This window comes from Miscanthus floridulus, chromosome 11 (genome assembly GCF_019320115.1).
Source record: "Miscanthus floridulus cultivar M001 chromosome 11, ASM1932011v1, whole genome shotgun sequence".
NCBI lineage: Eukaryota > Viridiplantae > Streptophyta > Magnoliopsida > Poales > Poaceae > Miscanthus > Miscanthus floridulus.
Window position 1 is genome coordinate 91612416 of NC_089590.1, and position 140031 is coordinate 91752446.

The following is a 140031-nucleotide window of genomic DNA, read 5'->3' on the forward strand; positions in this document are numbered from 1 at the left end:
TCAGAACAGCAACCCAGTGTTTAAGTCCTTACTTGTATGATCGCAATTTTTTTATAGTTCACAAGCAAAGGAAAGTAGAAAGGAGAAATCATGAACCATAAAATTACAATGGCCAGTCCACTGTAGAGGTTCAAATGATGTTTTTCATGGCCTGACGGAAAATAAGTCATACCTCTGCTATTTTCTAATATTGTTAAATGATTTATCATCCCAACATCCAATGAATAAGCAATGTCATCATTATATTCTTGGCGATGAAAACTAGTCAGTAAAATGTCACATGCAACCTTGTGTTTCCCCCTTTCATGAATCTAAACAAAGCATTAGTCAGATGACCACTACATGGGACCAGTGATCACTTATGAGTTATGAGCACATGTATGTTTTATTTAGTGGGTTCACAAAGAAAAAGATCAAGCAGTCAAATCATAAAGCATCACATTTATGGGTTCACTAGGCATCAACATTTTGCTGCCAGATATTCATGTTGTCATCTTCTCAATTTCATTCCATAGCCATGTTGGGTGAAGAGTATCTAGTTTGAAAAGGTGAGAACAATTGACAAAAAATCTACTCATACAATTTATGACCTAAATATTCTATGAATGTATTAAAAAGTATGGATATCTTGACATATTCTAGCCTGTGGACATTTATTTTTGAGTCAAATGCATGGAGGCCTTTGAACTTGTCATGGGGTGTCACCGAGGTCCCTGGACTTTGAAAATGCATTTCTGGGTACATAAACTTGTTGATTGATACACCGCAGGTCCATACTTGCCACGTGGCAGAAAATTATGCACTGAACCCACTAAAAAATATGCCCCCTGAACAGATCAGCCCCTGAACCAAACCTCCTCCTCCCGCGTGCGCTGCTCTCCAACTTCCTCCGCGCTCAGGCGCGCGCTGCCCTTCTGCAAGAACACGAGCCTGGACTGGTACTTCACCAAGAACAAGCACGGCGCTTTGTTTTCGTTTTATGAATTTATATAAATGTCTAGTGTACATGAACAGTTGAACGCTATATGTGACTAGGGACACTTAACAATGCATGTATGCTTTGTTTAATGGGTTCTCACTTCCAATAGAAAAGCTACCAAGCAATCAACCAATAAAGCACCCCTTATATAGATGTTAGGCCCACTAGTGCCGTTCACATTCTGTTGTCTGGTTTTCACGTGACCCAAGTCTTCTGAATTTCAATTCGTGGTCATGTTGGAATGAAGAATGTCTACTTTAGAAAGGTAATGCCAGCCTAGACCACTAATAATCTAGTGGTAGTACTAGATGTAAAGGCAGGTAGTAGAATTGTTCCCAGCACCGATCAGATACTACTCTACTACAACCACTCAGATCCAGAGCAAAGAGCACGGAACTTTACCATGGATGAGAGAGTAGAGGCTGCCATTGGGCTGGTAGTCGTACACAAGCAGCCGCTCCTCCTTAGCCTGGAAGAATGCTCGGAGTGGTACAAGGTTCGGATGGCGCAGTCGACCAACGGCATCCATGTTCTGCTCGAACGCCTCTGCTTCCAGTGCCGCTGGGCCAATCTTGGCGGCGTCCAGCCTCTTGACAATCACAACGAGCCGCCCGTCGAGCACGGCCTTGTACGTCGTCCCCACGCTCCCGCGGCCGAGCACCTCTGCCGAAGCGCGCATGAGCTGCTCGAGGCTGTAGCTCGCCGCCTCGCCGGCGCAGAATGTCAGGCACCCGCTCCGCTCCAGGCGCCGCGCCTTCTCCTCCGGCACCATAATGGCCGCCGTCTCCTCATCGGGCACGCACTCAACGTAGCCCATGTCAGCATTGTCCCTGCTCACCTCGGACGCGGGCGCGCTCTTCTTGGGGTTGGGGCTCGCGTACGACGCGGAGCTCGGGCGCCCCCGTTTGTTGCTCCTCTTCATCGCAATCATGGCGCAGACAAGAAGCGCGGCGAGGACAGACCCCGCGGCGACCGCGACTGCCACCGTGGTCCTCCGTCGCCTCACTCTCTTCGCATTTGGTGCGGACGAATCCGACATGCTCAAGTTCTCTCGCTGCGGCCCGCTGTCGCTAGCGGCAGCGCTCTGCACAGGGGCAGCGGCGGTGCCGTTGGCGCCGTCGCCTCCGTGGAAGAAGAGGAGGTGCGAGCCGCGGCAATCGCGGCGAACCACCTCGCCGCAGAGCTCGGGGTTGCCCGCGAACGCGGCGGCGCCGAGCTGCGTGATGACGGGCGTGACCGGCACGGGGCCCGAGAAGTTGTTGTAGGAGACGTTGAGCACCTTGAGCGACGACTGGTTCCAGGGCGGGAGTGTGCCGCTGAAGTGGTTGGCGTCGAGGCGGAGGAGCGTGAGGTGCGGGAAGGCGGCCTCGATGCCCGGCGGGAGGGCGCCGGAGAGCCTGTTCCCGGAGAGGTCGATGGAGCGGAGGCGGCGCAGGGAGGCGAGCGAGGGCGGGAAGGGCCCCGAGAAGCGGTTCCCCGCGAGGAAAAGCGCCTTGAGGTTGGCGAGCGGGGAGAGGTCCGGGACGGGCCCGTGGAGCGCGTTGGACTTGAGGCTGAGCACGCGGAGCTCGGCGAGGCGCGAGAGCGTGCCCGGCGGGAACGTCCCGTTGAGCCCCGCCGACTCGAGCACGAGGCGGATGATCTGGCCGGAGGCCGTGCAGGTGATCCCGGGGCGGGAGCAGGGGGAGGCGGCGCGGTTGGGGAGGCCCAGGCGGGAGGCCGGGTCGGCCTTGGCGAGGAACGCCGCGAGGGCCGCGGCCGAGAGCGAGACCGGCGGAGGCTTCGACGCCAGCCCCGCGGATGGGGGCACCGCGGCGGCTTGGACCGGCGGCGCTGGCAGCATCGGCTGCGAGTGCGATGCGGCGGTCCCGGGGGCTGCGGAGGCCGTGGTGGTGGCGAGCAGCAGCGGGAGGAGGAGGAGGAGGATGGGGAGGAGCGGGGCGCGGTGCCGGTGCGCCATTGCGGCGCGGCGGGCGCGTACGGGGGTTTTGGGGCTCGAGATTTAGGGAGGGGTGGTGCCGTGGCCGTGGTGGTTGGTTTCAGTGTAGCGGTGGAGTGGAGTGGGCTGCGGTGGGGGTGGCAGGCCGAGATGCGAGATGCGAGAGGAGATAGGGTCGGAGGAAGGGGGAGGGGCGCGACGGGGACCGGGGTCAGAGGGTGGTCGCAGCGGCACGTGGAGTTTAGCGTACGGAGAGGCTCATTTAGCGGGGGGGACAGCAACAACAAAAGCACGCACGCAGCAGCTGCTGCTTGGCATGGCAGTTCAATTCAAACGCAGATCACGGAGAAGAGAAGGGACGCTGGCCGTTTTCCGTGTAACCGCTACGGAACCTTGGACGGCTCTGGCCAACACCAACAGCTCTGAAACGAAACGAAATACAGATCAGCAAACGTACATGCACTGATGCACACACAAGACGAACTACCGGAGTCCTAGATTGCTTCGCTTGATGGCACGGTACACAAGTGGTAACGAAAGGGAGGACACGTTCTGGGAACGCGTGACCTGTCTACAACCTCGGGCGTTCGTCTTCTCTCCCGCCCCTTTCTCTCTCCCCCACGCCCCTCCTCCACCGTCCTGTCCCTCGCTGTCGAGCACCCCAAGCTCGTCTTCGACCCCGTCTTCCTCCTCATCTTCGCCTCCACCACCGACCTCTACCCAACTACGGTGCGTTAGAGTTTGTCAGAGCTCCAATGAGCCCTAGCACACCCGTGGTGGCCGCCTTCTCCCCCCTCCCCGGCCATGGCACCCCCGCCCTTCCCTAGTCCGGCCACCTCCGCCGCCAGGGCCCCAAACCGTCTGGCCGCCCTGCCTCCCTAGGGCCCCTTCCATTTGAGACTGTAGGAGTTGGCTTCTTCTCCCTCTCCGCGACCTCCTACTCGTAGTCTCCGACAAGCTCCTCGCCGGAACCCTAGGCGGCTTCTTCTCCCTCTCTGGTGCGGGAACGGCTGCAGGCACGCAGAGTGTTTGCTTTTACGTAACGAACGACATCGCACGTATTATGAGGCACTCCACAAAAATATGTCCCTGATTTCTTTGTACGAACAGTTGGGCAAACGTTCTAGCCATGTAGGATTCGTGCAAAAACACAGCGGGAAATATAGCCAAACAGTAGCCTTATACCGGAAGCGACGAATACACGGGCCACGGGGGTGTTTGAAAAGGAGCCGTTGCCCCTTGATACCTGCGGCGGGTCTCGCTCTCGCGCGGTAGCAGGACGTTCTAATCCTTAGGGCAGTCCCAATGAAAGAAACTAGTAGTTTCTATAACATAGGATACCGCACAAAAAGTACCGTTTTTCAACCCATGGTTTCTATGAGTAATAATTATTTTCTCTTTCTCTCTCCCAACTCTATCTTCTTCCTCCAATGGGAATGCGACACGAGCTCCCTAGAAACTGGTGGTTTCTCTCCAATGACGATTTCATGGTTTCTTGGTGCATTGGTTTAGAGTAGACCTGATTTCTTCATGAAGAAACCATTTCTATGATTTTTCTCTCTTTCTTCATTAATTACGTTGCCATATCAACGTTTTGCCTACGTGGCAAGTCATTTAACGAGGATAGAAACCATCATCAATGCACCATTGAGACTGCCCTTAAATTGCCACTTTTTTTTAAGACTAACGACGCCGTACACGCTCACACGCCCAAAATCAATGCGAGTTTTTACTGTGCCTGACACTCGGGGACCCGGTGTGCAGTGGCGACAGGAACGACGGGACCCACCGATTCAATCAGTCTACGGGGCCCACGTGACTGCTGGTAGACTGGTGGTAAATCATGTGGTGAGGTGGATGCTTTTGTCGGCAGACGGGAAATGTTCGTCCACCGCCGACGCCGAGGGCGAGCAGAGCTGTCCTGTGTTGGATGCTACTAAAGTTTAAAAGCCGTCGCATGGAATGTCACATGATTGTTCGAACCGTATGAAATAAATTTATTGAGCCTAATTAATCTAGTATTAGTATCACAACATTATCAAATCATGAACTAATTAGCTTTAATAAATTTATTTCGTAAATTAGTCTCAATCTATATATTTAATTTTATAAATAATATATATTTAATACTCTATACATATGTCAAATATTTGATGAAACAACGTCAAAAATTTAGAAGGCAGAACTAAACTACTTAAGAAGTAGACGCAGTCTGGCCTCTGGCTGCACGTTCGCCCATAGGGCCCGAAAATGGCGCAACCAAGTCACGTTCACTCCGGGAGCAGGTTAGGTTCGTTTTGCTAATAAGTCATGATTAAAAGTACTGCTGTGTAAGAAAAATATTGTTTGTTGACTAAAAAAATAACGAAAGGGGCATAGTTGTTGCGCTCGCGCCACGTCAAAATGCATGGTGTCACTGTAGCCGAACGCAGGGCTTACATATACGGCGCCGACGGCGACATCGACTCTCTCCCACACACACACTCACACGTCCTGTATGGTTGTATTCCGTGGACCGTAGTTTCCATGCAAGATGTCCCTTCTGTCCTGGTGAACTCGGTGAAGCAAAGCAACAGCCGTTGAGCTGTGTTACTGCTGCACCCAGACTGGCGGTGCACGGAACCGGTGAGACCGTAAGAGGAGGTGCCCTGCGGCAAATTCATGGCGCTGGCGCCCATGCACACAGGAACGGCGGTGCACGGCACGGTACGGGTTTGTTTACTCTGTAAGTCATCCCGTGAACGAATAATATTTTTCTTTTACACAAAATCAATTAATAGTACTTTTAATTGTGACTTATCAGCTAAATAAACTTAAATAAACAGGACGCACATTCCACGGTGCCCAAGTGTACTGCGCAAGCAGAGGAACGGGGTCGTGGCCGCGTTGAACTATCAACTGTAAAGGCAGGACCAGGGGGAGTATAGATGTCAGGCGAGCACTACGCAGCCTGGCAGGCGCTCTTCACTTCGGGGCCGTTTGGTATGGCTTCAGGCAGCTCCGGATCCGGCTGACACCTTGACACGGAATACTGTAGCAACAGTGTAGGCCAGAGCTATTTTTCTCTCTCTACCTTTTTTTTCTCTCACTGTAGCGTGGTACTATTCACGGAGCCGGTGAAGCTCGAATTTCTGACTTCTCCGACTCCGGTTCTGACACGCTACATTGCATGAACGGTGCATAAGCCGAACCCTCTCGGAGCGGTACCAAACTGCCTGCGTGTGCCCAATGGTCAGTGACATCTGCGTAGCTACAGTCCGGGTGAGCGTCGATCGGAGTTGTACGGCCGGGTCCACCGAGTGGAGTAGAGCAAGGTACTTGGCCCCATCTCGCCAGTTTGGGGCCCTACGTTTCTGTCACGCTGCCTAATGATTCGAATTCAAAACCCAGCGACGCGCATCCTTCGTCAGTAAGGGGCTGTTTGATTAGTGCTACTAAATTTAGTAGCTTTTAGTTATTTTACTAACTTTTTAATTAAACACTATAACTAAAAATTACTAAAAAAGTTTTAGTAACTCTGAAGTTATTAAAAATGACTAAACCGTTTAATAGTTACTAAAATTTAGTAGCTCAAACCAAATACCCCCTAACTTCGTGCTGCTCCCTACTTCCACGAAAGGACGTAATTCTAGCTTTTAGCCAAATAGTTAGAATTTTGACTAAATTTATATAAAAAATTGTTAATATTCATGATACAAAATAAATATCATTGAATTCATTATAGGATATATTTTCATAATAAATTTGTTTAGAGACATCAACATTAATACTATTTACTGTAAATTTGGTCAAATTTAAATTAGTTTGGCCGACACAAATTTTATAGTTGTATTCTTTCCTGTACGGAGGGAGTAGATGCTAACCTTGCTTTACATGTCAAGGCCATCATCATACGTTAACCTTGGCATCAAGTACTAATGTAAGTCTGTGGTCTGAAGGCTCATGCTGTATTGCTGTGGATGTTTTTGGCTCCTTTGGGTACCACGGCCACCGGTGGCCGCTGAGTCCATGTCCCCAACAGGCAGGAGCAATTTTTTGCTATTTTCCCCCTGGACAGTTCCACAAAAAAAAAGAAACGACTGAACAACGTTTGGGGGTAAAAAAATTGAACTTTCAGTCAGCTGGAAAGGAAGGAAAGCGACGATGCAACCGACTCTCAGCTAGTATTAGCAATTCACTATTATGAGTGAGTCATTACTCATTCCCCTGTTTCCCCGTACGTCGTCAGTTGCTTGATCGTGTGCCAAATCAGGGTGGGCATAATTTAACCGAAACCGAGAAACCGAAAAATTCGGTTTCTTATAGGGTTTTAAATTTTGAGGAACCGAAATAACCGAGAAAATTTCGGTTCCTACTCTAGGATAACCGAATTGACCGAAGAACCGAAATTCATGAATTATACTCACTAGTATTTGTAAGATAATGTTTGATTTTTGTGTGACGTCTTATACTGAATTGCTTTGTATTTATGTTACTATATTGCTATTGTTCCCTTATCAATTATTATTATCTAAATTAGAGGTGGTGTTGCCTAAATTTGCTTTTAAAAGCTGCATAGTTTTTTTTGTTGTATTAACCTTTGTTAAAAAAATCGGTTAGTTAGGTTAGAACCAGAACCGAACCGAAATAATCGAGAACCGAAATGCTTGCTTCCTAAAATTTTTTAGAACTGATTAATTTCTATTTTCTACAAACCAAATTTTATCAATAACCGAAGGAACCGAAACCAAATCGAGAACCGAACCCCCACTGGGTGGCAAACATGCATGTGATTCAAATCGTAACACGTGCTGGATCTGGGACCAAGGCCTATAGAGAAGTCATGCCTATCTTTAATGCATGTGATGGAATAGTGCCGCCTGAATCCAGACGTAATTGAGCACCTGCTTAATGAGTTTTTTTTTATAAAAAAAAAACTACCTGCTTAATGAGTTGCGGAAGCAGCAGCTATCGCCTATCGGATCAGCGGCACAAGTAAGTAGTCAAGCATTTCATAAAAAAAAAAGTAAGTAGTCAAGCATGGGCCAGCTAGGGGCTTTGCTGGGCCTTTTGGGCTTACAGGCCCAACCTCAGCGAACGCAGGGCCTGTTGTACCATGAGATTGCAATGGGTTGGAGTTGGGCCATCAGATTCGTCGGCTTTTCCCTGGCAAGGTCCGGAAGCACGCAGTATCTCTGCCAATTGTTAACCCACGGCACACCATTTTGAAATGTAGCCCAAGGGGAATTTTGAATGTTACCTACTGAAATTTTGCAGGTGTTGGCACTGCAATCGTCCGAACGTTAGATGGGAAATGAGTAAATGACTAGTCAATTGGACAGTTTGTTGTCTGAAATTCAACAGATTCAGTCAGTTCAGTCTGAGGATGATGAAAAAATCTTGGCATCTTGGCTTTGCACAGATCCTAAATCCAAAACAATTCAGGACCAAATCTCTTTATACATTCTAACAGACGGAGGAGCACCTAGTAAACGGAAGGCAATGTGCTTTGGAAATGTAAAATCCTTCTGAAATTTTCTGTAGTTTACGTGGTCCAAATGAATCAGATAAATTCTACACCAACCCATCCCAACATACATGGATTGAGATGGATACATGAACATCCAAACAAGGCCTTAAGCACGCCAAGTAGATAATTTATCTCGTCCCTGTCCCGTCTCCACTCTCCAACCAACTGCCTAGAGGCTCCATTGGAGATTTGGAGAATTGGAGTCATGCGGCAGGGTTCACTCAGTGTAACAGAGCGAGGTTTTGGTCCCATATCGTCAGTTTTGGGGGCCCTGCGTTTCTGTCACGCTGTCTAATGATTCGAATTCAAAACCCAGCGATGCCCATCATTCTGCACAATTTTCAAGAAGAGCTGGAATCATTCGTCAGTAACATCATACCAAATGGTAACCGTGCTTTACGTGTCAAGGCCAGCATCATACGTTTGGCATCAAGTTGTATACTTGTATTGCGGATTGTTTTGGCTCCTTTGGACAGTGGACACCACGGCCAACTCCCACTTGCTCGGTCATCTCCAGGAGCACATCGTCTGATCGGCTGATGAGATCACTGGGTTTGCCTTTGTCTCTGTCTCTGTCTCTGTTCTAATCGTGTGTGGAAGAGACTACAATCGAGCTGCACTGGGCACTGATCTGTGCCGCTGTTACTGCTGTTGCTCAGTCCATGTCCCCAACAGGCAGCAGCAATTTTTTGCTATTTCCCCCCTGGACAGTTCCACAAAAGAAACGACTGAACAACGTTGGAACGTTGGGGGATCAAAAAATAAACTTTTAATCAGCTGGAAAGGAATGAAAGCGACGATACAACTGACTCTCAGCTAGTATTAACAATTCACTATGAGTGAGTCATTACTCATTTCCCTGTTTCCCGTACGCCATTAGTTGCTTGATCGTGCGGCAAGCCGGCAAACATGTGATTCAAATCGTAGCGCCTGCTGGACCTGGACCACGGCCTCATGTCTGTTCTTTCATGCATGTGATGGAATAGTTCCGCCTGCATCCGGATGTGATTGAGCACCTGCTTAGGCTTACTTTGGCAGCAGGGGCCAATTAGCCCAGGGATGATTACCCTGACGTGGATTTTTTTGGGACTTCTTCTTCCCGCCTCTTCCCAGGGCTGGTAACCACAGTGGGGGAACTTTCCACGTCTTCCTTTGGCAACAGTGGGAAAACAGCAGCACTTCGACCAAAGTACTAGTATTTCTGCCAAAGTATGGCAACAAAATTGAAAACAGTGTCTTGAAAAATCAAGAAAAATCTGAATTTTTTAAATAATATAATGAAATCACCAAAGATCAATACCAACCACATCATTTTCATGATCATAATGCATGGAAAATCACAAGACCAAAATTATTTGACAGTCCAATAGATAGAAAATTTAATTCAAGTGCCAAATTCAACCCACTACCAAACTGATCCGATACATAGAAGCCTGAAATGTCCAACATGCACTACCAAAATTGACCACACTTCTCTTGTCTCAAATCATGCATTGCCTCCACCAAACACTCTGCAGTTAACACACAAAAAAAAAGAACTCTTGTGAGGCCCTACAGTATAAGGTCAAAATACAGAGCATATAGGTAAAAGAAGCATGTTATCACCATGTTTACAGCTAGCTATCAGTTCAGGCTAAGAATTTTTTTTTGTACAAAGTGCAGAAAGATAACCACACCAAAACCATTTCCTAATACCAGCAACAAAGAGTACTGATGGCATGCAGCATTGGCAAGTGCAAGCTGTTGTACAATTGTGTAGTCATCAGTTTCATATGGCTCAAGGTTATCTATCCCTATGAACAAATTTTATGTACACGACATCCGAAAAGTGTAATATGAGTCATGCCTTGTGAATTTTTAAGATCCCTCAAGATAGGGGATCAGACATGCAATCCTCTTGAAAGGAGAGGAGCCTGATAAGGTTAGCGGTGGTCGTTGCCTAATCAAATGGCTGCTGGCCAGTGATCTGCAAGCCCAAGGGAAGAAGTGGTTTGGGCATCTTATATTTAGAATGTTTCGCAAGGGCTTTAAGATTACATTAGAAGTGGCTCAAGTGGAAAAAACAAAGAAATAACTTGGTCTAGACTAGATATTCCTTAAGACAAGACAGATAGGGACCTGTTTCATGCTTCAATTGGTCAAATAAGCTAGCTATGGACATCTGACGGAGTACACATGACCCACAGTGCATCTCTCATACAATTCATAGGGGATTCAAATAAACTCAAGATCAGTCCAATTTGGTGGACAAGAGAACCAAAATGCTGTTTTTTTCACTGACGTTATTGCATCAGAAGATATTGACTGCTAAATTTGCAGAAAAAAGGTCTGGCCAAATATTATGATTTGAATAGTGTCTAACACTTTACCAGAAACTTCCATCCGATCCATTTGTGCAAAGAAAAAGGTCTGCTCCACATTGTGTGATTTTTTTCCTAACTCTTATGGTGGTTGATCTGTCGCTATTGTTTTCTTGGGTCCCTGTTCAGGGCAGCATGGGTTTATGTGTGTTAGTGTTGTCTAATTACTGTCGTTTTTTCTTTCTTTTAACAAAATAAAGGAAAATCTCTTGCCATCCCTTCTAAATCTAACATCAATTAACATAACTTAATGGATGACAACACCAGTAATAACAAACTCTTGCAAGGAGCTCTTGTATTACAACATAGGTCATGAATTAGTTTAGTGATCTAGAGTGTGTTCATTGTGTTATCAGACACTGACCAATCTACCAATGTGTGCTCAACCCTCCCTGTAGGAAAGGTCTCAGGAAAGCTATCATCATGAGAACAAATTATTTTTCATTTCACTTCATTTCCTAGTAACTTCTTGTATGGTCCTCATCCAGAGTGACAGGTGAGAACAAATTGTGTCTATGTATGTAGGCCACATGCTATTTTCTTGGATTTTCTACACTAGCTAATCTCAACAATTCAGTCCAGCATATCTGTCAGTTATGACTAGTGGTGTGAGTAGGACTAAAATCCATACACAATGCCGCCACTATGTTGAAACTCCTTCTTTAGCCTCTCTGTGCTTGCATTATGAGAGAGCATGAACATAAAAAGACCAAGTTGCTCCTCAATCTTCATACCACGTGTGTCACGCAGCAAGTTCTCGGCCCTGAGAAAGTTTGCTATAGCTCTAAATATTTCAGCCTCCATCCTAAATTCTTCCTTGCACCAATTCTCGTGTCCTTCGAGAATCTCTTTAACCTTTTTAGCACCAGGAAGAGAAGAGGTATGCTCAGGTGTTTTCTCTTCGTCGAGAAAGGGCATTACAGCAGGGAGAAGAATAAAGAATAGCTCCTCATCTTCTTCTTCCTCTTCCAACAAAAAATTTCTAGCAAGCTCTTCCCAAGAAGCCATCTAGTGTTACATATATGAAATTATATTATTACATATATATAAAATAAAAGGCACAAGGCCAATACTCAAGCACAGCAAGTCACAAGTGTCATATGTAATAAACTCAAGCACATCACAGAAAATAAACTTCAACTATCACTGCCCCAGCTGAGTGATAGTTTAAACTTCAATTTAGCAACACATAGCTTAAACTAGCACTAACAATGAAACAAGGATTATAATTTCATATCATGAACCGGTGAAGTTTCATATACAATTATTTCAGAGGAATGGTTAGCATATACAATTATTTCAGAGTGAAGTTTCATATATGCCCTAAAATAAAAGTTAGGGGCTGTCATAAGCTAACAACCTAGAGCTATTGTGAGGAAAGCTTAGATTTTTCTCATACCATCTCATGAAAAAACTTGCATTAATCTTTTTAACTTATTACTCAAAAATGCTAAAGAGAACAATACGGTGAGAGGAACACTTCAAGATACAACCATACAGATAGACTAGAAAGCAGGAAAAAAACTGCTAGTGAGAAATCCAGAAGAGTATCCAGGAAATTTCATTAGTTCTAATGCAGCAGGAATCATTGTACACCAGCACAGAGCAAAAAACTACAGATGCAGCAGGCAACAGTGGGGGGGACTAACCTGACACCAGTCACCCCGTCCCAAGATGCAGCAGAAAATCACTCCTGCAAAAGCATTATGCCCTTATTAGTCGGAGAGATTTAGCAAGCACTTGTCTGAGATTTAGCAAGCAAATTATTAGATTGAGTGATTGACGAGTATGGACGCCACTGGAATTAAGAAACAAACTCTGCTTAAGATCCCACGCTGCCATCAAATTAAAAAGGCACACTCTGCTTAAGATCTCGTGCCGAGTAGGCAAGACCTATCATGCATTCATACAGAGACGAACTGCTTCCAACTTATTACACCAGTAAGCTCCATTCGTCCTACATTACTTGTGCTACAGGTTGTACAATAGCTCGAAAGTGGCTGATGACAACCTGTGAATGATGCATGGTGAACTTGGTTCTATAATGTCAAATACTCAGCCTGCTAATATCGATTCATCAAGAAATAACAGACTAGTTCACAAGATGCTATTCCCATGCTTGAACGTTGTTGCCTAAACCATGTAAAGCACGTGATGCATTCACGCTAAACACATGAGACACTATACCATTACCAATGTACAAATAAAGGTAATGCATACACGAATGGAACACGCTTTCTGCCAAACCAACCTTACAGCCAATCGATAGATACAAGAGCAAATTCAATAGCCTCAACAATATAACTATATAAGTTTTAGAATTCAGCACAAAAACTAAGGCCAACAAAATTAACAGCTTAACCTAGTTTAATCCCTTCTTAAGTAAAAAGGCATGGGAGATGAATTCATGCAAATATCACAAAGAAATGAGCTCGAATTGCCCAGAAGTTGTAGTACATGTATTTGTTTTTTTTTAAAAAAAGAAGAAGAGGCTACAACATCTATTTTGAACCAGATGGAATACTATAGTGTGTGCACATCAAGAAATAATAAATTGCCAGTTCCATTGGCAAGACATTAGCAGCACCCATTTTTGACATGAAATATTAAAATCTTCTGTGCCACTAATGAACAAACTGTTTATCAACAGACATGAAGGAGCAAATTGTCACATGGACTGAAAAAATATCATGCACATTACAACCAAGTGTATCAGCAGCAGAGGTCAACTGACTGATGAAAAGAGAATGAAAATGTTCGTGAATTTTTAGTTAGTGCTGAATTGTTTTGCTTAATTACTGTTGCTTAGTTATACTTTTTTTACCATGTTTCAGCTTGTTGTTTTCCATTACTGCATAGTTCACAAGATATCAAGGCAGAATTCGGCACCACTAGCAAACAATATATTTTTGTACTCCCAACTGACTGAAGGTAGAATATTTGTAGAACTGCAAGTGTACTAGGCTACAAGCACGTGATAACACGGAATGTGTTATTTATGCAGTCTGACAGGCTAATAAACACTAAATAAGCAGGTAGCGACTCAGGTGCATTTTTTGCATCTAACATAACTGATATAGCAAGTCCAAACCACATATGCAAGAACAACACATCACCAATATGCAAGAACAACACATAGGCAAGATCTAATTACGCTTCCAACTTAGTACCAGCACACCAGTGTCAGCGAGAGTAAAAGTTAACAACCATGGCACAAAGTAGACAATAATCCTTCAGATCCTTATGATTCAGAACCTAGGTACGGTGTTGGCTTTGCAGGTTTAATTGCGCTACTCCCTCTTTTGCAAACCATAGGGTCAAATTTGCCTAGCTCAGTTTTTAGGAAAAATATATTAACATCTAGAGCACCAAATAAATGCACCACTATCAAGACATAATTAATGGTGAAAATCAATATTATAGATGCAAGTGTATTTTTTCAATAAACTGCCATCTCATGCTGACACTAACCAATCCCGCAATACAAACCAATCCCGCAACTGCCATCTCATGCTGACACTAACCAATCCCGCAATACAGATGCACAAAAATAAAATACCCAGAGAGGGAGTATACGGAGTCCTTACCGAAGCAACAGCAGAAAGCACAGAGGTGACGAGCGCCCTCAGATCTCGCACCCTGCTCCCTAGAACGCCCAGCTTCCGGTTCCCATGTCGTGTTGCTCGGCGCCGAAACCCTAATCAGCCGCGGCCACCTCACCGCCCTAGTGGGACAGTCTGTGAGAAGAGCGGATCAAGAAATCCGAAACCCTAGCGGGAGGCACAGAGATGTAGGATGAGGCGGTCTCACCGTTGGCGTGACCGAAGCGATGAGAAGGCGGAGTGGCAGCGGTGACGGATTGCCGGGGCGGCGTCGACGACTCGACGGGATGCCGGGGCGGCGACGGCCTCGCGACGAGAAGACCTGCGCGAGCGGAGGAAGCTACGCGGCTCGCGAGCGGTCGCCACGGGAAACCCTCCCGGCCTCACGAGTCGTGGATTCCTTCCGCGTGGAAAAAGAAGGGAAGCGGGCTGCGACCCTCGGATGGGTGGGCTGCCAAAGTGCGCAAAAATTTGGCCCGGTGGAGATTGGCACGGGGGAGACAGCCCAGGGAAAACGCGGGGATCCCCCGGGGAAACGGGCTGCCAAAGTAGCCCTTAATGACTTGCGTGGGGAAGCAGCAGCTATCGGATCAGCGGCGCAAGTCAAGCATGGGCCCGCTAGGTGCTTTGCTGGACCTTTGGGGCTTACGGGCCCAACTTCAGCTAAGGCAAGGCCTGTTCTAGCACGAGATTGCAACGCGGCCTGTTGGACCATGAGATTCCTCGGCTTTTCCTGGCCGTCACGGCAAGGTCCGGAAGCACGCACGGGCACGCCACACGATTTTGAAATGTAGCCCACGGGAATTTTGAACGTTACCTAATTCCAATTCCAAAGCAGATATGGAATAATATGGCGCTCTGCGAAGGCCTTGTTTAGATCGTAAGTTTTTTCACTCTCTTTTCATCACATCAAATCTTTGGACATATGTATGGAGTATTAAATATAGATAAAAAAATAACTAATTACACAGTTTGATTGTAAATTACGAGACGAATCTTTTGAGCCTAGTTAGGCCATGATTGGACAATAATTGTCAAATACAAACGAAAATGCTACAGTGCCAAATACTGATTCCTAACCTCAATCTAAACAAGGCCGAAGTGTTGGAAGATTTATCTGCAGGGGTTGGCACTGCAATCGTCTGAACGTCAGCTGAGAAATGACTGCTCAATTGGACAGTTTGTTGTCTGAACTTCAACAGATTCAGGCCTGGTTTAGTTGGCGAATTTTTTTGAAAAATGGTATTGTAGCATTTTCATTGTTATTTGGCAATTAGTGTCCAATCATAGTCTAATTAGGCTTAAAATATTCGTCTCGTGAATTTCGTCTAAACTGTGTAATTAGTTTTATTTTTTATTTATATTTAATGCTTCATGCATACGTCCAAAGATTCGATGTGATGAAAAATTTTGCAAAATTTTAGGAACTAAACAGACACTCAGTCAGTTCAGTCTCAGGGTGATGAAAAGATCTTGGCATCTTGGCTTTGCACAAATCCCAAATCCAAAACAATTCAGGACCAAATCTCTTTATACATTCTAACAGACGGAGGAGCACCTAGCAAAAGGAAGGCAATGAATGTGCTTTGAAAATGTAAAATCCTTCTGCATTTTTCTGCAGTTTACGTGGTCCAAATGAGTCAGCTAATGATATTTTTGTTCTGGTTGTTCTCTTCCGAGTTTTGCACGGTACTGTCTCATCAGAGAGACACGTTTGGGTGGGATGGGTCCCCTACCTCTTGTGCTGAGTGCTGAGTGCTGACTCCTGGCAAAGTTGGCTTTCTAATAACCTGGGGACACAAGGATGAATTAGTTTGTTCATATTTGCAGTTTCCTCATGCATGGGCCATCTGGAATATTTACAACGAGATTGACATTGAAAGCAAATTCCTCTAAATTCTCGGACTGAAGTGCTCTTATTTGGCATCTATTTTAGGCAGAAATGGAGCATCAGTGATGAAGACACTGACTTCGCGGAGCTGAGTCACACCTAGCATCATCCTGCTTTCAGACGGACGTTGGGTAGGTTTGATGTAGTAATTGGATACCTGTTTCTTTTGTCCTGGTCCCGTTCTTTGTTATCTCCTTCGCCTACAACTAAAAAAACTAAAAGTAAGACTATTTTTTTAATGAAACTTTTTTTTTGTCGCTCCTCACTTCCGGCTATACGATACCCCGCGCGATAGAAAAAGAAACTGTCATCCCTGTGATCCTCGTCTGCTTTGAAGGAAACAAATCGATCACCTGAGACCACATGCATGGAAGGAAACAATAATCATGCATAAAAAGAAACAATTGACAAAGATCAAGCAAGACTCCTCTCTTCCGGCCATGTGATACCCCGCGCGATAGAAAAAGAAATTGTCATCCCTGCGATCCCCGCCTGCTTTGAAGGAAACAAATCGATCACCTGACGCCACATGCATAGAAGGAAACAATAATCATGCATGGAAGGAAACAATTGGCAAAGATCAAGCAAGACGACTCAATGAGGTTGGCCCTTAATTTTAGTGTTTCCAGCAAGCAGACCTGAAATTAAAAAGTGGCTGGTCCTTAAGAACATCAGTGGTGCCAAATAAAAGATGTGCAAGTTATACATGGTGAGACTGGTGAACCTTCTGCAATTTCCTAAACGAATATTTCCACCATTCTTATATAGGTCCATTCCCCTGCGTTTCTTCGTGCTCCAATTAACATATAATATGAAAGTATTGTTGTGTTCATCACGACTTTCAGTTGACTACTCCTATTAGCATATACTTCCTCTGCCCCAAAATATAAGTCGTTATGGGATGTGTGCAGGTCAAACTTTCTTAACTTTGACTAAGTTTGTAAAAAATACGTGCAACATTTATATCTTCAAATAAGTTTATTATAAAAATATATTCAATGGTCTATATAATGATACTAATTATGTATTATAAATATTGATATTCTTTTATATATAATTGGTCAAAGTTAAAAAAAAAAGTTGACTTATCGGGAAGCGAGAATGAATTCTATTTTGAGATAGAGGGAGTATATGAAACCAGTGTTGAAAATATTTTAACAATCAAGTTCGTCTCTGTCTGATTGGTAAGCTTAGACATCATAATGGCATAAAAAATTTCGACTCTCATTGACACCCACATGGATCAGTGCAAAGCATCCCAATCCTACAGCACACACAAATGACAACCTTAAAGTTATGATATTTTCAAAGGGTGGACAATAAAGACCATCTTAGACGTTCTGGCATTAGAGTATATAGTGCAGACACATGAGCATGGTGGCGCAAGTGAGAGGGTGTTTGGATCCCAGGACTAAACATTAGTCCCTGTCACATTGAATTTTTATATACCAATTAGGAGGACTAAGCATGAGCTAATTATAAAACTAATTACATAAGTTGTGGCTAATTCGCTTGTCAGCGCCGTGTACAGGATGGTATGGAGATGTGGTGGAACTTATTCGTGGATTTGTTGGCCCACGAAAGAAATAGATATCGGAAATCTCTTCCTGCCGGTATAAAAAATGATCTTAGCCGCATCACAGAAAGATCTACAAAATAGAGTTTGTGAGCCTACGACGCCATGCTCTCTGTGACTGTGTAAATTTCACGAACTTAGTTTTTTATATTAAATGCTACTTTAACGTCGGTCATATGCTTTTACAATATTGTTATCTTATCGTACGATCCGTGTGTTTTTAGTACAAAAGTTTAGCTGTCTCGTAGCAACACACGGGCACGAACCTATTTACATATATACTCTAACATGTGTGTACATGATTATATAGAGATACAGTGAAACTTATTTATGGATTTATTGATGCATGAAAGAAATTGATATCATAGAATTCTTTCTGCCGATATAAAATATTATTTTAGTCGTATCACGAAAAAATCTATACAGTAGAGTTTGTGAGTCTACGACGTCGCACTCTCCGTGACTGTGTTAATTTCACGAACTTTGCTTTTTGAATTAAATATTACTTTAATATCGGTATTTAATTTAACAGTATTATTATCTTATCGTGCGATCCGTATATTTTTAATACAAAAGATTTAGTTATCCCGTAGAAACGTACGAGAACGCTACCTGTTTTCGTTAAAAGCTAGCACTTCCTATAGCCACATGTACGTCGGATTGGAACCATATACTTTCCATAAAAGCAAACAACTTTTCTTTAGGAAAAAGGATCTGGTGCCGGCGCCTCTCATCTTGTAATACCTCCATAAAAAAAATTAGATTTATATATACAAAATAGTATCAATTTATATATATTTAAAATAGTTTTGTTACCAAAATCATACATTTCATGACTAAATTATCGATACTAATATTAACATCTTAGATATTTGTGTTAGTATTTTTAATATGTTTGTTGAATCTGAGGCTGATTGACTCATCGATCCATACCATACCACCGCCATCGCACTGGCACGACGTACTCCTGTTACGAGCTACAGGCGACAGGACCACTCACAGTCACACGGTGGCGTCCCATCATATACGATACGATGACCAAGTACGACGCGCCACCACAGCCTCCAAAAGTAATTAAGCCCCTCCTTGATTTGATTTGATCCGCACCGCACGAACAACGTGCCGCGACCTGACGCGGTAGATGATTTTTTAACACAAATGCTATACGACACGCATTGATTTTTTTTCTCTCTTTTCATCTCTCTTTCTCACATGTGACCACCCACACCGGCGACGGCGACCGACAAGCTCCCTCAACAGCGACGGCGGATCTGTGATTTGTGCTTTCGTAGAAAAAAATTTGCGATCTATGATCGGTGGAGGCTGACAGCTGAAGGTAAAAGAAAGGCAGAGGCCGTTGGATCTTAATTCTATCATAAAAAAATATATATATGTTAAAACTACATAAAACATATGATTATGTACTTTCAAGTTTTACATTAGCCAACAAACGAGGCAAGCACCGGGCAACAACAGCTGCTAATCAGCCGCTGACACCATAATTACGATGCCCTCTTGCCTTCGTCCTTCGCTGACTCCCTACCCGCCGAGTCCAGCTCCGGAAAAATCAGATCGACCGAGTCGCCGTGAAGCCGCCGCCGAGAGAGAGCACAGCAAGGCGCGAGCATGAAGTCTATGGGCACCCGCGACAAGCTCGCGGCGGCGTCGGGCCACCGCCGCGTCCTCTTCGTCGTCTTCGCCTCCTGCTTCGCCTTCGCAACCTTCCTCACCTTCCTCTACACCACCTCCCACTTCGCGACCGCGCCGGGCTCCTCCTCCGCCTCGGGGTCCGCCGCGGCCTCAACCACCACCACCTCCGGCTCCGCGGGCGGCGGCGGCCAAGCAGGATCAGGGTCAGGGTCCGGGCTGCCGCTGCCGGTGTTCGAGGCGCTGGTCCACTTCGCGTCCATCTCGAACGCGACGCACCGGATGTCGGACACGGACATCCGCGCCATCTCCGCGGTCCTCCGCGCGCGCGCGCCCTGCAACCTGCTGGTGTTCGGGCTGGGCGCGGAGTCCCCGCTGTGGCTGGCGCTGAACCACGGCGGGCGGACGGTGTTCCTGGAGGAGAACGAGTTCTACGTCAAGTACCTGGAGCCGCGGCACCCGGGGATGGAGGCCTACGACGTGTCCTACACCACCAAGGTGCGCGACTTCCGTGACCTGCTGTCGGCGGCGCGGGCGTCGCGGCGGAAGGAGTGCCGCCCCGTGCAGAACCTGCTCTTCTCCGAGTGCCGCCTCGCCATCAACGACCTGCCCAACGACCTCTACGACGTGCCCTGGGACGTGGTCCTCATCGACGGGCCCTCCGGGTGGAACCCCAACTCGCCCGGCCGGATGCCGTCCATCTTCACCACCGCCGTGCTGGCGCGCTCCGGCGCCACCGCCGCGAAGGGACGCCCCACCGACGTGCTGCTGCACGACTTCCAGTTCGAGGTGGAGCAGGTGCTCAGCAGGGAGTTTCTGTGCGACGAGAACCGCGTCGCCGGCAGTGGCACCCAGTCGCTCGGCCACTTCGTCATCCAAGGGGGCGGGGCCGGCGACGCCTTCTGCTCCGGACAGGAGGACGCTGGCTCGACGGAGGAGTCGGGGGAGAAGACGCGCCGCCGCCGCCGCAAGTAAATTTTACTTGTCAGTCTCTCTTGCCACGGAGACGGAAAAGTATTAGCCGCCAGCCACCTCCCTTCTTGGCTTGGCTAGCTAATTTTCACCGCTCCTCCTCACCCAGCTGTTAATTTTTTTTTTTGTATTTTTTCTTGCATATATATGTTTGTTGTTTTGTTTCTGGGGGCAAGAACTGTAAGAACACCCCGGGTAATATGATTACCTCAGTCATAAAAAGAAAAGAAAAACAGGAAAAGAGAGGAGAAGTGATGTAACAACCACCCTGAAAAATATGTATACTAGCTAGGAGCTTTACACATTACACTGACAGAGAAAAGGATGTGATCATGCAATGGCAAATCTCACGGTTTGTACGAACGATTTGGTTGCTGCCTACTGCTTGCTGGTGGTGGCGGTGAGACGGCGATCGCCGAGCGGGATCCAGGTCCAGGATGAACGAACGAACAAGAAACAACGGCGCAGTGGTGGTGGTTGGATCTCGTCGCAGTGCAGTCCAGTGGCATTTCTTTTTTCCCGTTCGGTGGCGTGCCTCGCCAGGCGGTAAAGCGGCTTCTTCGTCTCACTCACCCGCCCCGATCTGATGCGCTGCGCTCGCATGTGTTGGTTCGTTTCGGATCAGCAAGAATCGCATCGGACCATCGGTGATGAGTCACCAGAGATCTGTGACGCCCGCGGGCCGCTCGCTTGTGTCCGTGCGGCCGCCAGCGGTTTCGTTAAAAGTTGGCCGTCTTTTACAGCAACGTCTGATCGGACCGCCCAACAACTCGTGCTCAGCGGCTCGTCCCTTCCTGCCTGAAATGGGGAACCTGTGTCGCCGAAGCGGCCACGAGCTGACACCGACCCCCAGCTCGCTCAACTCTTGCCTACCCTCGCACGCAGACGCACTGACGAAAACAAGCGAAATTGGCATCGCACGTTAACGACCAAGCATTAAAGGACCTTTTCGAGCTTGATGACCACGTCGTGCCCTGCTCTGCGTTGCATTGCATTTTTATTATCCCGTCTACTACCAGATGGCATTGCCTGCTACGACCTGCTCGTCGTCAGATCAGATGTGCTGCTGCTTGTCTCCTCCCGTGTGCCGTGGCAGCGTGGCTATGGCCTATGGCTAGGCTATGGTTGTAGGATTACTCGCTCGAAGAACTCGTATAGGACAATTATAAACTGGATAATGGCGCGGTACGAACGGGCGGCGTTACAGGCTGCCCCACCATTTGGTGCTGGTGACTCTTTTAGGCGCCCGGCCCGGTGAGTCGGTGACATTCCAACTAACCTCTCCAACTCCAACTCCAACTCCTAACGTCGACAGTTTTTCTGCCTACCTGGTTAAGAAATGGAATTGATAATTCCGAAGTAGTGACGGAGGTCGGAAACTACCGGCCTATGAAAGCCGAGTTTGGATGGCGAAGTTCTTACACAAAGCACGTGATGTGTGCTAGTATTATGAAGCTCTGCCTCTGTCATGAAAGATATATAAATATATAATTCTATCTTTACTCAAATTATTTAAAAGTTAACCAAATTTATAAAAAAACATCACTATTCAAATAAATTCTATTAAAAATTAATAAAAGTATTTGACATCATAAATATCGATATTTTTTTATATAAATTTAACCGAACTTAGCATGCTTTAACTCACTACACTTTTTTAAATTAAAATCATTTGTTGATGGAGGGAGTACTCTCGTGCCATTAATAACCGATACAATATATAAGCCGTTCATATTGGTTACCAGCTAAGTTCCCCGTTTACAAATTTTCAAACACGCACAAAAAAAAACCCACGTTTCAATTAGAAATGGACGTGCCCGATTTGTGTGGACATATGACAAAGTACCGCTACCACCGCGCTTTACTGCATTCAGCTTGTCAGTCTTGAACAGTTAACTCGGTCGTGTTCGGCATGCGCACCGAGCTCAATTTCCGGCTTCATTTGGTCATGAAGCACCACATCATGAACTTGTGTTGTGTACTAAAATTGTACTACTATCACGACAGGTATCCCATTAGATGGACCTATTCCGTCGTACTTTTTTATGTTTGTTTGTGCTATCGGCGAGAAGGGAACTAAAACCCCAATGAGAATATATACAGATTACTCGTGATCCAAGGACACTGTATATATACAAGTATACAAAGGCCCCGTTCGCTTCGCTGAAAAAATAAGTCAAACACTGTTCCGGCTGATTTGTTGTGAGAGAAAAACACTGTTTCGGCTAAAAACAAACTGAAAAATACGGATCATAAGACAAGCGAACATGGCCAAAGAGTACATAATCGTCTCCAATCAGTCATACCAATTATTAGTTTGGTGTAAAATAAGGACAGTAGACTTTAATATGTTTTTCTGGAGAAAGAAAAATAAAAACGAGTTTGTTCGAACGAGGAAGGAGTTTGTGACGCTTCCATGGGTCAACGAGTCATGATATCAGTAGGGCAGGGAGTATAGACACAGTAAGCGCATGTGTTTGTCAGTGTGCTACTGAAAACAACACAATGATAGATTTTATACTAGATCCGCGGGGAGATGACGTCCCTGCCAGTTTTTCATTAGGATGGAGATCTTCTCACGCGCATCTAGAAAATCTCCAAACTCTAGCCCCACCCAATCGAACTTAGGATCTGAAGGTGCCGCCGAAGCCACCTAATCAACTAGACTAGAGACCTTTTAGCATTGATTTTATACTATACAAGTAGGTATAACATATAATTATCTTCCAACCCTTTCGACACTTGAAATTATTATGGCCGGACTATTACTTATTTCGCGTTTCCTGGTAAAGATGGTGTGTGTCAAACGAAAAACAAACGAATGAAGTTAAGTAGTATTTAAGAGAGGAGCGTGTCAACTTAAACTTTTCTCTGTATTCGACAGGGTCTCCAATCAGCTAATTTTCCAAGTTTGTATCAGCTAACTTTTCTCTGTATTAATCGATTTGACGCCCACCGACGACAGAGGGCAGACGGAGAAGTTTGGGGCCGAGAAAACGCTCGTTTGTCCTCCGTCTCCGCCGCTCCGGCCATATCTTCACCATTATTCACCCCGTCCGCCTGATCGTTTGTGTGGCTTATAAGCCGATTGATATTGTTTTGTTGTGAGAGAAAAACATATATCATGGTTGATAAGCATAGCTGATACGATCAAGCGAACGTGGTGATTATCGATGGCCGATGGGAGTTTTTTTTAACACCATGCTCCTACTCGATCTCTGCATGTTTAAGATCGTCGTTCGCTCGTTGACTCTTGCAGGGTGTTTCGTATCATACCGATCGACGAGATGGAGAACCTTGAGTCCGTCGTGAAGAACTGTGAACAACTGCATCACGGATCTGATCACATGGGTTGGGGTATCGAGAAAACTGCCTGGCCAGAAAACCGGCGCATGTTTGTAAGCGTGGAGTCAAGGACAATACTCTAGGGTGTCACGGGCCGAATGAACGTTGCTCGCGGGCGCCCGGTGCGCTCACCAAACCCGGCTCGACTCTCGAGGCAAGAGGAGTGGAGGACACCGCAGTCAGGCAGCGCGAGGCCGGCGAACTCCTCGCAAACTCCTGTCGCGTTTCTCTGCTGTTTCCTCCGGTTCTAGGACGGGTACCGCCGTACCGGTGAGTTGCCCCCGGCAGCCAGATGCTCATCAACGAGTATCCCGACGAAGCTGCCTGGTACATGACTACCTGCAAATGGACCGTTGCCATGGAACCGAAAGACGAGACTGGGCCTCCATAAAGCCTGGCTCGATCAATGAGAGCGATAAGTGATGACGAGCCCACCGATTTTAGGGTGTTTCTTTTTTCTTTACAAAAATACTAGCAATTATTATCTCTGTTTTTTTTCCTGCCAAAAATGTACTCCTGCAGCCAACTGAGTTGGAGGTAAATTAGTCGCTAGTCCAAATAGCGATTCACAGGTTCAAAGAGTCGCCGTATGAAATTGGTAGATTTAAATTTCGCCAAGCGAAATGGAGAGAAAAGTCAGCACATGTCACGCCAGACGCCACCTTCGTGCATAGTCAGGGTATTGCTCAGGTAACTAAAATATTGTTAAGTTAATTCGGTTGTGTGGACCGAATTAATATGATTAACATAAGCAAAGGATGAGAGAGACATAAGTTTTTTTTTCGCTTACGTGCATTGGAGATATAGCAATGCATGGCTGCATACGAAAACAGCAGACCCCTCCCAAATAACTTAGGTTTTGTCTGGGGTTTCTCGCAATTCTTGAAAGAATTGGATATGATGCTGTCTAAGGGCCCGCCTAGATCCTTGCAACGGCTTATAGGCATCCCTTGCTACCCTCTGGTCCGTTGTATGATGGGAAGTGCTGGGCCAACATTTGGTTTACCTAACAGCATCTAATGAAATAGGATGGAGGAAACTATTTTCTAGGCCCTAAAAAAAAGGTGTTGTTTAGTTTCTTGGTTCTTTTTTCTCGAACTTGCTTATTTGGCCTAAAATAAATTTTCCTTGGTTTCTTGGCCCTTCCGTTAGTTTGATGGACTAACGGTGTTAAGCTATACGTGAAATGACTATTTTACCCCTGGCGTCGAAGGCTGTTCACGGGTCTTTCAGGTTACCTTTATCAATAATTTCCCAAAATAAGGTACAATATTTTATCAAGCATGGAATCATTATTATTTTTTATTTTTTCAATAATTATTTTTTAAGCCAGAGGTAAAAGTGTCATTTCACGTACACTTTAACACCGTTACCCCATCAAACTAGATTTTTTTTAGGGCCAAATAAGCAAGTTCGAGAAAAAAGGGTCAAGAAACTAAGCAATACTTTTTTTTAGGGTCAAGGAAATAATTTCCTCACCAGGATGTTGACGTTCCCATCTCTATGGTAGCTTCAAAGTCGGCCATTTTAGCATTAGAGATTGATTGATTTCTGTGTTCTGAAGCTCTTTTTGTCACCACTTATTAGTTGAAGCGTTCATAGTGCACCGATTTTATTAATTCCTAATAACACCAAAGAATGTGGATACACTATACAAGAGAAATCCTATTGTGGCGTGTGCAGCAGGTCAATCTGACTGGATAGGGACCCATAAGGCCTGGCTCTACAGGGGGAAAAAAGAGTTGGAAAAGGCCTTAACTCGTGCAGTCATCCTGGTATCTGCTGCTCTGAATCGTAGTTCACGGAAAACATACAGCCATACAGGTGAGGTTAGGGGGCCTGGTGCACAGAAACAAACGTACCAACGCTATGGACAAAGAACTGAAAGCACATACACATGATTAACATAACAGAGCAATCTATTGTCCACTTCTTTTGTAAAAAAGTAGGAAACCATCAGAGGATATCATCGACACATAATAGAGCGCGTCTAAGAAATGAATATAGCATAACATTGCTGATTGTCCCAATATCAATTTCCATAACATCAATCGGCCTGTTCGCTGCTTGGTTTTAGGCTGATAAGCCCGACTGATACTGGTTTGTTGTGAGAGGAAAAACACTATTGGCTGGCTGAACCAAAAGCGTAACAGGCTGAATATCAATCGCAGTTCTGTCGAACTGAGCCGAGGAGCTTAGCAGAGCTAGCTGAATTTTACATTATATGCAAAAGCAAATTTGGCAGAGTTCGATAAACAACTGAACCCACTTTTTCAGGCTTATGTACAGGAGTACCTACTATAGGGATATAGGTAAACAGCGACCGCCGAGCCATGCTTTCGTCGTCGATGAGCGACCAAGTGATCATTTTGCATGCAGGGGCTCTAATCACCCTGGCTGTTGACGGCCTTAATGCCATGCTGCGTTTTCTCATGCGCTGCTCTTCATGCCATCAGCTGTGTTGCCAGAGAAAGCCCAGTGCGGCTTGGCCAGGGTGCGCTTTGTAGCCTTCACTGACAGTGGGCTGTCCTTGCCCTGTTCGTCAAGCAGCGAATTTGCCAGTTAGAATCAGACGAAAATTTACAAAGATTTCATAGCTAATTGAAGAAAAAAGACCATGAAATGTTCCGAGCATTTACCATGAGGCAGGTTCCCTGCTGGACGTTGCAGATGGGGTAGTCATGGGGGCAGCAGCTGTAGTGATCGTCACAGCAGGTGGCGCCCTCGAGCGGGCAGCAGCCCCAGGTGAAGCAGTACTTGCCATACTCGTAGATGCAGCAGCAGGTGGTGCTCTCAGGGCACGAGTAGTAGTTGTCGCAGACGCTGGGCTCTGGGGTGGGAGAAGGCGGGGTCGGGCCAGGGTTTGGGGGGTTGGCGCCCTCCTTCAGGGGGTACGATGGTTCAACGGCGATACCGCACTTGCCGCTGGACGCCTTGATGTTGCGCTCCATCCTGATGTAACCGGACTCGCCCCAGCTGCTACCCCATGAGTTCTTAACGATCCAGTAGTCCTTGCCATTCTCTGTGCCATAGCCGACGGCCGTGACACCATGGTCCAACGCTGTTCCGCACTTTCCAGTGAAGATACCCTGAGACCAGGAAATGTTAGTCATCAGTACAAGGCAGATGATTCATGGAGTTGACACTAATAGTAACAACAACGAAGGATGAGACAAAAAAAAAAGATGGAGTAGGTGTGGGTATCTGCAATTTTGTGGCCAATGCATTTGTCTGAAAATGCCTATTTAACTTATGACAAGGGTAAACATTTTCAGAATCTTCTGCCCAGCTTTTGCTGGAAGTGGATGATAGCTCACACCACTCTCTTACCAAAGCACATCTTTCCGAAAGCCCTCACAAAAACACATCAAAACTGTGTACCATTAAAAATGCTTCACAAGAAGTGGCAGTATAGTCTTTGAGAAAAACAAAGGAGCATGATTCGTGCAAAGTGGTGGGGCACTGAAGCACTATTGTATTGCAAAAGTTGCTAATATGTAGTCTGGAATGTAGTAAACTAAGTCAGGGGTATGAACAAGGTATCATAATTGATGTAGCAGTTGCAACTTGCAGAGTGACAACAGAATCATTCCTTCTGGAGAAAATAATCTTTTGTAAAGCGATATGATGGGGACAATTTTAAAGCATTTAGGTGACTCAACCTAACATGTGCACGTCTTGTTCAAGGCAGATGGTCTTTATTTCTTTTACGGTGATGGAGATACAATCAACTAATCGCTACCTACTGATAGTCAAATACTAGATGATTCCATTAATTCATCTCTGAATTTAACAAAATGGTCCACAGATGAAATTAGCAGCAAGGTTAGTGTCAATTACCGAGCTGTAGAGCTGAAATGCACTACCACCAGCCTCAATAGCAACACTGACGGGCTGGTTTGCAACTGCCTTCTGCAGACTCTTCTCACTGTTCGCTGGTACATCTTCATAGCTGTCAATAGTAACAACCTTCGCGTTTTTCTGCAATGAACCCAACACACATAACCAGCAGTAAGAAAAAATGACGCTGGTCTTTGGAAAATCAAGGGAAACCATGAAGCCAAAAATACCTTGTTGGCATCACACCGGCCGTCTGTGCCCTTGTAAGGGTAATCTGCCTCCGTGTCGATTCCGCCATTGTTGATGATGAACTCAAACGCATAGTCCATCAGACCTCCATTGCACCCCTGGTTGTATGAAGTGTCACAGTCAACAAGTTCCTGCTCAGACAAGGAGATCAAATCGCCCGTAACAATCTGGTTGATGCCTTCCACACCTGCTATTGTTGAGAAAGCCCAGCAACTCCCTGGAAGAGATAAACATAGATCATATTTCAATGTCAATAACTTAATATGTCATCAATATCATTGTTTAGTCCTGCACATCAATTAAATTAAAAAGGCAGCCAAATCAAAAGAGTGAAAGCTACCCACAATAGAGTGGAAAATATCTTTATGGGCGTAGCATATTTTATTTAAGAGAAGAAATTTGTGGTATGAATAGGATGCCGAGGGAGACAGGCGACCAATAGGAACGTGAAACGGTCACAAGAGCCGTGATGAAAGTCGTTTCCAAGAGGCTAATATCTGGAATCATGAAGTGAGCATGTCCAGAGGAGAAAAGGAGCTTATTGGTCCAGCCACCTTGTCAGCTAGACAGCGACTGCTATTAGTGTAGTCATATTTTTTCTTGGTTGCGCCTTCCAGCAGGGTCACTGCCTCACTGGAGTTCACAAGGAGCAAGGTGATGTCCATGTTCTTTCCTTTTCTTTTCTTTTTTTTTGATAAGAGGTGATGTCCATGTTCGATGAACCTACTTACATAGTATATGTCCCCTTTCATGCAAGACAATAAAGATGAAATACACGGATCACTTTTACACCTTCGGTATCGAAAATAGTTCGAGTAATATTTGTCACACACAAGACACAGGACCAAGTTATTGTAAATCAGATAAGAGCAAATGAGCAATTTGGCTTGTTCGCTTGTCTTAAAAATGGCTTGTTCGGCTTCTTTTTTCAGCCGAAACAGTATTTTTCTCTCACAGCAATTCAGTCGGAACAGTGTTTTTCAGCCAGTTTCAGCCAAATTTCAGACCAGCGAACGGGGCCATTGGATAGACAAATTTTATTTTAAGGAGGAAAATGGATAGACAAGGTTTGCAAGTAAAAAATCCCATAAAACTAGCTCTAGAACCGAAACAAAGCTGTACCCAAAATGAATAATTTTATTTTAAGTAGTTTTATTTGTTAGCGTGTCTATCTATGGAGTTCGAATTCAAAAGCATAAGTACTAATCTATATGCGTGCCATCTCTGCAACCTCCCACCCATTTTGGGGGCACGACTAACGAATTGCAGAAGCTGAAGCTTGCCGCTGAGCGTTGACCTTCAGGTAGAACCGTAGAAGACACAAATCCCCTACTCTCTTTTTGTTCATGTGGATAAAATAAAAACTACTGCAAGTTGTGGTGAACAACAGAGTTTACAGTTTTTTCGGGCCAAACAAAGAAAACACGCCCGAAGAACCTTCAGGCGTGTTCTATCTAGAACTATTAAGCAGATCAGCTTTCAGCCGCAGGGGAGCAATAAAAAAGGGGGAGAGCGAAGATTGGTATGGAAGCTCACCGCAGCTGCCCTGGTCCTTGACCTCCGCGACGGCGCCCTTGGTCCTCCAATCAACGGACTCCGGCAGCTCCTCGTTGTCGTCGGCGTGGTACCTGGCGCTGAGCTTCCTCTCCCTCTGCGGCTTGGTCCTGACGCCGAGGTAGGTGGCGCGGTACTCGTCGTTGGTGAGGTCGGCGAAGCGGTTGAGGCCGAGGCGGAAGGAGTGGACGCCCGCGTCGGCGGCGGCGTTGTGCTCGTCGATGTAGCGGAGGTTGTCCCTGAACACCTGGTACCGCCTCTCCTCCTCGCCGATGGCGTTGTAGGTCCGGCCGTGCGTCGCCATCCACTCCGCGTACATCCGCCGCGTCTCCTCCTCGCTCCGCTCCCCGTAGGAGATGATCGACATGTCCGCCGCCGCGGAAAGCGACACGAGCAGCAGCAGCAGCGCCGCCGCCAGCGACGTGGTGGAGGCGCCCATCTCCGCCGCGCTACAGGAAGGCTAGCTAGCTAGGGAGAGGAGGGAGCAGATGGATGGATGACAGGAGGCTGGAGGCCCTGCCTTTTCTTTCCATGACGGGCTGGTATCGGGGTCGCTTTATACAAGTGGGGGCGGGGGAGTGGTGGGCCCAGATTCCATGATCCCTTTGGAATTTTTTTCTTCTTTTCCCGTGCTTGGCTATTTTAAAAGAGTTGTTTAATTCATTCGCATCTTAGTCTACGGGACCAGTCGCCAGTGCTACCATATTTTGGGTCGGTTTTTTATTGGGCGTGGGGTCGTGGAGGTGGCGCGGGCGTCGACAGGTAGGATTGGATATTTGGGACTTTGTTTAGTTTCACCTTAAATTCCTAAAAAGTGTTACAGTACCTGTTATATTGAATGTTTGCGGCTCATGTATGGAGCATTAAATGTAGACAAAAAAAACAAATTATACAGTTTGGTGAGAAATTGCGAGACGAACGTTTTGAGTCTAATTAGTCCATGATTAAACACTAATTGTCAAATAAAAACGAAAATGCTACAGTAACCTCAAATTCTAACTTCCTCCGACTAAACAAGGCCTTGATTGACGTGTTGCTGTGAGTGCATGCGTGCAGTAGCCTACCTACCGGTCCAAATGGTAATCCCGGATTAGCCATTTTTTTAATCGAGACCAGGTGCAAGGAGAGGCTGTGAGTGAATCACGGGGTGGTAACGTGGAGGTGGATGATTTTGACTCGAATACTATTACATTAGTCGTTCGCCGGTTGCTGTGAATATTATTACTATCATTGTTTGTTTAATCGGCGCCCGCCACGGCAGCCGCTGCACTTTAATTAGTCGTTCGCCGGATACAACAAGACGGACGGAAAAGAAAACGGTGCCATCACATTCACTTGCCTGGATTAGCTGAACGACCTCCGGCCGGACGGAGTATCTTCTTGAGAGAATCGAACACGACGCGCGCGTTACGGTTCCGTAATGGTAGGTACACGCCTCTTGCGTCTTGCATTGGCGCTCCTACTGAATGAACGAGCGATAGAAAAAAAATTCACGTGTTCTGGTATGGCACCGGCACGCAGTGGAGGTAGCTTGCGCACGTTTGAGATTTGAGAGTGCCCATGCACTGCCACCGGCAAGTAGTTGGCATGAACGGCGGGCAGGAGGGCCAAGTAGCAGTGCGACGTACAACCTCTCTGTAGACGGACGGGCCCCTGCCCTTCGGCATTTGTTGGTGCTGCTGGATGGACGGGGCAGGGGCCGCAGGGGCAGAGGGCAGTCGGGCAGAGGGTCGCATTGGGGCATGAAGATTCCGGTTGTTGAGGACTTGATGAGGTGAGCACCCCCAAGGATTTTCCTCGCCATCGGATGATCGGATCGTCTGCTCCAGTCCCGCCGTGGTCCTCCACCGCCCGCATGTAGTAGGCCCCGTTTGAATCCTTCGAGGTTCTCACAATCTGGATAGAAAAAAAAAATCAAAATTCTAGTATCTTGTCCAATCCGTACAGATTTTAGAGGAATTTTAACTCATAAAATTTTTGAATCCCAAAATCTAACAAAATTTTGTCATAATCTTATATCTGGATTTCCAAAATCTCATGGGATCCAAACGGCACCGTGGTGATGTAGGTGTGTAGACGCAGCAAGCACGCAAGGGGTCTCCTCGTGGGCGTTTGCGTCGTCGGAGGGGGGTGTCTTGCATTGCATTTGTATTATGGGTGTCAGGGCGCTTGCACGACGATATTATTATACGGGTGTTGATGTACCACCGGCGCATCGTCCCTGCTTTAATGGGGGGCGTGGAAACCGAGTTTTCAAACGACATTTGGGAGAAATCAAACTAACACCTTATTACAAGTTCACCGATACCACGAGTGAACTAAGCTTACATGACAAATCCGACTACATAATGTAATTACAATTTTAGAATCATAGATGTATAAAACTATTGTTTAAAGAAATGAGATATTTAAGTAGCAATGCTATGGTTTTCATCAAAACCATAGAGATTGTTGCATCCAAACAATTCATGACAAGTATTGCATATATAATTTTGCTAACTATTAATGTGGTCGTGGTATCAACATATTGAAGTTTTCCTTTTCAAATTGAAACAATTGAGATCATATAAGCGCACTATAATGACATATCACAAATTGATTAGCTTTCTTACAATAGCAGTAGCTACAATATTATGACCAAGGTTGCTTTTAATGATATTACTGAATATTTTGTAACAAAGAATACTAAATGGATGGTAGATTTCATCTAAAATATAGTGGTAGGTTAGTAGTTGAAAGTTCTCATTTTTTTTTTGGCAATATGTAATTAAGAAGTTATATTATTGATGTGATTAACAAAAAATGGATTGTTTCTTAAAACTTTTATTCTTATATATAGGATCTCATTTTTAATTGTGCACCGGGTCAACATAATGCCATGGACCAACATTCACTGAATGATCAATTCTAGCTAGAAACGTTTTCAATCTTTCTGCTCTTTATAGACCAGAATCATTTCCCATGTACCGCACGTGAGTAGTTGCTATTATTCTTTCTTACCTTCCCTCTAATCTAGAAACATTCCTAGTGATCCTCTATACAGCCAGTTCAAATGGACCACACCTGAATTGTTATTCATCCACAAAAGATTTACACTAATATTTTTTTAAAGTATCTATTTCTATGTTTTTCCTATGATTTTTCATGTAAGTCAATGTTTTTTTTTTTTGCCTCCCTTACAAACAATCTGAATACTGTCCTGTGGCAGCTAGCCAAACAATTTAAGAAAGCATTCCAATTCATGATTGTATGGAGACATTTGTAGGAAGCAACTGAGTTTGAAACGGGATCGCATGTCCCCTCATTCTGCACCACAAATTATTAGATACAAAACAAGGAAACTATATACAGCGTGTTTGGTTCACAACATCGACCAGTCCTAGATGACCCGAATCTATGTCCGAACCAAAGTCATCGTTTTGTTTAAGCTACTCCCTCTGTCAAAAAGAGTCATACTCTCTTTCAAAAAAAAATCAGCAACTTTTAACTTTGACTAAATATATTTAACAAAATATTAATATTGGCCCCGTTCGCTGGTCTGAAACTTGGCTGAAACTGGCTGAAAACATTGTTCCGGCTGAATTATTGTGAGAGAAAAATATTGTTCCGGCTGAAAAAAAGAAGCCGAACAAGCCATTTTTAAGACAAGCGAACGGGGCCATTTAGAGAAATTTTAGAGTGCTTTGGAAAAACTAGAGCCATCCATTTGAACAGATCTAAAGAGAAGAACTTAAATTATGGGCCGGAACCTAAATTACGTAGGCCCGGAACTAATCCCAAATTAAATCTTAAGGGTAGAATAGTAGTTTCACGTCTCGCGAGTTGCTCCTCATCTCTCGATCTCTCGTTCTCTCGTGTCTCCTGCAGCTCCCTCTCTGAGCCTCCAGGTGAGCGCGGCTCTCACGGCACGGCGTCCGGTGCGGAGGCTCACGGCGCGTGCGGCCCCTGGCGGGCGGTCCCCGTAGTTCCCTCACTCTCCTGGCGCGGGCGGCAGGGCGGCCCCCTGGCCGTTGCACTCGCCGTGCGTCGGCTTCTGTGCGAGTGGGTGTGACTCGCCGAGACGAGCAGAGCGATATCAAACAATTTCTCTTTTGAAACTTTGCGAAAAGGATTCTAATCTGTACTGCTCAATTCTACAAACTCCGATTAACAAAGCCTATTATCTAGCACACAAGTCATGTAACTACTTTTGTGAAGACACATTGCAGCTGTACTTCCTAATTAAGAGTAGCTTTGAAGCAAACAAAACTGAACAACAAAAATTTCAGATAAACTTTCATGTCCTTTGACCATTACAGCTGCTTATAGGGGCTGATGTAAAACTGGCTGGGAATGGAAACTCTGTGATTTTCGCGATGCGCAGTTGCAGGCTTGCAACAACTGTGTTCATACTTTCTGTGCTATTTTTCTTTTGTTGAAGCCGTCGTTTTATGTGCATCTTTCCTTGGCCGTCCATCAGGTCTCTTTGGCGCTCGAGATTTGAGATGTGCAGAGCAGCGGAGCATAGAGCAGCCACGGTGGTCGGAGGAGGAGCTAGGCGCGGCCCGCGTGGAGAAGGGGGCACCGCAGATGGCGCAGCAGCAGCCTGGGGCACGCCGGCGCGGGCCGCACGGCCGCGCGGAGCCGGAGCACACCACCCCAGCAGTCCAGTACGAGCGCCGAGCGGGGCAGTGGTAGCCGCCAATGGCTAGCCGGCAGCGTGCAACGGGCAGACGGCAGGACGGGGCGAGTGGGGCGAGGCCGATCGCACGGGATTCTGGATCGATGGCGTCGTCCGCGTCAGGAGTCACGGTCACGGTGGGGCTCCCAGGCCATGGGTAATAGAAAAAGTACTAAACTGCCCTTAATTACTTTTCCTAAACAACAAAGGCTGTAAATAATTTTTAAGAGCGGAACCACCGGTTCCTCCCGATCACCGTAACAAAACCTCTAATAATTATGGTACATAATTAGTATCATTAGAATCGTGGAATATATTTTTATAATATAAACTTATTTGGAGATATAAATATTGCACGTATTTTCTATAAACCTAATCAAAGTTGAGAAAGTTTGACTAGCATGATTCTTATAGCGACTCTATTTTTGAGACGGATGAAGTATGTGTCGGGTATCAGTATTAGGATACCTGGAAGAAGGAAGTTGATGGCCGCGAACGCTAACTCGACGGGATGGTCAAGAGCGTATTTTGGTCTCGCCCGACCCCGAAGGTACGGGCTCAGTCTTTCCCGACCACGAGGGTGCGTGCTCCGTCACGCCCGACCCTGAGGGCACGGGCTCCGTCACGCTCGACACCTCGGACGCAGGCTCCGTCACGTCTGACCCCGAGGGCGCGGGCTCCGTCATGTCTGACCCCGAGGGCGCGGGCTCCGTCTCGTCCGACCCCTCAGGCGTGGACTTCGCCTCGCCAGACCCCTCGAAGGTCAGTGCTATGTTGGTGAATTAATTCTAGAAAAAATTCTTAAGTCCAATAACAGTATGGCAATGCTATGTTGGTGAATTAATTCTAGAAAATTTAGCTAAAGGTTAGTGATATGTTTTTGCTCCTTATGGTAACCTAATGTGCCTCCTTCAGCATGGTCAAGGTGGTTTAGCCGCAACCGAGTTGGATTAGTGTTGAGAGACGCTTTAAAATCTGTGCACAAACACAGTTTTGGGTTGCCTGGCCTATGCGCGTCGCCACCACGCGTGGCCGTTCTGCGTTGCCATGCCATGCTCATCCGCGCTGGCCAGCTGAGGCCAACCTGGCTCGGCCACGGCTTGGCTATGGTCTGGCTGCGGCTAGCCACCGCGCCTGCCGCTGGCCGCCTGCCCGGTCAGCTGCTGGCCACTGCGCCTCGATGGCCGCCGCCGCCGTGGCAGAACCGCCTAATCTAATATCCTTCCAAGGATATTTATCTTTCATTCGACACTGAGTACCTAAGAGAGTATACTAAATCGTGCCATTCCGTCGAGCACATCCCGAGGGAGAACTCGAAAATCTACATTTTTCCATCAGGATCATAAATGAGGGTATAAAGCTTACAACATTCTTAGTCATTTCTTACATCACTTTATTACAACATTAGGGTACTTAAACAAGTTGAATGCAATAGCGGAATTAAGACAATTTTACATGTAAAAGAGTTTATACATTTTAGTTTCACATTTTTATCTTGCGGCGAAGAACAACATATGATCAGTGTTACAGCGAAAATAAAGATTAATGGTGAATCATTAACCTAGGGAACATTTATAAACTAGATATCATGACAGATCATAAAACATTTTTTTTCTAAAAACTTTTAGTGAGGGCTATAAATAAACACTATGGTCGTAGCGTGAAAGGAATCCCCTCTGAGTCCATCAGGACATTTCCACACACAAGAGTCAGCTCTATGTGTCCTCTAGTCACCTACAACACGGAGGAATAAAACTCTGAGTACTCGATTGTACTCAGCAAGAATTACTCGACGGGAGGAAAAAGACTCTAAGGATATGCAAGGCTTATTTGGCTTGTGGGCATTGCATCTACGAAAGCATTACTAAACGTGTGTCCTTATATTAAATTTTATTAGCAGTCATCATTAGTTCATTAACTATCCATTCTATATAAGCACCTATGCTACTTTTAAGCAGGTGGTGAGCAATCAAAACTATTTTATCATCTTTCATATTCCAGTTCTTACTACGGTGCTAGACCATAGCCAAGTCGGTACCGTCTCACAGAAATGGCAATTCATGAATCAATGTATCCTAGCTGCATACCCTGAAACACATGTCTTGCTTGTACTATAGGCACAAACAAGATCAACCCGTTCGACTCCTGTCAAGGGGTTCAGGTCCAGGTCCCCGTCTAAACTTGGACTCCAAGATCCCACATTTGAGACCCAGTCTCAGGATGGTGCTTAGACCTCTATCTTTTTTTCGTCTCTAATCAGTCGGTCCAAAAAGAGCCGGAACCCACGATAATAGCGTAACGAGCCTTCCCGCTTCCATAAGTAAGTATGTGCTCAGGATAATAATTATGTGACCTGACTACCATCCACAGCAACGGACGGTCCTTAATCAACACGCACAGGGAAAACAGTGTAACCAAGCTAAGCCTCGTTAGCTGCTGGACACAACCTGTTACACCCATCAATACCCATACCATATCCCTGCACTGTCTCCATTTTTCCTCTCATCATTTTATTATGAGAGTAATAATAATCCTCTATTATGAGCAACGACAGGTTACTCATGCTATCGATGACCTAAGCATAACATCTACTCGAACCTGCACTAGTAAGACTCTTAGGACATGTATATCTATGCATGTGGTTTCCATAAATTTTATGTAACACAAATGCACACCACATATATATACGATGAATTATAAAATAGAGGTTATGCATCGGGGATTACCTTGGGTAGGCGCGGTTTCAGCTGAGTCAGTAAGTGGCGGCTCTAGGGCCTCCTCCTGCACGAGAATCTCCTCCTCATACTCATCGACAATCTCCTCGAACTCATGATCACCGGTGGTCCCGATCTTTACCAACTCATTCTCTACATACATGCGATGATGATGCAACACTTAGCATTTAGGCAACATTAACTCTTAAAATAAGAATACGCATACTAAGCTACTAAGATAGCTCTAATGACTAAGATACTAAGCTAACTATCATTTTCATCAAGCAAAGTGTTGGGTTCAACTAACAAACCCTTAGCTTGACAATTTAAGGATATATCTTTATTTCTACTAGTGATTTAATGTATATTGAAACAAAGAGCATTTAACTATCCTAATGTTTATTCTATTCTAAAGCTACAAAAATTAGAGTGAGCACATAATAATACAATAAAACTGCTATAAAAATTTCAGGATCAAAACTATCATCAATTCACCACAAAAATTCCTATAATAATTAAGTTAATATTATGAAGCACTTTCAAATGATTTAATAGCTCCAAGTGTCAACACATATAAACAATAACTAAATACACCAACAGATAGATCATAATTTTAGAAACCTAACGGAATTTATTTCGTAATTTTTGGACATCTACACGAATTTATATTAATTACCAAAGATCAGCTTAGAATTAAATTAGAAAACCATTCACAAATTCCTAGAAAAAGAAAAACCAATCTCCCACGTGGCCCACACAACGCGGCGCGTGCGCAGCGGCCTACTTCCACGGCCCACATGAGGCCGGCCCACGGCGAGAAAGCCCGTGCGCTGGCATTTTTGCAAAAGAGTCCCTGATTTTCTTCTAAATCACACCTAAGCCCCCAATACTATTTCTCCCTCTCTCAAATTTTCTCACTTAACCCCCTGACTTTGTGGGAATTCCCCCGCGTGCACCCCCGGTGACTCAGCGCACGATGGCTGAATTTGATTTCAAGTTCCATTTTTAGGCTCTTAGAAATGTTAGCTAGCAAAATTATTTTTCCACAACAAGTATTTCATTGTCATCTACAAAGTTTGTACTTTAAACTTTATTTAAGCATCACACACATGTTCTATAGTATTTTGTTTCATAAAAATTGGTTTAAAACCCTACTTGATAATTGCCTGAGTTATGGAATAGCTTCTTGTTTAGCATTTTTATTGATCATTTTAGGTTGCAATACTTCATCTATTCATTCATCACATGCATTATCATATAAACATGATGCTCATGACATGGTTTAGTAATTTGTTTAGGGCGTTGAAAGCTCTAGTTTGGTTTTGGTTAATTAATGAAACCCTAAGTGCTAACCTAGTTTATCAAAGTGATTATGAGATAGGTAGCACTACTCCAAGTGATGAAGCAATGACGAAGATCATGACAATGGTGATAGCATGGTGATGATCAAATGCTTGAACTTGGAAAAGAAGAAAGAGAAAAACAAAAGGCTCAAGGCAAAGGTATAAAATATAGGAGCCATTTTGTTTTAGTGATCAAGACACTTAGTGAGTGTGATCACATTTAGGATAGATAGCCGTACTATTAAGAGGAGTGAAACTCGTATCGGAATGCGGTTATCAAAGTGCCACTAGATGCTCTAACTCATTGCATATGCATTTAGGATCTAGTGGAGTGCTAACACCCTTGATAATATTTGTGAAAATATGCTAACACATGTGCACAAGGTGTTTGCAGGGTTGAGATGGGCTCAAGATATGTGCTCAGTGCTGGTCGTCTTTGCGTCGTCGTCACTCAAGATATGTGCTCGGTGCTGGTCGTCGTTGAAAGCTCTAGTTTGGTTTTGGTGAATTGATGAAACCCTAAGTGCTAACCTAGTTTATCAAGTGATCATGACATAGGTAGCACACTTCAAGTAGAAGAAGCTAATGAAGATCATAGCATGACAATGGTGATGGCATGACGATGATCAAGGGCTTAAACTTAAAATGAAGAAAGAGAAAACAAAAAGCTCAAGGCAAAGGTATAAACCATAGGAGCTATTTTGTTTTGGTGATCAAGACACTTAGAGAGTACGATCACATTTAGGTTTGATAGCCGTACTATTAAGAGGGGTGAAACTCGTATCGGAATGCGGTTATCAAAGTGCCACTAGATGCTCTAACTTATTGCATATGCATTTAGGATCTAGTGGAGTGCTAACACCCTTGATAACATTTGTGAAAATATGCTAACACATATGCACAAGGTGTTTGCAGGGTTGAGATGGGTTTGGGTCCCTCTCTCCCTCCCGCCTCGCAAGCTCGGCGGGATTCGGCGCTTTTGGGAAAATGAAATGTCTATTTTCTATTGCGCTGGATGCAAAATTCTTGGTGGTTGGCACATTTGAGTAAGGGTGAAGTAGTTAGAGTTGAAATGGAGTTGGTCGAAATGATGCTGGCGTCGGTCTACTGACCAGACGCTGGGTCACTCAGCGACCGGACGCTGAAAGGCTGCGTCCGGTCGAGCTGGCAGAGAGGTCGCCAGTTTCGGTGTTGCACCGGACGCTGGACCTGAGATGCACTGGATGCTGGTTTCTGCGTCCGGTCAAACTAATGGGTCTACACAGTGGCTAAGGGTTGAGCACCGGACGCTGGTCTGCGTCCGGTCAAGATGGACCGGACGCGTCCGGTCGAAAAAAACATGCCTCGGGGAGCTTACTGGAAACGACCGGACGCTGGGGCTTCAGCGTCCAGTCAGTTTTGACCGGAGCGTCCGGTCAGCTTCGTAGCCGTTGAAATCTAACGAACAGCGTTTGAAGCAGGTGACGCGTGGCGTCCATCGGGCGACCGGACGCTGAGGGCCAGCGTCCGGTCGGTATGACCGGAGCGTCCGGTCAGAGCGTGTTTTGCCCAGTGAAGGGGTACAACGGCTCTATTTGATGGGGGCTCTATTTATAGCCCCATGGCCGGCTCAAAGGACAACTCTTGCATATTTTCATTGACATAGCATCCTTGTGAGCTTAGCCAAAGCCCTCCCACTCATCTCCATCATTGATCCATCATCATTGTGAGATTGGGAGAGAATCCAAGTGCATTGCTTGAGTGATTGCATCTAGAGGCACTTGGTATTCGTGTTGCGCTGCGGATTTCGCTTGTTTCTCTTGGTGGTTGCCACCACCTAGACGGTTAGAGCAGCGGTGGAGGATCGGCATGAGTTGGTGATTGTTCGTGGCCGTCTCCGGTGATTGTAAGGGGAGTTGTACCTTCCCTGACGGAGTGCCAAAAGGTAACTCTAGTAAATTGCTCGTGTCATTGAGTTACCTCACTTGTGGGTCGGTTCTTGCGGTGTCCAATCGTGTGGACGAGGTTTGTGAAACACCTCTTAGCCGTCGAACCACCAAGTGTTGGTCGACACAACGGGGACGTAGCGTGTTGGCAAGCACGTGAACCTCGGGAGAAAATCGATTGTCTCTCTTCTTTGGCATTCTCCCGGTGATTGGCTATATATTCATCTTGTGATTGGTTCATCCCCTACACGTCGGTATAATCACTCTACTCACTCATTTACATTATTGCAAACTAGTTGATACAAGCTCTTTAGTGTAATTAGAATTGAGAGCTTGCTTCATTATTTACATTCATCTAGTTGAGCTCTTTAGAATAGCAAGGTTGAGAGCTCTTAGTGAGTAATTACATAGCAAGTTTGTGTGCCTAAGTATTCATTGCAACTAGAATTGTTGGATAGGTGGCTTGCAACCCTTGTAGAGCTAGAGCAAGTTTGCATTACGCTATTTGTCATACTAATCAAATTACTCTAGTTGATTTGTAGATTTTTAAATAGGCTATTCACCCCCCCTCCTCTAGCCATATTAGGACCTTTCAGGCGTAACAACGAGGGTGTTATAGTTCAGTCTGAAAAACGCAGGGGCTACATACTAGCGTTGTATGCTCAAGTGTTTCGGGGACCTCATCGGGCGAACCATTGAGGCTTATGTAGATGACATCATGGTCAAGTCCAAATAGGCTGACCAGCTCATAGCAGATCTCGAGCAAACCTTCATAAAACTCCGGGCAAACGGCATCAAACTCAACCCTGAGAAATGCATTTTTGGGGTCCCGAGGGATATACTGCTTAGGTTCATCGTCTTCGAGCATGGCATCGAAGCCAACCCAGAGAAGATCTCGGCCATCATGAGGATTATCCTGATTTAGAATCTAAAGGGAGTATAATGAGTTATGGGGTGCCTCACCGCACTTAGCCATTTTATCTCGCGCCTCTGCGAATGAGGCCTCCCCCCTATACCAGCTTCTGAAGAAAATCGACCGATTTGCATGGACGCCCGAGGCTCAGGAGGCACTTGACAAAATCAAGGAAATCCTGATGAAAGCCCTAATTCTGGTCCCATCGATTGATGGGGATCTACTCCTACTTTACATTGCGGCCACCACGCAAGTAGTCAGCGTCGCCCTGGTGGTAGAATGGAAAGAAGAGGGACACGCCCTCAAGGTGCAGCGTCCTGTATACTTCATTAGCGAAGTCTTGTCCAATTCCAAGACTCGCTACCCCCAAATCCAGAAGCTCTTGTACGCCATCCTGATTGCTAGGAGGAAGTTGTGTCACTACTTCGAGTCACGCCCGGTGGTAGTCGTGACATCCTTCCCTGTCGGTGAAGTTGTCCAAAACCAGGATGCCACAGGAAGAATCGTGAAGTGGGCACTCGAGCTGATGGGCTCGGATGCCATTAGGTCCCAAGTGCTGGCTAATTTTGTCATAGAATGGATCGAGATCTAGATGCCGCCAGCAGTCGTCGACCAAGAGTACTGGATGATGTACTTTGACAGATCACTGACGAAGAAAGGCATAGACATGGGACTAGTTTTTGTTTTGCCCCTCGGGGTGCACATGAGGTACATGGTTCCCATCCACTTCCTTGCCTCCAACAATGTGGCCAAATATGAGGCGCTCATCAACGGCCTATGCATCACCGTCGAGTTGGGCATTCGACGGCTTGATGTCCGAGGTGACTCACAGCTAGTCATCGATCAAGTCATGAAGGAGTCAAGCTGCCACAGTACCAAGATGGCTGTGTACTGCCAAGGTGTCCGCTCATTAGAGGACAAGTTTGATGGCCTCGAACTCCACCACATCCCAAGGTAGCTCAACGAGGCGATCAACACGCTAGTGAAAATGGCGTCCGGTCGAGAACCGATGGCGACAGGAGTCATCATCAATGATTAGTACAAGCCCTCAGTCCACTACTAGGAGCAAGAACAGACCGGTGATGGGCTGCTTGCCCTAGGCTCCGGGGCTGACCAACCATTGGCTCCTTCTGACCCTAAAGTCATGGAGCTTGATGAAGATCCGGTGGTCGAGCCCGACCCTCTAGCTGATTGGAGGACACCTTACCTCGGCTACCTCCTCCGCAAGGTGCTCCCGATGGACAAAACAGAGGCTTGATGGCTTACACGCTACACCAAGTCCTTTGTCATTATTGAGGTAGAGCTCTATAAGCGAAGCCACACCAAGATCCTACAGCGTTGCATCCCCATCGAATAAGGGAGGCTACTATTGAAGGATATCCATGGTGTGGTCCGCGGACATCATGCCACACCCAGAACCTTAGTCGGAAACATGTTCTAACATGGCTTCTACTAGCCAAATGTGGTGGCCAACACCGAGCAAATTGCGCGCACCTGCGAAGGGTGTCAGTACTACGCTCATCAAACCCACCTGCCCCCAAGTGCTCCACACGATTCCTATCACGTGGTCGTTCGTGGTCTAGGGGCTCGATTTAGTTGGACCCCTCAAAAGAGTGCTCGGAGGATACACGACTTGCTTGTCGCCGTGGACAAGTTCACAAAATGGATAGAGACTCGGGCGATCTCCATGATCAAATCCAAGCAAACCGTGCAATTTTTCCTCGACATCATCCATCGCTTTAGAGTCCCAAACTCTATCATCACAGTCAACGACACATAGTTCACCAGAAAAAAATTCCTCTGATTCTGTGATGACTAGCACATCTGCGTCAATTGGGCCGCCATGGCGCACTCTCGCACGAATGGGTAGGTTGAGCACGAGAATGGCATGGTCTTGCAAGGCCTTAAGCCTAGGATCTTCAGCCAGCTGAACAAATTCTGCGGACGATGGGTTGCGGAGCTTCCCGCGGTACTCTAGAGCTTAAGGATGACCCCCAACCGGACGACTGACTACACACCTTTCTTCACGGTCTATGATTCTGAGGCGGTCCTCCCAACCGACCTTGACTACGGAGCACCGAGGGTTAGGGCGTACGACAAGCAGGGAGTCGAGGCGTCCATCAAGGACACCATGGATCAGCTCAATGAAGTGCATGATGTTGCCCTCCTTCGCTCTGCCAAGTACCAGCAAGCATTGTGTCAATACCACGGCCGTCGGGTACGAGGTCGGGCCTTCAACGTCGAGAACTTGGTGCTTCGCCTCGTCCAGAGCAACAAGAGCCGCTAAAAGCTCTCTCCGCCATGGGAGGGACCATACATCGTCGCGAAGGTGCTCCGACCGGGCACCTACAAGCTCAAGACCATCGATGGCAAAGTCTTCATCAACACTTGAAACATCGAACAGCTACGTCGCTTTTACCCCTAGCCTATGCATATACTTGTGGAAATTAAGAATGATGTTTCTGAAATGCGAAAACATTTTTTTCTTATCGGTTTCGCTATTTGTTAACTCGATCTTCAGTGACACCCGACCCCAGCAATGGCAAGGGGTTGGGCCTCACTCAGGGGGCTGATAGGAGTATATGTACCCAAAAACATTCTCTACGTCCGATCCTCTCTTACGTTAAGATCTAGAAGCAAGGGCTGCAGAAACAAACGTTGAGTAAAACTGGTCGGACCGCAAGAAACCTATGCCTCAGTGGCTATGGCGTTTTTGCTCACCAGCATGATCAGAGTTTGTTTGCCCGCACCTCAAGCTTTACAGCCTTAACTACGAAAAGGGTCATAACACATTAACCTTTTTATACACAAAAAGAGAGGAGAACCAAAAGTCTGTTCGGCCATAACAAAAGTTAAAAACTTGTCTACTTATTACAAATTCGCCGCCTGGCCTAACTACTAACCCCTCGGGGGGTTGACCTCATCATCAATCTTGACAAATAGATCCTACGCTAGGGGGGCCACTGACTTGTAGAAGGGCGCGATGGACATCAGTTCGCCTCCTTGATGGGCCAAAAACCGTCGTAGGTAAAAAAGGATACAGAGCTAAAAACGCTCCCACGGCCCATTAAAGCCTAGGAGTTTGAAGGTTGGCCCACCAATGGGTTCACAACTGCTCCAAGGCACCTTTAGAGTGAGGGGTGGTAAGGGATGGGCTCGCTAGCGGGTGAAACCCAGGAGCACGAGCGCCACGAGCATCTCGGTCCACGTTCAGGTCTTGGCCGGAGGACGGTCCATGGTTTTTCTTCGAAGAAAGGCAACGAGCCCTAGGGGCCGATCGAATGGACCCAAGAACTATATGGATTAACCGCTAGAAATCTAGAGTCGGTCACCAGCTGACCCATGCTGGACCCTCATGAACGGGAAGCCGGGGCACTACTCGAACTAGCCCGTTAACAGCTCACCGAGCACCATGATTCGTCCATCAAGGAAAACATGGCACGGCTCAACCTCTCTGTTTTATCAAAAAAACACTTGAGGGAGGACGACCACAAGACGAGCTGACCACTCGATCAGACCCTTGCTATGCGCGGAGGCTCAGGGGAAGTTGGACACGCAAGGAGACCGAATATGCGGTCACATGACAATGGCGGATCGATCGGATCCTAGGGAGGGATCGAAATCACAAGAGATCTTTTCCGACCGCCCAAATCCCTCAGCCGCATGCTCCCGAAGAGTCCGAACACGATGGAAAGGAATCACGACCCTACCAAGATATCCCATGGCCCGCAAAGGGAGATCAAGACCCTCAGAATCCTTCCGTCTGAAAAAGCCTTTGAAGGAGTATCCTACTCCTCCGTAGGCTTAGGGGCTACTGTCGGGTATCAGTATTAGGGATACCTGGAAGAAGAAAGCTGATGGCCGTGAACACTAACTCGCTTGGATGGTCAAGAGCGTATTTCATTCTCGTCCGACCCCGAGGGTGCGGGCTCTGGGTCGCCCAACCTTGAGAGCGCGGGCACCGTCACGCCTAACCCTAAGGGCGCAGGATTCGTCTCGCTAGACCCCTCGGGCCTAGGCTCCATCACGTCTGACCCTGAGGGCACGGGCTCCGACTCGCCCAACCCTGAGGGCGCGGACTTCGCCTCGTCAGACCCCTCGAAGGGGGATTCCGCCTCCTCAGACGGGGGTCTGTACCGCCTCCAACCACTACGGGTCGAAGAGTACGAATCTAGGGTCAAACTTCTGACACTAGAAAGGAAGTAGGTGCGTCTTGACGTGACACGCGGCCACGATGGGCTATACCTGAGGACTCACGTCGCCAACAGTGTCGAGTGTGCCGACGCTATGCTATCTAATCCACGTATGACTTCCGACAGGGGTATCTGCTAACCATGCCACCCGCCAGGATGGAATGGAACGTCACGACCGGCTGACGACGCCCGCGTATAGCGCCAGTGATGAACAGGGTCACGAAGTGGAGCCGTCCTCGTCATCATCTACAGGACCGGCAGGACCCACGTAAAAGGAGATGAAGGGCACCGCGACCCCGGAGGCCTTCTTCCTCCTCGCTTTTCTCTCTCTTTCTCTCGTGTAACCTACGCATTCCCCTTCATCTATAAAAAGGGAAGCAGGACGCCCCACGAAGGGCAGGGCTCAACGAGACAACTTCATTCGACCATTTCATCAGAGACTTGGGACCTTCTCTCTCGTCCGTTTGTAACCCTTGCTACAAACTAGTGCCGGTAACATAAGCAGCAGCATACTGGACATGGGGACATTTCGACCGAACCAATATAAATTCTTATGTCCTCCGAGCACAACATCCAGGCTAGGCGTGTAAATTACAAATTTACTAGTCGATGATTCAAAACACGGACAGTGTGGCGTAAGTTCGTCCGTCATGAATGTATTGTGTAGCGATAGTCACAAGCTGACCAGGGGAGCTAGTTGGTTCCGCAAAAATTCGCCGAATGAACTCATGGAGAGCTGACCCACGCTATATGGAACCAACCGATAAACCAAAAACATTGATAGTACTTCCAACGCACAAGCTTGGGGGCAACAGTGACGACCACAGGCCGTAGTGTCGCCACAAAACGCACCGTTTTAAAACAAAAAATGGTGCCGGCCGCATGAGTGCGGAAAAAATAAAGAGGAAAAGACAATATCTATTTTTATTTTATCTGAATAACGAAAATGAAATATCTATTGAGTCGTCGGAATCTCGACGGGCATGGGTTGGCTTTGGCTGTTGCGTGGAGCTCCCGCACACGGCACACCGGTCACCGGAACCTTGAGGAGTTAAAAATTCTCCCCGGGGAAAACGAGAGCCGTAAGGAGACGACCATCGCCAGTCAGCGAACCAGGCTAGCACGCCACCGTACCCCCATTCCCTCGGTGATTATTGGCTTGACCCAGCCTGCACAAGCGTCCTACGTGTCATGTACGAATCTGTTTTTATACCAGTATAGTACTATACAAAGAGTTTGTTTCTTAGACTCGTTTTGTTTAACCAGCTGATAAATGATAATGTATGGCCAATAGCAGTTGCCCTTGGTTTTGCTCAAACAGAAAAAAAGTACTCCTACTCATTTCATAACTTGGAGGTTGCGTTTGTGATAAGCTTCAGCGGTATTTTTTTTATATTCGCTCTGTTCGTTTGAGTTTAATCAGAACTATTTTTCAATTATAAAATAATATTTTTCTTTTTCAATATTTTAACATAAATATCAGCGTAAGCCAAATTTTAGAATAAACACTCATTTGACGTCCTGTCGACTTGAGAAACAAGTAGACACTTGAAACAGGGCTTGGGAACGTGAAGGGCAGCCAACGACACGCAGCGCCGCAGCGGCAGTGCCTGTCACGGCAGTCGGTGGTATGGCCGCCCTACCGCCTGCGCGAGAGAGCCAGTAGTCACAGCCTCAGCGACCGCTCGCTCCATCTACCCCCGCCCCGCCCCACCGCGCCGCAGGCAAAGGAAGACGGCGACCCATACGGGGCTAGTAACCTAGTACCACCACTTGATGCAGTGCAGCCGCGGCCATCCTGTTCGCTTCATACCCGTCATGATACAATGTTTTTTTTTCTCACAGTTTTTTTTTCTCACAATAAAACAGTATCAACCGATTTATAAGTTACAGAAATGATAAAGCGAACATGATTTATCTGCTGGTGCTGGCCATGTCGATCGCCCACTGCCACTGGGCTGCTGCCTGATCAGTGATCTTGCTCTGTGAACTATCAGTTTGTTCATTTCGTCGTAAATAATTATGGATTATTTATTGTTGGCTGATTTGGTTGGTTTAATGTGAGAAAAAAAAATATTGTTTTAGCTTATAATCTATGATCCTATACGATTGTATAAGCCCAATCGAACAGGACCCGGTAACTGAATCTGAATGCACTGGGAGGCTGCGCGGAAATGCCATGCCATGCAACTCGCGGGCACGATGCACGAACATCCCAATCCCAGGCGTGCTGTGTCCCTCGTGTCGTGTCCTACCGGTCTGTGAGACAGCGTCCGTATCTTGTAGGATTAACTGGTTCAGGCATGTGCCTCTGTGACCCGGCAGGAGGATAACGCAGATCGGCCGGCACTGGTAGATTTCATCTGTCCGATACTAAAATACAGAGAGCGATACGGCAGGCATGTGATTTCAATGATACGCAAATGCAACGCGGAGAGCACACCCATCATGTGATATTATTATTGTGATGCGCCGTAGAGCCAGGCGTGACCAGTGGATCGACGGGAACCATGTGTAAACCGGCACCGTAGCGTGCCGTGCCGCGGGGTCAAAGCCAGCCAAGCACACTCCCTTCGCTTCGCTGAAAAGAAACTAAAAAGTATTGTTCGCTAGTTTATTGTGAGAGAAGAATATTATTCAGTCCTTGAAAAAATACGGCTTGTAAGTTGGATCAAACGCGGTCTCCTCCATCATCCTTGCGCTCCGTCGCGTCTGTGAATTGGAGACCGACCGCCCCAATTCTTGAGCTCGGCACTACGCGCCAACGCGTAGACCTAGGCGATCCAAGCTCCACGGGCGCCACCGGATATTTCGGTGGTGGTGGTGGTGGTGGTGGTTGTCCTCGCCGACGCCGAGCCCCGGGTGACGAGGGGATTCCATTTTCAGGTCCCGGACAGCGACCGACCGATGGCGGCTTCACCGGTTGCCAGGCCAGGCCTGAGGCTCCTTCTTCGCTTGGTAACTGCCTAGGAGCCGAGAATTTGTTGATAACGGCCCCGTTCGGCTTGCTGAATCTTGGCTAAAAAACATTGTTCTGGCTGAAATGTTATGAGAGAAAAACACTGTTCTAGCTGAAAATAAGTCAAATAAACTAGATATGGGGTAAGCCGAAAGGGGCCAACGTGTTTTTGTTTCGCTAAATCTGTAGCTCACTCGGGTGATCCTAGCGCTTCTGTCAGTCGATTTGTTGGTCGTCCATCCTGCAATTGTCAACGGTGGAGATGTAGCGAAAGGTCGGGGGCCCAAGGTGGCAGGCGGAGCCTTCCTACCACTGCTGCTGCTGCATGCACGCATGCGGAGACCAAGATCGGCCCGTTCGTTCGGCTTATCAGCGTACTTTCCAATAACAGTATTTTTCTCTAACATAAAGCCCTATTAAGATTCCAAAAATTTTCACCCCAAAGTATCACATCGAATCTTATGGTACATGTATGGAGTACTAAATGTAGACGAAAAACAAAACTAATTACACAATTGGGTGAGAAATCGCGAGACAAAACTTTCGAACCTAATTAGTCCATAATTAGACACTAATTGTCAAATACAAACGAAAGTGCTACGGTAGCCAAAACAAAAAAAATTTACCAACTAAACGCGCCCTAAATCGGTAAACAGTTCTCTTCGGTCTGTCTTTTAAGCAAAGCCAAAATGGCCATGTCTGCGCCACTTCTTTCTTGGCAGTGGGGACCGCAGGTTGAATGGGAGAGGAGCAGACTGGGAGGGCCCATCTAAAAATGGCAACGGACACAGAATGCCCGCATGCCCGCGGGTATGGAACCCGATGGGCAAGGATACGGACACCACTTTTTGCCCGCGGGCACGGGCGCGGGCACCATTCTGAACCCAGAGGATAGTTCTTCACGAGCAAAGAAATTTGCTATCCTTGCCCGCTTATCCGCCAGACCCGCTCCACAGGTCTGACATGTGGGACCTACAAGCAAATATATGTATATATACACGATTTGTTGTAAATATGTATCTTCGTATCTCTTGTAATGCACTATGATTTATGTATATGCTCAACCTGGCGGGCACACGGGCATGCCCGCGGATGGAGGGCGCGGGCGTGGTTTATTGCCCGTGGCGGGTCACGGGCGCGGGCGCGGGCGCGGGCGAGAGATTTAGCTGGCGGGCGCGGGTGTAAGAAGTTAGTATCTGCGGGCACCACGCCCGTTGTCATCTTTAGGCCCACCCACCACACCGCTCTCCCCTCTGACACGCTCCCCTCTCTCTCTCTTCTGACATGCTCCCTCTCCTCCCTGAGCGGTAGTGTCAAATCACCTGGCCCTACTGATTTTTTTTAATTTTAACACTTTTTGAAAACTAATTTTAAATCTAACATGGTCCATTTTTTTAACTAATACTTTTGGCCGCGCCTATTGCCCTGGCGCGGTCAAATGCCTGTGCCGCGCCACGTATGGTGGCACGGCAGAGGGCTGATGTGGCGGCGACCAGAATCGCTGACCGTTGACGGGGCAGGGCCTGCCGCGCCACCGATCTTGGTGCGGCACTGCCGCGCCCTGATCCGTGATGTGGCAGAGCCGAATAAATATCGCGAGCGAGCCCCCCGCCCACACGCACCCCTGCCCGCCGCCAGCCGCCGCGCAGCGCCCGCACACGGTCACACCCGCCCGCGCCCACGCCGGCCGTGCCACGAACGCCGGCACATCAAGGCCGCCCGCTTCTAAGGTACCCCTCTCAATTTCATGTTATTTTGATTATTGTTGTTTTAGGATAATTAATGATTTAAGATAATTAGTAATATAGGATAGTTAGGGTTTTATGATTGTTAGTGATTTAGGATAGTTAGTGATTTAGGATAGTTAGGTTAGTGAATTTGTTTGTGGTTTACGTAGGTAGTTTTTAGGTTTGAGGTTAGGATTTTAGGTTTAGGGATTGATTTGGTATTTATTATTTAGTTTATAGTTAGTTATTTAGTTAGGAATTTTGGGTATAGATACTACTTTACAAATATCGATACTTACTAGTGCGTGATACGTCGATTATGATGACTTCATGAAGTTTCGTCAAATGCTTATATTCCTAGTGAAGTTGTTTATGTTACTAGTGTGTGATATGTCTGTTAATTTTACTTTGAATATATACATGTGCTTTTATATTGCATAACAAGTAGTTCAAAATTTGCAATGCTACATAATGTTAATTTGAATACTCTAACGCTTTGTTTATTAATTTATAACAGGATGGCGTCTCCCACGCAGCATCTGTTGTACCCCATTCTTGAGGTGGAGTACGACTGAAAGGTCCTAATGGCTAGAGGGGGGTGAATAGCCTAATAAAAATTTCTACAACAACACTTAACCAAATGGTTAGACAATTATGAGGCGAAGCAAGTGTTGCGCTAGCTTACTCAAAATGCAAGCCACCTACCACAATTCTAGTTTAGATAGTGTCAATTCACACAAGAGCAATGACACTACCCTATGTTAGTGTGCTCTTAAAGGCTAACTAAAGAGCCACACCAACCAAGCATGCAAGCTCTCACAACTAGCTACACTAAAGAGCTTGTCAACTAGTTTGTGGTAAAGTAAAGAGAGTGATCAAGAGGGTTATACCGCCGTGTAGATGAATGAACCAATCAATCATGAAGATGAATAACAATGATGACCAATCACCTCGGAATCAATGATGAACACAATGATTTTTACCGAGGTTCACTTGCTTGCCGGCAAGCTAGTCCTCGTTGTGGCGATTTACTCACTTGGAGGTTCACGTGCTAATTGGCTTCACACGCCAAACCCTCAATAGGGTGCCGCACAACCAACACAAGATGAGGATCACACAAGCCACGAGCAATCCACTAGAGTACCTTTTGGCGCTCCGCCAGGAAAAGGTCAAGAACCCCTCACAATCACCACGATCGGAGCCGGAGACAATCACCACCTCCGCTCGACGATCCTCGCTGCTCCAAGCCGTCTAGGTGGCGGCAACCACCAAGAGTAACAAGCGAAATCCGCAGCGAAACACGATCACTAAGTGTCTCTAGATGCAATCACTCAAGCAATGCACTTGGATCACTCCCAATCTCACTATGATGATGATGAATCAATGATGTAGATGAGTGGGAGGGCTTTGGCTTAGCTCACAAGGTTGCTATGTCAATAAAAATGATCAAAGATGTGAGCCACAGCCGGCCATGGGGCTATAAATAGAGCTCCCATCAAATAGAGCCGTTATACCCCTTCACTGGGCAAAACGCGCTCTGACCGAACGCTCCGGTCAAACTGACCGGACGCTGGCCCTCAGCGTCCGGTCGCTCGATGGACGCCACGTGTCATTGCCTTCAAACGCTGTTCGTCAGATTCCAACGGTTACAAAGCTGACCGGACGCTCCGGTCAAAACTGACCGGACGCTGAAGCCCCAGCGTCCGATCGTTTCCAGTAAGCTCCCCAAGGCATGTTTTTCCGACCGGACGCGTCCGGTCCACCTTGACCGGACGCAGACCAGCGTCCGGTGCTCAACCCTACCCACTGTGCCGTCTGACAGCTCGACCGGACGTAGTCTTTCAGCGTCCGGTCGCTGAGTGACCTAGCGTCCGGTCAGTAGACCGACGCCAGCATCATTTCGACCAACTCCATTTCAACTCTAACTTCTTCACCCTTGCTCAACTATGCCAACCACCAAGAATTTTGCATCCGGTGCAATAGAAAATAGACATTTCATTTTTCTAAAAGCGCCGAATCCCGCCGAGCTTGCGAGGCGGGAGGGAGAGAGGGACCCAAACCCATCTCAACCCTGCAAACACCTTGTGCATATGTGTTAGCATATTTTCATAAATGTTATCAAGGGTGTTAGCACTACACTAGATCCTAAATTCATATGCAATAAGTTAGAGCATCTAGTGGCACTTTGATAACCGCATTCCGATACGAGTTTCACCCCTCTTAATAGTACGGCTATCAAACCTAAATGTGATCGCACTCTCTAAGTGTCTTGATCACCAAAACAAAATAGCTCCTATGGTTTATACCTTTGCCTTGAGCTTTTTGTTTTTCTCTTTCTTCATTTCAAGTTTAAGCCCTTGATCATCGTCATGCCATCACCATTGTCATGCTATGATCTTCATTAGCTTCTTCTACTTGAAGTGTGCTACCTATGTCATGATCACTTGATAAACTAGGTTAGCACTTAGGGTTTCATCAATTCACCAAAACCAAACTAGAGCTTTCAACGACGACCAGCACCGAGCACATATCTTGAGTGACGACGACGCAAAGATGGCCTTGCCTACTTTGAGGCCCCGCACGCACACCAGGGCACACCAGTGGGATAAGCGTTATGCGCCGTACATACGGCATGCTGGCTTCCTCGAGCCTGTCCGTGTTGTTAACCACGGTCTTTTGCCCCTTGACCCAGCACTACTTACTGCAGCTGTAGACATGTGCGAGTGCATTTTTTGGACGTAAACTTTCTTGTAACAAATTTGAGGCAACTAACAGTCGTTCTATTCTTATAACAGGTGGAGACCTGAGACCCACACGTTCCACCTACCTTATGGCGAGATGACCTTGACCATGCAGGACGTGAAGGCTATTTTTAGCCTTCGATTGGGGGATTTCCAGTGACAGGGATAGTTGACAACGATCACTTGAGGGAGCTGGTGACTCAGTTTACTAGCTTTCTTCCACTGAACGACGAGGCTTCCAAGAAAAATAAGTGAGAAATTGAAGCCTATTTAATACTTGCATTGCTTTCCTACAGCCATCGGGTCTCATGTTCTTTGGTAAATTTTAGAAAAACTTCTGATGTTTCTTTGTCTTGGATCATGGAACGCTTTGATTACTTGGACCCACAGACTGAGGAGGCTCAGATTGATAGGTTCGCTCGAGTGTGGCTCTGGCACTTTCTTGGTGCTTTCCTCTTCCCAGACGCCTCGGGCAACACCATCAGCTGGATCTTCCTTAACATGGACGTATCGACAGCTATGCGTTGCCTACCGTCGCACCTCAGGGTATGCAAACCTTAGAGGTTGCTCGTACCTACTCCAGGTTTGGTATTGGGAACGATGGCCAGTTGAGAGGTCACTTAGTACTGGTTTAGCAGCAAGTACTTCGGTTCATTATATTCTTCGATATGGTTACATATGATGAGTTTATTAATGGCTAATTCATTATCGTGTTCAATATAGCAATGGAATAGGCAGGATATACTCCCTACAGCTCTGTTTATCTAGACAGAATTAGAGTTAGTTAGAGAAAATACGAGGCACAAGTACAGGGAGTACACGGATGGTCTCGATGTCCTGACACAGCACCAGGTTACGCTCTCTTTACTATCATATATGTGTCTTGTTCGATCTACACTATATCACAACCTAACTCAATTATGAAATTTTAGGTGCATTGGTGTCCTTGGGATACTCTAGAGTTCCAGTACTATCTCAGTCCTGTCACTAGGGACGAGTCAGACGAGTATCACTATGACTCCCTCTTATTTTCTTCCATGTGGTCGAGATTCACTTGCCCATCAGGGTCTGTAGACAGTTTGGAAGAATGACTGGCTGCCCACCACCGCTTTACTCCACCAATCAAGGATTGCACGAGTGTATTATCGATTAATAACAAAGCTACAATTCAGAGGTGTGTGTGGTACAACTAACATAGTTTTGTTGCAGGTATGAACGAAGGAAGAGGTACAAGACCAAGGATTGGCGCATGACACACAGCGCACACATCCATTTGTGGCAGAACAGGGTACGACAACCGGTCCATGCGGGTCTTCCACACGACCAGCACACCTTCGACGAGTACCTGTGGTGGCGTCACAGGTCTATGAGGACACATATCAAGCCCCCGTATACTGAGGAGGCGATTGACGAGGACTCGGAGGAAGATGTCATCAAAGATGTGTACGACGTTACCACTAGGGAGGACATACAGCTACAGAGAGCCCTCCTTCAAAGATATGTGGTAAGATACTTGAATGGTATAATTTGTTATCCTTTTGGTATTAAGTATGTGTACTAAAACTGTCCAACTGCGTTTTTATACCTAGACGACACAATTGTCAAGGATGTCCAATAAAGCAGCGTTTTGGCTTCACAAGTCTAGAGGGCAGGGGCCAGGCATTCTCGTGGCTTTTGTGGAGGTAAATATAAACTTGTCTGTTCCGAAAATATTTCTTTAGTGTATATGCGTTTAGGAAATACACTAACTTTAACGTCTATTTATGCAGAAGGTGAAGAAGAGCTGCAGGAAGCTAGCTCAGAAGCTGAGCTGCATGGACACTCCTTATGAGGAACCGCCACTCCTGGCGCGGTCGGGTGGCACGTCTTCAGTCTCTTTGAGAACACCAGCCGACTCTTCTTAGGTGATGACAGGTGTCACTTCCGCGGTGTGTACACCACCACATCATAGCGCTGGGAAGGAACCTGCAACCGAGGACGACGATGGCGACGACGGCCCCTAGGCTTCCGCAGACAGCACGATCAGTGGAACGATTGGCCGCAGGACGAGATCGACATGTCTCAGCTAGGTGGTGTCCCGCTTGGTACCCAAGGAGCCTCACAGGTACTAACAAAGATAATTTCTTTAAATACGTATGCTCCATGAACTAACGATCATAAAGAATTATAAGTAATCGTGCATATCATATAATTGCAGCGTACGAGCCGTACGCACCGTCGTGACCATACCGACGTTGGCTACACTCCCAATGTGTTGCCAACAAATCCGAAGAGACAGAGGCGTCCGAGGGATCCTTACACTCCTGAGTCTTAGTTTGTTAGGTCAAATGAATATTGGCGTCCGAAACTTGCGGGGTTATTTGGTTATGTTATGTCAAACTTATGTCAAACCAATGAAAATGTTATGTGGTCAACTTACGCACGGACTTCATTTATTTGCTTCATATTCGTTTCTATGTGTCGCGGCAGCACTGCCGGTGAGATTAAGTAGCAACTAGTTCGGGAACCGACAGTCCCGCCATATCTTGACGCCGGTGGCCGGCGTCTTGCGCGAGGGGTCGAGGAAGCCAGGGTCCATGGTCGCGTCGCCGCCGATCCTACAATATGGGGCCAAAAAGCCCAAGAAATAAGTTTCCTTAAAAAATATTTGTTTTAGTCCGATCCAATTTTTCGTCAAGCACTACTATCGGCGCTATCGGTGCGACGCGTTCCGATTAAACTGTCTAGGTATCGCCGGGCGGGTGACGGGCGCGGCGGTCAGGCGGGCTTGCTGCTCGGGCAGGCGGGACTGGCCGCGGGGTTTTATCCGGCTCTGTCGCGCCACGGATCAAGGCGCGGCACTACCGCGCCAAGCTCGGTGGCGCGGCAGAGCCCTGCCACGTCACCGGTCAGCGATTCCGGTCGCCGCCACGTCAGCCCTCTGCCGCGTCACCATGCATGACGCGGCACAGGCATTTGGCCGCGCCAGGGCAATAGGCGCGGCCAAAAGTGTTAGTTTAAAAAAAATCGACCGTGTTAGATTTAAAATTAGTTTTCAAATAGTGTTAAAATTAAAAAAATCGCCCTACCCATGTATGTACTCGTATATTCCTTTAGACCCTTTGTTAGATCCATTTGCCATATCAAAAGATTAGTCTCCAAACTTTGGCAATTGCTTGGGTGTTTGAATCCTTCGTAAAAAAAAATAGGCTACAAGTGCAAAATGAGGTATCCTTCAACACCCCCCCCCAATGCTTTTAGCCAGTTCGAGGTGCAAATGGCAAAACTTTAGCCCATCTTTTACTCACTTTTAGCCCACCTATTTAGATCCATTTGCCCAAAACATGTGCTAAAAGTATTGGGCAAAAGTTTTACAAAGGAAATAAACAAGGCCTTAGTAAGAGCGAATTACACCTTATTGGACCATATTATACTACTTTAGTTTAGATGTAAGTTCTATTTTCAACTAGTGTAAATTGATTATTCATAAATAAGATATGATCATAATTACTCAAACATTTATTTAATCTTTTTTTGGCTTTTTTTATTTTCTATATGTTTTATTTGGTTCTCCTTTGAAAATTTTTTTATTTGCCTTTCATAGAAATAATCTGGCTAATTTTTTTTTGTTTGTTTAATATTTTTTAGATAAATTTTTTGATTCGCTGGATCTGGATTTAATGGTCATAACAATCAAGTCTTAGATGGTAAAAAAAACACTCGATTTTTGTTTCTCCTAGAATCGAGCGTTGCAGGGGCTCCAACCGCTCGGTGATACGTCCGCCTAAATCACCCGAGCGGTGAGTAGACATACCCTTTTGTTTTTTGTTGCGAATTGGAGCACTATACAGTACTGCGAAGAAAAACATAAACAGGGTTATCCGAAAGAGGAAAACATCCGACTGTAACGGCCCATGTCCAGATTCGGACTTGTCCAGATAACTACAATCAGATCCTTACTCTCTATACACAGAAATAAAATTAAAAAGAAAACCTAAATCATGTCCTTCCTCCAAAGTCAGGTTCAGATAAGGCCCGCGGACCGCGGTCAATTTTCCCGAAAGTTTCTTCTTCGGGCTCTCGAGCAAGACCAAGCTCGTACGCAAACCTAGATCACTGAGCGATCAAACCACCACGCAATTCTTTTCGCAAAAAAAAGGAAAAAGAAAAAAGCGATGCCACGCGAATTAGTCCAACAAGGTTAAATTCCGAGTCACCAGCAATAGCTGGTGAGCCTAGTTACGGACTTACGGTAGCCGGCCGGTAGCGTACAAACATATCCTGATCCGATCAGTAGTGTGAAGTTGAACTGTCAAGTGTGAACCCATCTGAGGTTGAAAGATGCCCGCGTTACGGCCAGAAACAAGCCAACCAAACCGTGGAGAAAAAAATTGAGGGCATGTTTGAAACGCGGGAAATATTTTCAGTTTCTGTGTTTTTCCTGTGAAATTGAACTGATTCATGTAAAATTTCTGCGCGATTCCTACGAAATTCCTACGTTCCAAACATGCCTTTAATACGTGCATGATGTTTCCAGCATGAAACGTCGCATTACTGTAACAGCGATTCTTCCTCTTGCTTTCCTGTGCCATTTCTCATTTGCACTCTACCTTCCCGCCGACTAGTGCTCTATTCGCTTGGCTAAAAAACTATGAGTAAAAATATTGTTGACTGATTTGTTATGAGAAAAAAATATTATTCGTTGGCTAAAAAAATACGGCTTATAATCTAAGCGAACAGGGCGTAGGTTTTAGCCTCTGAACCTAATAAATACTAGTGAAGGGCACGCGCCTTAGCGCGCGATGCCAAAGCGTTGTGTGGTAGAAATGGAAGACGATAATAGGATATCTGGTTTCATACATATCATATTAGTACGGGTAGCATATATGTTTCTTGTTGACTGACTGGCAAATAGTACTCGATGTCATAATAGCCTGGATATTATACAGTCGACAGGCTGGAGACCGGTTGTTTAAGTTTGCAATAGTACTAACTAACGATATATATAAGTGCAACAGCCTGGATATTATACAATGAGCAGGCTTAGAAACTGATTCCATGGTTATTTGTACAGCAATCCTCTGTAGATATTGGGCATTTTTCTTTGCCAAAGGTTCAAGCTGCTACCTTCTTTATAGCTGTGATCTGCTTTGGGATTTAAAGGGTTAGCTCTTTCCCACTGCGCGACATCTTTTCAACTTGCTGTGTGTAGTGGCGGTGGGACTTCATGCTCTACCAGATTCGAACCGTCAAATATGCAATCAGGCATGTCACCATGCTTCATTAGCTTACCATCTTACCAGGTGTACAAGAAGCTGAGATTGTCCAGAGTGCTTGGCTGACAAGAACAGAGATTCCCTGAAAATGGAGATTAAAGTTCACATGCAATGTAAGTAAGAGCAAAATAGGAATTTACCATGATGATTGTGTGCATGCTGTCTATAAAACTGATTTATGATAATATGGCCGAACTTGCATTCGAATTCAATCTATTTAGCTATTCTTTAAAAGAAAAGTTGCTTCTCTAACCTAGAAGCAGTAGACAGTGTCAGCCTTTTTAAAACTCTTAAGACAACCAAGAATATTGGAACACAGATATGCATGTTTTACTATGAAACGGTAGGTACCTTGAAGCAATGTTCGATTCAAGAGCAGCTCGAAGAGCAATTGATGACGATAACATATGGACCAACTTAGCAAAAGCCTCGAAAGTAAAAAAGATTGGATGGCACATCTAAGGCCAGTGTGTTATAATAGTAGGTAGTAATGATTGTAACACTTGTCTTTAATAGTGATATTCCTCTCTGCCAATATTGATGCCTCTCCATGGAGTGGGAAGATGCACTAGAAAAGTTGCAACGGTTGCTTCTCTTGGAATCAAAAGGCAGTTTCTTGACAGAATCCACTGAGACAACTCCAAGGTTACTCAAACAACTTTCTGTCAATGAAGCTTCTTTCCCCATCTGTGCAAACAATTTTCCTTTAGGTATAAAAAGTGGGTAAAGCTTGCTGAAAAGAAGAAAAATAGAGTCACATCAGTCTGACTTATATGTCCATCTTCGTGCAATAGAGAGCTCTTGTTTTTCCTATGTACACTTATACAGTATATCTGGAACTGTTGTATGCTCCAGTGGAACCAACTGCTATATATTTGAGCATGAACCCTAACAAATATTTAAATTATGTTAGCCAATGAATCAACCAGGTAGCCAATTCAAAGTTCATGCTGCAACCCATGCACATCACAAATCCAAATGAGTATAACTTGCTTTTTTTAAGGCTGATTATATTAATTTAACCGATCATTACAAAGGATAGCCCGGATAACTTGCTGAATATACATGCACATCGTTTGTGCATAAAGCATATGGATGTATCACGGACAAATCCTCATTAAATGAAGTGTTTAATGAATCAAACAACATTATCATTGACGAAAATAACTAAATTCACAATGGATGATTCGAGCAGTAAATTTGATCTTATCTTAACGCCTGATATAAGCAGAGCAGGCATGGATAGGATACGGACTGCAATATTGATGAAATGTAGCATGTACCTGTAACCAGAAACTTAAGTTTCAGCAACCATATAACCAAATTGAAAAATTGTAATTGCAATCTGATATAGTAAATAATTTACACAACCCAAGAACATTATTATATCTAAACTTCTCAGGTGGATGTAGATAATAAGGAATGCTACTGGTCTCCATATAACATTTCTCTATGGTCTAGACAGCGGTTATTAACGTTTAGAAGCGAGCAACTCTATAAAATATTTTTAAAAGAATTAGACGGTGTGCATAAGGCTGAATGACTGATGTCTAGAAGACAGATAAGCCATAGACCATAGAGAAATGTTTGAGGTGGCTGCCATCTGCCAACAAAGAACAAATATTTTAAACTGCAAGAGAATAAGCACGAACATAAAATACAGGTCAAGGATGATTCAGATGTGCAACTCTGACGGCATTGGTGTGCATGGCCACTGCATTGGCTTGCCTCTTTTTCAGCCGACAACAACAAACAAGGTATATGTAGGGTTAATAAGATATCTGCATTGACTTTGTTCTAAATGAACACACAGTGACAAAAGCGAAATTCATTGATGCAATTTTTGCCATGAGATCACTTCTGCCGGTCAACCTTGATCTTCTCTGTAAAAACAGAAACAAGCATACCTCAGCATCACTAACCCCACCAGCAACGACTACCGAAATTTAACAGTGTGAAAGGGAGTGACCTACCTATGGCAGTCCGCAGTTTTTCTCTTCAATTCAATGAGCCCACCCCTAACTGAAATGAAATGAAAACTCATCGCAACAACTTGGTGTGAAGCCATTTAATGTTAGCTTGGTAGAAAAGTTAACATTAATTAACACAACCATATCAAACTGAAACAAAGGAATTTCTGGCCTAAAATATTTTTAGTTTAAGAATATGAAAATTAGTTTGTTCTATTGCCCAATAAACGTATAGTTTAAGAAAAATAGTTAGTTTAGTTTAACAAAGTATTCTTCTTAGTTCTATGAATCAGTTAAGGCTTATAGTTCATATGTTCCATCAAGGCATTTTCTCAAGCACTTGGTGTCAAGCCAACATTTCTAAATTCTGTGAAGGCATTTTCTTAGGCACTTGGTTTGAGGCCAACATTTCCAAATCCATTTGTTACTCAAAAAGTAATTAAATTAGGGGATAAGATATATGTTAATTTGAATTTGAAACCAGAGATCACCTTTGGAGTCACAACAATGATCTGTCGATGTTGTAGCTCCTTACTGTTGGTGTACGATTCGAATGAGCTGCAGCATGGTTTGACTTCAGTTATTAAGATAAAGTATACAATATTGACAAAATGAAATATGGTTTGACTTCACACGAAAACACATGCAGCCACATAGGTTACTGATAGGCTTTTAGAAATATCTTGAGTAAGCCACTAGAGTACATAGTGACACTGACAATTGTGTATTTAGCATACACCGTATATGATGGTTTGAAAGGATTACTAAAATCACGAACAGTTTTAGCTCAGATTTCTTTAAGAAAATTATCATTAAAAAGGCTATTAAGGAAAAGAAGGAGTGCTATAAGCGCTTGTATCATGACAATTGTGCAAACAACATAGAGAAGTACAAGGTGGCAAAGAAGACTGCAAAACGAACGGTGAGTGAGGCAAAGGGAGGGGTCTATGAGGACCTTTACCGACGTTTGAGTACGAAGGAAGGAGAGAATGACATTTATAGGATGGCTAGGGCTCGTGATAGGAAGACAATGGACTTCAACCAAGTCAAGTGCATAAAGGATGAGAGGAAGCAGCTCTTGGTGAAGGAGGATGAGATCAAACATAGATGTCAAGAGTATTTTGATAAATTGTTCAATGGTAAGAACGAGAACACCACCATTCAGTTGGACGGCTTGTTTGATGACACTAACATGCGCTTGGTGTAGAGGATTCAAGAATTGGAGGTCAGAGAAGCCTTGAAAAGGATGAAAGTGGGCAAAGCGATGGGCCCTGATAGTACCCCAATCAAGATGTGGAGATGTCTCAGGGATATAGCTATAGTACGGCTAACCAAGATGTTCAACAATATCTTTCGATCGAACAAAATGCCTGAGGAGTGGAGAAGAAGCATATTGGTACCAATCTACAAAAACAAGGGAGATATCCAAAGTTGTACTAATTATCGAGGAATTAAGTTAATGAGCCACACTATGAAGTTATGGGAGAGAGTCATCGAGCAGCGCCTGTGAGGAACGACGCATATATCAACAAACCAATTTGGTTTCATACCTGGAAGGTCAACCACAGAAGCAATCTTCTTAATAAGACAGGTTATGGAGCAGTTTAGAGAGCAGAAGAAGGACCTCTACTTGATTTTCATTGACTTAGAGAAAGCTTATGACAAGATACCAAGAAATATTATGTGGTGGTCTTTGGACAAACATAAAGTCCCATCAAAGTACGTGACCCTCATCAAGGACATGTACAACAATGTTGTGACTAGTGTTCGAACAAACGATGGTAACACAGATTACTTCCCGATTAAAATTGGACTTCATCAAGGATCAGCCTTAAGCCCATATCTCTTTGCCTTGGTAATGGATGATGTTACCAGGAACATACAAGGGGATATCCCTTGGTGTATGTTGTTCGCTGATGATGTAGTGTTAGTGGACGAAAGCCAAGCGAGAGTAAATAGGAAACTAGAGTTATGGCGGCAGACCCTTGAGTCTAAAGGTTTTAGATTGAGCAGAACTAAAACCGAATACAAGAGATGCGACTTTGGTGAAGTCGTACATGAGGAGGGAGATGTGAGTTTGGAAGGTCAAGTAGTGCCTAAGAAGGATACCTTTTGGTATCTGGGATCGATGCTACAGAGGGATGGAGATATTGATGCGGACGTTAGGCATAGAATCAAAACAGGGTGGATCAAGTGGCGATAAGCTTCTGACATTCTCTGTGACAAGAGGATACCACAAAAGCTAAAAGGCAAGTTCTATAGAACGGCGATTAGACCGGCTATGTTGTATGGAGTAGAATGTTAGCCTACAAGGATTCGACATGTTCAACAAGTGAGTGTTGCAGAAATGTGTATGTTGCGATGGATTTGCGGTCACACAAGAATGGACCGAGTTCGGAACGATGATATATGTGATCGCCTAGAGGTAGCACTAATTGAAAAAAAGCTTGTCCAACATCGGTCGAGGTGATTTGGCCATGTCCAAAGGAGACCTCCAGAGGCACCAATGCATTGTGGAGTCCTAAGCCAAGCTAATAATATGAGAAGAGGTAGAGAAAGACCGAAATTGACATGGGGGAGGCAATAAAAAGAGATTTGAAAGCTTGGGATATACCTAGAGATCTATGTTTGAATAGGAGTACTTGGAAAGCAGCTATTGAAGTGCCTGAACCGTGACTTGGGGCTCTTGGTGGGTTTCAACTCTAGCCTACCCTAACTTGCTTGGGACTGAAAGGCTATATTGTTGTTGTATCGTTTTCCTCAGCTAGGCAACTGATTATAAAACGATTCATTAGCCACTTAGCTTTAGTCATTTTCAAAAATTATTAAGAAAAAAATAAAGTTAGATCCCAAAATGACTTGGTCAAAAGCAGCTACAATTCTTTTCATCTGGCCCATTAGTAGATTTAATAATAGCAGATCACAAGAATCATTATAACTTTATAATGGTATTCTCAGATCAGAACTCCTGCATATCCTTTAATTTCTTTTTCGAAATGTCAGATCCTTGAATTTCTGAATATGGTCTATAACCTTAGAGTAAAAAAAAACAAAAAAACTGAAGACATTTCAAAATCTGACTATGGTCTGTAACTTCAGAAATTGCTAAATAAGCCAATGTTGGTGGCACAAAATTACAGAGTGCCCAAAATGTAGCCAGAAAGTTCTTCGAAGCCAACTTGTAAAAATTACAACACTAACTTACTTGAAAACATACTAACTGCAGCTGAAGAAACAGGTTATACAACTTCCAATCTAAAACTCGTCATGATAGCAAGGCAAGTGACAGGTTTAGAGAAGGTTTCAGGCAATTTTATAGTGTTGTTCTTCTATTTGCTGTCTGTTCAAGAAGTCTGTGCAACTCGTATTTTTGAGCTGAACAGCAAATGCATATCTTCTATCATTATAAAAATCAAACACATGTATTTTTGGCATTCACAAAAATATACCACATGTCCTTATCTATTTAATTTGTAGACGGAGCGAGGTTAGGATGGTAGTAAAGATTGAGAATGTGGATTGCAGTTAATTTCAAATCTTCATAAAATTGAAGGCAGAGCCTACCTGTTAGTTGTGTAGGGGAGTATCTGTGGAGGCACTTGTCAGCGATGGAGCAGCGCTAGTCCTACACCAACAATGATGAAGTGGTGCAACAATTTTATTATCAAAAGACAAAGGAAAAAAAAACAGATTGTAAAGAACTATTTTTTATGCACAACTACCACTGAACATTATGCAGTAACTTACCTGGTCAATTAAATTGACATTGTCTTCTCTGACTTGTTAAACATGAACCTAACACAAAAGAATGGTAGTGTCAACATGTTTAACAAATGGAACCTAACACAAAAGAATGGTAATGCCTTTTTTATACATGATGAAATGGAAACACAAAACAACATTATTTTTTTACAATCCACAATCACTCAGCATGCTATATAATTATTTGTTGCAAAAAAAGGTAGGAACCCACTAATCATCGACCTTGAATAACATGTACCATGACTTTAGTCGAACCAATGTGTAGTACATAGCTATAACTTTGCACTGCCAGGGAAAAAGAAAGAGCATAGCAACCTCTTATTCTTAAAGAAGACAAAAGACACCAAACTTTCATAAATGACCGTCAAGGATGGCATAGCAAATGAGTCGAAGCATGTGCTCGAAGATCATCACACAACTCTATGAGAAACCTTGCACAACCTACACTTTTCTGAAAAATGGATCCTACAAGATGGAACAATTCAGTGTTATTTGAAAAGCTGTCCACCGAACAGTTCATAGCAATGCATCCATCTCTGAACATTTCGTACCAATGCATCGATCTATATTGTTCCAACATACGAACATGTATCTTTTCTGAAGGCTAAAAGCTAAGGATCTATGATTTACATGGAGCCACTAATCATTATGTTGAAAAGCAAAGCATGTACCAATAAGGAAAAATAGGAGAATTACATACATGCTCATATATCGTCTTGTGCTCGTCTTTCTTTGTCATTAGAGAACTATCAAGTTGAACCTAAAAACTGTACCTTCCTAGGAAGGACAAATTTGAAAATGGACTGAATCAACTATCAAGCTCAGTGAAAAATAGGTTTGCTTTTCGAAATCCCAACTACAACACTAACCATCTCTTATCTTTCCATACTGCACGACCAAAATTCTGCTAGAAACGAATATATACGAAAAATCTTGATAAAGGGAAACAAAACAATAACATCAGTGTCCTAAAAATTAGGGTTTGGGAATCGGTGACCAGTGGAGCCCCCATCAGCTAGGGTTCTTACCGCGTGGGCGTGGCTGCTGCCGTTCGCTGTGGCGAGCTTCACCGCCGCCGCCGAAGAGGCAGCTAGGGTTTCGTACCGGTGGGAGGAGGCAACGTTGGGGGAACCCGCGCCGGCGGCCACCGACGTGGCCCACGCGCGGTGCTGCGCCGCAGGCCGGGGAGCCGTCGCCCCGGCAGCGTGCCGCGCGGCCATCCGGCGTCGCTGGGGCTGGGAGAGAGGGAGAGGGCGGGGGAGAAGGAGGGCGGCCTCCGCTGCCCCATGGACCGGCGGTCGGGGCGCCGTCGCCCTGGTCGCCGCTGCATCGGGAGAGAACCTCGGAGAGAACGAGAGAGAGGACGGGAGAGATGCGGTTTCTCTTTATTTTTTTTGGTTGAAGGAGAAGTGGAAGCTGAGGTATATATTTGCTTCTCTAGATTCTGAAGAGAAGCGGGAGAAGCAGAGAAGAAGCGGTAGAAGCCAACGAGAAGCACGGGAAGCTGTTCCTGGCTTAATCATATTTAGAAAATCTGGGCCACACGATCGCGGACTGAACGGCTGGAACCATTCGGGGCGACGTGGACGGTGCTTCTCGTCGAGGAGCCGACGCAGAGCCGACGCAATATTATTAATTAATGCTGTGAACTCTGAAGCTGATGAGTTAGCTGGTTAACCCAGTCACGTCTCCGGGTTATTCCGTTTCTCTCTCTTCTTTTTGCATTCTCGCTGTTTTGATGATGTTGACTCATTTGTGATCGCTTCACATTTACAAAGACGTTCATCAACAATTCATGAAATACAAAAAAGTGAATCTAACTCATTTGGTTGGGAGGGAAATATGGTCATACACTCAACCACCCAAGTTTAGTCACTCTTTGAATTTAGCTGTATATTGTTTTACATTTAAAAGTCTACTTTTAGAACATTCATCGGAAATGGAAAAAAGAGGTGGATGGTGAGCTGTGGGCTATTATGCGTGGATTCATCACTGGTCCCATCCAGCTATACGGCCCATGATGGATAGGATTCGTCGTGACGATCGCTTGGAAGATCTAATCCAAGAAGTTTAGGGCCCGTTAGCCTCGCAGTTTGTGCACACGACGTGGACCGTGCTGGCAAGTTAAACTCAAGTGATAGGCTTTCTTGTTCCTATCGAAGCCTCCTAATGGAGGGCCAATTCCTTCCAACAAATGTCAGACAGCCCAGGTCCATGCGACGATGCATCTTCCAATTTCCATGTTTATATAAGGGTAGGGGAACATCTGGACAAAATTTTGAGCCATCAGTTCAGGACTTCGGAAATGAAGATATGGACAAAATCCTGCAGGCTCTTAAGAAATTTAGGACCGCTAGCAGGAGCCAGGAGGTAATAGTATTTGAGTCGGATAAAATATGAATCTAAAACAGAGTGATTCACTTGTGCGAAGTAGACACTAGCCAATGCCTACACGACATTTGACTTTGACAGTGAAAAATCAAAGGTAACAACAGGTTCAGAGAAGCTGCCCTACGGTTTAAGGTAGGTGACGAGCTGGTTTCAAAGTTAGGAACACCAAGACCAATTGACCACCAGGGATTGCACGGCCAAACATCTTGACATACGTACAACGTGTATAGAAAACGAAGTGTGTACAAGCAATGCTTCGATTCCCAAACCACAAGACTTTTGCAAGTCCCTGCTCTCATCTATTTTACACGAAAACAATATGCCTACAATGCTATTCTACAGCAAGGGGGAACGGAGGTACGGATAATTATACTTTTTACCTATTTTTTATACGTCGATATAAAGGGATTTAGACGACGAAGTGTCCAAGATTGCATGTACTTCTGGTAGCTTTAACTGTAGAGTCCAAAGAAATGAGCTGAGCTGAGGCGGCTTCTGTTGCTTTGGCAGCAGTTGGCACCGACGGTGCATCAGTGGGCAACTGCTGGGGACTTTTGACAAATCTTGGGGGTAACAGCAGCCTGATTTGCTGACTTCTACTGTCCACGAGAAAAGCAGAAATGTCCTCTAGTGCTGGTCTTCAGTGCTTGCTATAGTAGTTTGCATCGGTTGCGTCTCTGGTTGAACAGTTTGCTGACGGGCACCGGTACTCAGCAGTGGAGGATCGATTTTCCATCTGCACACAAAATGTCACATGACTAAACATGCATTTACTGTGTGATGAAAGCAGCGACAACTTAACATAGTTAGTAGGAGCACATATGTGATCCCTAAGTCAAATACGTAATGGTCCAGTCATGGTAATGTATAGTTGTAATGACAGGACAAGCGAACGGTATAAGCCATGGCTGAAAGTAGTGTTGGCTAGTTTCGTGTGAGAGAAAAATATTGTTTGTTGGCTGATAAGTCATAGTTTATAAGCCAAATACGATCAAGCAAACAGGCTGATAAGAGCTGGATCCGTGACGCCATGAAGGTATTTGTTTCATCGATCATTGTTTGGATTGAATGTGCATGTTCAAAATATGTGCCACTGCCACATAAGATCTCAGATTTGGTCCCTTCAACTTAATTAGGCGTGCATTGACCAAAGTTTAAAATCTTATCATATGGCACTGATCAGAGATGCCGACAACAGGTTTCAATCTTCAGCACTCCAATCAAACCTTCAAATCTGAATTTGTGTTCATGACAGAACAACTAAACACACCAAAGTAACCATGACACGCGCATTTTGTATAAAAAATAGTACTTACTTATTAGTCTGAAATGCTCCATCGGTGGAGTAGGAAGGATATGTTAATTGAAGTGATAGGTATGAATATTTAGAATGACCTGGCTCTGCTTTTGACACAACGCATAAGACAGCTAGATTAGGTGGGCATGTGGAGCAAATAGAGAGCTTTTGGAGAAAGTAAGGTGTACTACGTCAATTATATAATCCTTTGTGATTAAACAACGCGCACCACGAAGATCATGAAATGATTTGCTTTCAAGGAAAACGATTTTCTCGGTCAATGAAATGTCATGCTGCACGTTTAGTACTATATACTATCATTGTTCAGCTTATACTAAAAGGACGAATCCCAATATCATGGCTGTATTTAGGGAACACTAAGGATGTGTTTGGTTGAGCTGTGGCTATGAGAAAAAACTGCTATGGGCTGTGAGCTGTGAGAAAGCTGTTGTGGGCTGTGAGCTGTAGAAAAATTAAAAGTTGTTTGGTTAAATAAGTATAAAATACACCTTCTATCTTTATCTCTCTTGAAACAACTATGGAAGAGCTTTTTATTCCACCAATTTCGAAAAGCAGAAAGCCAAAAGCCAAAAGCTAAAAGTAGGGTCAAACCAGTTTTCAAAAATATACTACGAAAAAGCAGCTGCTTCTGAAAAAGCCGCCTGAAAAAACTGCCCCTTTAGTTAAGCTTTTAACTTTTAAAACCAAAAGCCAAAACCAAAAACCCAACCAAACGGACCCTAAATTATAACGCAAGGCGCCATGCTACGAGACGAAGACACGAAGACGAAAGGAACAGGAGCCAACGACACCAACTCTGTTTATGAAAACGGCAACCACCGGCGGGGTCAGGTAGTGGGAGACTGAGATCGACAGATCACAACTCGCAGTCTGTAGTCTGTACACAAAGTGTATTCTGTGACAGTGCTAAAAGTACGCTCTGTGGAATTTGTTCCTAAAAAAGTCTGTTATGCGCGCTGCGCATGTGATCAAGGCCTACGCAAATTGCTTTCAAGGGATCATGCCACACCACCCCCACCTAATCAATTAGGAACACCGTGACCACCATCGCCACCAAAGTGTACCTCGTGTCGCGCCACGAAACCAACTCTTGTAGATCTAAAGCATGCAACTAGCTAGCATGGGCAATTAATTACTAATTGCAGGCAATTTGTAAAGTTGAAATTCCAAAGTAACAGGCGACGTCTCCGGCGAACTTACTCGTGTGGGAATTTGACGTCGTGGAGACTGTCGGAACGCAGAGACCACGCGAGAGCCGCCTGGGCGCAGCTGGCGAGCGGCTCGACGCGGCCGGCGTCGGTGACGAGCGCGAGAGGGCTGGCGGCACGAGCGTCGGCATCGTCGATGGCGCTGAGATCGCGCACCCACACCGGTCGCTCCTTGGTGTCCTCCCACAGCGCCCGCGCGTTCACCACGAAGCCGGCCCACTCCAGCCTGCTGGACATCAGCATGTCGCTCCGGTTCGCCGGCAGCACGGTCTCCTCCGAGACGCGGTAGCCCACCAGGTTCCCCTCCGCGTCGCACGACGGCGCCTGGAGGAAGGACTCGCTGGTGCCGTCGTCCTCGCCCAGGATGCCGACAGGCACGGAGCCCACGGTGGTCACCTTCTGCGCCTCGTCGAACAGCTCCGTGCGGAGGATGCTGTTCTCGTCGGCGAACACCACGATGCCGTCCATCCGCTTCGTCCGAATTTCCCTGTTGCATTATTAATTAATGAGCGGAGAGGTGGTGAGGGAGATCTGAACTATGAAATCGTGCTAGTTAATGAGCGAGAGGCGATGAGTTGAGAGGCGTGCGCGTGCGTGAGATCCCATCTTGTGGTTGGAGCCTGCGTACAGCGTAGTACGTACCTGAGGGCGTGCAATCGCAGGCTCGCGGTGGAGTCGCCAGGGCCGGTGATGTGGAGGAAATCGAGGTTGGAGCGGGAGAGCACCGCGGCCACGGCGTCTGTGCGGTGCCCCGGCTCGACGACGATCCACACGAGCTGGGCGTCGACGAGGCGGAGGGTGTGCGCCAGAGACGTCAGCGATGGCACCTGGAGCGCGGAGGTGGTGGTCGGGGTGACGGCAATGACAGGCCTGGCGGGTCCCGCGCCGCGGTGCTTGGTGCTGCGCTGCGCGTTCTGGACGGCGGCGAGGATGCGGTGCGCCTTGAGGAGCTCGGTGGGGTCCGGATGGGGCCAGGCGCGAACGCGGATCGGGTGGCGGCCGACGAAGACGGGGCCGTGGTGGTGGTGCTGCTGCTGCTGCTGCGGGTGGGCGCCGATCTCGGCGGCCACGGTGGTGGTGGTGGTGACGGTTGTTGTCGTGGTGGTGGTGGTGGTGATCGTGGCCATGGCAGTGGCGTTGGCCCCCGCGAGCACGACGGCGGGCGGGGACACGAGCGAGACGAGGTGCGCGGCGGGGTTGATGGGCGGGGTGGGCAGGAAGAGGAGGTAGACGATAAGGCGGGAGAAGCGGAAGCCGACGGCCATGGAGGTGGCGCAGAAGAGCGCGTGCAGCAGCAGCCACGCGGCCGGCAGCGACGGCTTGGCCGGCTCCGGCGCCGCGTCGGCCGGCCCCGCCGCGGGTCCCAGGCCCGGCCACAGTGGCCGAAGCAGCGGGAGCTTCATGCCGACCTCGACCTGCGGACAAGATCACGCGCGCGCGGGCGTGCTCCGGCTTCCGGTGCGGTGCTCTCCCAGTCAGTCACAGCCTACGCGCAAAGCCAGCCAGCGGGCGGTGGCAGCAGCAGTAGTCGGCGGTGGCGGTGATGGGGAGCTAGCTGGTGATATAAGCAGCGAGGTGGCAGGCGGCAGGCAGGATAGTACTGCAGCAGGGCGGGCACGGGGCGATGCAATTATTAGGAGCGCGGCAGCGGCAGGGGAGGAAGCCAGGAAGGGCAAGCGGCTGCTGTGGTGGCCCCTGGGAATTTGGCGATTGGCAGCGCCAGCCTGCGCGGCGCGGCGAGGAGCAGTGCCGGTCTGGTGGTCCGGTGGTCTGGTGCGTGAAGGAGCGCCCGGAGGGAAAAGGACACCCGAGTTGGGTGGCTGACGGTGGCCTCGGACTCACTGGCCTGGCCTCCAGAAAGGGTCGGAATATTTCGGCCGTTATTAGGCAGTGTGCGCGGACTGGAAAACACGCTTTCGTGCACTGCGCCCCGTCTTAAAGAAAAGGCCATTCACTTTACCTCCATTCTTTAAACCCCCTCCCTCCCTGTGAGTCCTGTCAGTCTCAGAGTGTTTAGCTTGGGTAAAAGAGGAGTAGTAAGGCCTTGTTTAGATTGAAGAAAATTTTAACTCGATAAATAGTAGCACTTTCGTCTTATTTGGTAAATATTGTCCAATTGTGGACCAACTAAGTTTAAAAGATTCATCTCGTGATTTCCAACTAAACTGTGCAATTAGTTATTTTTTTTACCTACATTTAATGCTCCATGCAAGTGGCTAAAAATTGATGTGGTGGAGAGAGAGTGAAAAAACTTGGAATTTTGGGGTGATCTAAACAAGGCCTAAAACGCCATTGAGCTACAAAAGTGGTTTTACTGCTCACTGCTGTCCACAGCAGCTGAAACCGCGTGACGGCATGAGGCGATCTAACACATGCGGCGGCAGTGATCCGGTACTGCGATGAATGTGCGCTATGCGGTGGCAGCTGCTGCCTGCTGCGTTCTTGGGATCGTCTGGAGCGACACAAGAACCGACCGACCGACGGTGCGCCGCTTGCACCCGCAATAAATCTGTTTCGTTTTCCGCGTTGTCGCCGTACCTACGATCCGCGGCCGAACCGGAGCGCACCATCATTTGCAAGGTGGGTACTACTCCTAGTATGAGTACGTGGAGGAGTCGCAGGCCGTGGCGAAAGCGTAAAGCAATTCATGAATTCGACCGGTCCAGGACAGAGGATGAGAGGACGCGCCATTCCCGGCTTTTCCGACGGGAGGATGGATTGCAGATTTGCAGGTTTACAGTCTGACCAGCGGCGCATTCTCGTCTCACGTCTTTTGGGAATATATGCAGAACACTGTCCATTCTTAACTGCTAAAGATTAGTAACTCCAATCCATTCAGGGCCCGTTCGATTAGGGCTTTTTTTCCAGCAGGAATAGTTCCTGGTGAAGAAATGGGTATACAAATTACACAACCATTTCTGGTAGGATTGGTTCAAGGACTTGAATCCCTGGAAATAGAACGGAGCCTTAGGATTAATGGGTAAGCTAAGTTTTAACAAATCACAATTAGCTAACAAAGAGCATCTCCTGGAGTCCTTTTGAAACGTTAGTTATCCTCCATGTTATTTTGTTAGGTGTGCATGGCGCATGGGTTTAACAGATATACCAAGAAGCTACTATCACGGTAGATTGATTATCCACCGTGCTCCGTTGGCCGATGCGCATGCTTGATTAAGTGTAAAGAGTTGTAAGAGCAAGTATAATAATGGGTTTAGGGCAACTCCAACAATCGATTTTTAAGCTAGCTCTAAATATTTTTTTATATTTCAATAGAAGAGAGAGAAAAGCTAGCTCTTGATCAAGAGTTAGACTTTTACACACGTTCTAAGATTATGTGAGAGTGTTATGTGGACCTAATAATACTAAAAGTTGTTGCTAAAGTAGACACTATTGAAGATATTGGTTTAGAGTTAATAACTAGCTTTTACTGTTTGCGGGTGCTCTTATAGCCCAAGCAAATGCTAATGTAGAGGAGAGAAGTGAAGAGAGAGATGAGAGCTTGGCTCTTATGCAAGGCCCAGCCATCAAGTAAATGTAAGGGGTATTAGGAAAAAAGTTGGGACATAGGTAAATGTAGCAATTTAAAAGTTTTTTTATAGACAATTAAGAAACCACTACTGTATAACTTGGCTAATAGCCAAACATTTGGCTTTGTTATTGAACTTGCTCTAAGTGGGCTAAGTTCTGAGGTGGAGGAGAGATGAGATGAGAGAGAACATGAGTGAGTTGTAAATTATAAACTTACAGCCAGCTTGTATACACGAACAATAAATTTTGTGAGAGAAATGAATGGATCTTAGGTGAACTAATTACTATATAAGTGGACTCATAGATGAGCTATGTGTACATACAGCCAGCAGAAAACTATATTATTGGCCTTGCTGTTAGTGGTGGCCTAGATTCACCACCTAAAAAAGAGAAAAATTCATATTTGACACCAGAAAAAGTACAACTATCTTATTTGGCACTTAAACTCAAATTCTTTCCTATCCGTCTTCATCTTAAGTTTTTCTTTCCTATTTGACACTTCCGTTAGTTCTGTGAGAAAACGCCGTTAAATCTCCTAGTGGGGCAACCGAAAAAGATTGAAATATCCTTTGAGCAAAAGGAATCCAGGAATCGGACGCTCGGTCATCTATTGCGACTCTCTATCCTCCCCCAGAATGTCACGAGCACGGGTGGGCACCGCGTAGGCGGGCGTCGCGGTGGCCCGCGCAGCCTCGGAGGCGGGCGCCGCGGCTACGGGGGCAACTGGCGCAGCCTCTGAGGGGCTCCAGAGGCCGGGCGCGGCCAGGGCCTACGCGCCCAGGTCCGGCACAGCCAGGGCTGCTGTGGCCAAGCCCGGCGCGGCCAAGGCTACTGTGAAGCTGCTGTTTGAACACACGAAGAAGAGAAAAGTTAGCTAGTGGAGACGCGCGTGCAGGCTCACGTGTCGTCGTCAAGAAACAGAAAAGAAATGAAGAAGCTAGCTGTCTGCACATTCATGCATGATGCATGCGATACGTACGAGTAGCTAAACTAACATGGCGTTGTAGATATATCGGTGCAGTACAATCTAAGGGTCTAAAAAGATTATGCCCGTTCCTTTATTTTACACAAGCAATCGAAAAAGGAAAACATAACAGTTGAAAATAAGTCCAACTAAGACAGGGGTAAAACAGTCTTTTCCTTTAGGACTTAACACCGTCGTAACTCTAAACTAACAGAAGTGCTCAATAGGAAAGAAAAACTTGAAAACGAGACAGTTGACTTAACACCGTCATAACTTTAAACTAACAGAAGTGTCCAATAGGAAAGAAAAACTTGAAAACGAGACAGTTAGGAAAGATTTTGAGTTTGGGTGTCAAATAAGAAAGCTGTACTTTTTCTGATGTCAAATAGGGAATTCTCTCCCTAAAAAACCATACACACACATGATTGGTTGTCGCCTTGGCTCACTACCCAAACAAACATATATTAGTAGTGCAACTATTCTCGGTACCGATGAATCGACCTATATATAAAAACGTAAATGTACTTTACAAAAGAATATGGAGGGTATACAACAAGACAAAGATGAGAAGCTGGTCATGTTGACTTACAAAGCCATGTGAGCATAGACACATGAATTAAAAGTATACGAGCTTAGCTCTTTATGAATAGCGCTAGATAATTGATTTTCATGTGTTCTCTCTCATTCTTGCTGAAGAAAATATATGCCATGAGCTAGCTATTTGTACTATTGTTAGAGACGTCTTAAGAGCTAAGAGTTCATCAATAGAGATGTATGCACCTATTAGCTGGTGATCCAAACATACACCTGCCGCTCATAGTTAGCTACTTCCTCCATATTCTTTCATTAGACGTGAAAGTGTTTAACCTAGATACCTGGACGTCATCGTGGTGGATTAGTTGTCCTCCGGATGCAGCGCTCTCCTACCGCTGCCCAGCGCATGTTCGATTGCCCGGAGCTTAGGCTTACCACCACAACAAACTATGCATGCGCATACTCGATTGTCCATGGCCTAAACTCACCACCCCCAATAGCCATGTATGAGCATTGCAGCTCGGAATGGTCTGCCTTAGTAATGATGAAACGCTGGTGCTCAATGTCAGTTGGTTGGGTTCCTCGTGATGGAACCTGTCCACCCGGGTTAAGTCCTCGATTTGACATGGGTGCTCGCATTTTTCTGGATTTATTCCAGAATTTAACGGCGTTATGCTTTCATTGGTAGGCGACGTCTCTGTCGACAGCGAGGTGCCTGTGGTGACTTCGTGAATCTCAATATTTGTCGGCTCAGTCCTTCGGAGGTGCTCATAGGGTATGGTTTACGTATGTGTGTTCATAGGGACGAGTGTGGGTGGGTGTTCTAGGCGTCTACGTTGTACTGTGTAATTCTAAAAAAAACTAATACACCTTACTGAAGAATATAGATAGAGTAGCTAATTTTTAGCTCTGGATTAGCTTTACTTGCTCCAAACGTATCCATAGTTTGAGCTTGATTTGGAAGGAGTGAAGCTTGTGCTGCCATGTTGCGCTACCAGCGGCCTTTAGCCTTTTAAACTGCTGCAGGGTTTCATTGTCGTTTGCCTTGGCTTTTACTGGTGATGGTATTCACGTGCGAGCCCATGCAGAGTGTAATGCTTTGCCGGATCCACGCCAATGCTGGATCTTAAAAGAACGCTGTTTGGAGTATAAATGTAGCAACTGTACCATGTTCTCCCTGTCATTTACGTACCATGCATCGTTAGTCTCCAGGAATAGAATTTGCTATCCTTTTGCACTACCCCTCTTCAGGCTTGGATGCTTTTGCCATTTTTCTATCCTCCTTTCTTTGCATCAGGAAACTGTCTGCCAGATCCTCTGTCCGATAACTGGAATGGGCAAGTTGCAGTTGCAGACGGGGTCGTGATCTCCTTTCTCGGAGACAGATATGGCAGGAAAACTGCCGCTCCATTCATTCAGAAGTCAGAACCAATTGTACTGTACTCAACGAGTGTATCACTGGCGAGAAACAGCCGGAACCGGGCAGCGCAAGACAGTAATGAGCGAAGAAACACTGTGCAAACGACCTCTGAGCTTACTCGAAGAAACTCAGTAGTAATACTCGATCAGTACGGCGCAGATCCAGCTGGGCTCGCTGCAGTTATCAAGAGCTCTGATCGATTGCCATTTGTCAACGGTCTACCACTCTGGATACAGACAAAAGCCAAGTTTTTGGCATACAAATGGACAGGACAGAGCAGAGCAGAGCTGAATGTCTGGATCAAGAATGGTCATCACCTAGCCAGCAAAAGTGCCAATTGCACATGTCGTCATAAGCTGGTTCCGGTCTTTGAAATGGATACGTTCTCCTTCCTTGCTTGCAATACCTACGCACGCGTCTTGTTGCGACGCTCACCGGCCGCCCAAGAGGATTTCGTTGGTGAGTACTGCATCTGAACTACCAGTCCGTGCAACAAACAATTCGGGGTAGGAGTAGACCAGCAGACCCGGCATTTTTCTTACAGTTCAGTTGCATTACAGTGTCTTATTTTTTCTCTCTCCTCTCCCATCGACTGAGTCAGTTTACAAATGGACTATAACATACTTTTATTCCGAGGTTTGGTCAGTTCTTTTCTGCGAACAAGTCTGAACATTGGTTCTTGCTAGCCTGACGTACTGACCGTTCGGTGAAACGTGAACATATAACACAAGTGTCACTCGTTACAAATATAATTCATAGTACGACCACATGAACAGCATGGGTCACTCACTATTTTCCCCCCTCCCCCTTTCCACAGTCTTTCCAATTGTTTAAGGTGCCATATGCTCAAGTGGTCATCATAATCACTTGTTAACAGCTAGCTAGCTAGCTCGCGGAATTAATCATTCATTCGCTGACGGAAAAAGCGACGTCTGGGTTGCAATTGCAATTAGGTGGAGTCTCCCGGACCCTCATCTCTTTCCCTTCTTCTGCTGCTTATCTCCATGCTTTTAAGCATTATTAACTAATCCTCATGGCCTTCTTTAGGCACCACTGGTTGGAGGGAGCAGTTGTTGGAGTTCTCCCGGACCCTCATCTCTTTCCCTTCTTCTGCTGCTTATCTCCATGCTTTTAAGCATTATTAACTAATCCTCATGGCCTTCTTTAGGCACCACTGGTTGGAGGGAGCAGTTGTTGGAGCGTCCTCGCTTACGCTAAACGCCGTCCGTGCCATGCCAGCAGATGGCAACGCTTCCAGCTCAAGGGAAACAGGGCAAAACAGGGGGCTCAGAGGTTATGTCCAGTGCAGAGCTGGGAATTCTTTTACTGTGTAGTTACACTTACTGCGACAGCAACAAGGGCCAAGTGAATAAGCAAAGCAACAGCAGTCAGCAGGTATGGTAGGAGTAAAAACTATAGATCCGCCGGGCGCAGGCGGTAGGAGCCGACAGGGAAGCAGCGGGAGAGGGTCGATGGAGTCATCATGGGGAGCGTGTTGTTTCTCCGGCAGAAAGGCGGTTGTTTGCTCTCCTTCCTTTTCCCCGGTCTCTGCATCCAGGAAACGAGCTGCCAATGCTCGCTAACTACCATTAACTATTGCTCTGTACCGATCACATGCTCTGATTGAGCTTGCACATGTCTGAAACTGTGGCGGTGTGTGCAAGCTACAGAAGAATACGGTGGCACTTAGTAGGAGAAGAAACGGGGTGGGCAATGCATGTTTGTTTGGGTGGACAATTATGCATTTTGGCACATTGGTAAACAGGACACGTACTTTTGTATTTGTCCTAAAAAAAGGACCCTTTGGGTTCAGATTCCATGAGTGGGGGGGTTGCAATTTTTTCCTGGTGTCTTGTTCAATCATCACGTAATCTTCAGCTTTTGCGATGTGATTTTGATGTAGGCTTTGTAAGAAAAGGTTAGGGTGATGCATGCTTAAGCTTTAATCCTCCATATTGGCACGTTTCCCAAAATCGCGAGGCTGGACTAAAAACGGAAACTGCTAGTTTGATTAGACGTACCAAGAAATGGGAGAATCTCAGTAGCTCATTATCAAGTGATGCTGAAGCCACTCTATCGAATATAATGATAATATGCTTCGCTTGTAAGATTAGAGAAATCAACAATGCTAATATCTGTTGATTGCAAGGGAGAGCTCAAATTCAGTGCTTGTGATTTGTGTCCCCCTACACTTCTGAATTCTGAAAGGTTTGCTGTGCAGATTGTCACGAAATGCATCTACTACTGCACTCACTGTAATTTGTGACTCTTAAGTCCTACACTTTTGATAGATTTCCTATAATTATGAAGTATTGGTGGTGGTGGTGGTGTGGTCCATCAATTCAATAACAAAATGTGAGGTAAAAATTATAAAGTTGGTTGGATTACAGAACCCACTTTAGTTGTTTGAACTCATGCTGCAGCAACTCTTATAAGTGGCAGCAATTAGAGCTGCTTTATCTGTTCCAAAATATAAGTTGTTTTAGTTTTTTTTCCTAAGTCAAATTTCTTTAACTTTATCAAGTTTTATAGAAAAGTGTGCCAACATTAAATTTGTTTCATTAAATCCACCATGAAACATGTCTTAGTTAATAATTTATTTGTTTTGGTTTGTACATATAAATATATCTTTGTATAAACTTAGTCAAAGTTAGAGAATTTTAATTTAGGACAAAACTAAAACATGTTTTAGTTTTCAAATCAGTTGTTTTCGCATTAATTTGTGCACAATTTAGATAATAACTACATTTTTAGTCTAGTCATAGGACACATCAAACTTTATCTCCACTATGAAAACCGCACTATAATTTGTTTTTGGACTATCCAACAGCAAAACAGTAGACGACAGCAATCATATGAGGTTGTAGTACACCCCCACTGAGCCCATCACCAACTTCTTTGACTTAATGGGTGGCTCAGGCCAAATCTCCAGCTATGCAGAGACATGCCCTGCCCCTAACATTAGGCAAGAAGACCTAAGCTTTCGTTTGACGTTACATGTTCCTCTTTCCCTGGGCATTTCATTTCTGTTGGGACCATGTTGCATGGATTGGACCATTCGACAATAAATGCCTTGACTTTGAGAGGCTTATCAGACATCAGCCTGCATAACAGATTTTGTCGGTCAGGAAACAGTGGTAAAAGTGGTGGGAGTAACTTAACTTGAGCAGTAGTTTACTTCTGCAGCATCTAACACTTCCAGATTAAGACAGTAAATTGATTCTAGTGCAAGATACATGAGTAGTTTAGCTGCCAGCTCTCAGATGACCTAATGACCCGTGCTTCCAGCAAATTCGCCCACATGGTTCACAACTCGGCTCCAGCGGAGCGGCGAAACGTGTTTTTGCAGAGGAACCGGGTTTTCAGATGAGGAAGCCCAGGAAGGTTCTTGGCTTTGCTTTGGGTTGAAACAATGGGGAGAAAAGGGGTACTGGGTACAACTAGTGATTGGAAGGTCCTGATCGACGCTGATGCAGGAGCTGACGCTTAAAAGCAGGGGGGGACGCAAAGATTCCTCCTCCTCCAGCTCGGCCCGGAAAGCCGGCAGGGGAGGCACATGGGTTGCTGCCTCGCTAATTTTCCTCATCAGGGCCTTGTTTAGATTACCTCAAAGTTCCAAAGTTTTTTCACTCTCTCTATCACATCAATTTTTGGACGCATGTATGGAGCATTAAATGTAGGTAAAAAAAAGTAACTAATTGCGCAGTTTGGTTGTAAATCACAAGACGAATCTTTTGAGCCTAGTTAGTCTATGATCGGACAAAGTTTGTCAAATACAAACGAAACGTGCTACAGTATCCAGATTGCAAAAATTTGCAATCTAAGGCCCAGATGATCCGTCAAATTGGCAGGCTTGCAGCTTCACAGAGCCAGCCCAGTAGGCATCTGGATTCTGGGGAGAGTAGTTGAGTAGGTCGCGTTCAAATGATTTGGTGAGCCTGACACTTGCCCTTCTTGAATGAACTTTCAGTGTAATGAAGTATAATGAAGTTAGATCGCATGGGAATCGAGCTGAAAACAATGTGTGTAATGCTTGCGGTTGCAGTCCTGTACAGTGGCAATGTGGCATCTGTTGAAAGGGCAACGACACTGTCGAACTAGCCTCAGAGTAGCTTATGAGCTACACCAGAAGATGCCAGTTTGGGTGCTTCCTGCGTACGCGAGGTGCAGCTTAAAGAGCTGATCGTGCCGCTCTGTACTGCGCAGGACAAGCGGTAGATGGGAGTTCAGCATGCGCCATTAGCTGCTCAGCTCCTGCAAACATACAGATTGAGCAGAACTGTGGGCGCGAAACAGAAGCCAATTATTCGTGTGCACACATGGGAAAGCACACAAAGCAGAGGTTACTGATGCCTGAATCTTAGCTGAAACTGATTGAAAATACTGTTCTAACTGAATTGTTGTGAGAGAAAAATACTGTTCCGACTAAAAAAACAAGCTTAATAGTGCTGTTTTTAAGGTAAGCCGAACGGGGCCTCGTTCTAAAGATAGAATCAAGTTCAAGCTACAGCGAAGTTCAGCTCCCTGATGCCCTCATCAGTACAGCAGTACTCCTTACAACAACGGGGAAAACGACCGAATCTGAATGTCTGAAAGTATCTGCTTTATCAGATGAAGATGATTGCTTTACTTCTGAATTTAGTCCTGAACCTGAAGTGAGCTAGCTAGCTTCCGGATTTCCTGCGCCAACAGATCTAGATCAGCGTACGAGCTCCCGCCTGGTTTCACTGCACGGGCGGCCTCCGCCGCGAGCGCCTTGGCGCGGGCCCTGACGTCGCGCCCCTTCTCCCCGGTGGCGTCGGCCAACACGGACGCCAGCTCGCCCGCGTCGGGGACAAAGCCGAGGCCGCCCCTGCACGCGCCGACCGCGACGCGCGCCTCGTCCACGAGCAGCCGCGCCTCGAAGAACTGGTCGGCCACCAGGGGCCACGCCAGCATGGGCACCCCCGCGGCCACCGCCCCAGCCGCAGTGCGTCAGGAACCACCCCACCGCCGGATGCCGCAGCAGCGCCACCTGCGGCGCCCACCCGCGCACCACCACACCGCGGCGCGCGCCTCGAACGCGTCCGGGACCACGGCGCCGCCCACGGCCCACACGAACGGCACGGCGCTGCGCTCCAGCTCCTCGGCCAGCGCCGCCGCCACGGCGGGGTTCAGCACGGCCTGGCTCCCGAAGCACACGTACACGACCGAACCTTCCGGGAACGCGTCCAGCCACGCGCTGAGTTCGGCGAGCCCGACGGCTGCCTGCCCGCCGCGGGCACCCACGGCGTCCGCCTCCGGAGCCACGGGGCCCACCGCCCAGGTCCTCGAGTGGCTGCTCCAGGTACCTCCCCTCCAGCGCCCTGAACGAGTTGAACACGAAACCCCAGCTGTCGTTCAGGTTCCACAGGAAGTTCTGCCTCACGGACGCGGCGACCTGCTCGTCCAGAGCGCCTGCCATGTACTTCCTGTACATCATCAAGAGTTCACGCCACTGGAACGACGGCTCGCCGGGAATCGCCGGGAACGAGACGCTGAACTCGTCGTCGTCGTCGCACTCCGCGGGGCGCCTCACCAGGCGGGGGAAGGTCGAGTGCGGGACGGCGGTGCCGAGGATGGCGGACGGCGAGAACATGACCCCCGCGGCAAGGCATGGACGAAGGCGGGGAAGTGCCCCGGGCTGCAGCCCTTGGTGTTCTCGAGCCCTTGTGTTACATATTTATTAGTAGCTGATCAATCAATTGTAATGTGATTGTAATCTTGTGATTCTTTCTGTAATTGTCACTTGATGTAATACAAATACGTGCCAACCCCCATTGGGTTGTGCACGGCCAATTACTCATCATCGTACAAAACGGCCGTCTTGTACGTCAACAGCGCGCCCAAACAACACAGACGCACACGGCTACGTGTACGTCAGGAACCATCAGCCTCTTCGGCTGGGCTGAAACGATCGTATACGATCGTGGATTATTACTGCTGGCTGGTTTGGTGTAAGAGAAAAATATTGTTCTGGCTGAAAATTTACGATCGTTTACGAGCAAGCGAACATGTTGCATACTATTCATTACATACGTGTTCTATTTTTATAGCACATGCTTGATTACTAATTGTGTCGGTGCAGAAAGTGATAACACGTAAATATTTGTAGTTTTGCCGTACGTTGGGATCGAATGTGGCCTAACACTCAATGACACAGGGTTTATACTGGTTCAGGCAACGTGTTCTACGTCTAGTTTAAGTCGGTTGGTGACTTTATTCCTGAGCCCAGATGCTCGAAGTTTACAGTAAGGTTACAAACGATAAGGAGAAAGAAGAGGAGTAAAAGAGGTCCGGTCGAACTCTAATCAGAGGGGCCGAGAGCGACGGGAGCTCCGCTAGGTGTTATGTGTTCGAGCATGTGCTCGAGGTTTGAACCTGGTGGTTCTGTTATTGTGTGCTAGTGAACTTGATCGATCTGAATCAACTTATCTATTGAAAGAGAGCGCATCCCCTTTTATAGATGAAGGGGGTGGTCTTACAAGTGAGAGGAAGAGAGTACATTCGATGATAAGTCTTGCTGCCCACGTCGGCGGGTACAAGATGATGGTAGGCGACCACAATACTGTTGAATGTCAGATGCACGTAAGAGGTTGCGTCGTCTTCTTTAGGTATGGCAGATGTCGGTATCTGCTATACTGTTGATGTCGAGAGGCATGCAGGAGGTTTTACCATGTTCGCCTAGCACGGTAAATGCCGGCGCCCACAACACTGTCGATGCCTCAGAGGCACGTGGGGGCCTTACCGTATTCGTCCGACACGATAAATGTCGGCGCCCACAACACTGTCGATGCCTCAGAGGCACGTGGGGGAGCCTTACCGTATTTGTCTGGTATGGAAGTTGATGACGCCTACAACACTGTAGGGGAAAATATCGGTGCCTACAACATTGCTTGCGTTCTGTCATGTCAGGGAGATCGCAGGGTACTGTCCTGCAGGTGTACATGGTACGATCTTTGGTATTGCGGTTGACTTGAGTGCATTGCCTTACTTTCTCTGTCAGTTTCCTGGTCCTTACCGAGCGGGTGTCCCTGGTCGGTTGGTCCCAGTCGGCTCTGATTGAGCTAGCCGGAGAGGAGCTGTAAGCAGAGGTTCGGCGCATCCCCGGTTAGAGGAGCGGGTCAGAGTCGGAAGTGGTGTTTGGCCAGGCCTTCCGGTCGGAGAGGCCGTCCGAAGACGGGCTGGAGACCGAAGCGAGCGCTCTGGTCGGAGAGGTGGGCCGGAGTCGGAAGCGGGCGCCGTTCCGCCTCGGCCAGGCCTTTCGGTCGGAGATTGGGTCGTCCTTCTGGCCTGTCGTCTAGGTATTTGGGCCGGTACATGAGTTGCGCGTTGCTCGCAGCATTGTCTGTTGGGCCGTGTCTTTGTTGGGAAGCCGGTCCACGAGGGACTCCGGGTTTATAAACCCGACAAATTGAAACTAAAAAAATAATAGTCAATAGTCAATTTAGATATAGGGGCTTATTGCTAGCTAGCTAAAATTTGTCAAAATTAGCTATGGTGCATCCAAATAAAAAGAGCTAATAGGTCGGCTAATTTTTTAACCAAGTCTTGAGCTAGTTGTTAGCCAACTTAGTAACTAGGCATGTGTATCTAAACAAGTCCTAACTCAAATACTCAATATGAAGTTGTCTAGCTAGTTGGCTAATAGCTAGTTAAAAACTAACCCTCCTCTTTGGATGTACTTAGAAAAAAATTAACTAATTATTTACTTAGCTAGCAATTAGCCCTTGTATCTAAACATATCCATACACAGAACACACATAGGTTATCAGGACTCTTACACACACCATGGCACCACTATCCCCAATAATTGTAAATAATATAAATAAACAATTAAGGCCTTGTTCGTTTTTCTTATAATTTGTCTTTTTCAGCTTGTTTTTTCAGCTGGAACAGTGTTTTTCTCTCACAACAAATCAGCCAGAACAGTATTTCGGCTTGTTTTTTCAGCGAAGCGAACGGGGCCTAAAATATAACCTGAGAAACCATATTATATCAAAACTATTAATAAACTAGTCGTAGTATCTCGGCACACGTCACATAAACTGATGTCCAAAAACAACCCACATCAATAATGTGAAAATTGATCAACATAGATTGATATATACAAAGATGATGTAGATATTTCATCACTCAACATGAATTTTGTGGGTTCAGAAGCAAGCGAACAATGGATGACGCCTGCCCACATGAACCAACTCCGTGAGGAGAGGATGCGGCTTTTTAGTTAGGCCCTTGGACCTTAGCGTCTGTTAAAATCTAGTAATGTTGATAGTTAATAGCTAAATTATTAGTAAGTGAAGGTTTAGACAACACCTTGTACAAGGGCTGCTAATAACTACTCGTCCATTAGCTAAGTGAAGGACGCTAACAAGCACTAATGGTTCATTTATTTGCACCTTCAACCACTTATACAAGCACCTGTTTAACAAGTGGATCATATTCATACTAATAATTAGCTATATGACCATCAGCACTATCATTTTTGCAAGGTTATCATGCAGAAAAGCAAAGGCCCTGTTCGGCTGGCTGGAAAACCGGCTGATGTTGATGTTGATGCTGATTTATTGTAAGAGAGAAACACTGTTATTTTGCTGAAAATATACGACTGATAAGTTCAAGCGAACAGGGCCAAAATCTACGCATGCCACATCCTCTTTAGGAGTAGAACAATGTAAGAAACTGGTTATTATTAGTTCTTTTGAGGCTAGCATGACGAGAGCCCTGGAGTCGGGTTGAAATAGGCTGATGATATTGTGGGAAGCAAAGAGGGAGGTTGCTTTGTAAAAGAAAAAGTCCATTCTACTTTTTGCCTCCCTAAACTATTGTCGTAGTCTGAGACATTTTGAAGTGGAGTGGTTTAGCATTAAAACAAGTTTATACACCACTTAGAATGTTTTTTGGAAATTTCTTGTTTTTATGGATAATTTTCCCTATTTTCCAGCTAAATTTATTTTCTAAGTATCTAGAGATATTTTCATGAGCTCTACATATTTTATTGGGAGTTTTTGTATCCCAATATATCTCTATTTTTTTTGTTTTTAAAAGCATGCAGATATTTTCTGTGGTTTAAAAACCTTATCAAGTTTTTATTGTTTTTTGAAAATATAAAAACACCCTCAAAACCATTTTAAACTAGGATCGAACGGTCTTAAAAGTTGAAAGGGTAAAATTTCTAGTTTGAAGTTCAAGGAAAAAAATCAAATTACTTTTTCCCGTTCTAAAAGCCTGGACGAAACCTGTTCGGGCCCTGGGCTTGATGACGTGCTGTGCATGGTCTGAAAGGCGTTGCCAATCTCGGACTCTCGGTCCGGCTTAAAGGCCCGTCGAGGCCCAGCAGGGAATTAGTCGGCCCCTTTCACTTAAACCAGGTGAGGAATCTACCAACTACTTTTCTTCTCCCGTCCACCCCTAGTGGCTAGTGCGCTCCTCTCTCTCGGCGACGACTGGGCTACCGCCGCCGCCGCCAGACTTCGTCGGGCACTTCGCCGGCGACGAGCTCCCACCAGGTATCCCCACCCTCTCTTCCCTTACTTCTGTGCGAAACCAAGGACCCAATGACCCTAACTTAAGCTATTTGGCTATTTCTACTCGGATCCGATCTAATTACAAGTGCAACAGGATCAGAAGAGGTGATGGCGAGAAGTGACAGCTGCCTGGCGCGCGTGGGTGCCGGAGTTGCCATCGGTGGCGCAGTCGGCGGAGCCGTCGGTAACCTTCCTCCCTAAACCCCTAAACCCTAGACTTGCAGCATCCATCCGTGCGAGCTGCTTCGCCCGTGGGTATGTTTGTTGAAGTAGATTAGTGTGTGATTTCAGGGATCTTCTCGAGCTAGCTACTACAGATCCTTGGTTTGTCTGGTTAGCTGGCGGGCGCAGATGTAATAAAAAGGTGGCTTTTGTTAAGAGCTCGTGCTTAGGTAGCATCTTCAGGACATGTAATATATCGATGCTCTAGTTGAGTTTGTTTGTCCAATTGCTTGTGCTTTAAGGGCTGTTGCTGATTTGGTGTGCCGTGGTTTGGTTAATTTGCTGGTGGTGGGTAGGACTTGGGATGAAAAATGTAAGATCAAAAGCTTGTTCAATGCCACTTTGGAATGTACCAATTAGTATATTCGAATTTTGGTTTAGTTTCCTGATTTGGACTCCATTGTAACGGAAAGATGACAGCATATGGAATTGTCTGTATGCCAAGTTACTGGTATTTGCTGTCAAAAAGTTATCATTCCACTTGGTGGTTTTGTATTTAGCTCGTGGAGAGAATACCGATCACAAGGACTTGAAGGGGTGGATATGGCCATGTATTAGGCTACCAGTCTCTGGCTTTCTTACCTTGATAGTCATTACTTTTGGGTTTTGTAATAAGGCAGAAAAGACGCGCCTGTGGACTTTTATTATTTTTATGGGGTTTGTGTTGACCGGTGCTTCAAGGATGTACCTAACATGCTTGGCTTGCTTCTTTCGTGCAATAACTATTATGCAATTGTTGCTTTCAAGATGTAGCTCTAATAAAGTTGCTTATATTCCCAACGCTCATTAGAAGATGTTTAAGGCAGCCTAATTAGCCTACATGCAGTGTAACTTTTTCTGTCCTAAATTTCATTTGACCGGAGGGGGTGGTAGTTCTCAAAGTGCTCTTGGAAATAAATGGTATATGTTTCCTTTCTGCTGCCATAGCATAAGAGTACCAAGTTACTAATTGGCATGTTTTCCTTCTTCCTCCGCAGGTGCTTGCTATGGAACTTTTGAGGCATTCAGATACAAGGTACGCATACACTATTTGCTTTATTATACACAAAACCACATTATGGTAGGGCTTCTATGTGATTTCCCTTTCAATATTTGGTTTTGTGTCATTCTTTCATAAACTTTTGGATACTGATGCGTACTAGGAAATAAATTGATTATCCTGTCCTTCAATATGCAAAGGATTCAAATTGATTAGGTCTTGACACTTGATTGTGCACTTCGTTAACCTTAGCTAAGATTTACTTTATTGAACTCATGGCATATTGTTTATTTAACTGTCAAGAGATAACTATCTGAAATAAAAGTTTAGAGTTGTTTTTGGGGGTTATCATGAATGCTAATCAATTTGATATTCTGTTGCACAGATCCCTGGATTGCTAAAGATCAGATACATTGGACAAACTACTGTTGGCAGCGCTGCAATTTTTGGTCTTTTCTTGGGGGCTGGGAGCTTGATTCACTGTGGAAAATCCTACTAGTTTGTTTCCCTCCTTTTTCTGAACACGACTTTGTCGATGGGCTTCAGAGGAGGATTCTAGATTTTGAGCGCCACCTGGGTGGCTTCAGTGAAAACTATTCAATGTCTGTACAATTTAACAGCTAATAGCTCAGGGTTGGAAATAACTATCAAGTTATGCCCTAGTGTTGGTGTGGATGGAAATAGAATCCATGTTCATCTGTACGAGAATCGTCAATTTCTCATATAGCGTCTTATGTTCTCAATCTCATCTCATTTTCTTTGAAAATGTAAGGATTTCTTATACTCATCAATAATAATTCTTTTCTTGCTAGATGGATGTACCTATGGCTCAAACCTTAATGACAGCTACATGCTATTGTTGAAATGGTAAGGGCAGCCAGTCAAGGCCAAGGTTGACGCAGCATAGCAGTCATTACGTATTTTCGTGTATATTACTCCAGACTGAAGGATGATTAATCGTGTATTTTGTTTTTTCGTGATATACAAATTGGGATGATTAATCGTGTAGTTTGTTTTTTCGTGATAAAAAAATGTCCAGTGAGTTGAAATAATCTCGTACGACTAGCTAATGGTACAAGATACAGCAATTCCGTATGCATTATCAGTTGCAACACTTCACGCTGTCAACGAGCCATTCCAAATGTGTCATGCTCATGCATTCATCCATAGTGCATTATTATTTTATACTGCACTTCTTCTCTCACTGTACATAGCTATGCTGAAGACTTAAAAACTACTCTCACATATTCTATGCTTGACTTTGACGTCAAGGATACTTAGTACAGATAGAGTAACCATTGTCGCTCGAATAAACTCCAGTGTATCTGGACCAGATACACAGTTGTGGACAAAGCTAGCAGGACTATACATTCAGCGTGTTCGGCTGAACTGCACAGCTGCTCTGGCGGCGGGCTGTGGCTGCAAACAGTTTCAGCAGGAAACTGTACCACGAGCAGCAGCAGCGGCTGTTCAGCCGCAGCCGGTTCTAGGCGTAGAACGACTAAAAATTGCCAGAACTTCAGATAGTTTCATGTTCAGAAGGGGCAGCATTACAACTCTAGGATCTCAAACACCTATAAATTAGTTATGGCATACTCACCGTCACAGACCAATCAATGGCCGAGGTCGGTGCTCGATGGTTAGCAAGGGCATACCAGACTGTGAAACAGCTCTTACAAACCCCATGTAGCAGTCAAAGTAGGAGCCCGCCAATGGTCACCTGTGCCAAAAACAATTTTGTTCTTCATCGCGAGCTTCCTTGTGGTTGGAAGATCCATCATTCGAACCGAAGGACTGTCTGGGACAATGCTGTAGCCCAAAAAGTGTTGGTAAATACTCTGTAAGATACTGGTTGCGTACTTGCGTGGTTTTTTTTAAATGAATTCAAGGTCATTAGCAAGCCCCAACACACACTGGGTATGATAAACAGTGACTTGTGGACAATTAGAAAGTTCCTAGTCTACCACGGGTGTAGTACCTCTGGGATATGATAGCAATTTGTATGAACAGGAAAATATTACTATATATTAGCTAGGTCGGAGAACAAATATTTGTGCAGATGAAGAGGGCAGGCCAAACAGCTAGCTAGCAGATGCAGCATGTATCACTCAGTGTTACTAGAAGCAAAAGCAGTTTCAATTATCTGCCAATTTAGAATACATTGTAACTACACAGATGACAGTACCAATTCTACCAATTTATATTGAGCTCATTACAAAACTTATACTGGGCCGCCAGTAGAGGAGTACCTCAGTGCATCTACAATTCTACATATATCACTCAGGGGGAATGTCCAGAAAATACAAGGTTGAAATGATAAATCATATAGTACCTTACTACAAACAATCTTGAAGTGCCTCAGTGCATCTACAATTCTACATATATCACTCAGTATAAGGATCAGATGAACAAGAATATCATACAACCTTTGGGCACTACAAGTACCTAACAAATGAAATGCACATAAAGATAGGAAATGAAAGAGCAAAAGTCTGCTTCATGAACTTGATCATGTGTAAGTTCTCAAAAGGAAACCTGATGATGTGTTCTGTCTTAAACGTTGTAAGCAATATATGGTAACAGAAGAGTCGCACTCAAAATTCAAAGCTGCTAACAGAAGAATCGCACTCAAAATTCTAAGCTAGGGTTACTATATAGTGGCACAAAATACTGTACCTCCAGAAACCAAATTAGCTATGTAACAGAACTTACATGAGTTGTTTCAACAAATGTCTTGCTCTGATGTTCTCCTCGGCTCCACCACACATCGAAACAATTTCTTTGAACTCCAAGTTGACAGTTTCACATATGATACATTGCTTCCCCTCCAATGCTTTCCCCAACTCTATGAGTATTGGAAATTGCAGTTCGGATTGTGCCTACAGCAAGCATGAAATAGTTCAAGAGAAGATCTACTGCATGGTATTCTTTTGTAAGCACTAACTACTAAGTACACAGTTCTCTAATATAGATTCACTCTTTGCACAAACATATTAAATCTGTGTACTTGATGTGGGCTTCCTTACAGAAATCACAACGAAACACAATTAAATCTGTGTACTTGATTGCAGTGAACAACTGATCAACAACATTTAGAACTGGGTGATGAAAGACTGGCTCCTAGACTGTAAAGCAAACATTTCCAAGCAACCTGATCCATGACGAACTTGTAGTTGCACTTGAACCTTGCTCTGGTCTCCGCCTCAGGTGTAGCCATCAGCTTCCCTACCCCGCCATTGCTGATCCCTGACACTATAGCAACCAGCGCAGTGGTGTCCAAATTCACCAGCTCCCTCGATTCCCTCCACATCTTCCTCATAAAGGCACCAAACGCTCCCTCAAAACCCAAAGGCTCATCATCAGCAGTTCCCTCAGCCACCGCGGCGTCTGGTGGCAGCAAACCCTCGCCAGCACCCTCCACGACATCAATCTCAAACGCCCTGAAATTCCTGAGCTCCTCACTCGGGTTGAAGCTGACGGCGACCCACCCGTCCCCATCCTCCTCCTCGGAGTCGCTAATGAACTCCTCGAGCAAGTCAGTCTCCACGGCCTCGAACCCCTCGGCGAGCCCCCGCGCGATATCCACGCCGACACCACGGGAGAAGACGAGGAGCAGCTTCTCGGGCCGCGTAGCGGGCGGGGCACCGCCCGCGGCGTCCAGCGCCGCAGCGAAGCGGGCGCGGTGACCCCCGGGCGGGGGCCAGGCGAGCCTGGCGGGGTTGCTCGCGGAGACGAGCACCCACGCGGGCTGGCCACGGAAGGCGCAGGCGAAGTCGACCCCCGGGAGCGGCGAGAGCCGGGACGGGCTCCGCACGGCCGGGTGGGTGAGGACGAGGTGGAGCGCCGCGAGGTGGGGCAGGTTGGAGGAGAGCGGCGTGGCCGGGGCGGGGTGGAGCGAGGAGAGGAAGCGCAGCTCGGCGTCGACGAGGCGGAGGAGGGAGCGGAGCGCGGGATGGCGTGGTAGGTCCGGCGAAGCGGCGAGGTGGTCCTGCAGCGCGACGCACCGCGCCCGCGCCAGCTCCAGCTCGGAGTCGGCGGCGCACAGCTGCCGTGCATCCATTTTCGCTGCGATCCGGTTTCGGCCGTGGCGGGGAAGAGAAACTACGAGTCGGAATGGGCCGGCCTTCATGCAGCACGCGGCAAGTGGGCTGAAAGTGCGAAACACAAAACGGCCCACGACTCGTTTGAAGCTGACGTATAAAAAGGGCCGAAAAATATAGCCGTTGGGCTCGACTTGGGCGATGCGTTCGCTTTTGTTTGCTCCGACACTTTGAAGCGGCACCGTTCGCCGTGCGGTACTCCGCGCCCTCCGCTTCGTTTTTTCCCCTCCCTCTCGGCCCCTCCCCCTCCTCTCCACTACAAGCCGCCGCCGGCCTACTCCCGTGGCGACATCCTGAGTCGAAGCGCCGTGCTCCTCCGGATTCGAGACACCGAGCGCACCGCGAGCTCTATCTGTAGGTATACTTTCAAGATCTGGTCCTCTATTAGCTCGTGCTCTGCAAATTATGCGATGCTTTCGTTTCGTGTCCCATACTCCCATTGCCACATGGGTCTGCTCCCATGCGCTCTCCGGAGGGCCATTTGTTTCGCCTCTTTAGTCGGCAGGCGCTGGTTTGAGTGGTGTAGTGGTTTGTCTGGTCAGCTGTTGTGCTGTGTCGTGAGGTAACGTCTAGGGTTTGCGGAATTTGTTGCCAGTTCTCGCTCAAATTTTCAGTTATTTAGTTAATTATTTCCACCCGATTTTTGGATTCAGTTTTGCGGGATGGCAAACTAGAATTCCGTGTTTTCCTTTGGCGCACTTCATAGTTCATAGGACATTGCAGATATCTCTGTCCAGCGTTTTTGTTGGGTAGGGGAGGGGGTGGGGTAAAGAATTTAAGATACCTCTCATTCTGTCACACTCTTGTCACTAAATTATGGTTGTAAAACACTGGATTTATCCTGCACAGATTGGCCCTAATTCATGTATATTTCCACAAGTAGATTTTTTTGAAGTAATTAATATTTATTCGTGATTGGATAGTTGTGAAGTACCTTGTGGCATTACTAGGGGATATGGGTATGAATATGTCCATATAAGTTGATGTTTGCTACTCTTGGATAACATTGTATTGTACTACTTTATGAAGTTCGCCCATGTACTTCTATGCATTCAGGATTTGTGTTTGATTTAGTTTGGAGCATATTACTTATGGTCCCGTTATTGTAGTGTTTGGAGCTGAAAATGAGTGAGGCGAATACTACTCAGCTTGACCTTGAGAAAGGATTTTCTCAAGTGTCTAATGATAATGATTCGAGTAGCCCTGCAACTGTGCACAAGATGAAAGTTGAGACAGAAGATGGTGGAAGTGAAATCGAATCACCCACTCCAGAAAAACATGAATCTAGAAGCAAAGGGGTTGTTGTGAGTTCACTGGCCAGGAATTTGCTTGCAGAGAGGTACAAAGACAGATTTGCAAATCAGCTGGTGGAAGATGAGGGTGAGACAGATGAAGAAGACTATAATGAAAGTGTTTCGCCTAGTGGTAGCCGATCTCTTTTTTCAGAAAGCATTGAACTTCTTGAGAAGTGAGTCATTTTATTCTAATCTCAATATCTCATGCATAAGTGTGCTGGCTTGCCATGATTATTCACCTTGTCTTTCTTGTTCACAATGGAAGACACAAGGATTTGCTGAATCTTTTCAATAGAATGGAGAGTTCTATAAGATTGCTTCACCTACGAAAGAAGATGGCTACATTTAATAATATTGTCACCCAGGTGGAGATACTCACAAAAAGGTAGTAATAATGATGAAAGTATCTATATAGATTATTATTATTTGTTTGTTTGTTGCAGTTGGATGATAATCTTTCTGCATTACAGGAAGTTATTATACGGTCATTTGGCCCAGATGAAGCATTTATTCCCAGAGGCAATCCAGATAAAGAGGATACTAGAACATGATGAGAAGAGTCTATGCATGTATGCTGATATGGAAATCACACTTGTAATGGATGTTGTGGAATGCACAAGCCCTGATCAGTCTCCATCCATGACAATTTGCGAGGCTTTTTACTCAATGCTTTTGAGATTTTTGGATGCTCATCATAAGGTACTAAACTTAATTTAATTAGCCCTCGCTCAGGTAGCAGTTAATTAATAGATGTTCACTGTATGATATTTCCTTTAATTTGTTAAGAGCATTTCAACTGAAGTTCTGTCTTCTCATTTCAAGTGAACCTATATAGTTATATGTTCTTTTTTAGGGGTTGGCCTATATGCACTTTTGATTATGTTAGTCTTCAAGCCATGATGAATTAATGATTCACTCAGCATTCTCATTGCAAATTGTTATTTATGCAGGGTGCAGACATTCCTGAGGCAATCCTACCGGAACCCTTTAATTCAAGGCCAAGGGAGAAGTTATATCTTGAGGCAGTACATAATGGGCATGCTGCTGAGCCACCTATGCAGGGTGCCGCTGACGAAGAACTCTCAAATGCTTCCCACTTCCCACAATCTTTTCAAAAACTCATGTCGCAGAAAATCATTGCTGATGGAACTGAAAAGACTCAATTGATATCTGATCCAGCAGAGCTGAGCTCTGTGAGTGCTTATGATACCGAAGGGTCAGACAGAAACCCTAAAAAGCAAGATGAACATGCTCCAGTTCCAGTGAACTCTGAAATTTCTGCTACTCCAAGCCGCCATTTGATCTCTTGTTGTCAAGAGAGTACACCAAAACAAGGGACCTCAGAGTCATCGTTGTTGTCCGGAACACCTGCAATACAGACTCCAAAAAGGCCATTGCCGACTCCACTTGAGAAACCCAAGGTCACATGTGGACACATTAGTGAACCACGTTCAGCCAGTTCTGCCCGCAGATCACTAAATACATCGTTAAAATTTGAAGGAGGAAGCCCTTCTTATTATGATGGAATGGAACATACGACTACAGCTGAAAAAAGCATAATCTCAGAAGACTCGTCGAGTTTTAACAAGTCATTTGAGGTATCTGATTCCCATCCGTCACATAAAATTGTTATCTGTTTGTATAGCACATAATTGCATGCTAGAAGATCACAGATGCTATAGTCAATAACATAAACTAGTAACAAATGCTTGTGCTTGGATTCTGATTTCTTTGAAAACCCAGTTTGCAGGAATAACTATGGACAGCTCTTTCTGCATTTAATTCTGTATCTTAACAACGTTAATGTGGGTTATGTCAAACAGATTTCTTAACTAACTAGTAACTACCTTCATCTAACAATATTGAGGGAATAGGTATATATGACTGTTCAATAATTCCTAGAATGGTAGCACTGCAGTTGTTGATGCTTTGGAAAAAAGCCAGCCATCAGACTACTAATAACCAGAGCAACTTACCAATAAACTTGGAATTTTATACCCTGAGGCGCAGTGATAAGTTTGTTCAACAGAATGACCATTTCTCTTTTGTTGCCTGTAGAAATGCTCAAATGCATTATAAAACAAAGAATGTACTCTTGGTTTTCTATGTATGACATGGTGTATGACTAATAGATGTCTTGCTTCCTGCTCTGTTATTTTCTTTTGCTGTAGCCTGTAATAATAGTTGGAAGACTTACAATTCCAAGGTTGTTCCAGTTCATTTGCCTATTGGTTATTTCCTGACCAAATGAACCTTTTCCTTGCAGGAAGATAGTCCTGTCTTCTTTACTGATAAAGACAAAATCAATGAAGTAGACTTAGTGGATACTCAGGAAAGGATGGCTTCGCTACATACCACATTTGACATAGTCTGCGATATTTCTCGTTCTACCAAGAATTCACTTATCACGAAACAGGAACTTTTCCACAATATTCTTGCCAACAACTTGGAGATAGAAGAGATTGGTAATGAGGATCACTTGATCCATGTACCTTCCAAATTATACTTGATGTTTCCTCAACTATGCTGATCATATCGTCTTTTTTACTAATAGGGGAGATAGAAGAGCAGCTGCATATTTTAGAGGATCTGGCTCCTGCTTTGATATCAAAGAAGGTGATAAATGGAGGAGAAATACTTTATAGGTAAGTTTTATTTGGTATTACTAGACAGCATCCCTCTTTATTTTTTCTGTTTAAAGTTTTTCTGCAGAATACTGACATATTTTCTTTAAAATGGCAGCATCGAACCTATAACAGATCAGAATTCAGTTCGGGCTAGGCTTGTAGAACCTGTATGAGATAGCTGCGACTGGTTCAAGCTGAAGAAATTCTCTATATGTATGTACCACTAATGAAACCCACATTAGCTAATTACCATCATGGAAGCATCTGCATCGCTCATGTCTGATTCGACTTCAAACTGTGTTTTTGTTGACCTGCTCAATGCTGAAATTTCAATCAAACTTAAATTCGCACCATCTGCTCTGTGAGCTTACTGTGGTAATCACATGAACTTGTGTGGAGTTCAGCTGCCCTTTGGCATCTGCTCTGTGATATTTATTCATGAAAAATGAAGAAGAAATTACTGGTGTGTAATGCTGGTGTGAAGCGCATTGCTAGCTCTGTATGCATTTAGATAACACAGCCTTTCATTACTTCATGCAGTATTTATTCAATATTCAATAATGACATATATCTATATGTAGCAATGACATGTCCTGCATACAGTACGCTAGTGATGGCAATAAGCCCACGACCTGTATCCTCTAATCATATGTATGTTCCCGGCACGTACCAAGTTCCAACAGATGGAGCAAATGCAGCCGTCAACTGCCTGCCTCACTCGGACCAGGTGATGTCCACCATCCCGAGGTTCTGATCGAGTCCCAGGGCGTCCCACACCGCCGGCGAGGCGTCAACGATGTTGTTGTCGCACGGCGGCTCAAAGTTGTGCTCGTCGTCACAGCCGTGCACGGAGTCGCACTCGTCCACCACCTTGGCGTACACGGAGTTGCCGTTGGCGCTAATCCTGATTTGGTACCCGCAGCGTGCCATGTTGCTGAACCACCCCGTGGAGAGCGCCACCACCTTCTCCTCGTCGCTGTGGTACGCGTTGTCGCACTCCGATGGGCCACCGCCGTCCTTGCCCTTCTCGAAGCTGTTGAGCGTCAGCACGGCCTTGGTGCTCGCCGTCACTGGCGGCGAGCAGTGGTACTGTGGATACTTCTTTCCATCCACACAACAGTCTGGGTCGTTGCTCTTCTCGCAGTTGCCGGAGCGGCCTGGGAGGTACCCGCTAGCGCGGCACGTGCCGAGGCTGGCGCCGGGGCGGAGGGAGGATGCCATGTGAGAGGCAGAGAGCGCGACTAGGAGGAACATCGCCATGGTGGCTACAGCTCCCGCAGAGGCCATCTTTTCTTGCCTGAAGAAATGCTCGAGCGTCTTCTCTCTCTATTTCTTTTCTTTTCTTTTTATTTGTTTCTTGCGCTCTGCTTTGCCTGATGGTTTTGAGATTAGTTGTGCATGGGATTATATAGTGGCCTTTCCCTGCTTGCTACATTAGTATGAACTTGCACTGATGCACATGGCGTACGGAATGGTTCGAGTGGATGTCATTTCCCGAGATGGCAATCCGTTCTCCAACTAGATGTACCGTATGCGGTATGCCCGTATGAAATGGTTTGAACTCTTTCTTTCTTTTTTTGAGGAAAATGGTTTGAACTCTTTCGATGGGAACATGTGGAGTGGAGAAGATTTGTTAGACAGACAGAAACGTGGGGTTCACGTATTTCATAGCCATATTGGAAACTGGAGAACACAGGGAAAAAATATAGACTTGAGCCGTACAATTTTTACCCCCAACTCTAACCCAAACAATCTGCATTGAATGACCACAAATTTGTCCTCGCCATCGTGGCGACAATTTTAGATAGTAATAAATAATGGTGGCGACAATTTTAGATAGTAATAAATAATTGAGTAAACTTGCTGCCACCTCGTTGATGATCCACCCGTAATGTATGTTCTACCCATATAAAAATTGATTTTCTGAATACTCGGCTAATATCTTCGTATGAGGAGCCTGGTTCGATTGGTTTGGATGTATCGTTGGGCACATCCACTGTTCACTTAATGTTTACGGTGGCTGTTTACAAAAGTGCTACTGTTGGCACCTACTGTTCATTATTCACTACTCTTCATGAGGGCTCCGTTCGTTTGTCTTATAATTCGTACTTTCAGCTTGTTTTTTTAATTGGAACAATGTTTTTCTCTCGCAACAAATCAGCGAACAATACTTTCTGCCATGACTTTTCAGCGAAACGAATGGGGCCAGGATTGCTACTATCTCTATCCGTGAAAGAATACAACTATGGGTTGCGTGCCACGTAAAGTGGTCCACGTTTGACCAAGTTTCTAGGAAATAGTATTCATATTTATGACTCCAAATCAATTTATTATAAAAACACACTTCATAATTAATCTAATGATATTTATTTAATATTATAAATATTTATATTTTTTATCTATAATTGGTCAAAGTTAATATACTAATACATGACACTGTTCCAGAATTACATTCTTTTTTGGGACGGACGGAGTACTTAATTACTTATCACCGTAGGGATTACTGTTCACGTTCCCGCTCTACACTGTTTAACAGCCTATTCAGGGCGGGGTGGTGCCAGAATTTAGATATATGCCCCGTTCGCTTGTCTTAAAAATGGCTTGTTCGGCTTCTTTTTTTAGCCGGAACAATGATTTTCTCTCACAACAATTCAGTCGGAATAGTGTTTTCAGCCAGTTTCAGCCAAGTTTTAGACCAGCGAACGGGGCCATAGAGGGGCCAACTCATCGAGTGTCAAACACACACACCATGGCCTTGTTCGGCTGGCAGAATTTTGGCTGAAACTGGCTGAAAAACACTGTCATGGCTGAATTGTTGTGAGAGAAAAAAATACTGTTCTGGCTGAAAAAAGAAGCCAAACAAGCCGAATATGGGGTAAGCCGAATGGGGCCATGCGTATCTTTATGTCGGCTTATAAAAACACTAAAATAATTCATCTTTAACATCTTCGTCTTGAAAAAATAAGAAATATCTAAATTGAAGATAAAAAAAGTTATTGTTCATAGATCAACAACTCACATCATATTTGTTTTATTTATTTAGACACTTAGCATTAGACAATCAAGAAATGTACTCCCTTTGTTTCAAATTATAAGATGTTTTGATTTTTTTAGATACATAGATTTTGTTGTACAATATGTCTAGATACATAATAAAAAGCAATATATCTAGAAAATGCAAAACGTATTATAATTTGGAACGGACGAAGTATTTGGGAAAAAAACGGTCTAGAATTGATTGAGAAAGCTTGTTTCCATATAGTTTCTAGTGATCGGTGAGAACTAATGATATATACAAATGAAGACCATACAACGTTTGTTGGGGGGTGAGGGGTTGACCCTGGCCGCCCCCTTGTCTCCGCACTACAACAACTACGACAACAACAACAGTCGTGATCAACAAATTGAGCCCCATTGCCCTGCCAGTTCGGCCCACTATTAGACCAACGTCGGCTAAGACTTGCGACGCCATCAACATGAGTGGCGAAATCGTCACGAACTCAAGAACAAACGCTACGTCAACTGTAATGACAGCCACGACCATTGCGATGATGGCATGACGACCGTGACAACTATCACCATGTTCACTTGTTGGTTTCAGCCAGGCTTATTCAACCAGCCAATAATGTTTTTCTCTCACAATAAACCAGCATCAGCCAGCCTAAACCAGTCCAGAAACCAACCAGCGAATACGCCGTATGGCTATTGTGGTTGCAACCGCCACCATGGTGACTGCGACTAGCACCGACGTTCTCCGAAGCCTACCTCAGGGAATACGACAAGGACATAAAACCGGGTCACTGGCTAGAGGACTACCGCCTTGCATCATGAGCATTGGTGCCATTGACCTCTTCGCCATCTAGTACCTGAGATCGATCAGAACTAGACCTAGGATAGACGAGTGGGTTTTTTTTTGAACCCTAACCTAAAATTTGCTCCCACGGAGAGTACGACCTAGGACCTAAGGCGTGATATTCAAGCCACCTAATTAGAGGCCCTTTCATCATTACTTCATGCACTATTATTCAATATTCAACAATGACATATATATATCCATATGCAGTAATGACATGACATGAATACAATACACTAGCGAACGCAATGAGCCCACAACCTGTATCCTCTCATCGTATATGTACGCGGCACGTGCCAAGTGCTAACAGATGGAGCAGACGCAACATAGCCATCAACTACCTCTCACTCCTCGGACCAAGTGATATCCACCATCCCGATGTTCTGGTCGAGTCCTAGGGCGTCCCACACCGCCGGCCAGGCGTCAACGATGTTGTTGTCGCACGGCGGCTCAAAGTTGTGCTCGTCGTCACAGCCGTGCACAGAGTCGCACTCGTCCACCACCTTCGCATACACAGAGTTGCCGTTGGCGCTAATCTTGATGCGGTGCCCACAACGCGCCATGTTGCTGAACCACCCCATGGAGAGCGCCACAACCTTCTCCTCGTCGCTGTGGTACGCGTTGTCGCACTCCGATGGGCCGCCGCCGTCCTTGCCCTTCTCGAAGCTGCTGAGCGTCAGCACGGCCTTGGTGCTCGCTGTCACCGGTGGCGAGCATCGGTACTGTGGGTACTAGCTACTTCTTGCCATCCTCGCAGCAGTCCGGATCATTGCTCTTCTCGCAGTTGCAGAGCGGCCCGGCAAGTACCCGCTGGCGCTGGACGTGCCGAGGCCGACGCCAACGCTGGGGCGAAGGGAGGACACCATCTGGGAGGCGCAGAGCGTGACTAGGAAGAACAGCGCCATGATGGCAGATACAGCTCCTGCACCGGTCATCTTTGCTTGCCTGAAGAAATGCTCGAGCTCCTTCTCACTCTGTTTTTTTCCGTGCTCTGCTTTGTTTGATGGTTTGACGTTAATCGTCCATGGGATTATATATATAGTGGCCTTTCCGCTTGGTACATCAGTTTGAACTTACACTGATGCGCATGGCGTACGGAATGGTTTGATCGATGTGATTACCGGAGACGGCAATCCTTTCACCACCGAGTATTTTTTGCCGCGCCGTATAAAATTGTTTGAACTCGTTCGATGTGAACATATGGAGTGACCCCTCAGAAAACATATGGAGTGGAGAAGATTTTTGTTCTACACAGAAACGTGGGGTTCACGTAGCCCTGTTCGTTTCGCTGAAATTTGATTTATGCTACTGTTTAGGTTGAAATGCTGTGAGAAGAAACACTATTGATTTGCTGAAAAGTACTGGAAGTAGTGTAGCAGAACAGGGCAAAAATATATACATAGGTAATTTCATGTTCATATTGGAAATTGGCCAGAGAACTCGAGACAAAATATATACGGACTTCGGCCGTGCATTTTTACCCCGGCTCTAACCCAATGAATTCGCACTGAATAATCACAGCTCCTCGCCATGATGCATACCAATTTCGGATAGGGCCTGATTGGTTCCGCGTACGACACATCCTGGCTCGCATTGTGGCATGCTGGTTGATCTGGAGCAGCCTCGCCTAAGCCAGGCTACATAGAAACACGGATGGATCCTGTATCCTATGAGCCAGGTTTACTTACCATCTTTTTTATCATCCTCCGAGGCAGGAAAGTTAGAGATATGGTACAATATTTTTCTCTCATAATAAATCAGCGAACAGTGTTTTTCAGTCTAGCTTTTCAGCGAATCAAACGGGGCATCCAAACAAGCGCAACTTGCATCACAAGGCCAGACTGAACAACCAAACACACGAATGCATAAAGATGTTGCACCTTGGAGCCTTGCTCAACCCATCATGTCCATGATTGAGTAAACTTGCTACCAGCCAGAGGGAAGTCATCCCTCAACCACCCGGTGCAAACTATTTTCACTATGTTTGGCAGCCAACCAAAAGTCTTTTTAAACTCACTTTCTAAAGCATTATTTGGAGAGTCGCTCGAATAAAGATTGCTCATCTCTTCTATATCTCGTGCGCACTCTAGAGAGCTAACTCCGCTCTCATCTTTCTAGCGAGAAATCTAGAATAGATGATGATAATATTTGAAGATCTAATTAAAAAAGATATCAGAATATATATATATATATATATATATATATATATATATATATTACCAAAATCTATATTCCTATCAATAAGTACATAAAAAGGCTCCTGGAGTTGCTCTAAGTTGTTGCTATATGTTCGGCCCAATAGCCTATGAAGGGTCTTATTTGATTGGTTTAGATGTATCGTAGGACTTTTGTACCAAATTAAAATGGGGGTAGACGGATAGGCTTCTCCTGTTGGTTCATGCTGGTCTATTATTTTCATTGAATTATGTATTTTTTCCTTTACTTTTCCTCCTTTTAAGTGAGATTTTTTTCTTTTACTTACCTTCTATTTGTTACATTTTTATTTTGTTTTATTTATTATTTATTTCTTTAACATATTTTCATGGTTTGTTTTTATTGTTCCAATAGTGTTCTATATATGGTGTACTTTTATTGTTTTGATAGTACTCATGAGATGTTTTACGGTGTGTTTTGGATTGTTCATTGTTATGCATAATATGTTCCATGGTGTATTTTAGATTGTTCCAATAGTATTCCTAAGATGTCCCATAGTTTTTTTTTGTAGCTCCCATATTACATAAGATGTTCCATGCTGTACATCTCATCAGTTTTATTGTATTGATGAAACCATGGTGTACAATGGTATATTTTAATTAGTTTCATATATTTGGGAGATGTCCTACGGTGTGTCCTTTATATTTTGTTTTTTTACTTTATTTTCCATTTAGTTATTGTTATGTATTCACTGTCATTTTGTATTTTATCTAATTTCATATCATTTTTATTGTATCCATGATCTTATGGTAAGATTCACTCAAACTATTTCTTCTTTAATATGAAAAATTCATTTTATAATTCTTATGAGGTGTATTATAGATTATTATCATAGGATTCATGAGACATTACATGATGCATTCTGAATTATTCTCATAGTATTTTTGTGATGTTTCATCATGTATTTTGAATCCTCCACGGCCGAAAGTATTTATGTTACATACACATTGTAATGCACAATGTTCATATAGTATAGGCATGATATGTTTCATGGTGTATTTAAGTTGTTTATGTAGTATTCATGACATGTTCAATGGTGTATTTCAGATTGCACAGTGGAATTGGACTCATCAGCTGACCTGCCCTCTCTGTGTCATGCTCTGTGAGGCATAGACGATAGCAGCACACCACTTCGTACATTGGAGGTTCTCCTACTAAATTAGGGGAGCTGCGACCTGTGAGGGGTAAGACAGGAGCATTGCTTTAAGAAGACCTTTTTATACAGATCGAGAAAACCTCTCATCCTCTACTCCACCCATATACAGCGGTATTGTAGTTCATATGAGAATGATCATGATTGGAGCCGAGGATTAGACCTGTGCTTTGGCGTAGAATAAATGAGGTGATTTTTTTAACCTCAATCTAAAATTTACTATCACGGGAAGTCCAACCTAAGACCAGAGAAGTGCTATTAGAACCGTCTAACCAACTAAGCTAGAGGTCTGCTCATAATCATGCTGACCTGCCACCACGAGGAGGGTAGAATCACTTCATGAGTGTGTCTGAGTGGTGAGTGGTGAAGCAACAGCCACGATGACCCAAAAAGGATCTGTGCTCTTTGTTGATCCTTGTTTGTTGAGAGATTTGGAAGGAACGGAACACGCTAATTTTTCAACAATGTCATTCCTCGGTGGCATTTTAGGCCCTGTTTAGTTCCCCACTTTTGCCAAAATTTTTGTTGTTTTATCCCATCTTTTGGCAAAATGAATCTAAACACCATGGGCAAAAAACAGCAAACACATGGGCTACAAAACTTTTGCTATTTGGGATCCAAGAGTCCCAAAACTAGGCAAAAATGTCTAGGGCGGCGTGTTGGACGCCCTATGCCCCTACACCCGTGCCTGTTTCTCTCTCCCCTGCGGCCCCGTCTCCTCCCCCGCGCCCGTTTCTCCCAACGTGCTGCGGCGCCCCTTCGGCGCCGGTCCTGGTAGATCCCGACGGCTTCGCCCTCCCCTCCCATCCCTCCGGTGATGGCGGTGGCAAGGGGACCTGCATCTAGTGGCGCCGTGGCCTCACCCTACTGGCGCCACGACCTCTACCCAGAGCCTGTGGTGAGCCCTGCTCACCGGCAGAGCGACGTGGTCCGCCTCGTTCTGATGGCGGCCCCAGCCGCGGAGCGACTCTAGGCGGGGCGCGGCGCCGGAGCTGGGCGGGGTGCTGGCCGCCATGGCGAGCTCGAGCTTGGCCTTCCCATGGCGGCGCAGGATGCGATGGTCGGCCGCGCGCGAGGCAACAGGGCAGGGCGGCGGGGCCGGCTACCGGGGCAGGGAAGCCGCTGGCTGCTGGGGAGGGGGCAGGGCACGCCGGTGAGGCCGCTGCTTGCCCTTCACGCGCGGTCGATGTGTACGAGCTCGGCGTACGGACGAGCAGAGGAAGAAGATAATGAGGGCAAATCAGTCTTTGTTTGGTACAGTGCCAAAGTTTTGCCATGCAGCTAAATACCAAGATGTAAAGTTTGAATGCCTAAAAATTTACAGCAAAATATTAGTCCCAAAAGTTTTGTCATTTCAAAAGCATCTAAACACCCCCTTAGTTGCTATAAGATCAAAGAGGAGGTTTGTGCTTGGGGGTACCGCCGGCCCTAAGTGCTTGAGGGAGATATACTTCCCTGTATATAGTGTTTTCCTCTCTTTTATCCCCATCTTTTGCACCATATCAGTTTTTGTGGCCTAGGCCAAACCTTCCCCTATTTTAATAATTAATTATAAACGGCAGGTCCTGTCCATTACGTGTGGGAGTGGGAGGAAGGAACCACAACCAAGCAACCTTCTTTGACCACATTTGTTCAATAAAAAAATACCAGTTGGGTGGGTGCTACCAAAATTCTGCGTACGCGAGCTGCAGCTGAAGGAGTCTGGTGATCGGAATTGCTTACCAGTTCGGCACTGATTCGGTTTCCGGTCTGGCTTCAACAACAGTTTTTGCGACGAGTCAGAGAGGCCGTACCAAATGTTTTAGGAGAAAATATTTTTTGGTGAGCAATAGAAGAGGCATAGTCGTTTTTTGATGAAGAGTCAAAACCGCAAAATGTGGCTTCTCCTCATGTGCTCCCGAATGAGCACCTAAGAAAAAGCTCTGCCAACCGGACCTTAATTACACTTTTATAATTGGTGTAGGGACGCGGAAGCTGCTCAAAGTTAAGCCTAATCATGTGCCATCAGTTACCAAAACTATTCGAAAAAAAATTGCACACCAAAAAATTGCTCAAAGTTAAGCCTAATCATATTGTGCAAATGTTCTTTGCAACTATTCGAAAACAAATGAAGCCTCGGCAGTGAAGAATGCAATCCTTTGAACCGAACTTTTGTTATTGATGAATGTCATTATTGTCGACCAGGACAGGGGACCAGTCAAATTATACAGCATCACAGCATGCCGGCGCAGCAATTTATCATGACGATCCGCTCGAATTCAACGAAGATTCCGAATCTCGTGCACTAACCCGACCAAATCAGCGTACGAGCTCCCGCCTTCGTTCACCGCCCGCGCGGCCTCCGTCGCGAGCTCCTTGGCGCGCGCCCTCACGTCGCGCCCCTTCTCCCCGACCGCGTCGGCCAGCACGGTCGCCAGCTCTCCCGAGTCCGGCGCGACGCCGAAGCCCCCCGCGCACGCGCGCACCGCAACGCGCGCCTCGTCCACGAGCAGGCGCGCGTTCACGAACTGGTCCGCCGTCATCGGCCACGCCAGCATGGGCACCCCCGCCGCGGCGGCCTCGAGCACCGAGTTCCAGCCGCAGTGCGTCATGAACCACCCCACCGCCGGGTGCCGCAGCGTCGCCAGCTGCGGTGCCCACCCGCGCACCACCATCCCGCGGCCCGCCGCCGCCGCGCGCGCCTCGAACCCTTCGGGCACGACGCCGCTGCTCCCGGCGCCCACGACCCATACGAACGGCACGGCGCTGCGCTCCAGCGCCTCGGCCAGCGCCGCAGCCACGGCCGGGGTCAGCACCGCCTGGCTCCCGAACGACACGTACACGACCGAGCCTTCTGGGAACGGGTCCAGCCACGTGCCGAGGCTGGCGGCCGCGACGGCCACCTCCCCGCCGCGCACGCCGGCGGCGTCCGCGTCAGGCGCCACGGGGCCCACCGCCCAGACGCGCCTGAAACCCAGGTCCTCGAGCGGCTGTTCCAGGTACCTCCCCTCCAGCGCCTTGAACGAGTTGAACACGAACCCCCAGCTCTCCTCCACGTTCCAGAGGAAGTTCCGCCTCACCGACTCGCGGACCTGCTCGTCTTCTTTTCCGCCTTCCACGTACCACCTGTAAAGCATCGAGAGCTCTCTCCACTGGTACGCCGGCTCGCCGGGGATCGCCGGGAACGTGACGACGCTGGACTCCTCGCCGCCGCCCTCGGCAGCAGCAGGCCGCCTCACCAGGCGGCGGAAGAGCGAGTGAGGGACGGCGGCGCCGATGACGCCGGACGGCGAGAACACGATGCCCGCGGCGCCGAGCTCGCGCGCGAGCGGCTGCGCCCACCCGCAGAAGAAGTCGGCGACGACGGCGACGATGGGGTCGTCGTCGGACGACGGGCGTGACCTGGCCCACGCGCGGACCGGCTCGCGGAGCGCGGTGAGCGCGTGGATGAAGACGGGGAAGTACTCCGGGGGGCAGCCCCTGACGCTCTCGAGACCCGGGGGGATAGACGAGTTGGAAGGGAACGGGAGGGTCAGCGGGCTGACGGCGCCGGGGTGCGCCACGAGGAGAGGCGAGAGCAGCGGGAGGTTGGCGGGTGAGGTGACGACGGTGAGGCGGAGGCCCCGCGCGGCGAGCAGGGCGGCGAAGTCCAGGAGCGGCAGCGCGTGGCCCTGCGCCGGGAAGGGGACCACCAGCACGTGCGGCGCCGTGGTAGGTGTGGCTGCCGTCTCCATGGCTTGATGCTTGGGAGGTTCAAACGGAGGCCGAGAGCGATGGCGCGCTTGGTCGCTGCCAACTGGTGACTGGAGAGCGTGCGGGTTCCTTATTTTTTAAGGAAAAAAAATTCAAGGGTCGGTGGTCCCGCCGGGTCCACTTTGAATGGTAGTTTTGTTTTTTTTAGAGGACTTTGAATGGTAGTTGGATCACGCGATTAGATTTGCCCGGGCCGCTCGGAAGATGGGCCGAAGATATGATCCGTGACGCATAGGGCCCATTTGAAACGAGTCGTCCTGGTGCGGCTCATCATCTCCTCCGCTCGGTGTCGCGGACTGTCCCGTGTCCTCCGCTCGACGCCCTGCTCTGCGGGCTGCGGCTGCTCCGCGCTCGTCCCCTCGGACGGCATGGAGCTGAGCAGAGGCATTGTATCTGCCCCGCTCCGGCCGGTTTACTCCGGCCACGGCCGCTGCGGTCCTCTCTCCGGAGCGTTCTCACCGCCGCAGTCGTCTTCTACCGTGGTGAGTGTTCTCGTGCCCTTCGCTTGGTCCTCTTGCCTTCGAGGGGGTGATGGATTCAGCAATTGTGCCCTTCTCCATCTTCTGTAGGAAGTGCGCAGGTGCTGCATCAGCAAGGCGCTGCAGCCACGGCAGGAGTGGGTGGAGGGCTGGGTCCGCCGCAACGACACACTCGTTCGCGGCCTGCCCATTGTCGTCGGCGGCGCTTCCCTCGTCGCTGTCCTCCTCAACCGCGCTGTTTCAGGAATTGCCGCCGTCACCGACGCCTCCAGGTATGCCTGTGCATGCAAACACCCATAATTGCTGCAATTTTGGTGTACTGATCATTAGTTCTATTTCCCCTATAAACAGTTCGCAGTCGAGGGCTGACATATTGACCCTTGTTCTCTCCGTGACTGACATTCTTGCCGGCCTCGTTTGGTTATCCATCCGTCCGAAATCCATTTCTCCGGTCAGAATTGAGATTTTGAACCGCACATTTCTTATCGCATGTTCTGATGTCTTTGGCTGATTCCACAATTCTAAATATGATCCTAGGCGGTTCCTGAAGGTGTCGAGTGTAAACGAGTTCTTCCGGGCGTGTCAAGTTCTGCGCTTCATGAACTACTTTGGTAAGTAATCTAGCGATGCACAGATTTCTTCTGATTTTACCATTCGAACACTGCATGCTTCAGAGTGATCCTGAATCATGATCCGAAAATTTTCACCTGATGCGCCACTGCTAGATGATAGCCAAACTGACTGCCAGTTAAGTTTGAACTCTGAATACTTGCAATGCTGCATACATCTTTTTAGTGAATGCTAGCTTTTGGGTAGTAAAATCTCACCTGATGTACGGCTACAGGTGATAGCTCCATTTGGTAACCAATAGTCCACTGCCGTTCGAAGTAGGATTCTGAATAAATGCATACATCTTTCTAGATGAAGCAATGTTTTAGGGTATTTACTCTGAAAATCTCACCTAATGGGCCACTAGCAGCTGACAGTGACAGGTCGTTCAAGTAATAGCCAACTGCGATTTGAGTTTGGACTCTGAATAATTGCCTGCACCTTTTAGTGAAAGTGCTGCTTTAGGGTGGTTGGTGATCGTGTGGTACTCTTCCTAATAAAACAGCCTGTCGATTATAATGCTGTACTAATTGAATATATCTGAGTTTACTAAACCTGTGGTGGTAACCATTAACTAGCTTATCATGCCCTGACTTGTATGAATCCACGACTTCATATATGCAGTTTTACAAAGGTTTTATGTTGTGAAGCTAGCTATTCCTTATTTTTCTTACAAATAGGACATGGGATTCCCTCACTACTGCAACTTGTTGCAAATCACTGGTTATTGTGTATGGAGGTAATTGTGTTCTTCAAATCGGGGTTGCTGCGGGATATCCAGAAGATGGTAATGCACTTAATGTGGATGCACAAAAGTTCATTGGCTCTCTTTACAAAAGTGCCATGGAATCCAAGAAGCGTGAGTATATCTTCTTCCTTGGAAGTTTTTTCCATTTGTTTTCAGAAACTTCGCCATAGTCTTCTTGCAGAATCTTATCTGGCAAATCTTGCTTTATATCCTGGGAGGTCTGAATTGCCGTTCTTGCCTGCTAACACACAGGTGCTGATACTTGTTCTATGTCTCGATAGCTGATTTTTTTTTTTCGTGGCCGTGCAAGGCACATATTTCATTAAGAGGAAGTAGAGGAATGTTACAACAACAGGCCACAATCACGGTAATCGCCTGATTACCGAGATTTTGCCTCGCACCCAGAAACAACTATGAATTACATGGTTAAAAGCTTACGACCAAAGGACTACCTGGATGCTGCTATAGCCTAGCACGCCACAGGCAGAAGCTCGTCGACCTCTCGAGCAAAGTCATCAAGGAAGGCGTCATCCTGGAAGAGAACCTTGAAGGCCTCGTGCTTAGACTCGGACAGTGGATCGGCGAACATGGACTCGTACTTCTGGAAAGCCGTGGTGTCAACATCTTGCTTCTTGCGTTGTGTTCGCAAGTCCCAACTTGGCCATCAGCACATTTTGATCCTGCAGGGTTGGGTTGGCAGCCCTAGACTTAGCTGCCAAGCGACAACTCCGCCTAGGAGAACCAGCGCTCGGCATGGCCCAAGGAACCATGAGCGTTGACCTTGCTCGGATCAATGGGGTTTGAAGAGGCAAACAGACACGGTCCTTCAGAGAGCGAGGGATGTCCGCGACGGCTACGGAGACATCAGCCACCTTTCCCTGCGGATCGGTGGCCACCTTTCCCTGCGGATCGGTGGGCCGTTGCCCGGCACAACCACATCAGCCACAGTACTCTTCGAGTCATCAGCAGCTTTGCCTGCACATCTTCTTGGCGGGGTGCTGAAGACTCTGAGCTGCAGCGGTAATCGCGCTGCGATTTCAGCTCCATCTAGCATCGGGTCCACAGACAAAGGCACAAGCACAGTCTATTTACTTGTGAATCAAAATGTAATAGAAGTCTTATTTTCATGTCCAGATAAGCAATTAAACACGATCCAATAGTCAGATGGAAGGATTATCTGAAATATTTGAACCAAAGCATTATAGCATAGTTTATATTCTGTAGGCACTGATATTACAGTCAATTGGTGATAAAGGGGTTGTGATTGTTGGTGGCGACACTATAAGAGGTTTCACTAATATTGATCAGGTATTACCATTTACATTGGTTATGGTCTCTGCATATAAGATTTTTGTTTTAAATACTCCAGTTCATGTTTTTTTTCCTAAAATACACTAGCAAATGAATGTGCTGCTTTGTAGCCAAAATTAGGAACTGTGCTACACTGCTACTGCTACCCATAGATTGTGCACTTTGAAGAACTTCAGTTTGCCATTGCAGAGTGACTTATCGTCCACTTGATCTTCCTTGCTTCCTTGCAGGCTTGGATCGCAATGATCGCAGACAAGCTGGATGCCACATTGTCTAAGTCTTAAAACGCTGGACTGCTTATTTGATGTTGGTTCACCATCTCATCGTCGTCATCTTCTGATGTTGACGCTGAACCAGAGCCGCATCCATCCCTCATGGTCGGTGTCACCAGTGGATGTCTGGGTACTGGCGAATTTCTGAAACCAACCTGTTCTATTGGTTTCGGCCGTTCGTCGTCCTCTTCTGATGTTGACGCTGAACCAGAGCCTACAAATCCATCCCTCATTGTCGGTGTCAACAGTGGATGTCTGGGTACTGGCGAATTGCTGAAAACAACCTGTTCTATTTTTTTATTGGATTTCGCCCGTTTACTCGTTTTGCCATCAGGTCCAGCAGAGTTTGATCACAACACTAGTAACCGATTCTGAACAGCAGATGGTTATCTGAAGCCTGAATGTCTGACAAGTACATGGCTTCATTACATGTTCTCTTCTTTTCTTTTCTTTTTTTGAGTATGTACAACAAAATATGAAAAAGGTCAGTGTGCTGTTAAAGTAAATATGAGTAAACCATGCATAGTGCTTGTGATAACAAGAGTCAATAGCAATGCCCAACTCGAGAAAACAAATTATGGAGCAAAATCCTTACCACAAAATAGTAGTCAAATCTGTTCAAACAAAATTCCCTAACAATTTCCTACTTTCTGAACCACATGCTCAACTCCGTCAGTGTAATGGAATAAGCAAATGAACCCTAGCAGTCAGTAAAGTCAGTGTAATGGAATAAGCAAATGAACCCTAGCAGACAGTAAAGTGGACGATTAGCAATGTAGCAGAAACACGTAGTTTAACCAGAACAGAGCAGCAACTAAGCATTGGAGATGAGGTAAACTGGCATGCTATCTGGTAAAGGAGCAAGGTTCCCCATGGTCAGAAGCCCAGAACAGCCCTTCTTCAAATGGGTTTCCCAAAGCCATGACCAAACACCTCACAATGACCTCTTCTCAAAGAGTACAACATCGCCAATCTCTCAGCATTCATTAGTAACAGGAATGTCTCAGTATCTCTCACTAAGTTATTCATTCCACCACCGACACATTTTCCTTGTTTGTGTGTTTTTTACTTCTCTTCTTCTTTTGCCAAACCCCCTCGGCATGATCTTTCTTTGGCTCTGGATCCTTAGTAGGCTCTGGTCTCTTCTTTGGCTCTGGATCCTCAGTATCTCTCACGAAGTTACTTCTCTTCTTTTTTTGCTGAACTTCCTCAGCATGCTCTTTGTTTGGCTCTGGATCCTCAGCAGGCTCTGGTCTCTTCTTTGGAACTTCGAGCTGTTTGGGCCAGGAATCATATACCATCTTCCGAACATAGAAGCTCACGACATCTCCATTGTCACGCTTCAGCAGTACATGCTTTTGAAGTCTCCCACCTGAGTCCTGCATGTTTAAAGAGAAGGATAAAGGGCAGAGGGTTAATAATCTATTGATGATATTAAACCAATAAGATGGTAGGCAAAAGCCAATTATCAGTAGTGTATTTCCTCATATGTTCTAATATTCAATTGCGTGATTCTGTGGTCCTTATATGTACCTTAGTCTTTTGGCCATCCAGCTCTTCAAATGCCTTCTCTACCTCATCTAGGTCATTGAATGAAATACACGTGGAATAAAATTCACCTCGTATTCTCGAATCAATCTGATGAAAAGGAAAGAAGTGTTATTAAATAATTGCATAAAAACACACATATTTGGTGAACAAATAAAACTTTTAAGGTAACCTTGTCATCAATATTGGGGTTCCCAGAGAAAATTTTGCACAGCTCTTGGCAAGGCAGGTACACTGGAATTCTATGAGCAAGCAACTTTGCCACATCAGATTCAATTACCTAGGAAGTTATCACAAACAAGTAAGGTGGCATCATCTATACTAATGGTGAGATTTAAGAACATCTTTTTTTTTTGTGCTTACACTACTTGCAGCAATTTCAATGGGGTCATTAAACCCATTCTTAAGCTTTGCAAGAACTAGATTCATCGCAGCTTCTGCATCCTTTAAGCAATTATGTGGTTCTCCTTCTTCTCGAACAGAATACCCCAAAGTAGCCTAGGAGGACAAAGAATCAACAGATTAAGGCATCATTCATAGTTACATACAATCACATATCATTGAAAATTAACCCCGCTAAAACAGAAGTTGAAAATACCCTACATATAGTTATATCAAGTACAGGCGTAGAAAACTAAGGGGAGAAATAGGGAAGACAAAGTGAGTTCGCAGTCACTATCCTGAACTAAGCTTTAACTGGCAGCATCGGCCAAAACTTGTTCACCTCGGTAAACAAAAGCAGATAAGAAGACAGATGCTGCGCAGTGATTTTATGGCAATACCTTGCACAAACTGTTTAAGGAAGGTGATGCAGTAGTAGGTAAATTTGCATACTTAAATATGTATGCTGTATCAATAACTTGAGAGTAATCAATCTTTAAGGCTGCAAAAGAGAAGAGAATGAGACGAATTGAATTAAATGGTACTAAAAACAAAAAAGAAGCATGTTCAAGTAAACACAAAGTACACATCCGATTGATACATCAGATAGATCAGACACAAAATAAAAACCACACCTTACCGCATAAATCTCTATGTAAGCTATGGCCAATCAAAATATTTCCTTTGGATAACATTCTCTTCAGCGATTTCTAGAGAAGGAATATAACTTCCATGAGATATTATTCAGAGATAATGCTTAGATGTTAAACACAGTATACCTGAACATCAACTAATGATGATGTGACTCCTTCTAAATCCTTCTTTGATACACCAGTGATGTGTGTCCTATAGTCAGCTATAGTCTTCAAGGGGTTTACAAGTATGTCCAGCTTAGCCTGGAGAAGAAAAGGGAGAATATGGTGAGACCTCGGAACAAAGATGGAAATCCCTGACATGATTCACTGATTCATAGTCAAGAAATGCTAAGGAAACATGTATTGTGTAAGTTTTGGCATAAACTTTATTGAATTCATCTAATATTACAGCAATGTCCATTAATTCACACGATAGTTCCGTGAATCTTAACATACTTGTTCTGAGTAAATAATCTAGTACCTTGAGCTTGTCATCTACAACGCATACTCTGACCACAGCCTCTGTGCCATCATTGCAAAGGACCATCTCACAGTCAATTGCCAACATAGCACTTGAGCTCATTAAACTAGAGACTTCTCCTATTCGCAATACTTTCCACCCCTGAAAATACCAGTAATAGCTGGTTATGGATCGGTCTCATTGTTTTTTTATCAATTATGAGACAAACAATGTGGATACAAAAGGTTCATCCATTATGGGGATGAGAGTATAAAACGGTCATTTGTTTTAGAATTTCGACTAGCAAAAAGCATGTCTTTGTGAAGAGTACAAGATAAGGTGCAACTCTAGACAGAGTATTAGCAATCATGAAGATTATTGGACTACACTGTTTAAGAATTCGTCACTAAATCATGAATAGGATATATCAAAGGAAGATCACCAAGGAAAATATACAATCCAAAAAGGGCTTAATCGTCATTCGTGGATTAACAGAAGCACAGTAAAGGTCATACCTCCTGGTATGATGGGAAGCAATAGTGTTTTCTGTACTCCGGGTGCTCTGCCGTCAGCTGAACAAGTTTCTGCATTTAGCATGCACATCAATAAAATTGTTGACCGCTTGACACCCAGGCGTCAGTCCTATTCAATTTAACGCAGAAATTCAAATGGCATGATCTAGCATACACATCACCTGCTCGGGAGAAACTTCGTCGGGGAAATCAGTCATATACTGCTGAACAGCACTTCTTTCCTTATGACGCTTCACCAATTTACCGAAGTACTGGAACCAGAACGTGGCGAGGTTTAAACTCTCAACACACCAGGACCAAGCCGCTTATCGACTGAAGCAGCAGGTTCCAGTGTAACCAGGCATGCCGAACTGAAGTCTGAAGAAGAAAACAAAAGAGTAACCAACCTTCTGGAAATCCTTGGAGAAGGTCTGCAGGAAGGCGAGCAGCACATCCCTGGTGCGCTTCCTGGGGTCGCTCACCGACGCGCCAAACTTCCTGTCGTTCCGGGCCAGGAAATCCTTCCACCCGCCGTCACAGCCTCTCAGGCCGTTCTTCTGCGTGAACCGCACCACCTCGACGAGCACCTGGCGCAGACCAAACGGGTGAGCAAAACGAGGACAGGAGGCCTGCCCGGTCCGGGGGCTGCTGGCGGCACGCGACGCCCCTACCTCTTTCTCGGCGGCGGCGAGCCGCTTGGCCATCGGACGACTGCGCGGAGACGAAAAGCAGCGGGTGCAGCGGGGGACGGAGGCAGTAGTATCCGCGAGTGGCTGCTGCGGACCTGCGGGCAGCGGCGGCGGAGGTCGCGTGGCGGGCGGCTCGGGAAAACGGCCGGAGAAAACCCTTTCCCCACCCAGGAGTTTAGCCGGGCCGAATGAATAACACGGTTGACGGTGGGCCCATCGCTGGTCCTTGACTCTTCGGCCCGAAGTCGAAGAGGGGCTTAAAGCATGGGCTTTCAATCTTTTTACATATGGATCGATTCGGTCCGCAAATATTTTCGACCGATTTCTGCACTGGCCCAGCTAAACGAGAGGAGTTGCTCAAAAAAAAATTAATATTTCTTTCAACAATAACAAAATCCGTGTGGCTGTTGCCATCAGCGGTAATAAGATTTGAGTTGGCGTTCCTGAATCCAGGTTTTTTGGAGCTCGGCTTTCCGTCCCGCGCCGTGTTGATGCTTCACATGCAGAGGGGAGGCGACGATGAGTCAGCAGCGCTAGCTAGGGCGTAACGTTATCTAGAGATCACGTTCAACGGGGGTAAGGCATATGCAAGGCAGGCGCTTGAGCTAGCTGGACTCCAACCAAACCCAGCCTCCGATCGATCAGCTCTGATCTGGTCACAGACAAGAGCAAGTATAACAAGGGCCGCAAGCGAGCTGAAGGCTGAGATGGAGAAGAGACGGAAGGTTAGAGAGGCAAAGTGGGTTGTAAGCTTACAGCTAGCTTGGACATAAAAATCAAGAAACTCTGTGGGAGTAGGCCATATATTAATAGAGAAGATGTAACTGTTATATGAGTAGGCTAAAAAATAGACTACAAGGATTCGTACAGCCAGAGTCAGAACTCACTCAGAAGCCAATCCGGGATGCATGCATGCACGTCGTCAACTCGTCATATACTACAACCAAGTGCCAGGCTCTCATCGCGTCCGGTCCGTCCGCGCATGCAGCATGCATGCGTGTTACGTTACGCACCTCAAGCTAGCTAGCTTAAAGTAGGGCCTTGTTTAGATTGCAAGTTTTTTCACTCTCTTTTCATCACATCAAATCTTTGGACACATGCACGGAATATTAAATATAGATAAAAAAATAACTAATTATACAGTTTGATTGTAAATTACGAGACGAATTTTTTGATCCTAGTTAGGCCATGATTGGACAATAATTGTCAAATACAAACGAAAATGCTACAGTACCAAATACTGATTCCTAACCCCAATCTAAACGAGGCATAGTGTACCGAGACAACAGAAGAGAATGTTATCTCTGACATAAGCTAGGCTTATCTCCTGCGTCGTCACTCAGTATGAGCAAGCGTGCTTAGCCCCAACCAAAAATTTTTGCGGCAAAAAGATATTAAAAATGCTCGACCTAGCCTAGGCACGGCATTCAAACAGTTTGGATGGAAAAGAAAGGCAAGGCCTAGGCTACTAGCTATACCTGCAGATGCTAGTACTACACGCGGCTGTAGGAGTACGTACGTGACTTGTTCTGCTTGCTGCTCTGTTTACACGGCCGCGCCACGCCACGCGCGTGCGTTTTGATCTGTCGTGATAATAATGCTAGCTGAAGGTGAAGAAGGATCGGAGCCATAGCCCGTGCCACGTTTAGACTGCCTCTCCCTTCTGATGACGAAAGGGACTGGCTCGCCGTGGCGATGGTGTACGTCCCGTGCCCCTCGTTTTTTGTCGTGCAAAAGAACGGCTTCCCATCCATCATCAAAACGAAAAACATATAGCGTGTTTTTGTTTGGCGATGGCTGCTGTATCGTACACGGTAGATTGCACCGGTGGACATTAAACTTATCTTGCGGTGTCATTTAGGTTCTCAAACTCTCAAAATACATTTTTAAATACTTATTAAACTTGTCTCGTGATGTCATCCATCAGGTCCCCAAACTCTCAAAATGTATCTCCCGGATACATGAACTTGTCTTGGGGTGGCATCCAGGTCTAGAACTCGCAAACTTTATTTTTGCCCCCCATGAACTTGTTATACTATATGAATTAGGTACAAACGAGCTCCTATCTCAAGCACCCCATCTAAATGCTCTCCCCTCTTCTAGATCCATCTCCACACTCTCCCCCTTCCTCTCCGCATTCCAATAATGTAGTGTGGCATCGTATCATAGGAGTGGTGCTGGCAAGGTGAAACACAGTGCTCCTTAGGCAGAAAATGTAGGCGAATGATTGCTTTGCCTTTAAGATCCTGGTCAAGAATGAGGTGTGGATCCAACCGCAATGGCACATGGCATCGTGATGCAAAAAGTAGATCGGGTCTATTTGACCTAACTAATACGTACACTATGACAAGTTCAAATGCCTGGATTACACTGATGCAAGCTCGGAAACCTAAATATAGCATTTTGAAATTTGGGACCTGCTAGATGACATAGAAAGGCGAGTTCATGGATCTAAAAAGAGTTTGGGGGATCTAAATGATACCCCAAGCCAATTTCAAGGACCATCAATGTATTTTACTGTATCGTACATATAGATTGAGTAGAAATGTATTTTTAAAAGAAAAAAGAACTTGTTTACTGAAATTGCATGAATGGATATAAAAAAATAAAATATTTATTCAGTTGCTTGGATGACAGAATACAAAGTACCTAAACTGGCATACGGAACCATGATTCTCATCTTACATTCACCGAAGCCAGCCCCGGTGGATACGCTTGATCGATTTTGGTTGCATGAAGTTCCAACTATACAAGGTCCTGTAGGAGAGTCAGGGCAATCAATCACGTTGTTTTTCCTCCAGCCTATATGCACCTGCTGGTGCATGTATCATGGGATGCAAAAAAACCAAACACGCAACGCTATCTGAATCCGTAGTCCCAGTACAGGACACCACACTGTACAGTAAATTATGGTGGCCCGCATGTTTGGGGACGTTCGGTAACATTACGTGGAATTCAACCATGTTCGCTTTGCGGAAAAGCCATATTTGAAAGTATTGTTCGCTTATTTTTTGTGAGAGAACCGTTCGGCTGACAGAATTTTGGCTGAAACTAGCTGAAAACACTGTTCTGGCTGAATTGTTGTGAGAGAAAAATACTGTTCCAGCTGAAAAAAGAAGTCGAACAAGCCGAATATGAGATAAGCCGAACAGCGTTCGCTAAAATAGTACGACTCATAATATAAGCGAATAGGGGCTTCATCTCGCTACACTACACTGTTCTCCTTCTGTCTTTCGTTCACCCGGCAGGTTCATTCATGGCACACATCACAGTTGCAGAGGAGATTCTTTACCGTTTTACCAAGGCAGCAGTGCCTACTCCAGCTGTGGGCTGTGGCTGTTCATCGAGACAGTCGGATAGATCCGGTACAGTGTAACAGGTCCCGTCCAGGCTCCAGGCACAGCAAGGGCCAGTTTAGTTTCCAAAATTTTGTCAAATTTTTCAAGATTCTCCGTTATATCAAATCTTTGATGTATACATGAAGCATTAAATATAAATAAAAAATAAAACTAATTACACAATTTAGACGAAATCCACGAGACGAATCTTTTAAGCCTAATTAAATTATGATTGGACACTAATTGCCAAATAACAACGAAAACCGCTACAGTGCATTTTTGCCAAATTTTTTAGCATCTAAGGCCTTGTTTAGATTGCAAGTTTTTTCACTCTCTCTCCATCACATCAAATCTTTGGACACATGTATAAAATATTAAATATAGATAAAAAAAATAACTAATTACACAGTTTGATTGTAAATTACGAGACGAATCTTTTGAGCCTAGTTAGGCCATGATTGAACAATAATTATCAAATACAAACGAATGTGCTACAGTGCCAAATACTGATTCCTAGCCGGGAACTAAACAAGGCCCAAGACTAACCACAAGATCCACGAGGATCTTTTTAGCACTGGTGGGCGCAACGTGACACGCGGCCAGACTTCTCTCGTCCCTTGAGAATCATGCGCACAGCTTCCCGGGACCACCACCACCAACATGCCGCGCCGACGCGGGACGTGGAAATCTCGTCGTGAGTTCTGCCCGCGCGCATCCCACTGCACTGCCAGTGACTGTGCACTGCAGGCGCCGCCGGCCGGCCAGCTAGTCTAGCTAAAACGGACGGCCACGGTCACTCTTCCGCTGCACGCCTGCGGGGCGCCGGCCTACCCCTCATGTGCCATGCATGATGACTCATGTGTGTATTATAGGCTCTGTCTCCGTACAAAGAGTGACCAACCGTGGGCTACATACTACTATAGCACAGTATTGGCGCAGCTGCAGCTACCTCATGCTGATGCTAGTGGGATGAATTTCACGTCTGGATGGAGTACCTCTGGCGTCCGGGAACGGATCTGATTTATTCGTTATTTCCCTTGGAAGGAAATGCTGCCTCTGCCACAGCACGGTCAGTGCAGGTTCAATAGTTGAGACAAGTGTTTAGCTGTAAGAAGTCTTAATAGCCAAACCATACAACAACTTGTCTACAACTAATTTAATATATATTTTTTAGTACTGAAATGGTCCCACCGTTCAACTATTCCATACTCTCTTTCTTACCCTCCCTCTCACGCTCGATAGAAATCAGAAAAAGGCCGTAGCTTTTTTGCATGGGAATATGTGATCAGCTAGTCGACTTCTGCAGCGCAAGCAGTCCCGTGTCATGTTTTAGCTTTTGACACGATTGGCGATACGACTGTTATTGTACCTGCCCTCACAAAAGAAACATGCCTTACCATGTCAGAACATGGCCATCCAGAAGCTACGGCCAACATGCGCTACTTGCCTGTTGCTACTCAGGAGTACTCCTATAAAACGGAGAAAAACTTATGAACAAGCTAGAGTACGTACAAGACCAAGTCGGCCCATGGCATTGAGCAGCTCGTGATGTCTTCCTGTATTGTCTAAGCTACTGCCAGACAAATTCCCGGTGGGCTATGGATTTCATTACTATTTTTCTTTCGTGTACACTAGCTTATTCTTTTTTAATTCTAAGAAAAACATAGGGTAGTACGCATGCACGAGAGTCGGTGTCCAGTGCACCCGCCACCCGGTACAGTAGAAAAGAAACACACTCTCTGTACTTTCTTCCGTGGCGCCAACTCAGCCTGCACCATTTTAATTTGATGAGATTAGGTTAAATAACCGCTCGAATTTGTCATGCCTGCAGAGGCGCGGCTGTTTGTCCTGTCTCTTTTCCTGATCCCATTCAGCTCCGGAGAAGTAGGATCCACTAAGCACGATGGTTACATTACAGCCGCGCGCACTAGTACTTTTTTAGGCTTTGCTTCTGCTCCTAGCTATCTTCACAAGTGGTATCACCACTATAGCTAGCGAAAAACTCCTTGTACTTTTGGAAACGAAAAAAAATCAAGCTATACATGCTCCCAACACAAGCAAATATCTAAACCAACTCATAGACTAAAAGCTTACATATATGAAAAAAAAAATCTCAATGAAAGTGAGCACCGGCTCGTCCAGAGACAATACCAACGTCTTGATGAATTTGTAGATCTCGTCCATGCTCGTCCAGTGAAAGTTACTCACTGAGGTAAAAAAAAAAAACTTAACCAATAATCATCCCCTTTCTCTGAGTTGTGATCTCTGGCTCCTGAGTTGTTCAAGGGCTGCTGCCTCTCACCGTACCGCTGCTGGTGCCTGTCACCCGGCGGAGGGTGGTCCTGGCCCGTTGCACAACGCTAGGGGCAGGCCCTGTGCTGCGCGTGGCGGCTCGTTTCCCCGGCGGCGCGGCCGCACATGTCAGCCCCCCCAACCGCGAACTCGCCTCGGCCCACACGTCAGTGTCCACTGCCCGGCTCGACAGGACAACGGCCACAGGCTCGTCGTGTAGGAGGTGTGCCTGGTAGCTGCGCTGCGCGCGTCGCACTCTCGCCTCACGTGCGCGCACCCAGCCAACCAGGGCAGCGGGTAGACAATCTTGTTCGTGGACGCCACCCCGAGATTCGAATCTCCAGGGGGCCCGCGACGCAGCCATTTCTCCCAGCTCCTATGTGCGTCGCTAGTGGCTGGGACGTGAGATTCCAAGATGCAGCACGTAGACGTAGTAGGCTGACGATGCAGACGCCCTTGTCCGTGACGATGCAGACGCCCTTGTCCGTGGCTAGTGGCGGATCCATGACAAAAATCCAGGAGGCTTAAGTTCACACGGGGATGAAGGCATCAAGCTCAGCTCAACACTCTAGCATCGTTTTCAATCTCAGCTCAACGCTTAAGCTCCTCATTTCCATCCTTCAGTGAAAAAAAATTAAGGGGGACTGAGAGGGCTCCACAGGCTCAGCCACGGTAGGGTGCCAACCTAGGTAGACGATGCCCCTGTCCTTCACTCTCGGTGTGTTCTAGAAAAATACATTTTTTAGCTAGTGCGCTAAAACAAATCATCTTTATTTTAATATTATTTAAAAAATATTATATTTATATATCAAATAAGAGCTATTTAATTTATCGTAAGGTAATTGTACAGTTATATCTATTTAAAATCATACTTATATATTTTTTTAAATGGCTTTTCACCGGATCTTAAATTCTTGATGTGGACAGTATACCTTTTTTAGACATAGGGATCTTATACAAGTTATACCAGAAGCAGGATAAGCGATATGGTCCCTGGGCCTGATGTGGTGGTTTTTGTTGCTATTCTACTTCGCTGCCAAGCGCTGGCGATGTGTTTTTGGGTAAAGGCTCAAAACAGATGGTTGATCCTGAATAAAGCCCGGCAGTGTCCAACAACGTCTTCGATACAGAAGAAAAGGACCGCTGACTGTACCATTGAAAGGGAATTAAGTCACTGTGAGCCACTGTGTGTTTGATGTATGGCGGTCCTGTTTAGTACAGCCACAAAGCATGTGATATTTTTGTTTTGATGATCTTCACTGGTTGGTCCAACGGTTAATTGGGCCCTTGATCCGCGCTCTGATCGGGACATTCAGCCGGTTCTCCTGGCTGATGGGCCTCCGTCGTGCAGCGCCATAAAAGGACGGTGGAGACTGGGACACAAGATATGAGGTCACCGGTAGCCGCTAGCCCCACCCCAAAGTTCCTAACCCTAGATCGATCGAGAGGGGCGCTGTGAGCGACGGGAAGCACCATCGCCTTCGCCGCCGCCACAGCACTGCACCTACACTGCTGCTGCGTTCGACGACCTAGCGGGCGCCTGCACGGCTTTCCCTACTACGACTCCAGTGGCCATGTCGCAGTAGGGAAAGCCGTGCAGGCGCCTGCATGGCAATGTACATCACCAAGTCTCTTATCTAAGCTAAGTATTACCACTGATCTATGACTACATTAGTAGAGAACAGACATTTGATCCTCGGTCAAAATGGGCTCTAGTCCCGACATTTTTTGCGCCCGGGACTAGAGATACCTTTAGTCCCGGTTGGTGGCTCCAATCGGGACTAAAGGTCCCTCCCAACGGCTACTGCGCCAGACAGAGGTGGCAGGGACCTTTAGTCCCGGTTTGAGCCACCAATCGGGACTAAAGGTAGACTTTTACTCCCGGTTGGTGGCTCCAACCGGGACTAAAGGTCCCTGCCACCTCTGTTTGGCGCATTAGCCATTGGGAGGGACCTTTAGTCCCGGTTGGAGCCACCAACCGGGACTAAAGATTCCCCCTTTATATCCCGGCCGTCTCCTTCTTCCTCCTCGAGCCTGAGCTCAGCACATTTTGAAGCTCACTGCACTAGTGTTCTCGCTTCCTCCCTCCATTGTTCCTCCATCCATTCTTCGATTTCTCCGTCGATTTCTTTGATTTCTCCGTCGATTCTTCAGTTGTAAAGGTTACCAATCTCATACTCTCATTTTTCACCATTGTCTTATCTCATTTTGTTCACTATATATATATGGTTCTTTATTGTGGTTTTTTTAATTGTAAGCAATTTGAGCTCAAAATCACTTCAAGCTTGTATATTTACATGAACGAAGGTTAAAGTAGCTAGTTGAACTTGCGGACCGTGTTCATCTCAGCGAGCATGTTCTCTGCCGAGTGGTAACGGACGTCAAGGAGGAGCCTTGATTCTATGAGGGAGAGCGGCAACGGTCGTGGAAGACCGTGTTCCCTTCCTCATAGAATCGAAGCCCTTCCGTGGCCAAGTACGGTGCCGTCCGATGGAAAAATGCTCGCCGAGATGATCACGTAAGCAAGGTCGACTAGTACGGATGGTTATTTATTCACACATCCCGATATCGTCGCAGTAGTCTGTCAATCACCGTACCCAAATGTAGTATATATATAAATATAAACGATAATCGATTGTTATGTGTGTACACTCCCATTCTTCTGTTAATTTGTGGAAATATCATATGAATTACTTACCTGCCGCAGTAAAAGACGAGAACACAATGACCATGGCCACGGCCATGAAAAATGCCAACGACACAACACTAGCAACTTTCTCGGCAAGCAGAGTAGTGTTAAACACTCTGGAAACCTTTAAACTTCAAGCTTGCATATTTACATGAAGAATGTTAAAGTAGCTATTAAAAACTAGTATTCACTGTTCATTTGTAGCATGCATAGCACACTTCATTGTTTAGAGATATAGAGAATTTTAGAGTTTTTTTTAATTTTATTTATTTATAAAATGAGAAATTTATAGTGTATTAAAAAATGAGTATAGAGAGTAGATGGCAACTGCTTTCGGGTCCTCGGCCTCTCTGGGTTTCCAAAGCGACTTAGGCTAGGCCTCCCACTCATTGCATGCGAAAGTGTTGTGATGAGACGAAGATTGTGATGGAGTACCGAGTGAAAAAGGAGGGTCCCAACAAGGGTCGCATTTTCTACAAGTGCCCGGATCGCAATGTAAGTTATTTTATCGTATTTAATGACTATGGTTAGTTTATACCTATTTTCATGATGGTTGTGATTAAAGTTCTAATTTTCTATTTTAATTTCAGTGGGATGGTACTGGATGTTCAGGCTTCTACTGGGAGAAAGAGTATATTGAACTCGTGCAAAAATATCTTGCACAACAGGCAGATATGGCGGCTAATGAGGCAGTGATCCAGCCGAAGAAGCCCAAAGATGTTGAACAAACGGGGGATCTGTCTGTTTTAGTTGGGATTAGACGCGAAATCCTTGTGCTGTTGAAGTGCATTTTAGCTTTAGTGTTTTTAGTGGTAGTTGGGATTGTCTACATTGTAGCGATGATTTCTTAAATTTATAGCTTTTATGGTGGTATGCATGTTGTATAATTAACTAATTATGTTCTAGGTTTTAATATGGTATTTATGTCATGTAATGCAGATGAGTCGGGATTGGATGTACAATGCTGATCGTCACTCGCAAAAGTTTATGGACGGCGTGCATTCTTTGTTACGTGCGGCCGAGGCAAACAAACGCGATGGTTTTATATGCTGCCCATGTGCCGTATGTAAGAATACGGTGGAATATCCTTGCTCAAGGACTCTTCATTCACACTTGTTCAAGTCAGGTTTCATGCCAAACTATATTTGTTGGACGAAGCACAGAGAAACCGGTGTTGTAATGGAAGAAGGTGAAGAAGAACAAAAGGACAACAATGATATTATTCTCGATGGTGCGTGCTTCAATGATACTGCAATGGGAGAAGCTGAAGAAGAGGTAGCCAAAGAAGATGAGTCTGCTGATTATCTTTGTCAGGTCATTCGTTACGCACAAAGAGAATGTGAAAGTAAAAAGGAGAAGATCAAGTTCAAGCTGATGCTAGAAGATCACAAGAAATTATTGTACCCAACTTGTGATGCAGGGCAAAAAAAGTTGGGAACCACACTAGAATTGCTGCAATGGAAGGCAAAGACTGGTGTATCTGACAAGGGATTTGGAGAGTTACTAAAAATCCAAAAGAAGATGCTTCCGAAGGACAATGAATTGCCCACCACTACCTACGAAGCAAAACAAGTTGTCTGTCCTATGGGGCTAGAAATCGAGAAGATATATGCATGTCCTAATGACTGCATCCTCTACCATGGCAAAGAGTATGAGAAATTAGATGCATGCCTAGTATGCCATGCATCGCGGTATAAGATCAGGCGAGATGACCCTGGTGATATTGAGGGCGAACGTCCACAGAAAAAAATCCCTACCAAGGTTATGTGGTATGCTCCTATAATACCACGCTTGAAACGTCTGTTCAGAAACAAAGAACATGCAAAATTATTGCGATGGCACAAAGAAGACCGTAAGGTTGACAATATGTTGAGACACCCTGCTGATGGGTCCCAGTGGAGAGCAATCGACAGAGAATTCCTGGAGTTTGTAAATAACGCAAGAAACTTAAGGTTTGCTTTAAGTACAGATGGTATCAATCCTTTTAGAAAGCAGAACAGTAGTCATAGCACTTGTCCTGTTACTCTAAGTATCTACAACCTTCCTCCTTGGTTATGTATGAAGCGGAAGTTTATTATGATGCATGTGCTCATCCAAGGCCCAAAGCAACATGGCAATGACATCGATGTGTACCTGAGACCACTTATTGACGAACTTCTCGTTTTGTGGAATAAAGAAGGTGTACGTGTGTGGGATGAGTACAAACAGGAACACTTTGATCTGCGAGCATTGTTGTTCGTAACAATCAATGATTGGCCTGCTCTAAGTAATCTTTCAGGACAATCAAACAAGGGATATAATGCATGCACACACTGTTTCAGTGATATTAGTGGTGTATTCTTGAAAATATGTCGAAAGGTCGTATACCTTGGCCATCGTTGATTTCTTCCTACAAATCACCTCGTAAGAAAGAAAGGCAAGCATTTTAAAGGGAAGGCAGACCACCTGACCAAGCCTCGCAACCAAACCGGTGAGGATGTACTCGATATAATCAATGATGTGAAAGTCGTCTTTGGAAAAGGACATGGCAGCCAAACTGTTCCGAACGATGCTAACGGTCACGCACCCATGTGGAAGAAGAAGTCCATATTTTAGGAGCTACCCTATTGGCAAGTCCTAGAGGTCCGCAGCTCGATCGACGTGATGCACCTGACGAAGAATCTTTGTGTGAACCTACTAGGCTTCATGGGTGTGTATGGAAAGCCTAAGGACACATTTGAAGCACGACAGGACCTGTGTTGTTTGAGAGAAAGAGTCAACCTGCATCCAGAGAAGATAGATGATGGACGCCATTACTTACATCCTGTCAGCTACACTCTAAGCAAAGAGGAGAAGGAAATCATGTTTGAATGCTTAAACAACATCAAGGTACCATCTGGATTCTCCTCGAATATAAAGGGTATTATAAATGTGCCAGAGAAGAAATTCTGTAACTTAAAGTCCCATGACTGTCACATTCTCATGACGCAATTACTTCTAGTTGCATTAAGAGGAATTCTATCTCCAAATGTACATCTAGCCACCGTAAAGCTATGTGCATTCCTCAATGTAATTTCTTAGAAGGCAATTGATCCAACTGATCTAGCTAAACTACTGAATGATGTGGTTCAATGTCTCGTCAGCTTTGAGTTGGTGTTCCCTCCTTCCTTCTTTGATATCATGACACACCTCCTAGTTCACCTAGTTAAGGAGATTTTCATTCTCGGTCCTGTGTTCCTACACAACATGTTCCCCTTAGAGAGATTCATGGGAGTCCTGAAGAAATATGTTCACAACCATGCTCGCCCAGAAGGAAGCATCGCTAAGGCTATGGAACAGAAGGGGTCATTGAGTTCTATGTTGACTTTATTCCCGACCTTGACTCGATTGGTGTTCCTAAATCGAGACATGAGGGGAGACTAAGCGAAAAGGGGACACTAGGGAGGAAAAGATATATTGGTATGGAGGATGATTATTTCAATAAAGCGCACTACACAGTTCTACAGAACTCCTTTTTGGTAGATCCATATATTGAGACACACAAGGATCTCTTACGATCCGAGTTTTTAGGGAAGACTAAAGCTTGGATTACGCGTAAGCACATGGAAACTTTCAGCGGTTGGTTGCGAAAAAATGTCAAGGTGATGAGAGCATCCATGAGCAACTGTATTTATTGGCTATGCAACCATCATGGTATATCGTCACATACAAAGGGTACGAGATAAATGAGAACATATTCTACACAGTAGCCCAAGATAAAAGGAGTACCAACCAAAACAGTGGTGTCCGCATAGATGCCACAGACCCGAATGGGAATAAGCAGACATATTATGGCCGCATAGATGAAATATGGGAACTAGAATATGCACCTACTTTGAAGATCCCATTGTTCAAGTGCCAATGGGTCAAGGTGACTGGAGGCGGGGTAACAGTAGACAACGAGTATGGAATGACAACAGTAGACCTTAGTAATATTGGGTACAAAGACGAACCATTCGTCCTTGCCAAGGATGTGAATCAGGTGTTCTATATCAATGATATGTCTACCAAACCAAAAGGAGGGGAAAACGATAATGACTCAACCAAAGAGCCAAAGTGCCACATAGTTCTTTCAGGGAAAAGAGTCATCGTAGGAATTGAGGATAAGTCGGACATGTCAGAAGATTATGAAAAGGATGACCAAATTCCGCTCTTCAAAGTGAACAAAGACCCTAACATCTTGGTAAATGATGAGGACACTCCATGGTTACGACGCGATCATAACCAAGGGACATACATAAAGAAGAAGTTCACTGTTGTGCCCACTTAATGATATAGTGATTTAATGTAGTGTGTATTTGAGATATTATGTAATAATTGTGAATTCAGATGTTTATTATGTCGTATTTCAAATTAAATCAATGTTTAATTTGGTGGGATTTCTCTCTCGAAAAGTTAAATTAGGATATTGAGTGATGAAAAATTGAAATATTAACGTTAAAATGATGTAAAAACAAATTTCCTGTCCAAAACCATAGTTTTAATAATTTTAATTAAACACTACATTTTTACATTAACGAAATAATAAATATTAGTTACATTATGTTTTATAATTATAACAAAAAATAAAAAAAAGTTAGGTTATAGATTTTTCCAATGTGCAATAAAGAAAAAGAAAATTCATATTTTTAACAAAATAATTTTATGCCTTTTATTTAATTTACTATGTATTTAACAAGACTATTGCATTTCTATTAAAAAAATTTGCTCAAAACAGGCGGAAAACGAAACTAAAGCCCACCTTTACTCCCAGGCGGGAAGCCCACCCGGGAGTAAAGGTGGGCTGCAGTTTCATGGCCCACCAAAAAAAAACCTTTGCTCCCGGTGCGTGTTACCAACCGGGAGTAAAGGTATACCTTTACTCGGTTGGTAACACGCACCGGGAGCAAAGGACCTGTACTCCCGGCTGGTGGCTGGCACCGGAAGTAAAGGACCTTTACTCCCGGCTGGTGGCTGGCACCGGGAGTAAATCTCCCTGGTATATAACCGCCAGTGCCTGCGCAGATCGATCCTCTCCTCTTCTTCCTCGTCGAACACCGCCGCCCTTTCTCTCTTCTTCCTCGCGCCGCCGCCGATTCATCTTCGCCTGCGCATCAGCCCACCGCCGTGACACCGGAGCCCGCGCCTCGCCTCGTGCGGCCCTCCACTGCGCGTGTCCATGCGGCCCTCCACCGCCGACGACCTCGCGCCGATGACCTCGTGCAGCCCTCCACCGCGCGCGCCCGTGCGACCCTCCACCGCGCCCGCCCGAGGTGAGTTCTCTTAGCTTTCTCTCTCCTGCTTCCCGATGTGGAACGCGATGTCCGATTTCAGCTGCTTCACCCATCCGCCATACTCGCTCTGCACCCACGGTACGAGCGCCAACATCCTCTGCATGCGAAGGATGAGGAGGGTGCACCACCATGGCTGCGCAGCGGCAGCAACCAGCGGCTAGTGCCGCCCATACGCATGTCAGTCGCATGCCGCCAGTGCGCTTGCAGGCCGTGGGCCGCCCCTATGCTTGCCGACCGACGCCCCTGTCCTCGCGGAACGCACGCCGCTCGCTCGCCCTCGCCGTCCCAATTTGCTGGCCGTGCACCGGCCCTATCCCTACCCTCGCAAAGCGAGAGGACGATAATGCGGCCACAACGTCCTCAGTCTCCTTGGCCTCTTCCTCCTCGCCTCTCCTGCCGGCCGCTGCATCCGTTGTGCGCGTCAACAAGTGGAAGGAGCGGTGGCTGCGGTAGGAGCGTGAGCGGTGGTGGCTGCAGGCATGGTATGAGCGTGAGCAGCGGCAGCGGCAGGAGCGCAGGAGCTACGTGTGCGGTGGTGAAGCATGTTGTCCTCGCGGTCGTGGCTATGGAGTTTCGCAATTTTTTTTATTTTTTTTGCCGGTTTGCAATGCTATATATTAACGTTTGTACTGTGTTTTGCAAAAAGAAAAAAAACATGTGGACATGCATGCATGATATATAATATACTCCTTTTGATCACAGCCCCGGCCCGACGCACGGGCCACACCCTCTAGCGCATTGACCGCAGCCCCGGCCCGGGCCGCTCCGCGCCGACGACGCCCTCCACCGCCCCAGCCCACCTCACGTCGTCGTCGTCAGCACGCTGGCCCGCCTCATGTCATCGTCGTTAGCACGCCGGCCCGCCTCACGTCGTCGTCGTCAGCACACCGGCCACCGCGCTGACACGTATATATACGTCATTTGTATTCATATGCATATATATATACGTCGCAGAGCACCGCCGCCCTCGTTCGCCTATGCGTTTCTATGTATACGGTGGAGCACCGCCGCCCTCGTTCACCCATGTGTACAAACATATATACGGCGGAGTGGAGCACCGCCACTCTCGTCACACCGCCCTCTCTCGCGGCCTAGTCGATCAACATTCGTATTATCGTTATCGTTAACGCTAAACAATCACACTATGGCGAATTGCGTCGGTGACTAGGGCGAACCACGTTGTTGTTGTCACCGACGTGGTTCACCCTAGTCACCGACGCAATTCGCCCTCGGCCGTTTATGTATAGCCCTAATTCACCCTAGTACCGACACAGTTCGCCCTAGTGTGGTGAATTGCGTCCGTGACCAAGGGGTAAGATTTAATAATGCATATTGTTCATAGATTTTACGCATGTAAGCAAAGATTTGACGTACTATATATTGATTTTGTTTTTTGAAGCTAGATGGCTGACCCGAGAAACATGGATGAGGAGGAGTTGATGATGAATTTGATCAACACTGGCACTCAAGTTGCCGGCGATGATGGTGCTAAAAATAACGTGTAAGAGGATGCAGATGACGGGAGTTAGTACTTAGCTCTTGAACAAAATGAGCAACAACATATTGGCCAAGTATATATATTTTATTATTAGCTATTTATATTATCATATGTCTTATGTGTGCTCATGACATTAAAAATAATGTTTATGTTTTGTAGCCCTCTGGATCGACATCAACAACTACAACAAAGAGTAAAAATGTTCGATGTCCCAAAAAGCCATTGGAGGGCCGCTTCATCATCTCGGAGTTCAATGTGGATACAAGCGAACCGAGGGGGCTAAATAAAACAAAATTCGTGCACCACTGTGGTTACCTTGTACGGGACCGGCTCTCGATTAGTACCCGCAAATGGAAGAAGAAGACCAATGCTCCTCATATCAGTTTTGTCTCCGATCATGACAAGACGTTAATTTGGAATGATGTCTTGGAACATTTCACGCTCCAAACAAATGGTTATGATGATATAATAGATGGTGATGAATTGAAGGAGCGAGTTAGGGATTGGGCAATGAAGAAGATGGCCACCAAGTTTCAGACTTGGAAGAAACACCTATACACGACGTATGTCAAGAAGAACATAGCACCAGATTTCACTGTCCCAGGCCCAATCTCAAAGCAGAGGCCCTATTGGGATGAGTTTGTACAGTACAAGACGTCAGAAAAGGGTGTGAGTCGGGTGATAAAGAACCAACATAATGCCCAACAAAAGACATACCACCATAACTTGGGATCAGGTGGCTACTCGACTACCATTAAGAAGTGGAACAAAATGGAAGCAGACCTTCTTGCCAAGGGTATCACACTAGAATCACTCGAGTGGGGAGAGCGTGCAAAGAATTGGTTTTTCGCTCATGGAGGAACACTAGACTAGGAGACAGGGAAGTGCGTTTATGGCGCAAGACTGCAAGAAGCAGCAGAAAGATTGTTTTATGCTCAGAGAGCTACTGCTAGTGGTGCGTTCAGGCCCAACAGAGAGAAGGATGAACTGACATATGCCATCGGGACTATTGAACATGGTGGCTAAACTAGAGGCAAATGAAGTGTCTTGTGGGAGCATGGATTCTCTCAGGACAGACCTTCCTATAGAAGCCGCCAGAGAAAGAAGGAAGAAGAGGCACAATGGCTCTAGAGGTTGGAGGAAGCGGTGCATGAAGCATAGGAGCGGGAAAAAAAACCTTGAAGCGAGAATGCAGGAGAAAATCAGAAGGCAAGTGCAAATAGCAGTGAGTGCAAGCAAGCAGGCATCAGAGCTAGGAATCAACATTAGCCAATCTGTTCAGTTGAAAAGCAGCTAAGCTTCCATGGAGATACCAAATCAAGGGGACACATGACTGCGCTTCCCTATGAATGACGTCACTAAACCTTGTACATCGTGTGAGCTACACATTTCGAAGGGAAATTCCACAATCAAGGTGGCTATCGATCTTATTAATCCTATCGACCAAACCAAGACATCAAGGATTCATGAAAATATAATCCAAGAAGGATATGCTACCATCTCGGTAGATAAAGCTGAAAAAGGTTTTAGTGATTTGTCTCTTGATATTCCTGGAGGTGATGGCGAGAAGACTCTAGGAGAAGCAGAGAAGACATTCATTCTATGGCGCAAGCGCTACATCATCATTTCCGGGATGTCGCCTCCACCTCCTCCTGAACTACCTCACCATAGGTGCGGATGAAAACATTACTTCATTAATTTATATTGGCTTAAATAATTAACAATCTGCTCATAATAATATGTCATTCCTTTTTTTGTAGCAGATCCTCCTCCAACCTAAATCCAATTGTTCAATCGCCAGATCATTATAGTGCTCTATACGATGACAATGTGTTGGAAGGCGAGGCTGCATCCACACCATCTCTAAGGAGGTCTCCAACGCTGCAGCCGCCACCTCCAAGGAGGTCTTCAACGCCGCTACCACCACCTCCAAGGAGGTCTCCACCACCTCCCCGGCCCCTGCCTACCAAGAAGCCAAGTACTAGCAAGAGGCTAGCCCCACAAACGAAGAACCAGTCCCCACCGGCAAAGAAAGTCACCGTGAAACCAAGGGTTATTCCCAAAATAATATCTGAAGAGAAGAAAGAAGTAACCAATGCATATAAAAAAGATATGTCTAGATTCTATGACAAACTTAAAAAGGATCAAGAAGCAAGGAGAAACCCGGAGAAACCATACTTCTTCGTAGCTCCAGATATTCTAAGAAAAAAGGTAGCTTCTTACCAGCAACAACAGCGGGAATCTCGTAAGCCGTCCAAATCAATGTTAACGGACTATGACCGCACTCTCACCAAGTCAATTGAGGCAGCACAGAAAAAGAAGCGGGCAAGGAAAGGAGTTGCACAACTCGGACAACAATCGCACCAATCAGTCCCCCCGCTAGTTGTTGGTAATGAATATGGTTCGAATTTAGGATTAATGCATCAGGCAAACATACCTCCGGATGTCGATTTGGATCACCTTGGTGAATTTATTGAAGAGACTGGTCTCGACCTTTACCAGATGTTTGGTGATGGAAACATTGAGAGTGCGGCGGAGGTTGATATTTGGAAGAAAAAAATTTGTACTAGGCCAGAGTCTATACAACCCTCAAGCCTTAGGTGATTTGGGGACGCAAATGTACCTGCTAAACAAGTGGTACATGCAGGCATCTACCGGTGGAGACTTCTGCATTGGTGTCAGAATTAGAGACGAACATTGGTTCTGTGACGATGATGTTATGTATGTTGACTTTGCAAAATTTCATCGACTATGCCACCTGACCTCTCTGGACAAAGTTATCATTAGCTGCTATTGTCTGTAAGTAATAATTCTTTCGATCTATTATTAAACTCATCATGTGTGTGTATATGCATATAAATTATCCTAACAAGTACTATATATATGCAGATTTACAATGATAGAGCGCAGAAAGGAAGGCTGCAATGAAATTGGTTTTGTTGATCCCCATATAGTATTCAAAGACCTAGTTACTCCAAAGCCTAATTGGAAGTCTGAGTCAGAGAGTAACCTCATGAACTTCTTAGTGAACCAACGCCATAAGAAGGATATACTCTTTCCCTACAACTTTAAGTGAGTGTTAATAATGTCGATCATCCTTAATGGCTCATATGTTGATTCTAGTTAATTAATGAGTGTTATGCGTTATATCCTATAAACACATGCAGCAATCACTGGATATTGATGGACATCGATCTGGTGAAAAGTCACTTGATAATCTATGACTCGATGAGAAAACCACAACAAGACTACCAAGATATGATAGATATTATCCAGAGGTAATTTCGGTATCTCTAGCAAATATATATACACACAAACATAATGATTAACTATATCTGATGACGTGACAAATTTTTTATTGGGCAGTGTTTGAAAAACCTTTATTGAGAAGCAACACATGGGAAAATGCAAAGCGTCACTGAATGTAATCCATTTGAAAGTAAGTCTCCTAAATCGCATCATCTTTATTAATTAAGCATATAGCTTTCACCGGATCACCAAATTGGATGACAAATCTTTTTCTCGTAAAGTGGTGTCTGAGGCAGGAATAGGGAAACAACTACTGTGGTTACTATGTTTGCAAGTTTATCAAGGAGGTCTTCCAAAGAACTCCTACAGAGAGACTCAAAGTACGTTAAAAATACACTATATATTTATTTAATTATTATTATTGATTGTGTTACTATGTCTTTATATATATATATATATATATATATGTACATATATTAATTTATTTTTCTTTAATTCAAACCTGTAGGCTCGATGGTTGGAGGAAAAGGTCATACGACAAGACCAAATCAAAGCAATTCAAGAGTCTATAGCTGGATTTTTTAATGACCAGGTCATCGATTCCAAGGGCGAGTTCTACTTCGACCCAACACTGCCATAGAAGCCAAGCTAGAGGATGAGAGGAAATTTGTTATATCACAACAACTGTAATGCAATCTTTTATAATATATGCACATAAAATAATATAATGTAAAATACACATATATTTCTATGCTTGAATTGTGTGATTTAATACGTTCATTGTGCTTGAACCGAAACATACTATACGCGCGTATAAATGTATTATTAGCAGCGTACAATACGACTTCGAAAACCTATTTTGAAAAGAAAACAAAAAAATGAAAAGAAAAGAAAAAAGAAAAAAAATATTTAGTCCCGGTTCGTATTACCAACCGAGACTAAAGGGTGTTGGCCTCGTGGCATGTCAGGAGGCACCTTTAGTCCTGGTTGGTGTTATCCACCGGGACTAAAGGTCCCCTTGAGTCCCGGTTCCTGACCCGAAACTAAAGGACCCCCTTTAGTCCCAGATGCTTGCTCCCGGATGGAGAACCAGAACTAGAGAGGGTTTTCCACCGAGAGTAAAGACCGTCTCTGTACCCGTGCTAGAAGTACTTTTAGACCTATAAATTTTTGGAACCATGACCATTTGAAGTCGTACTGATAACTCATTGTTGTTATGATAACATATACTACATCACAAGCATTCGGGACGGACTCCGGTGCTAGTGCATGCCCTAATTAGCTCATAATATTGGGAGCAAGAAGTATATCTGGGCAGACGATTGGCATGATATAGCTTCTAAAGACGTATACAATCATATTGGCATGGTAGCTTATAATGCACACTACGGTAACTGTGACAAGGCATCGGTGCATGTCATTGTACGACAGCATCGGTATCATATGAGAGCGAGAGCAACACGGAAAATTGTTTTCATACATCTGTGCAGCGGAAATAGGATGGATAACCACGTCCCTGTCAAGACTATGATGTTATGGACTTGTGGTAGTAAAGTTAAGATTAGACTAATGTGTTTTAATGCTTGTTTTTCAATATATACTATGTTTTTTTTTCTAGACACAGTATAAAAAACAGATGTTCATACACGTATGTATACTCATCCTATCAACACATACACACTACTCGTCGGTGCGGAAAATGACCAACAAGTAAAATATTTATAGTTCTACCGTGCGTTGTGATCAGATGTGACCTAGCACTCAATGACACAAGATTTATAATGGTTCAAGCAACGTGCCCTACGTCCAGTTTCAGTCGATCGAAGACTTTATTCCTGAGCCCAGGTGCTCGAAGTTTGTTGTGGGATTACAAACAAGTAGGAATAAGAAGGGGAGGGTGTTAAAGGCTCGGTCGGACTCTGAACCAAAGGGCCGAGAGTGACGAGGGCTCTAACGTGCGCTAAGTATTATAGTGTATGCTCTGTGTAGCTTTTGAGTTCTAGAGCTCATGGGCGGACCTACAGTTGTGCCTGGGTATTCCCGGGCATACCCAATATTTTTGGGAAAAATTTTAGTAGTTCTTAGAGGTATATACATGTACAATATAGTTAAGGGTCTCAAAATTGTGACTCTTCACTATTTTCTGCCTGTAATTTCCATCTAACTGAAAAGCAGCACACAGGCCACACCTAACCTGATGGCCTAATGGCCCATCTAGCCTTCCCACTCCCTAATCTTCAATTCCCCACTCCCCAAACCCATCAGGAGGCTGCCGTAGGGGTAGGGCAGCTAGCAGCTTGGAACGTTCGAGTTCGACGGACGCGGAATTGCGTCGTGCCTCCGCCAGGCCACCCGCCCGCGTGGCCGCTCGTGGAGCTGGCGCCCCCCCCCCCCCCCCGTCCCCCCTGCCGCCCCGCTCCCCCCGGCAGCTGCGGAGCCAGAGCTGCTCGCTCGGCACGACCCGAGCCGCAGGAGCCGGCGAGCCCGACTGCTCCAGTACCTCGATTTAATTTTTTCGTTAAGAGGTAATCAAAATTCAAATCCCTTTGGCCTTTGCTATGTTCAGAGGTAATCAAAATTCAAATGTCTTGGCTCTTGTGAACTTTTTATGTTGTTCATCCAAATACTTTCTTACCATGGGCATACCCTACTCTAAAATCCTGGGTCCGCCACTGCTAGAGCTATTGAGCTATTCGAGTTCTCAGGTCCTCTAGTGCTCGAATTGTCTAACTTCTCTTTTTTATGAGAGCCAGAGAGCCAGAGTCAGAACAGCCATATCCCTTTTTACGAGAGGGCTCATCCCCTTTTATAGTCGAAGGGGATAGACTCTTACAAGTCAGAGAAAGAGAGAGAATGTATACATTTGCTACCTAGTCTTGTTGCCTACGTTGTCGGGTACGAGACGGTCGTCGGCGCGCCACAATACTGTTTATGTCCAGATGCATGTGGCAAGCTCTACCGTGTTTGCCTGGTATGACAAATGTCGGCGCCTACAATACTGTTTGGGTTCTGACATGTCTGGAAGGTTGCATAGTTCCTTTCTGGCATGACCTGGTGGCACCGTCCTGCAGGTGCGCAGGGTATGGCAGGGTACGGTCCTCGGTATTGCGGTTTGACTTGAGCTCCTTACCTTATCTGCTCCGCCTGATCCCCAGGTCCAAACCAACGGGCGTCCCCGGTCGGTTGTTCACAGTCGGCCCCGTCCGTGTCGGTCGGGGAAGAGCTGCAAGCAGAGGTCCAGCGTATCCCCGGTCGAAAAAGGAGGTCGGAGTCGGATTATGTCCCCACCTTGGCCCGGACTTCCGGTCGGGGATCGGATCGTTCTCCCGGTCTGTCATTTGGTATTTGGGCCAGCCCAGGAGGCACGCGTTGTCGCTACGCCGTCTGCTGGGCCGAGTTTTTGCTGGGAAACGAGCCCATTGGGGACCCTAGGTTTATGAACCCGACACTACTATAAAAAAAGATTTCCCGAGACCATGGCCAAACATTAACGGAGGCGGTTAGGGCATCCGCCTCCGAAAAAACAATTAACGTAACGCAGTGACATGCACACACCCTACGTATAATAGTATTTTGTCTATCACTGAATAGATAATATATTATTTTTTTCTGAATAAATCTACAAAAAATACAAAGCCATGTACCACGTTTCTTATACCTTGCATCATATCTTCTTCTCTTATAATAAATCAACAAAAAATACAAACATGTATACTATGTCTTCTAAGACTTGAAACCTCGATGACTACGTTATACCATATATAAGAAACCTAACTGATTAAAATAGTTGCTGGTTTTCTAATACTCCTATATCACACCCATCTTTTATGTTACCCTTCGCTATATTCCTCAGGTCAGCTAATATAAGCGGTGGTGACTCAAAGGCACCACTACTACGAGATAGAAAGCGCGCCTGTCCTTGTCGCCGCTTTTTCTCCTTTTCTATGCATGTGTTTGCTTACGGGATCATCAGGGATGGGTTGAACTCAACCCAGATTTTGGGATGGGGCGAACCCATTTCATGTTTGGTTCAGCAGGTTGGGTTCAACCCAGTTCTGTGTTTGGTTTTATGGGTTTGTTGAGTGGGTTGAGTCACTGACTGCTGGGCCCCAAGTGGCAGCCTCTGAACTCTTCTTCTACCTCGTGCATGTCCAGGGATCCATCCGCTCGCCGAGCAACGCAGGTCGCCAACTCCGCGCGCCCACCGCGCGCCAGCCGGAGCTTGGTCTCCACGCTTCCCCCTGCTCGAGGTTGGCCTGCGCCGCTGGAGCTCGGTCTCCATGCCGCCGCCGCCGTCGACCGGTCATCCCCGACCTCGCCTGCACGCCCGGTGAGCCCCCCAGATCCGCCCCGCCGCGGCCATGCTCGCCCGTCACCGCCAGCTCCCTGGCCGCGCGCAGCCACTCCTTTTGGCCCGCCCCCGCCGTTGCTCCCTAGCCGCGGTGCCGTGCCGCTCCCGCGGACAGACGACGAGGAGCGTGAGTGGATTGAACCCCGTCCGTTCGTTTCATGGAACCGGGTGAACCTGCATCTCAGAAGAATATTCCCTATATGGGATGAACCGAAACCCCGCCTCTCCAAACCAAAACACTCTAAAAAATGGTTCAACCCAACCCAACCCTCACACCAAACACACGCTAAGCATTGGGGTGTCTCTGGCGTCGACGGCCCCACACCGGGATGGTGGAGCCAAGCAGGATCCCGAATCCTGGATGGCAGGATCGGAGCAGCCTATAGCATGACCCGATCGGGGACCCCACCTGGCCACCTTTGGTTTCTCCTCGGCTACCGGCCGCTCCCCACAGGCGGCCGGCCATATGGTATGGCCTCTATTGCTCGCGCTGTACAGCGTGCAGTGCAGCGCAGCCGTGAACGTCAAATACTCACGTTTCACATCTGTGTACTGCCTGCCCAGTTCAAAGTACTCCTAAAGTCTCCTACTAGTCATGGGACTTGCATGCAGTAGCCTCCTCGTTGACCGTTTGTCGCGGCAAAAGGGCTTGCAGTAGCTCCACGACGTGTCGGCCTGCCAAGCTCTCAGGATTTCCATGGACGTACGTGTGTGTGGTTTTATTAGTTAATATAACCGCACCTACAAATTGCATGTGATTTGGCAAGCGTGCCTACATGTTGCCAGCAAAAAGAACAGCTGCAAATAAAGAGTCCGGAACATGCAGCTCAACAGCCTTGCATTGCACGGCTTCGCTAGCGCTTTGGTGTTGAACTGTTGATGGAGCGCTCACAACGGGACACATCGATAGGAGACTGGAAGGCACCAATTACAGTACTAACTCGTGCCGGTGTGCCTAACCTTTGATGTGAATGGCAGGCTATTTTAGGGAGCACTTATCCCTACTACGCCAGTAATACAGCTTGCCAATGCAACTTTGGTTAGGATGCCAGCGACTTTTGTCCAGGGCCGTACCTACAAATTGGAGGCCCCTATGTGAAACATAAGATAGGGCCCTAAAATCTAAGAAGCCAAGCCAAGCAGGCCGACCGGCATTGGCCACCGAGCTTACGTCCTTCTGGTTCAATTAGCTAATCGGTAATCTAATGCCTATGTTGTAATGTTGCATTTTATTTCTTCTATCCAATAATTGATCAACCATTGTTAACTAGTACTTTGGAGGCCTTTAAAGTTTGGAGGCCCTGAACAATCGCACAGCTTACTCCTGCTAATCTATGGGCCTGCTTTTGTCCCGTAAGTAACTCCCCGTAAATAAACTTTACTTTTACATCTATTTTTGTGAGTTACTGTACAGTACCAACAGAAGTTGGAATGATTTATAATTTGGGATGTATGGAGTAGTTGCTAAAAAAAGGAATAGTTGATTTAAATAGCCCAACTTATAATACAAGTCATGACATATTTAATTTATTAAGCACCCATTTTATAAAAAAAACTATTATTAGCTAGCTCCCTCCTGTTAATATTAGCTGATAAAAAGTTTAGTTGGTCCAAACAGGGTCTTAATCTTCGAGTATACATCTAGCATGATGCTCAATAATATGACCAATAATTGGGTTGATTTCGAAAGATTCACCTCCTTGTGAATCAAGCATCATGCATGGCGTCATTCCAGGAAATAAGACGGGCATCATCGTGCACTTCCCTTTTGTTCTTACCTGATATTTTTTTCCAGAGTTCCCTCTTTTTAATTGTTTCTTTTTATTAGAGGATGCATGCTTGCAATTTCCTTTTTGCTAACTGACCTGCTCTGCACTAGAACGGATGCTTATTTGTTATCACAAAGCACGATACCTAGCTTTAGCTGTAGCTTGTGTGTGTTTCTCGCCAGCAACTTGCAAGGGGAGAAAAGCCTCACATGTTGGGCTAATTCCGATTGGCTGGTGCCTGACGGAATGACCCTCCTACATGCCCTGTGACGTTATTTGTTGGGTCGAAACTCGAAAGGGATGCAAGTGCGTCCGATATGCTTTTTGTCTGAAATTATCTAGCACCTGAAAATGAGGGGTAAAACGAATCTCCAAGTGTCCAGCAATGAATGGACTAAGAAGTTAACTGTAGCTGAATGTTCGACATATTATGGATGCTTCAGATCTCCAACTTTTTTTTGATAAGTGATCTCCAACTTTAGTAATTTGGTACTTCAAGTTTACTCAATTTTTTAAACTTTGACCAAATTTTATAGATAAAATGGTAACTTTGGTCCCTCGACTATCATCTAAGGCTTAATTTCATTCCTAAACTTCTAAAATGGTTGCTTCAGTCATCAAATTTTACTTTTGGGTTCAGTTTTTTTCCTAGGACTATCAAAGTGATTGCTTCGTTACTCAAAACTCTGTACTTTGGGTCAGTTTCATCCATGAACTATCAAGTTTAGGGATTAGATTGAAACTTTGATAGTTCATGAATGAAATTTGACCCAAAATGCAAAGTCTGAGAACCAAAATGATCACTTTGTTAGTCTTGGAATGAAACTGAGACCAGAGGACTGAATCGATCATTTGGAAAGTTCAGGGATAAAAAATAGCCTCAGATGATAGTTGAGGAACCAAGATGACTATTTCAACTTTTATAGAAAAATGCACAGACAATTACATCATTAAACAAGATTCTCTTTGGTTGCCAAATTTGATTGAAGCTAGGCTAGATTCACTGTAGGTACTCTCAAATATATTTTCAAGAGAACGTTAGTTTGATAGATTATGGATGTTAATGTATTTTTCTTATTACGTGGTCATACTAAAATAATTTAAACTTAGAACAACACTAAAACGAAAATACGACCTAAAACCGGGGTGTAATTTGAATATGGAACTAAATACTGATAGGAAATTGTCATTTCACAAGTGCAAGCATCGCTAGAAAAAGGAAAACAATATAGAGACCTGTCATTTCGGGCTTCTGCAAGCTTGGATATTTGGGTGCACAAGTTGGTGTACAAAGTTTTACTAATAAATATTATTTTCTGAGGCTAGGGCCTATTTTGCACGGCTCTTGTCAAAGAACTCCTTCGGAAGAGTAGGAGCCAAAAGGAGGAGCCACAAAATACAGCTTCAACTTTGTATAAAAAACGGCTCTAACTTCTCTTGCTTACACCGGAAAAATAGCTCATCCTAAAATGCTTGGGTTCTTCGACTCCTCTGCAGAAGTTGCGGTTGGAGCCGGAGTCGAAGATGTGCCAAACAAGCCCTTAATTACCATGTCATAAGGTAAAACAACTAATAACTTATAATATTATAAGGAGTAACATACCTTTGTTTCAACTATCAATATTAATAACATGATATATATATATATATATATATATATATATTATATTGTTCTATAGCTGGCCGCATAATAAGTTATTCTGTGACCACTTTGAGTTACGATAATTACTATACTAATTTACGAGATTATGATAACTTCCCTCATAAGTGATTACTATAGGCATTATGGTAAGTATTATTTGAATTATAGTAACCCCATGTATCGTAATGTTTGTTCATTATCGTAAATTTGTATAAAATATTATCGTAAATCAAGGTGGTCATAGAATAAGTTATTTTGTTGGCCAGTTGTAGAATAGCCTTACCGTGTGGTGGTGTGTATATATATAGATATATATCTATATCATATTATATAGTAGATATATATAATAAGATATCTATTATATATATATATATATATATAGAACTACTATCCTGTAGCTGGCTACAGAATACCTTATTCTGTAGCCACTTTGAGTTATGATAATTTACTATGTTAATTTACGAGATTATAGTAACTCCTTACTAAGTGGTTTAATATAACGTTATGGTAAATATCCCCATGTGTTATAGTAACCCAACTATCGTAAATATGTATTGACATTATAGTAAATTAGTATATAAAATTATAGTAAATGGAAGTGGCTACAGAATAACTTATTTTGTAGCCGGCTACTGAATAGCCTACTCCCTATATATATATATATATATATATATATATATATTATATATATATATAAGGCCACATCGACCGTATCATATGTCGTCCTATGTAATATACCATATAGAGCTTTTTATTTATAACATGATACAGAGAGAGAAGGGGGTCATCGTTCACGCAAACGTGACAAGGTAAAATAGATATCTGAAGCAACGCATTCCCAGTATATTCGATATATGTTCCATAATACGGCAGTAAATTATATACCAGCTCTACCCTGCTTATAAAATCAGATACTCCTACTCCGTATGTGGTAATTTCGGCGAGGCTCACCAAATCTGACAAACGACGGTGATCCATGACCGATTAAGGGGGTGTTTGGTTTCTATTTGAAAATTTTAGTCCCCTGTCCCATTCGGATGTTTGGACACATGCATGAAGTATTAAATATAGACGAAAAAATAACTAATTTGCACAGATCGTTGTGCTAATTTGTGAGATGAATTGTTTAAGCCTAATTAGTCCATGATTTTGACAATGTGGTGCTACCAGTAATATATATGCTAATGGCGGATTAATTAGGCTTAATAAATTCGTTCGTAAATTAGTCTCTATCTATGTAATTAATTTTCTATTAACTATTTTAGTCTCTCCGAAATAGCATCCGAACGTCCGATGTGACATAGACTAAAATTTAGTCCTCGGACCAAACACCCCTAAATTACCAATACCAATCCCCCCGTTACGGTGCCGTGTTGAAGGAAACGAATCTAGGTTCACAGAAATGGAAGTGACAGCGATCCACGCGGTGGAATCTGCACGCAATCCGAGGAGATCAGCGCATCACGAGTTCACGACGGGCCGGCCGAATCACAGATTCCGCTGCCGCACGGCACGTGACTTCGCACTCGCACCAGCGGATTCCTACTTGCGTGGTGG

General features: G+C 45.6%; 10 protein-coding genes and 3 pseudogenes across 13 annotated transcripts in view; 4 read left to right on the plus strand and 9 right to left on the minus strand.

Moving 5' to 3' along the window:
- The window catches only part of LOC136493900 (probable inactive receptor kinase At5g67200), a 4394-nt gene extending 1350 nt beyond the window's left edge, over window positions 1-3044 (minus strand). The window contains exon 1 of the mRNA XM_066490025.1: window positions 1382-3044. Coding sequence (XP_066346122.1) covers window positions 1382-2939 — 1558 coding nt within the window. The 5' untranslated portion in view covers window positions 2940-3044. The remainder of the gene's footprint in view (window positions 1-1381) is intronic.
- Window positions 3045-19323: 16279 nt separating this feature from the next.
- LOC136493902 (protein IRX15-LIKE-like) lies at window positions 19324-20784 on the plus strand. Its single transcript, XM_066490028.1, has one exon. The coding sequence runs from the start codon at window positions 19483-19485 to the stop codon at window positions 20476-20478; it is 996 nt and encodes a 331-aa protein (XP_066346125.1). The 5' UTR covers window positions 19324-19482; the 3' UTR covers window positions 20479-20784.
- A 5018-nt stretch (window positions 20785-25802) lies between these two features.
- LOC136492599 (oryzain alpha chain-like) lies at window positions 25803-29996 on the minus strand. Its single transcript, XM_066488578.1, has 5 exons — window positions 29446-29996; window positions 27891-28126; window positions 27661-27801; window positions 26460-26909; window positions 25803-26355 (listed from the first exon to the last, which is right to left on the minus strand). The coding sequence occupies exons 1-5, from the start codon at window positions 29900-29902 to the stop codon at window positions 26251-26253; spliced, it is 1389 nt and encodes a 462-aa protein (XP_066344675.1). The 5' UTR covers window positions 29903-29996; the 3' UTR covers window positions 25803-26250.
- Window positions 29997-55132: 25136 nt separating this feature from the next.
- Window positions 55133-64845, minus strand: LOC136492446 (uncharacterized; annotated as a pseudogene).
- Window positions 64846-66241: 1396 nt separating this feature from the next.
- On the minus strand, window positions 66242-70285 carry LOC136492600 (probable glucuronosyltransferase Os04g0650300). Its single transcript, XM_066488579.1, has 3 exons — window positions 69185-70285; window positions 68535-69029; window positions 66242-66752 (listed from the first exon to the last, which is right to left on the minus strand). The coding sequence occupies exons 1-3, from the start codon at window positions 69943-69945 to the stop codon at window positions 66644-66646; spliced, it is 1365 nt and encodes a 454-aa protein (XP_066344676.1). The 5' UTR covers window positions 69946-70285; the 3' UTR covers window positions 66242-66643.
- A 9136-nt stretch (window positions 70286-79421) lies between these two features.
- LOC136494602 (flavonol 3-O-glucosyltransferase UGT89B1-like) lies at window positions 79422-80823 on the minus strand (annotated as a pseudogene).
- Window positions 80824-84386: 3563 nt separating this feature from the next.
- LOC136493905 (uncharacterized) lies at window positions 84387-86590 on the plus strand. The gene is made up of 4 exons (XM_066490031.1): window positions 84387-84518; window positions 84631-84720; window positions 85736-85773; window positions 86123-86590. The coding sequence occupies exons 2-4, from the start codon at window positions 84645-84647 to the stop codon at window positions 86234-86236; spliced, it is 228 nt and encodes a 75-aa protein (XP_066346128.1). The 5' UTR covers window positions 84387-84518; window positions 84631-84644; the 3' UTR covers window positions 86237-86590.
- A 521-nt stretch (window positions 86591-87111) lies between these two features.
- On the minus strand, window positions 87112-89797 carry LOC136494717 (uncharacterized). Its single transcript, XM_066490895.1, has 3 exons — window positions 88889-89797; window positions 88450-88616; window positions 87112-87546 (listed from the first exon to the last, which is right to left on the minus strand). The coding sequence occupies exons 1-3, from the start codon at window positions 89795-89797 to the stop codon at window positions 87411-87413; spliced, it is 1212 nt and encodes a 403-aa protein (XP_066346992.1). The 3' UTR covers window positions 87112-87410.
- Window positions 89798-90369: 572 nt separating this feature from the next.
- Window positions 90370-94011, plus strand: LOC136494942 (CDT1-like protein b). Its single transcript, XM_066491106.1, has 8 exons — window positions 90370-90399; window positions 90947-91305; window positions 91398-91517; window positions 91603-91831; window positions 92083-92730; window positions 93399-93597; window positions 93687-93777; window positions 93875-94011. The coding sequence occupies exons 2-8, from the start codon at window positions 90962-90964 to the stop codon at window positions 93930-93932; spliced, it is 1689 nt and encodes a 562-aa protein (XP_066347203.1). The 5' UTR covers window positions 90370-90399; window positions 90947-90961; the 3' UTR covers window positions 93933-94011.
- Window positions 94012-94381: 370 nt separating this feature from the next.
- Window positions 94382-98517, minus strand: LOC136494382 (uncharacterized; annotated as a pseudogene).
- Window positions 98518-103077: 4560 nt separating this feature from the next.
- Window positions 103078-104863, minus strand: LOC136493909 (flavonol 3-O-glucosyltransferase UGT89B1-like). The gene has a single exon (XM_066490035.1). It carries the CDS (start codon window positions 104690-104692, stop codon window positions 103238-103240), a length of 1455 nt encoding a protein of 484 aa, XP_066346132.1. The 5' UTR covers window positions 104693-104863; the 3' UTR covers window positions 103078-103237.
- An 82-nt stretch (window positions 104864-104945) lies between these two features.
- On the plus strand, window positions 104946-108533 carry LOC136492602 (protein COFACTOR ASSEMBLY OF COMPLEX C SUBUNIT B CCB4, chloroplastic-like). 3 transcript variants are annotated; one of them, XM_066488583.1, is made up of 8 exons: window positions 104946-105193; window positions 105281-105462; window positions 105542-105641; window positions 105728-105801; window positions 106480-106658; window positions 106729-106799; window positions 107772-107855; window positions 108089-108533. In XM_066488583.1, the coding sequence occupies exons 1-8, from the start codon at window positions 105080-105082 to the stop codon at window positions 108140-108142; spliced, it is 858 nt and encodes a 285-aa protein (XP_066344680.1). In that variant the 5' UTR covers window positions 104946-105079; the 3' UTR covers window positions 108143-108533. The 3 variants fall into 3 exon arrangements, with proteins under 3 accessions (XP_066344680.1, XP_066344681.1, XP_066344682.1); XM_066488584.1 differs by lacking the exon at window positions 107772-107855; XM_066488585.1 differs by lacking the exons at window positions 106729-106799; window positions 107772-107855.
- Window positions 108534-108702: 169 nt separating this feature from the next.
- On the minus strand, window positions 108703-112503 carry LOC136492601 (small RNA degrading nuclease 1-like). 2 transcript variants are annotated; one of them, XM_066488581.1, is made up of 12 exons: window positions 112338-112503; window positions 112074-112253; window positions 111849-111938; window positions 111670-111738; window positions 111176-111316; window positions 110839-110955; window positions 110700-110769; window positions 110461-110561; window positions 110042-110176; window positions 109851-109958; window positions 109664-109768; window positions 108703-109509 (listed from the first exon to the last, which is right to left on the minus strand). In XM_066488581.1, the coding sequence occupies exons 1-12, from the start codon at window positions 112368-112370 to the stop codon at window positions 109156-109158; spliced, it is 1503 nt and encodes a 500-aa protein (XP_066344678.1). In that variant the 5' UTR covers window positions 112371-112503; the 3' UTR covers window positions 108703-109155. The 2 variants fall into 2 exon arrangements, with proteins under 2 accessions (XP_066344678.1, XP_066344679.1); XM_066488582.1 differs by lacking the exon at window positions 112338-112503 and having other exon boundaries at window positions 111849-111999; window positions 112074-112185.
- Between the last annotated feature and the right edge of the window lie 27528 nt (window positions 112504-140031).

Bases quoted from the DNA above. Each gene is read 5' to 3' on its own strand.
- LOC136493902 (XM_066490028.1), top strand. From the start codon at position 19,483: ATGAAGTCTATGGGCACCCGCGACAAGCTCGCGGCGGCGTCGGGCCAC.
- LOC136492599 (XM_066488578.1), bottom strand. From the start codon at position 29,902: ATGGGCGCCTCCACCACGTCGCTGGCGGCGGCGCTGCTGCTGCTGCTC. The intron at 27,802-27,890 runs GTATTTTTGGCT...GGTTCATTGCAG, and splicing joins GCCGGTGTGATGCCAACAAG to AAAAACGCGAAGGTTGTTAC. The intron at 26,356-26,459 runs GTAAATGCTCGG...CTTGACGAACAG, and splicing joins AGCAGGGAACCTGCCTCATG to GGCAAGGACAGCCCACTGTC.
- LOC136492600 (XM_066488579.1), bottom strand. From the start codon at position 69,945: ATGAAGCTCCCGCTGCTTCGGCCACTGTGGCCGGGCCTGGGACCCGCG. The intron at 69,030-69,184 runs GTACGTACTACG...ATAATGCAACAG, and splicing joins CTGCGATTGCACGCCCTCAG to GGAAATTCGGACGAAGCGGA. The intron at 66,753-68,534 runs GTAAGTTCGCCG...TTTTGTGTGCAG, and splicing joins GACGTCAAATTCCCACACGA to ATGGAAAATCGATCCTCCAC.
- LOC136493905 (XM_066490031.1), top strand. From the start codon at position 84,645: ATGGCGAGAAGTGACAGCTGCCTGGCGCGCGTGGGTGCCGGAGTTGCC. The intron at 84,721-85,735 runs GTAACCTTCCTC...CTTCCTCCGCAG, and splicing joins CGCAGTCGGCGGAGCCGTCG to GTGCTTGCTATGGAACTTTT. The intron at 85,774-86,122 runs GTACGCATACAC...TCTGTTGCACAG, and splicing joins TTGAGGCATTCAGATACAAG to ATCCCTGGATTGCTAAAGAT.
- LOC136494717 (XM_066490895.1), bottom strand. From the start codon at position 89,797: ATGGATGCACGGCAGCTGTGCGCCGCCGACTCCGAGCTGGAGCTGGCG. The intron at 88,617-88,888 runs GTTGCTTGGAAA...TGCTTGCTGTAG, and splicing joins ACAAGTTCGTCATGGATCAG to GCACAATCCGAACTGCAATT. The intron at 87,547-88,449 runs GTAAGTTCTGTT...TTTGGGCTACAG, and splicing joins CATTTGTTGAAACAACTCAT to CATTGTCCCAGACAGTCCTT.
- LOC136494942 (XM_066491106.1), top strand. From the start codon at position 90,962: ATGAGTGAGGCGAATACTACTCAGCTTGACCTTGAGAAAGGATTTTCT. The intron at 91,306-91,397 runs GTGAGTCATTTT...TCACAATGGAAG, and splicing joins AGCATTGAACTTCTTGAGAA to ACACAAGGATTTGCTGAATC. The intron at 93,778-93,874 runs GTAAGTTTTATT...TTAAAATGGCAG, and splicing joins GGAGGAGAAATACTTTATAG to CATCGAACCTATAACAGATC.
- LOC136493909 (XM_066490035.1), bottom strand. From the start codon at position 104,692: ATGGAGACGGCAGCCACACCTACCACGGCGCCGCACGTGCTGGTGGTC.
- LOC136492602 (XM_066488583.1), top strand. From the start codon at position 105,080: ATGGAGCTGAGCAGAGGCATTGTATCTGCCCCGCTCCGGCCGGTTTAC. The intron at 106,800-107,771 runs GTGCTGATACTT...TATATTCTGTAG, and splicing joins TCTTGCCTGCTAACACACAG to GCACTGATATTACAGTCAAT. The intron at 107,856-108,088 runs GTATTACCATTT...GCTTCCTTGCAG, and splicing joins GTTTCACTAATATTGATCAG to GCTTGGATCGCAATGATCGC.
- LOC136492601 (XM_066488581.1), bottom strand. From the start codon at position 112,370: ATGGCCAAGCGGCTCGCCGCCGCCGAGAAAGAG. The intron at 111,739-111,848 runs GTGATGTGTATG...TGCTAAATGCAG, and splicing joins ACGAAGTTTCTCCCGAGCAG to AAACTTGTTCAGCTGACGGC. The intron at 110,956-111,175 runs GTACTAGATTAT...TTTCTTCTCCAG, and splicing joins TTGTAGATGACAAGCTCAAG to GCTAAGCTGGACATACTTGT.